The sequence below is a fragment of the Labrus bergylta genome, chromosome 21 (assembly GCF_963930695.1).
Source record: "Labrus bergylta chromosome 21, fLabBer1.1, whole genome shotgun sequence".
Lineage (NCBI taxonomy): Eukaryota > Metazoa > Chordata > Actinopteri > Labriformes > Labridae > Labrus > Labrus bergylta.
In genome coordinates, this window is record NC_089215.1 from 6,938,971 (window position 1) to 7,078,680 (window position 139,710).

At 40.5% G+C, this 139,710-nt stretch overlaps 6 protein-coding genes across 24 annotated transcripts in view; 2 read left to right on the top strand and 4 right to left on the bottom strand.

The window, feature by feature from the left end:
- Window positions 1–4,360, top strand: part of cript (cysteine-rich PDZ-binding protein) — a 5,679-nt gene extending 1,319 nt beyond the window's left edge. The window contains exons 3-5 of the mRNA XM_020646280.3: window positions 750–804; window positions 904–1,007; window positions 3,900–4,360. Coding sequence (XP_020501936.1) covers window positions 750–804; window positions 904–1,007; window positions 3,900–3,964 — 224 coding nt within the window. The 3' untranslated portion in view covers window positions 3,965–4,360. The remainder of the gene's footprint in view (window positions 1–749; window positions 805–903; window positions 1,008–3,899) is intronic.
- A 2,506-nt stretch (window positions 4,361–6,866) lies between these two features.
- Window positions 6,867–10,720, bottom strand: gch2 (GTP cyclohydrolase 2). The gene is made up of 6 exons (XM_020646277.3): window positions 10,316–10,720; window positions 9,583–9,692; window positions 9,308–9,363; window positions 8,703–8,734; window positions 8,526–8,610; window positions 6,867–7,614 (listed from the first exon to the last, which is right to left on the bottom strand). Exons 1-6 carry the CDS (start codon window positions 10,593–10,595, stop codon window positions 7,485–7,487), a joined length of 693 nt encoding a protein of 230 aa, XP_020501933.1. The 5' UTR covers window positions 10,596–10,720; the 3' UTR covers window positions 6,867–7,484.
- Window positions 10,721–14,115: 3,395 nt separating this feature from the next.
- Window positions 14,116–25,214, top strand: msh2 (mutS homolog 2 (E. coli)). The gene is made up of 16 exons (XM_020646230.2): window positions 14,116–14,357; window positions 14,554–14,702; window positions 16,672–16,956; window positions 17,086–17,232; window positions 17,528–17,677; window positions 18,206–18,339; window positions 18,501–18,700; window positions 19,280–19,389; window positions 19,506–19,629; window positions 20,259–20,409; window positions 20,963–21,060; window positions 21,361–21,606; window positions 22,681–22,885; window positions 22,966–23,213; window positions 23,449–23,624; window positions 24,953–25,214. The coding sequence occupies exons 1-16, from the start codon at window positions 14,150–14,152 to the stop codon at window positions 25,127–25,129; spliced, it is 2,808 nt and encodes a 935-aa protein (XP_020501886.2). The 5' UTR covers window positions 14,116–14,149; the 3' UTR covers window positions 25,130–25,214.
- Window positions 25,215–26,686: 1,472 nt separating this feature from the next.
- Window positions 26,687–40,492, bottom strand: fbxo11b (F-box protein 11b). 4 transcript variants are annotated; one of them, XM_020646216.3, is made up of 22 exons: window positions 40,137–40,492; window positions 38,703–38,866; window positions 38,417–38,498; window positions 38,065–38,206; window positions 37,842–37,971; window positions 35,918–36,001; window positions 35,689–35,821; window positions 35,458–35,564; window positions 34,049–34,160; window positions 32,530–32,636; window positions 32,287–32,424; window positions 31,981–32,198; window positions 31,649–31,829; window positions 31,388–31,510; window positions 30,391–30,476; window positions 30,207–30,283; window positions 29,982–30,125; window positions 29,288–29,398; window positions 29,076–29,183; window positions 28,861–28,969; window positions 28,286–28,384; window positions 26,687–28,100 (listed from the first exon to the last, which is right to left on the bottom strand). In XM_020646216.3, exons 1-22 carry the CDS (start codon window positions 40,222–40,224, stop codon window positions 27,971–27,973), a joined length of 2,673 nt encoding a protein of 890 aa, XP_020501872.1. In that variant the 5' UTR covers window positions 40,225–40,492; the 3' UTR covers window positions 26,687–27,970. The 4 variants fall into 4 exon arrangements, with proteins under 4 accessions (XP_020501872.1, XP_065805577.1, XP_020501873.1 ...); XM_065949505.1 differs by having other exon boundaries at window positions 38,438–38,498; window positions 40,137–40,491; XM_020646217.3 differs by having other exon boundaries at window positions 38,065–38,209; window positions 38,438–38,498; window positions 40,137–40,491.
- A 2,555-nt stretch (window positions 40,493–43,047) lies between these two features.
- On the bottom strand, window positions 43,048–56,310 carry fshr (follicle stimulating hormone receptor). The gene is made up of 14 exons (XM_065949971.1): window positions 56,117–56,310; window positions 53,865–53,969; window positions 53,164–53,238; window positions 52,863–52,937; window positions 52,691–52,765; window positions 51,369–51,443; window positions 51,048–51,128; window positions 49,729–49,797; window positions 49,563–49,637; window positions 48,878–49,063; window positions 47,335–47,555; window positions 46,974–47,155; window positions 46,558–46,749; window positions 43,048–45,856 (listed from the first exon to the last, which is right to left on the bottom strand). Exons 1-14 carry the CDS (start codon window positions 56,308–56,310, stop codon window positions 45,335–45,337), a joined length of 2,127 nt encoding a protein of 708 aa, XP_065806043.1. The 3' UTR covers window positions 43,048–45,334.
- Window positions 56,311–60,117: 3,807 nt separating this feature from the next.
- nrxn1a (neurexin 1a) lies at window positions 60,118–120,770 on the bottom strand. Of its 16 annotated transcripts, none has more exons than XM_065949488.1 (25): window positions 120,422–120,767; window positions 117,828–119,232; window positions 110,648–110,665; window positions 109,857–109,886; window positions 96,305–96,606; window positions 95,280–95,303; window positions 93,284–93,445; window positions 91,395–91,466; window positions 90,871–91,095; window positions 89,687–89,834; window positions 88,767–88,897; window positions 87,604–87,856; window positions 83,824–84,027; window positions 82,454–82,480; window positions 79,371–79,493; window positions 78,577–78,991; window positions 77,996–78,186; window positions 76,580–76,753; window positions 74,441–74,560; window positions 73,590–73,771; window positions 71,267–71,438; window positions 70,236–70,325; window positions 68,842–69,149; window positions 63,393–63,471; window positions 60,118–62,667 (listed from the first exon to the last, which is right to left on the bottom strand). In XM_065949488.1, the coding sequence occupies exons 2-25, from the start codon at window positions 118,558–118,560 to the stop codon at window positions 62,366–62,368; spliced, it is 4,485 nt and encodes a 1,494-aa protein (XP_065805560.1). In that variant the 5' UTR covers window positions 118,561–119,232; window positions 120,422–120,767; the 3' UTR covers window positions 60,118–62,365. The 16 variants fall into 16 exon arrangements, with proteins under 16 accessions (XP_065805560.1, XP_065805564.1, XP_065805569.1 ...); XM_065949492.1 differs by having other exon boundaries at window positions 78,577–78,958; window positions 120,422–120,766; XM_065949497.1 differs by lacking the exon at window positions 70,236–70,325 and having other exon boundaries at window positions 120,422–120,770.
- Window positions 120,771–139,710: the final 18,940 nt, after the last annotated feature.

Below are 139,710 nucleotides of genomic sequence, written 5' to 3' on the forward strand. Positions count from 1 at the left end.
TTAACAAATCTAAAAAGTCGGTTTGATTATTTTTTGTGTGAGTGTGACTTCTGTTTCATTTGTTTTGTTTTGTCTAGTAGTGTCTTAAATAATAAGATTTGTAATAAGGGTAGGTGTAATAAGATAAAGCTTCAGCCTACACCTTTAAATGATAACTACTACTACATACATACACTGCCTGGCCGGGAAAAAAAGTTGCCACCAAAAAAAAAAAAAAAAGATCACACACTCTAATATTTTGTTGGACCGCCTTTAGCTTTGATGACGGCACACATTCGCTGTGGCATTGTTCCGATAAGCTTCTGCAATGTCACAAGATTTATTTTCCATCCAGTGTTGCGTTTAATTTTTCACCGATAAATTGTATTGATGATGACGGGAGAGTCGGACCACTGCGCAAAGTCTTCTCCAGGACATCCCAAAGATTCTCTATGGGGGTTAAGGTCTGGACTCTGTGGTGGCCAATCCATTGTGTGACAATGATGTCTCATGCACCCTGAACCACTCTTTCACAATTTGAGCCCGATGAATCCTGGCATTGTCATCTTGGAATTTTAAGAACCCCAAACCCAGGATATCTTCATCAAAGAGCTTGTTTGATCTTTTCAAGCTATTAACCAATGTCATAAAATGCGAGAGAGCAACAAATAACCTTCATGTTTTCTCTTTTAATTTCCTGTTTTTTCAATTGTCACATATTATCCAGCTTAAGTTACGATGTTTAATTGAGTTGCTTCTTCTTTCATCAGAGGGGGGTGGACGTAAGCTAAACGAAAACAAGATGCTGACTTCAAAGAAAGCCAGGTGAATGAATTGCATAAAAATCAAAGTGCTGTATTCTTCATGTCATCAATCATATTGTTGCGTCATACATCATGGCTCTCTAACATGTCTTCCTCTTAGATTTGACCCGTACAGCAAGACAGGATTTGCTATCTGCAGGATCTGCAAGAGCTCTGTCCATCAGTCTGGATCCCACTACTGTCAGGGCTGTGCATATAAGAAAGGTATGAACTCACTCAGACTGGACTCCATACTACCAATGACTCCATACAACTAGGCCAAAACCAGAGGAGCTTATCATTCAGCTTGGTTTAAATTGCAAGAATAGACTGTTTTCTGGCTTTCCACCTTGTAAATGTAGAAGCTTAGATTATTTTTAGTTTATGTGGCCTGACTTTTTCTTGTATATTCATTGTAAAAATGAACCATCTAAAATCCAAAGTCCTCATTTTGATCAAGGACAATTTTCTTTCAAAGCAGTTCCCTTAGAAAATGAAGTCTTTGTATTGACGAGAGAAAAGGGGACACATAGATGTTGTCTTTGAAGTGAGAGTATCTGCATGGGTAGATTTCACTACAGGCAAGTGAGTCAAAAATGTTTTCATACCTGAATGAACCCCCTTAACACCAAATGCGTAGCAAAACATAACGTAATCACGCTAAATCAGTGAAGTGTGTTCACTGGCACCAGCACACTACTGTGTCTAATATTTAGAATGAATGATGAAATCCAAATAAGCGGGCATCTCGAAAAAAGCATATCTGGATGAACCTTGAAGCAGGGGGTTGCAATCAGCAGCCAACAACCAGGCCAGATAAAGGGGCAGCGGGTACACAATAAAATGTAAAAAACAAGTGGAGGGTGGGTTCAAGTGCAGTACATGATGGCACTGTTCCAGACTGTTCAACAAACATGCCAATGACTTTAGTGAACTCCAACCAACTGTCCTCAAGTCTCTATCTAAGAACAATCTTTAGAATTAGCAAATCCAGGCTGACACTGCTTGATAGTTACTGAAACAGCTGGGGGGAGTCATGTGGTCTTATCGTTTTTCATACACATTTCTGTAAAGAGTGAGAACAGAAACGTTACTTTAAAGATGCAGGGATAAAATGATCTGAAGTTCAATCGCCATCAGTTCATCCAGGTCAGAGGCCTGATTAAAGTCCCTGTGTGTAGTTCAAATTAAGGACAGAGCCATATTCACAAAATGAATTTGGTTTATGAAGTTTCAACAAAACAGTGAAACATTAGTGAGTGATAATGTACAGTGAGCTGATTGTTCTATAAGGAGAAAAACTGACAGGGGGATGCAGTAATGTCTCACCCTGAGGGGTATAAATGAAATGATTGACCCCGGCATTTGATTTAGGCTTTTTTTCCCTGTTACTGCCAAAGTCTGTTGACCTTTTTGTTTCCATTAACCAGTATTTAAACACTGCCATGGTCCATACTGTGTAGTGTTTACTTTATGTCTGCCTTTTTCAATTTTTGTCGATTTCTCGGTCGTACAGTTCTTTCACCTCTTGTGGGTTTGCTGTGCTGTTTTCCTTTTTGCTCCTTTTTTTTTTTCACTCCCTTTTCTTTCCGTTCTTTTTTTTGCCTGCAGTGAACCGGCTGACATTAAATGCACATCGTCCTTTTCCTCCAGATTGACATGATAGATGTAGTTATCCAGAGTATGTGAGATGAACAGGATCAACCGTTCTATGAAAAAGAAACGTATCGTAGAATGCTCTAATGAACCAATTACAATCAATCTGTGTAAACTGTTTAACAGAGCCATGTATTTAAAAGTAAATAGAGCCAGTCGTTGCTCTGCTGATCGTCCCATTAGAGGTCGATTGGCTAAAATGTTGTTTCATTGGACGGTGGGAGGAGAGGCGAGTAGCTCCAGACCATCAGTCCTACATCGGGGCTCAGCAGTCTCTGTCTTTCTGTGGCAGGAACATGACGCATCCTGCTTTACAAAGCCTTCCCTGTTTTCCCATCTTAAGTCGTTTTGGGAACGCAGTCAGACTGGTTATGTTACAGCTCTTCCCCAACTGTAATGTAGGATTTGGAGGTGTTATAAGTCAGTAGAGGGGCATTCAGGCCATCAAAAATCTGTTTTCAGCTCCACAGGGGTCAAAGGATAAGAGTCCTCAGTCATCACACTGGGTCATCAGTTCCCCTGTTATTTATTTATTTATTTATTTATATATATATACACACACACACACACACACACACACACAAACTTTCCATCGAAACTTTGTCAAATATATTAGGTCAAATCCACTAGATTCCCTCTGATGCAAACAAAATTAACCAATATGTGTGTATAAATGGATCACACAAACACCTGCAGAGTTACCAATTCTACAGTTCCCAACAGCTCTTGGGAGATTTAGATCCTATTTATATTTTTTCCCCACCTGCAGCTTGACTGTTTTGGTTCAGGCTCATGGCCCTCATCAGCCTTGTCTGCAGCAGGTGCTGTATGCATTGGGGAAAAACAAACTCTAAGAAATAGACTACTTGCCAAGCATTGAACTTCAGACAACAATAATCATTAGTTTCTAAATGCTAAAGAGAGTGATTTTTTTCCGTCAGAAATTGGTGGCAGCCAAAACATTGCTAAAGAAGAGGGAATGTAAGATTTACATTTATGATGCGGTTACAAATAATAAATAATAAACTTGAATGGATGCTTACTGTGAGAACTTCAAAATCGGCAATTGCTGATTTTCTGTAATTTTTTTGAAAAATGCTAAATATGAAGCTCAATTAGAATAAACGCAAAATGCACAGATTTCCTTTAATTAAATCCAGTTAAAGAAAAGGAAACATGAAATACACACACACACATATTTACACAGAAGAAAGGACAAATCAACTGCTGCCTTAAAAAAGTTTTAAAAAAAAACAATTGGACTACTGTAGCATCAAATTAAAACTGGAAAAGCCTAAAGGTTTTTTGATTAAAAAATAATACGTTCACAAACACATTGATACAGGAACTTAAATATAACAAAATGCATTTAGTAAAACAGCTGACACAACATTACTGCTGCACTAATTCAGTTGTATATAATGTTGTCTCTCTTTCTTTCTTCCTTTTCTGTCTTTCCAGGAATATGTGCAATGTGTGGAAAGAAGGTTTTGGATACCAAGAACTACAAACAGACATCAGTGTGACGACATGACAATCAGAGAGCAGGTCAACGAGTGAATAACAGACAGAAGGATGAGACAGGCATGTTTTTTCCACCACCCTGTCACATTTTCACTATTCATCCCACCCTGTTATAGACACCTATAACTCTTTAATAGTTATTCCTCCCTCCTACTTGGAAGAGAGACTTTTGGAGGAGGCTTTACAACACGATATAAAACAATGCTGCTGTATCTTTTACAGTGGCCATAATTAAGGTAGCACCAGTTATCACCATCTGTTCATCATGTCAGGTATTCAAGACTTTATGTATATTTTAAATTTCATTTTTTGACTTGGATTCTTTTACTTTTGCTTTTAAAATCTGTTTGTAATATATCGCATTGTTTATTTTGAGTGAATAAAAACATTCATTATGAGGACAGGATTATTATTTTGTATGTCTGCCTGCAGGCATGAAGAGTACAATTTTAGCCTCTTACGCACAACATACCCACATTCACCCTGTATGCCGGTAGTAATTGGTTTACCTTTACAAAATCCGATTTAGAAACTGCATGCTCTCCTCCCAGTGTTGTCAGAGACTGAGGTTATAGTTCACAGGTTGTCTGACGACAGGCATTTGATATTTAAAGGCCTTTCTCTCCCTCAGGCTTTCAACCACACATGAACACTCGCGCTTGTGTCTCATTATTGATTTATGCCCTGGTACCACAGCAGAAAAACAGTCCCCTGTCTCTGGCTAATACAGGCCATAACAGTAATCACTGTAGCCTGGGAGTCGGATTTTAAAGTGGTTTAGCCAAACAAAAAAAAAAACATATTTCTAGTATTTTACCACCCCCTCCTAAAAAAGAAAACAGTCAGTTCTGGTTGCACTTACTACAGCTTTATCACTGGTTTATATAAGTCTTAATCCTCACGTTTGTTTGTTAGTTTGTTATATCTGTGCCCTTTGGCTCCAGTTATTCTGTGATGTGGTGCATTTGGGGACATCACTTTAACATCCCTGTTTGTACCTATTATACAACCGACCATAGGGACTTTTAATGCTCAGGTAATGTGGATGAAGTCCATCAGTGACGCAAAATACTGTTGAACATCAACTTCATGTGTAATAGTACACATGATGTTCAATATTTACTTTTTAAGGATTTTGGATATGAGGATGAAGCCCTATGTCTGTACTTGACCCCTTATTTTCCCTCCAGTTTCAAGACATGTTATGGTGTATTTTATTTCAGAATGGCATTGCACATTAATTAACAGGAGCATTTAAGTCTATTATGTAAATGTCACTGATTTAGCCATACAAACTAACTTTGATTGGCTGTCCCTAGGAGGCTTATGGTATGTGAAAATATGTTAGAAAGCACAGAAACTCATTTGCACTAACTTACTGAGCACATAATTACAAGAACGCACATTTGGTAAAGTTAATAGGAAAACAATGACCAAATTATGATTGGTGACAGTTTATCTGATTGTCTGGATACCACTGTTTTAAGAGGTTTATTGGAATCCAGAGACTGTTGATTTGGTTTTATGGTTAAATGAAGAGGGGGAAAGGCATAACAAGGAAAAGTGTTATGCAAATTTAAAACATAAGCAATTTTAGTCATGTTTCCAAAGCTTTAGGAATTCAATTCTGATTAAATCAAACAATTATATAATAATTTTTACTATTTACCCAATGTTTCTGAGCTAACTTAGAAGAATCAGTAGTTAAATGTTCCCTATACATCTAAAATTTTCCATTTTGAATTTGATTCTGTTCACAACCTTTTGAACCTGTTGTGAATTTTTATTTTGCCTCCATATTCAAATACATGAACTGCTGGTTGTATTCTCCATATTACTACTATACTATATGATCTTGGTCTGGAACTCTGTTTACAGACCCAAAATACAACTTACACACTTCTATTGACATTTAGATGTGAACATTAAGTTTCTATCCAAATAAAGATATCGACCAATGTTACACAGATTTGTTTCGGCTTGCCTTTTTTTTGCATAAATAAATATAACTGTATCATCTGCATACATATAGTAAAAGTGGTTGCATCGATTCAGGTAGTTTATTAATAAACATAGTAAATAACAGCGGACCTAAAGGTGAACCCTGAGGTACACCAACTTCATTATAACTGTTGGTGAAGTTCTTTTGCAAACAGGAAACCAATTTTTTTTTCTGTCTGAAAGGTATTATTCCAAAACAGGTTAATAAAAACTGAACATCCCTGATTGATCAAGTACATCCCAATGCCTTAATTCTTTCACCTGACCTTTCCTTTTATCAGGTCAAAATTCCAACTCGTCCAACGTTGGGTTCATGACAGAGTCCCACAAAACTAATAACATCTCAGTCGAATTTAAGCATGCTAGCAAGCCTGAATTACATGAAGAAGACTGTAAACATTATGTTGAATATTGTTTTCTTCGAAAGTCATTGTTGCTTTGTTTTTATGCTATTTTTACCAATATTGCTTAAAATGTTCTCTAACTTGAGCCTTGCAGAGCAACCTGCATTGTTTTTTAATATCTTTTCTTAAACTATACTTAATCTTTTTATTTTTTAAGATTTATTTTTAGGCTTTTTTATGCCTTTATTTGAGAGATAGGACAGTGTATAGTCGGAAATCAGGGAGAGAGAGTTTGGAACGACATGCGGGAAAGTAGCCACATGTGGAATTCAAACATAGGCCGCCCGTTTGGAGGACCATGGCCTCCATACATGGGGCGCGCGCTAACCACTGCGACAATAACTATACTTAAACTTGTAACTTTTTTGCATTCTCAAATCTGATAACAGAAACGAAAAATATCAATATCATTCAGAGGATCATTCACCAAACACAACAGCCTGAAACTTTGGCTCACCAGTTATTTTTACACTGACAAAAACAAAGTGAGGTTGGCATCTTTTATAATGTTTGCATATTTTTATTTCGGCAAATCATTTTTCAAACACATGCAACACTGTTCATTGATAAAAACATAAATCTATTAAGAATTTAAAAAAAAAAAAAATGTACGTACAGGTATAACAATTTCAATTTAAATCTTAAAAATGTTATCATATACAAAACTATTGTGAATGTAAGGACACATAGCTCGTAAAATTATTAAAATCATTGGATTGAATATGCAGAAAAATAAAGCAAGGTAAAGCACCAGTTAAATTCCCATCAAAAGTATTGTCAAGTAGCAATATTGCACTTAGTTTTACACTTTAATACAACAATATTGCTTTGTAAGACTACCAAAGGCACCATGAATGTGAGTAATAATTCCTGTTAGATTCACTGTGAATTGAAATGATGGAGTTTTGCATCAGGACTGAAATCTATCAGGCTTGAGTGTATTGAGGTGAGCTTCAGAGTTGGTTTGGACCCTGCATCAAACAGAAGTTTTATATTGACCTGTTATTGGTTTGTGTGTTTTCTTAAATTAGAGTCAGATGCGGATCCACTGTTACTCTAGAGCTTTCTGTGTGCTACAGTAAACAGAGGCTCGGGAGTGAATGGTGTATGACATCAGTTAGGCTGTCTGTGAAAGAGTCAGGAATTCCTCTCTGGTTTTGGGGTCCTCGAGGTAAATTCCCAACATGGTGCTCGTCACTGTGCGGCTGTTCATCTTCTGGACTCCACGCATGACCATGCACATGTGCCTGCAAACACACACATGCACACATACTGGTCAGATTTTAGAAAATGCTTTGAGGAAAGTCTGTAGCATGAAAAACATGTGCTTAAAGGAAACCAAACTAATTTTAAACATCTGGGGCACAGTCACATAAAAGTTGACTCTAGTCCTAACCCTTTAATATTTCTGATGGCCAGCAAGAAGTGACTCCCCTGTTTGAAATAAAATCATCTAGATTTTAAAGAAGTTCATGAGAAAATAACCCAACTTCTCACTGAATTTTTAAGTAACAATTTTCTTATTTAAGAATGTTTTTGTAGTTTCAAGTGCTAGTGTCAGGTCTTTATTTATAAAGCATGAAGTTCATTTAATCAATTATGGTCATTTTAAGATTAAAGTAGACGATTTATCACAGTATGATTAAAGGCATGGCTACCCTGTGAAGTTGCTTTGACAAAGACCTAAGTGACAATTGAAGGCTCATGGTTAAAGCTGCAATACCGTGTAACAGTAGCAAAAGTGCAGGAGAGTCTTGAAGTCAGTAGCATAGAAAATAATTAAGCAAAATTTTGCATTAGCTAGCTTTAAACAGCCAGAAAGTACTGTTCATAATACATCGTTGGTTTAGCAGAGTTTAAATCGGATTGTTCAAAATTACTTTAATTGAACATTTTATTTGTAAAATTAATATTGTATTTATTATTCTTAATAAGTTGCATTTAAATTACTTCAAATGCGTCCAAGGTTGCCCCGTTTACTTGCATCTTCATATAACATCTAACGGTCATTTTTACCCAAAGCACAAGGATGGAAGTTAAAATGAAACTTTGATTATTGCGACAAGAGACTGACTCTCCTCCGTTCTGTGATGATTCAAACATTATGAGGATGATGAAGGGGATCTGTGTTTGTGCCTGTGAGTGTGTTTGTACTTACGCTGCCTCGATAACAACAGCTACGCCCTTTGGCTGCAGGGCCTCTGATATTCCTACAGCGATCTGTTTGGTCAGACGCTCTTGAACTAAAAGAGAACAAATATTATAACATTAGTAAAAAGTTCTGTGACTTGATACAAATCTTGTTGATGTATTCATAATGCTTTTGTTTGGTCACCTTGAAGCCTCCTACTGAAGATCTCCACAATCCTGCGGAAACCAGAACACAGGCATAGCGGAGAGGAGTGATTACAGAGTAGACGTAACAATGATTAATCTTTTGATAAATAGAGACTGGCATCAGCCCTTGTACCCTGGCCTTCACTCTGTCTGTCCAGTGGTATGGACCCTTCATCTGTGAATCATTCACCCTACACAATTCTCTGAATCTGTAGGGCAAGATTCAAACACAGCCAAAATCTGTGAATCTGTTTCTGTTTATCTGGGATTGTTTGTTCAGAGACAGTGTGATATTTGAAAGTAAGGATGAGAAGGGACAGACATGAGAGGCTGTGATAATAACGGCTGATTCCCACAGGTCTGAAGGGATTTTCTCATGGCTCGAGAGCGGATAGAGTTTAGATTTGTGTCTGCGAGTGAGTTTGATGAGAGGGACTAGATGACGGCCTCTGGGCTTAGACCTAAGCCTCCAGGTCAATGCACTGAGATAACAGAAGAACACAGCCACCCGGCACTAACACCAGAAACATAAAGCCACAGTGACAGCAGGAGGGTATCTAGTGTGTGTGTGTGTGTGTGTGTATGTATGTGTGTCTGTGTTACCTTGCAAGCTTGCTCAGTCCCACCACTTTTTTGTTGGGAATATACCCAATGTGAACCTGGAAAGAGACCACAACCAATGAGGGCAGAGGTCACACCATCAGAGAGCAAAGTAAAAACACACTGTTCAGGTGGCAAACAGAAACACAGCACGAGGGTGATAGTGGGCAGTTGTTTGTTTTTGAGATCATCTAATATTTGCTTTGAACCCAAAAACCCTCCACATGATATCCACTTAATATCACTTTAGGTTGACACTACACACACAGATACTTTACCTTGCCAAAAAATGGCACCAAGTGATGCTCACACAGTGAAAACATGTCGATGTCCTTCACGATCACCATCTCGTCATGGTCTTCATCAAAAATGGCGTTGTTTAAGATATCTGCAAGGCACAAACACGATTGAGGAAATTCCATACTCTTGGAAATAGTTGAAAATAGTGTAAAATGAACAAAATAATCTTTGATACAGCTTGGTTTTTTATTTTAACAAAGGCCAAATTTGAAAAACAATATCAACATTTAAAAAAAAAAATGGACTGCCTTTTTGCATTTTTTTTCCACAAATGCCATCACAATTGTTGACTATTTTCTGTACTTCTATGAATCAAGTAGTTGTTGCAGCCCTAGACTCATTACATCAGTAATCTAACAGATTCAGGAACACCTCATTCTATAGAAAGGTGGCTCTATATGGATTATGTATTTTAATTGTGCAGTGTTAAAAAAGTAGCTACCTGGAGGAGCAACAATATTTCAATACAGATAAATGCAATCCAGTGCAACTTTCTTCACGAAACTAATTACTAAAAAGTGAATAAAATCCTCCTTGATGCCTTTAAATTAAACTTTTAAATTCCACACTTGTTCCATTTCTGTGCATTGAAGAGACCAACCATATCATTATAACTGACTATAAATAGGCTACACACACACACACACACACACACACACACACACAAAAAAACAGCCCCCAGAGACCACACAGAGACACCTGCTAACTCACCGTCGATGGTCTCATGGTAGCCCTTGGTGAGGAACTGCATGGCTCTGGCTGCGCGTAGCGGCGTGCGCAACAGCCCCTGCCGGTCCGTGTCCTCCCCGAGGTCCCGCAGGATGCTGGTGTAGGCGGCCTCCAGTGTTGGTAAGCGGATCTTGTCCTCAGCCTCTTTGCGGGACTTCTCGTGCTTGAAGATTGCGGCGGTCTTCTTGTTCTCCATGATGAGGTCGCTGAAGGCTTTGTTGCAGTTGAACTCCTCCACGGGGTCGCTGCAGAGGCCGTTCATGTCGGAGCGGGTGCTACTGTGCTCTGGCAGAGGAGGAGGAGGAGGAGAAGAGTTGACTCCTTGGAAGTTGAGACAGGCGGGTTTTGGTGGGTTTACCTTGTTTCGGGAGCGTTTTTAAAGCCCAAACCAGCTGCCGAGTGCGCATCACTTTCTCATTTGTCAAGGTGCAGCCTACGTCAAAGGTTTAGTTTCGTCAGCTGGGTTAAATGTCATCACTCCCTCCTCTCCACCTCCCCTCTCAGAACAACTGGCCTATCGTGCATCTGAATTTTCCGCATCTCATCGCTTGACTCGTAGCCTACTGTATAATCTCCTGTCCCCATCCATTACTGGACTTCCGAATAAAGTTATGTCAATAAAATAAAGAAACTAGAAAGAGGCATATATGCCTATTCCGCTCATTAACATATCTGCTGCCTCGTGACCTCACGTGGAGACACGGCATTTGTGCAGCCGAGCATATTAAGCCTTCTTAAAGTTGACTCCAACTTACCAACTCTGCAAAACACACTTGATCCATATAGGCTAAGATGTATTGATAAGAGATAAACACAATTTAAAAAGCACCACGCTATCACAAGGTGTTACAGAGAAATGTGTCAAATCAGTTTGGTCAAAGGATGTGAGGTCTGAATGTCCAAATTTACAATGTTTACTGATATTTGCATACAGGTCTGGTTAAGTTTGCACAAGTTTTTGCAAAAATCACTAAGGCTGTTGATTTCTCCTTCAACTGGCAATGGCATTAATATTAATTTATTTTACAAGCAGTTAAAAAGGTATCTATAAGTATGATTTTTTTTTTCAGCTACCAATCCTGAAAAATGAGTCACAATGGTTAAAAAAAGTTTATATGAAAAGATTTTTTGTTTTGAAGGTGTTAATGATGGACAAAGCTTGGTAATCTTTACATTACAGTCATCAGAGCTCAGTGTAAATACTACAGAGTTACAGTGGACTCTCGAGCTACCAGTGCTCCGGTACAGTTTGTTCCTCGTGGATCAATGAAAGAACTGCAGAATAAGGAATGCAAAAAAGGTTGATATTTTTAAAATTTGAAGACAAAAAAAACCCCACTTTTGAACAACAGTGTATGTGTATTAACATGATAGCACATATTGCCAACATCCCCATCATCTAGATGATTTAAAGGCATTCAAGGTGAGATTATTCGAAATGTTTTGTTCACCTGTGCATGTGCAGTAAACCAAAGTTAAACAGAGCATCCTTCCAATAAGGTTGACTATATATGATATAATATTTACATTTCTGAGTCTTCTGAAAGCCTTCTGTCACCTCTTGTGTTTAATGAGCAGAGCAAAGGAGGAAATCAGGTGATGTTGCTTCAGATAGAAAAGGCTGTGGGAGCAGGTCAGGCGAAAAAAATCGAATCATACATTTATTACACTGGAACCTGCTGCAATTTCAACCTTTTTTTTTTCCATGCCTTTGATTTAGATACCCTTGTTCATAATAATAAGCATGATGAAGAAGCCCATCCTAAAAAAAAGACGTTTTAAACTAAACTGAGGTTTTGTTTTCCTCAAAAAATGTTCATAATTTTAACAGAATCATTTCCTTTTTCTGAAGCTATCCTTTTTTCTTTTTTTTTTGCCTAAACATAACCACCCTTCAACTATAGCTAAAACTATACAAAACACGTTTTTATTTTCATTTGATAAATTTGGGGGATTACCACCAAAGTCACAAGAATATATCCTGTGGGGGCCTTAAATATCTACAACAATTCGATGCAATCCACCTGGAAGTTGCTTAGATTTTCTCAACTTTAGCCCCAAATGTCAACCTGCTGATAGCACTAGAAAAACAGTCAGGTGCCAACTGAAGTCAATTAACTTCCACGTCTTGGCACAATGAATGTCTTTCCAATTGATGTTGAAATATTCCATCATCAGACTGATTATTTTAATAACCACAAATAGGCTATTAAGTTAAACAGTAATTAAAATAGAGACAGGATGTTGCAAATCTTTATTATGTTTACAGATGGGTATTTTGCTGAGGCTTATACAAATAAAGATTGTCAGCTTGGATCTGAACTCAAAGCTCTCTCCATATGGCTGTCCTTATTAACAAACGCTCACATGTGTTGTGAGAATGAACGTTTCCCACCCAAAAAGAAGATTTCTATATCAGCAAACAAAACCGTTTTTATTTTTTACTTTAAAAGCCCCTTGAGATGTACCATCTCGTTTTGAAGGGGGTCCTAACAGGACTACAGCCTGCATACAAGCTCATGACTTGACAAAGTTGAACCTCTGTCTAGCTTTGAGATGCTGCCCCCTGCATGTGGTGAGTGCTTACTATGGCAATTTCACAGTTAATGGATTTGTGCAGGAAAAGTTACAACCAAAATACAATCTCCTGATCCCGGTGAGGACAATCAATTTGGTTTCATTCGGTCCGTACATCAGTTCTGTTCATTTTACCGTACATCAAGCAATAGTTATAACTTACATAGTCAGGTTTCGTCCACAAATTTGTTGCTGTGTTTGTTACTGGATTGAATCCGCTTGTTTTAGATGGTTAACCTGCATGATCCAAGTTTCAAAGATGCTTTTTTTTCTGAAACGTACTACTATATGCTCTCTGTATGCTGCAGGAAGACTCGAACATATATGAGGTGTCACTTGACCAGAGTAAAACTACAACTACTAGAATGGACTATAGTGAGTGGCATTGGACCAGTAACCCTCCCAATACCACTCACTTTCTGGATAGACCTAATCATTGGTGTGTTACTTGGTGTGTTTGTTGATTGTGATCAGGATTTTTTCCATTTTGCAACACTTTTATTCCATTTGTTTTATGTTAGACTTGATTAATTGATTACGTTTTCAGGTAAAAATATTTACGTTAGACATTTAAAAAATAAATAAATAAATAAGAAAAGGTATAGGATATTATGAGCATTCACTTTTTAATGAATTTCTGATATTTACGTTGTTTATTGTGAGTTTTCTTTTTTTCCCCCCTCTTTTTTATTGAAGGGTTTTAAAAAAAAAATGAAAACAGAAACAGGCAATGGGGAAAAGAATACAAGGAAAAACTCTAAACATAAATTATATAACATTATATATCAAACATATATAATGTTATTGTGAGTTTTCTGGATGTTTCTACAAAGGATATGGTTATACTTTTACTTTTGCGTTTGAAAATCTTTGGAAATATGCTATCTTATTTTGTTTCAATATCCTAAAAATGCGAATTTATGCACAAATTTCCCCCACAGGGATCAATAAAGTTTATCTTTATCTTTATCTTTAGAAAATTCAACTTAATTTTATTTTTTCTAATGTATTTCTTTGACTACTTATTTATAACGGTGTTTTGTCTTTTTGTTCATTTATCATTATTTTAATTAATTAATTAATTTATACACTTTTAAAAAAAATATGAATTAAACTCTCTATCGGCACCAGTGGGTGGCGGTAATGTTAAAAAAAAAAAAAAGCAACAGTAAACGATAAAGAAGGGGGGAGTAATGACGTAGTTCCGGTTTGACACCAGCGGTGGCGGGAGTTTTCAGCATGGCGGTCCAACCGAAACAGAACCTGTCTATGGACAGTGCAGCCGAGCATGGATTTCTTAACTTTGTTTTCTCCATGCCGGAAAAACCGGACACGACTTTCAGGGTATTTGACCGCAACGAATACTACACTGTCCACGGAAAGGACGCCATATTCGCAGCAAAGGAAGTTTTCAAGACGAATGGGGTCATCAAATACTTGGGCTCAGGTACACACGAATAGCTTCTGAAGCTTAGCTAACAATGCCACTAATCTGGCTGCAGGTAGTTAACTCTGTTGCATGTTGTTAATTCTGTTTTATCTGAAGTGCGAACTCCCTGTAGCCGAAAGCTAAGCTACCCTGCTCGGTGCTGTTATACACGGTTGCTCGTTTCTGCATTTAATTTGAGCATTTTGATCTTCAGGGAGTCGTAAGCTGGAGAGTGTGGTCCTGAGCAAACTGAACTTTGAGGCCTTTGCGAAAGACCTGCTGCTAATGAGGCAGTACAGAGTGGAGGTGTACAAAAACCACAGCAAGAGCAGCAAGGAGCACGACTGGAGGATCGAGTTCAAGGTACTGTGTTTAGATCCATGAGGAGGAGTGTCCCTGTGCTTTATGTTTGTAAAACATGTTTGTTATGCATGCAGCTGTCCATAAGGTCGTTACATATTGTAAGTAGCTGTTACATGCAGTGGCGATTCTGCAGTCTGATGGGGCCCTATGCAAAATATATTTTTAATTTTTTATTATTATTATTTTTATAATTATTTTATTATTATTATTATTATTATTATTTTATTATTATTATTTTTATAATTATTTTTTATTTTTATTATTTTATTATTATGATTATTATTATGATGATGATTATTATTATTATTATTTTATTATTATTTTTATTATTATTTTTTTTTTCTGATTGTGTAATACTGGCTGGTTGGTGGGAGGCTAGGCTTGGGGGAGCATTAAGTGTGAGTGAGTGTGTTTGTGGTGTGGGTGTCTCTGTGTTTAAATGTTTGGTATTATGCTTTGGATTTACTTTATTATTATTTTGATTTTGCATTGTGATGATTAATTTATGTTTCGTAAGGACCCCCTTGAAAATGAGATGATGCATCTCGAGGGGCTATCCTTGGAATAAATTACAAATAGGGGGGGCCCTCCATAAACCATTATGTTTGCCACCATGTCCTGACACCTTTTTCCTCTTTCTATTTTAACTCTCAGACAGATAATTCCTCTTCAGTTTCCTCCAGTGACTGTCATTGACAAACTTCGGTTTTCAGAGGAATAATGCATGAGAGGCTAAGAAGGGGCGAACAGGGTGAGCGCTGTCAGATGGGGCCCCCCATAGGGAGGTTTCGTACCGTCATTGCAAAATTTGCACATTTTGAGCCACTGCTGTGGTTTAAAGTTTGTCAACCCCTTTAATTAAAAAAAATAATCTTGTATGTATTTTTATTTTTTTTTAAGATTTATTTTTGGGCTTTTTGTGCCTTTTTTAATGGAGAGATAGGACAGTGGATAGGGTTGGAAATCAGGGAGAGAGAGAGAGTGGGGAACGACATGCGGGAAAGAAGCCACAGGTGGGATGTGAACCCGGGCCGCCCGCTTGAGACGACAGCCTCCTTGTATGGATTTCTTTAATCTGATTGCAGTGAGTTGAGGAATGGGGTATCTGCAGTGAAATTCTAGTTTTTTTTTTGTTGTTGCAAAATTGGATTCTGCATTTTCAGACAATGTGCAAAATGACTTCCGCTGCCAGCTTCAGTATCTCATTTCTAACCATTTGGACGAGTTGAGGCAGCTCATCGGCACACCTGATATAGCATGGGCCTCATTCATTAGATCTGAGTCCTTACTGCGAGTTGATTTCAAACCCAAGCCTTATTCTCAATGTCAAGTCCCCTATCTCCATCAGCCATATCCCACAGAGATTCTTAAAGATTCTTAAGATTTTTTTTTTTTAATCATGCTCTCAAACTGAATGATTTAGCTTTTTAATTATGCTTGAACTTTCCTTCAGTCCGTCCTGTGTCTGATACATTCAGGTTTTATAAAGACTGATATAATACATGTGTAAAACTTTTCAGCTTGTGTGTCCTTGACATCGTTGTCTTGGTTCCAGACAGGATTGTCTCAGCGTTACTTTAATTAATTGACAGCTTATCTGAGAGACTCTTAAGGTCTTTAAACTGAGATTGATGAGCAGGCTGGCTTCTCTTCCACTGCTATGCATTTAATCAGAGATCAACTCCTCAAATGTTGGAACAACTATTTTCATTACTAATTAATATCCAGTTTATTTTCTTGATAAATCCATCATTCATTTGTTTGATGAGACTGAATCTTGAAAAGACAAAAGGCCTGTTATTACATATGACAAAAGAACATTACATCAAATGTGAAAAGCTGCATACTTGAAATTCCACCTTTTCCTATTCAATTTTTTCCTGGCCCCCTATTGGCCAAAAAAAACAAACTTGTATGTTTGTTATAATCTCCCTCTCTCTCTGTCCTTCTCGCCCACTTCCTCCATCAGGCCTCTCCTGGGAACTTGACTCAGTTAGAGGAGATTCTGTTTGGTGGAGGAGCCGGAGCAGAGGGTTGCGCAGGAGTCGTCGCAGTGCGTTTGGCCACAGGAGCTGACGGGCAGCGCGTGGTCGGGGTCGGCTATGTTGACGCTGCCCAGAGGACGATGGGAGTGTGCGAGTTTCCAGACAACGAGATCTTCTCCAACCTGGAGTCGCTGCTCGTCCAGATCAGCCCCAAAGAGTGTCTCTTGGCGCAGGGCGACGGAAACACGGACGGCATTAAACTTCGGGAGGTACGTGGTGGGCGGGGCTACGACATGAAAACAGCAAAAAAACATCTGTGCACGATCACAAAGTTCTATAATACCTAATAAACAACAAATAATGCTGCCAAAAAATGTTTTTGTGATGCGTTTGTGAAGGTGGTGCAGCGCGGCGGCCTGCTGGTCTCTGACAGGAAGAGAGCGGAGTTCAAAAGTAAGGACATGGTGCAGGATCTCAACAGGCTGCTGAGGGCCAAGAGAGGAGAGACGGTGGCCAGCAACACGCTGCCTGAGCTCGACAAACAGGTCAACAACACAATACTGAGAATGAAGCTGTTAGCGAGGAGGGAACGTCATTTCACATATTCACGGTTTATGTAACCAAATGGAACATTTAAAAGTCAGTATTAAGACAAACCTGAGGATTCTTTTGCCTTTGCATGATCGAGATTGAACAACCAGAATGTGTTTTGGTGTCTTATTCTTGTAATATATAATGAAAAGCCCTGGTTTAAAGTATTCCCCCTGCCTGAACAGAAAGCAAAAGTTAACATTTTAACTGTTTGATCAGACTTCCATGTGTGTGCGCTTTCATTCTCAGGTGGCGATGTCGTGCCTGGCGGCAGTTGTGCGTTTCCTCGAGCTTCTCTCTGACGAGTCAAACTTTAACTCGTTCAGTCTGACCTCCCTGGAGCTGGGTCAGTACATGAGGCTCGACAACGCTGCTGTGAGGGCCCTGAACCTCTTCCAGGTCAGTGACAGCTCATTTTAGCTCATGTTTCCCCCAGGTGTCCGTTGTAGTTTAAAAAAAAAAAACTACAAAAATAAACATAGTCAAATAAATGTGGAAAGTATTTTCACATATAAATGTCGTAAGAGGTTAAAGTAAGTTTTGCATTAATCAGTCAGTCATGTATAACTTTCCAATTAGGAAGATTTTCTGTTTGTGATCCTAAGTTCAAACTGAAGAAATAAACCACTCTCATAACTTTATGATAAAGCGGTTTCAAAGTAGTTAAAGGACAAAAAGAAACATTTTCGGCATCAATATTTTTGATCTTGCAATAATCACATTGAAGGATGTGAAATGTTGAGTAAGACAAATTTGCAAAGTCCATTGAAGCCTCAAACGGCGCCCTCTCCTTTTGTTGTGACTTACCGCGCTACATGGCTGAAGAGGTTTATTTTCTGGTATAGATTTGTTGACCGTGCATCTTTTTTGTTCCTTTAAAACAGAATACAGAACTTTCAAACGTGCTTTCTGACATCTTCTCTCCAGGGGTCGCCAGACGACACCAGTGGAGCTCACTCATTGGCCGGTTTGTTGAACAAGTGTCGTACGCCGCAGGGTCAGCGGCTGGTCAACCAGTGGATCAAACAACCGCTCATGGACAAAACCAAAATAGAGGAGAGGTAAAGATCCGGACGGGAACACTGAACAGATCCCACCTTAGAAGAGAAGATGTATGAAGGGAAATTTTTAGATTAGATGGATATTTTTGTTGCGTTCATTGACAGATTGTGATGATCCTCTGTGTGTGTGTGTGTGTGTGTGTGTGTGTTTGTGTGTTCAGGTTGGACCTGGTGGAGAGCTTCGTGTGCGACTCGGAGCTCCGGCAGACCTGCCAGGAAGACTTGCTGCGTCGGTTTCCTGACATGCACCGTCTGTCCAAGAAGTTCCACCGTCACTCTGCATCTCTGCAGGACTGTTACCGCGTCTACCAGGCAGTGAGCCACATCCCCGCCCTCATCACAGCGTTGGACAGATACTCAGGTACACACACCTGCAGATGTCATATGTGCGCGTGTACTGCTATCGTTTCTACGACATCTGTGCAGGAGCATTGCGCTGATTTAAAAGCCTTTTCATGGTGTTGTTGAAAAACCTAAAAGAAGCTCGTTATACCTGAGCTTGCCAAAGATGTCGGGAGCTGAGTGATAAATTGGTTGTCCATATCATCCAATACTGATTTTAGTGTTTGCTTACAAGTTTTACACTTTACTTTGATTTAAAAGCCTTTTCACATATCACATAGTGTGTAAAACATGGCACTTAAGACTTTATATTTTGTTTGTTTTTAAAGCACTTATTTGTTTCAGAGAGCATCCTTCTCAGTATCTTTGCAGGGTCACATAAATACAAAATCCATCACATTTCTAAAATTCACTATATGAGCGGTCACATCAGTAATCAGTCCATTTTTCCCTCTAAAATCTGTCTGCAAAGGCCTTAAAAATCCCATATCTACTCTGTAGGGTTTATACTTGGGGTTTAGCCTAAAATGACTCTTTGTCAAATCGTCTTCAATGCCTTGTATGTACTACTTCTTCATTCTACTCGTGTGTTTTGAAGGGAGCTACCAGGTTCTGCTGGAGGCTGCGTTCCTCTCTCCTTTCAGAGACCTGCTGACGGACTTCGCTAAGTATCAGGAGATGATTGAAACCACGCTGGACATGAACCAGGTCTGTTAAAGCATTTCTCTTTCTCATGTGCACTCCTGTATTTTTCTATCTCGTCAGTTCTACCTCTTATTCATTTACTATATACTCGTTTTTCCAATATCCTGCTTGTCATGCAGATTGACCACCATGAGTTCCTGGTGAAGGCGTCCTTTGACCCCGTGTTGAGTGAGCTGAGAGAAAAGATGGACGAGCTGGAAAAGAGCATGCAGTCCGTGCTGAACAGTGCAGCCAGAGAACTGGGTGATTACATACGCAGGATGTAATATTGATGGGAGGGAGGGAGGGAACTTTATTAAAATGTACTCTTTCAGCCTATCAACATTGCTCCAGTCCTAACCAGGCACTACCATTGTTTCCTCTTGAGGGAGGGAGGGAGGAGGAGCGATAAGGTCCGCTTTCCGTACATGCATCAAAACTGAAGCTTCTCCTGGCTCCGTTTTGCTGAACTCCAATAAATAACAGAATATCTGTTAATGTAAGCTTACAGCTGCTTGCTGTTGTTTCAGTACTGAACTATAACGGAATGTCGAGTGGAACTTTTCAAAAAGCGAGGCGTACTGCTGTTGTTGTTTATGTCTGTGTGTGAGCATAAATTGAGCAGATTAAAGTTGTTTGTTTCAAAAATTAGATTAATTTAGAGGGGAAAACACATTTGATATAAATACAACCCAATAGATACAAGCTAGATAAGAGAACAAGAAAAAAAAATGTTGTTTTATGCTGAACGGGTTTGTTTTTTAATGTTGTGGAGATTTCTTTGCGTACCACCTTAATGACCTCCAAATGTCTGTATTGGATTCCTTTTGAAGAGTCGCTGCAGCTCAGTTTGAACTTTGTTTGAAATCACAATAATCCTTTTTGTATTTCAGGTTTGGATGCTGGAAAGACAGTGAAACTGGAGTCAAACGCCATGCTGGGTTTTTACCTGAGAGTCACCTGCAAAGAGGAGAAGAGTCTGAGGAACAACAAGAAGTTCACCACGCTGGACGTCCAGAAGAACGGAGTGCGCTTCACTAACAGGTCCTTCACACTGCGTCACACACCTCAGAGCTTCACACACACACACACACACACACACACAATGTGGTTGGAGGGGCTTTATTTGTAACCTGAAATACCTAAAGGGATATGTCAGCCAGTTCTATTCTTGCACCAGTTTGAATGTTTTTTTATAAGCTGCAACAAATAATGCTACTGACGCTACCTTTAATGCACACAGAGCAACACATAAAGGTTACTGGTAATGCTTTGACAGCTTAAACAAATCAACAACACAAGTGAACAAGCATTTACAGGAACCTGCAGCACGCTCAGTCTATGTACAGCACAGACATTAAACCAGAAAGCGTCTCTTTTACTCCCGAGTTTTTCCTAAAGAACTTGTGATGGTTAATAGAAAGCTTTAGAGTTTTCAAGATGAAGATGTACCCAAGGTCAACTTTACCAACATAGGTTAAGAAAAAATAACCTGTGTGGCGCTGATGGTCTGTGTGGAACGTTTGTAACTACATTCCCCCCGTCAGATGACTGAAGTGTGTCAGCTGAAGGTCTGTTGTGTTTCACATGTCTGCAGTAAGCTGAGCTCCCTGAACGAGGAGTACACAAAGAACCGGGAGGAGTATGAGGAGGCGCAGAACGCCATCGTCAAAGAGATCTTAAACATCGCCTCAGGTGAAAAATCTCATCACATGCTGCTCACCAAGTCTCTTCCGCATGTGATCGATTTGACAATTAGATCAAATTATGATGTGATGATATAGAATTTGTCTAATACGACCTTTAATACTGATAGAGATCACGTTTCCTACAAAAAGAGTAAAAACTTCACAACACTGTGAACTCTTAAGAGTTAAAGAAGTGTTGAGATCGTGGTCAGATTCATCAAATGTCAATTGCTCTGGAGCCGGCTCACGCGGCAGACTCCTGTCTCCGTGAACGTTTTATCTGAAGTGTTGAACTCTGGGCCGCCAGGTTACGTGGATCCTCTGCAGACGCTGAGCGACGTCATAGCTCAGCTGGACGCCGTGGTAAGTCTCGCCGTGGCGTCTGTCTCTGCTCCCGTGCCGTACGTTCGACCCCGCCTGCTGTCTGGCGGCATCAGACGCATGGAGCTGAAACAGGCGAGACACCCCTGCATGGAGACGGACGCAGACACCGCCTTCATACCCAACGACATCACCTTCACCCAGGGGGAGAAGAGCTTCTATATTATAACAGGTGAATGATAGTGACGGGAAAATCCCAGCAGTTTTAAAGCAGTCACTTTTAATATGATGGTCAAAATACAAAAGCTAAATGAAGAAATAATAAGGTTTTTTCTTTCTAGGCTTATTTTTAAACCATCAATCCAGGAAACAAGAACGTGCACAAAAATAAGGCCTGCTCTTCATATTCTGCAGCTGCTCCAACTTGTTCAGAGTTATTTCTTTGTCCTGCAGGTGTCAATGTTGAGAGAAAGAGGTGGACATGTCTTCTTAAGCTTTATTATTTTTAAAATACATTAAAGTTGTCCACCTCCTGACTTGTTTAAACCTGCACACGTTATTATTCCATGGATGCATCAAGCCCATCGAGACCTTCAGAATGCACCTAAAGTCCATTAACACTCTGACAAGGCTCTGATTTAAATTTATCCTTTGGAACAATTCCTCAGAGAATTATGATGAGTCATTAGTTTAATCTTAAGTTCCAATGTTTTTCTTCTTTTTGGTTGATTTTTAAGAAAGACCAGCTGCGACCAGAAATGAGGCTGAGAGCTACCAGAGTGAAATCAGTAAAGAGACAAAGTAGAACAGAATTGAGGGCGCCAGTTTAGTCTTTAGAGCAGGTGCCAACAAGAGGCTACACTCCTCAATACAGGTGTAACCCTCAGCCTCGAGACTTTAATGTATATCTCTACAGCTGTCCTGTCAAATAAAGCAAAAAAAATACCTTATTTTCTCAATATTGAAAAAATGAATCCTTTGGTGAAGTTGTTTTTTATGTGTAAATATTTGAAAGAGTAGCTCATGAATCGGTTTGAGATGAACTAATGGTCTGATTGTTCAACCTTTTGGATCTTCAGATGTTGTGTAAGAGTTGGTTATTATAATGATTTTTGAGAGTAGGTCCTTCTTTGTAAATAAAAAGGCGTACAGACCTACAGGGTCACATGATGTTAAATTACATCAAAAGTCGAAAAATATGTTTGAACTAAGACACAGTGGAAGTAAACCGAGTTCCACCTTCAGAAGGTAAATGTGTGCATTCTGCCTGAACACACTTTAATACAACTCTTCCTCCCCTCTGCAGGACCAAACATGGGCGGTAAGTCCACATTTATCCGGCAGGTGGGAGTGATCGCTTTGATGGCTCAGATCGGCTGCTTTGTGCCATGTGAGAAGGCGGAGCTTAGTGTGATTGACAGCATCCTGGCCCGGGTTGGAGCGGGTGACAGCCAGGTGAAAGGAGTGTCTACCTTCATGTCCGAGATGCTGGAGACTGCGGCCATTCTACGGTAAGAACAGACTAAATGACTTCACGGCTTCTTTTTAAAGAAAGACGTGCCGTTTCTCATGGCGTGTGCCCGTCCCTCAGCTCGGCCACGGAGAACTCGCTCATCATAATCGACGAGCTCGGCAGAGGAACGTCCACTTACGACGGCTTCGGTTTGGCCTGGGCCATCAGCGAACACATCGCCTCCAACATCGGCAGCTTCTGTCTGTTCGCTACTCACTTCCACGAGCTGACGGCGCTCGCAGCTCAGCAATCGTCTGTCCACAACCTGCATGTCACAGCGCTGACGACGCACAACACGCTCACCATGCTGTACAGAATCAAACCAGGTCAGCACACACACACATCAACATTTAAATACTGTTTATTTAAAGTGAGTGTGCTACATTTAAGAGCTTCTTTTGGTTTATTTAGTAAACGTTTCTTCAGTGGTTGATTACGCAAAGTGACGATGCTCTTTGAAATCATTAAACTTACCTTGATGTTCTTTATTGTATGTAATAATTAGATTCAGTGTCTGCCATTAAGTCTCCTGACAAATCTTTTCCTTCAATGTGCCCTCAGGTGTGTGTGATCAGAGTTTTGGTATCCATGTCGCCGAGCTGGCCTGCTTCCCGCCGTCAGTGGTTGCAATGGCAAAGGAGAAGGCGGAGGAGCTGGAAGAGTTCCAGGATCCGGCTGGAGAGAAGTCAGAGCGAGACGAAGAGCCCGAGGCAAAGAGACGACGCTCAGAGAAACAAGTAGGCCTCAGTTTTCATGCTCATGCTTTCTGCTTTTCAGAAACCATCTCACAGAAAGTGTAACACGAGATCGTTATCTTAAATCTACATGCAATGAATGGAAGAAGCACTTCTCTTAACCCCAAAACTAATCTGAGAAGCAGCTCTTCTGTAAGTGGTTAATGTAGTTTAGTGATATTTAACTCTACTATCATACATACACTACAAACCAGAACAAACATTGGAGAAGCTTTCTAGTCCGTGCTTGATTACTGTAAAATTGTGCTCAGCTGCACTTTTAATACCAGTTTATTTTTATTTTTTTATTAATTCATTAAAGAATAATAAGAGTCAAAAATATTTGTGTAAATAGACCACTTACAGAAACAAAACACGTGACATGCTTACACTTGTCCATTTCACACAATGAAATTCAAACAATCAATGACAGAGAAAGGAATGAGCTGAAGCCCATCCTGTAAAATCCTTCATTTAAGTCAGAACATAAGCAATCCAACAAAATAAAAGCAGATAAACTCTTCTTTCTTAATCATTCATCATTTCACGTTTTAATCATTCATTAATTTGCAATTCAAGTTTTTTTTTTTTTTTTAAACTGCAATCCGACTAGCTTCCATACGGTCCATTCAAACTTCACATGGTGAAAACAGATTGTTCTAGAAAGAGCTCCACGGCTTCACAGAGACTGCATGTTTTGGAATTTTCTGAAGGCAGTGGAAAGAGACACACACACAGAAGAGTATTTCAACTTTTTATTACCTCTTGGACACACAGGAGGTAAATTCAGGTTTATGTGACTTATAGACTGGGTTTGACTTAATGTGATACTGGACTTGTTGGTAAACTAATACCTGGAGTTACCAGGGCCTAGTCGTTCAAAAGGATAAGAGCCATATTTGTATTTCCTTTATGAGAAATAATGGATAAACATCTGGCTAAAGAAATGTGATTAATCATGATAAACTATTGAAATTTAGTGATTAATCAAGCTAAAAAATATATATATTGTTTGACAGGCCTTGTACTTTTAGAAATCCTTTCCTTTCTTTGAACCCAGTTTAAAATTAAATTCAATCCGATAGCTTTAATTACTTTGGAATAACCAGGCTTTGAAAATTACAAACAGAAAGTCAAACATTTATCTCTAAAAACCGCCTTATTATTCTGATGAGCTGCCATTTCTAGTGATGCAATAACCACTCCAAGCCTTTCACTCTTTATGCACCTCGGTAGTTGGTGACGTTGCCAGAGAATCCCACCCTGCTTCTTTAGTGATGCAATAATGACATCATCTGTAATTTATTTAAAATTTATACTCCATCCTTCAGGTGGGCGAAAACCTGATCCAAGACTTCCTGGAGAAGGTGAAGTCACTTCCTGCTGCCACCATGAGCGAGGCGGAGGTGAAGGCTGCGCTCAGGAGGATGAAAGAGGAGCTCGTGGCCAAAAAGAACTCGTACATCACAGACCTCCTCGCACGCTGCGCTCCGGCTAAAACGGCTTGATCTGTAGATCCCATACAAGTTAACCTACTGTAGTTACACTAACGCTCTTATTGTATAGTTTTCAAATAAAGATTTTTTTCCCTCATCTGCTGAGTGTTTTTGTCTGTGATTATAATTACATTAATCTTCTGTATCACTTATCAGCTGAGTTGTGGCTGCTTCTAAGAACTTCTACACTTCAATTTGTAGTTTTCCAGTAAATCAGGTGACAGTGAGGCTGTTATGCATAAATACTGTTATCTTAACAGCTGTTCCAGCTGATCTTTTCAGTAAACTGTTTCTACTTCTATTGTGAAGGCAGATCTTTGGTTTTCCTTCTTGTACTGTTGTAATTCTTTTTCCACATTTTTTATATTTTTATGCTAAATGATATTTAATTTTCACAGACACTGTTTTATCTACAGTTCGTTCTGCACATTCTAATATTTAAGACCGCTTTATGATCTCAGTTGTAGAAATAATTGATGTAACGCATCAGGGCTACAAGTCAACAAGAAGTCCTACAGCTTCAGAGGAAATGCAGACTACCCCTAATCTACATAAATCAGCATTTCCACCTACATGGAAGGATTCTTGTCTCACCCTGAGGTAGGAACTGCTGGAATATATGCACGAGTGTCATCATTACCTAACAGCAGCGACACACTGGTAGAGAGTATAGGACGGAGAAGGCTGTAGTTAAGTCAGTTATTTCTTGAAGTATTGATTTCTGAACTCATTCTCAATGAAAACTTTGGTATTCTGCTTAAAATGAATATGAGCTAGTGTTCTGAAATATGCTGCATCTTACCTTAACAATTGGTCATTTCCTGCAAATGAGAATATTATATTTGGAAATTGGGAGAAACGTTAACAGCGAAACTTTTTTTTTTACAGTTGTCTCTTAAATTTTTCCACAGCTGTAAATGTATTGTATTGGTTGCATTTTATGTAGACGTAACCACATCTTCATGAAATCTTTGTCAACAAGTTCAACGGTGAATTATTTTAAATATAAAGGATGATAAAGTTGACAGCAAATTGATTGAAGAAATTAATCTGCCTTTGAAAGACTGATCCTTTTTTTTAAACTATGTAGTTTTGTATTTAGCTTCCAAACAGTTTTCAATAATTAACTGAATACCTTTGGTTAGAATAAACAAACTTCAGTGGGCTTTAGGAGTCTGAAATAACATGAACATTTAAAAAGTAGGTTGCAGACTGTTGCTAACTTTGCTACTGAGTGTATGAGTCAGATCTTTGAACCATTTAGAGTCTGATACTTGTGCGTATACTTAACATGTTTGAAAACACCCCGGATGTTTCATCACAAATAAATAACACAGCAATATCCCTGTTTGACAAAGTTCACTGTCACAAAACTTAAAAACTCAACACAATAATCGCCAGCTTTTTTAAGTACTGTTCAAATATCTGAAAAACTTTTTCTGTAAATAACTTTTCTCTGCAGTTATTTTCCACATACCACCTCCATGAGTTCTTTAACAACATATGGATTTAATCAAACAGAAAACAGAAACATTATCAGTTCTGGTTGTGAATTTAAAGACAGACACATTTGATCTAATAAAGTTTTATTTTCTTAGAAATGGCCAGTTTCCTGTTTTCTTTTTTTTTTTCTTTCTAAGAAAGTATACCCCTTTTTGAATTCCAACTAGCATCTACATAATGGTTATTGAATACTTCACAATATATTAAGTCTAGATGTTATGGTACATGCATACGATTCAGGCTGCATGAGGAGCCACAGTCACCACGATACACGGGGGAGAGGGAGGGGGGAAGACGAGGGAGGGGAGGGGGCTGCAGATCGACTCTTTAGTTCCAGTTCAAAGGAGCTCTGGCGCCTCCTATTGAAACCCTCTCCACAAAACACTGACTGCATCAAATCATAAACATATACACACATACACACAACTTCCACTGTACACAACACACATTTACACACTCGCATACACACCTTTATACAACTGTGGAGCCCCTCCACCTGCCGTTTAAGCTAATATACTGGAGAGGGTTTTTAGTGTTTAAACGAGATTCTCTTTCACAGAAAGAACTTCATCACTGGGACGTCTGGAGTCTCTGCAGTCTGATGAGTGTCGGGTGGGGAGGGGGGACGCTAACCAAAGAAAAATAATAATAATTATAATAATAATATATAATAAAATAAAAGACATTCAAATACAGTCAGCTTTTTGCTTGAAAATACAAAACTACATGAGAAAGCATTGAAATAAAATCCATTGATCTGAACATATATTTTTTTTAAAAAAAGCCCAAGTGCTCCATCACACACACAATCTTGCTTTTTATCCACACATGACAGAGCAACATCCGCCCATCTGTTGCCTAGTTACAACTGCCTGGGAAGCCAATGGGGATGGCAGCTGCGAGGAAGCAGGAAGTCTCTTTGACAGCAGTTCATGTGAAGAAGAAGAAGAAAAAGAAGTGGGCCAGGGAGTAACACAGGGGGAACTTTATACGCATCCATCATCAGCCCTCATCTTCCATCTTCTTTGTCTTCAGACTGCAATAAGAAATACTCGAGCGAGGAATCTCTTGTGGCCTTTCTGTCCGCCTACTCTCAGCTCCACAGCTTCCCCTAGTGGTGTCTGCCCACACTGCAGCATGTTTGACTGCAGCGACAGGAAGCTGCTTCCTCTGCAGCCAATCTCACCTCGAGCCCGTCTGAGAGCACTGCAGTTACAGAGTCTCTCTGGGTCCTTATGGCTGCACGTGGACGTGTGTGTGGGTGTGTGTTACTGTGTGTGTGTGTATAGCTGTGTGCAATGTAATGTGTTTATATGCTTAAGTGAGAGGGTGTAACTAGACCAGACGCTTTCAGTTATGTTGAAGCGTGTTGGACTCGATGGGAGGTGCCGAGTCATACAGAGTGTCCGTGTCGTGTGTGGGCTCTCCGGCCAGCGTGCACGGGTTGGACAACGTCCCTGCTCCGCAGTCACAGAAAAACCTGAAGGGATGAAATATCAGAGCAAGTGAATAAGAGTTATTTTAAATAAGTTAAGAGTGTGGTTTTTCTTTTTATTGTAAGAAGCTATTTTGAGACAGAGCAACAGCATTTTCAGTCTTTTCTTTACGATTGAATAGTTCCTAGATTTTCCCCCTTTATTTGTGTCAATACCAAGAAAGTCTCACCGATCGTGCCGTATAAACTCTACATCGTGCCCTTGGTGGCATTTCTTGATGCAGTTTACACAGATGGCGTTCCTATCTGTTGTGTTACAGGTGTGACATCTTGGAGACAAAAGAAAGAGAGGTACATTGACATACAGAAATGAGGGAAAATATGACTTTTACATTTTACAAACAACTGACCTGACAATTACTTTAACCTTTGCAGCCAACACAAAAATATTCATTGATTGGTAAACAAAATGTAAATTCCAATTTTGATGGGGAAAAAAGTCAAAGAAGCACAATGTTTCAAATCTGTTCTTATAATCACATAGCTTTCAAATGGGTCTGTTTTCACTGCCATGTGTCTTAAATGTGTTGTTAGTATTTGTTGTTATTGATCCTATTTGATAAAGATCAGGCACGTAAAATAAACAATTGAATGCTGGACTAGGCAATTTTTGGCATTGCTGCATTAAAACAGACTTAATATCAAGCTGATGTATACATAATTCCCGAGCAACTATTTTTAAAGTTGATCATCTTTTACGCTTTGCTAAAAATACACATATTGCAGTGAACCTTTGACACATTACCTGTAGAAGTCGTGCATGGGGTAACTAGTGTAGCTGGAGATCTTGTAGAGACACTGTCCTCTGCTCACCGCCTTCTCGATCGCATCCTGATTATTCAGAATCTTATTATCTGATGGCAAATTAACAGGGGGGTGTGATTAGAAAACAGATACAACAAAGCTTGTAAGCAGACTGGACAAAAGCGAAAAAAAATTTAAACACAGCAGCATGTTCACCTTTCATGGTGACGTTAACTCCCGAGGCCAGAAACAGGCCTCCAAAGCGGTTGTTAAAGATCTGGTTTCCCTCAAGTGTGGCTGTGGCGTGGTTTGTGATTTCAATACCTGGAGAAGACGACAGTTTTTCATAAGCACAAAATAACAGCAAACTATTTAAAATTGAAGTCATGCGTGTTCAAATCAAATGGATTTAGAGGGAAAAATCTTACCAGCAGCAAAGCCGTCAAAAATGCGGTTTTTGCGGAGGATTGGATGGCTGTTGGTGCTGATCAGCACGCCGGCCTGAGCGTTTCTGAAGATATCATTCTCTTCCAGCAAACCTTCAAAGAAAAAAGGTATTTATAAATGAAACTGAAACAAACTCAAGCTAGACCAGAGAAAAATCACAACAGACACAAATTAAAGTCAACTAATATTATTCTTCTGCATTGCATCGTTTGCCGTACTTGCGGTCTTGGCACAAAAGCCTGACTTGCACATTTCCATCATAGAGAAACTACGAAGGGCTGGGCATGAAACCAGTTTGTTTCTGGCTGCTGACTCAGAATGAATGTTGGTACTTGAAGGACTACTGCGCTTGCATATTTGTCCTTCATTTTCTGTAGGAGTAAACATAAATATCCAATATAATCCTCCAAGTGTCATATGCCATAGTTTAAAGAGCTCAACACAGAAGCATTGAGCCCCCATTGCCAACTAGCATTTTGACTGTTATTTAAGATGGATGTAGACACAACAGTGCACAAAGGAAAGTATCTGTATCGATTCCACTCATAAATTAACTCTGCCTCAACAGGTATACAATATATTGTAGCACTTGAATGTAAAGATATAAAACTAAATAATAGGTTGAATGTTTAAGGTTTTCTTAATTATTTGGTTCCACAGATTGCGATGACGTACCTCTGCCTCCGTTGAAGATGCAGATCCCTCCATCTCTGCCATCATGGATCTTATTTCTTCTCAGGGTGGGGTTGCTGTCCGTCTTGATCCACACACCGGCCATGGCGTTGTCGAAGATCTCATTGTCCTCGATGAAACCAAGACCTGCGGTAAGAAACGGGTGAGATGTAAGAATCCACATCCCTACAAATGAGAATTAGAACAGTGAGAAAAACAAATACATACCCGAGTTGTAGACTAAAATCCCTCCATTCTGGCCTCCCCAGATTTTGTTGCGCCTTATCTTTGGATTGCTCCCCGTTCTGTCAAGATTCAATGAGAAAAAAGGGAAAGTTGGTGTTAAAGTCTGATGAATAATAATCTGGTTTACATTTTTGTATTTCCAACCGGGGAAGAAAAATGTCCTTACCTTATTTGCACACCAGAGTACATGTGATTGTAGATATCATTGTCTTCCAACACACCGTGCCCATTGTCATAGAAATACACACCAACCTATGAGAAGACAAAAAAGGACAGGTCTTAGAGGATCATTTCTTAATAGTTAATCTATTAAAAAAAACATTAATTACATTATACATTGTCAGCCTTTCTAGTGCCATCCAGTTTTTCTTCAGCTGTGAAACTGCTGTGTGCTTTGAAACATAAGAAAGAAAAGTCTAGTACGGTGAACTGAGATGTTTGATCCTGGAGTGACCTGGCTGGTGCACCACTGAACTGCAGCAGTTTGCAAACATTAAGAGGAAGACGTACTTAAGTTGTTATAGAAAGGCCTGTAAGTATGTAACGCCCATCAAAAACAAAAACATTAAACTACAACGATGGGATGCACCTCAGACTTTAGCGGTGATAAACATTCAGCTCTTCCGGGGTCGCACACCTCATTCAGACACGGACTTCCTAAAACTTATAACTGAGCTGTAGTGACACCCAATCAATACAAGAAGCTACATTTAAAAGGTTTTATAAAGATACCGCTATGTTGGCTTTTACACTGAGGTTCAGGTAAAACATGGAGTCCAAAGTCATCTGCTGGAAGAACTGTGTCACGACACAAGTACCCAAAACCCTAAATAACACCCATGTGTCTTTTACACAACCATCAATCTAAGCTTATCTGACAACTTACCAAAGTTTAAAAGCAGCTTACCTTTGACATTAGACCTAAAGCTACGTCTAAAGAATCACCCCTAAGATACCAAGAAATTTAAGGTTTAAGAGGCTTCAAACGTAAATACGTTTAATATTGTTAATTGTTCTTTTAAAATAAACTATTATCTCTTGAATCAAGCCTGGAATCATCTTTACCATGGTACCAAGAAAGAGCTGAGGACATAAAACTAAAAAGCATGAGATTTAATTAAAGGTATTTTTTTTTTTCAGGGGTTCAATCATGTCACTTTTACCTGTTTGCCACTGTGGATGCGGTTCTTTCGGAGGACCGGAGTGCTGCCTGTGGTCACCCAGACTCCAGCCAGTGTGTTGCTGTAAACCTCGTTCTCCTCGATCACCCCCTGACCTTTCTCATGCTGGGAAACAAAACACAGATGAGGCTGTCAAGAACTGATATATGGGGTTTCATCTTTCTGACTTTCTGACATCAAAGTTACATCCTAATCAATCAAATGCATCATGGACATGTTTTTTAAAAAATGACAGGTTTTTACCACATAGATGCCCCCATGCTGTCCATCGTGGATCTTGTTGTGCCGTACAATTGGGCAGCTGTTGGTTCGAATTTGGATTCCCGCCAAGGCGTTGCCATAGATATCATTACTCTCTATCAATCCCCGTCCGTCTCCAAATATGTACACCCCTCCTTGGTTACCGTTGAATATAGCATTTCCCCTAAAAACAAAGGATTACAAACTGTGAGAATCTTACAACTACATGGTCTGTATCAATATCTTGTCCATATAAAGCCCCCCCCCCCCCCCCCCCCCCCCCCCCCCAATACAGGATCACTATAAATGCAGTCCTGTTTGAAGTGTGTCCTCACCGTATCGTAGGGTCACTATTGGATGTGATCCATACCCCAGCAAAATTGTTGGCATAGATTTTGTTCTCTATAAACTGCCCTCGGCCTTTCTCGTGGACGTAGATGCCGCCTGTTTGCCCGTGATGGATCTCACAACGCACCACTGTTGGGTTGGCGTAGGCCTTCACCTCGAAGCCTGCTATACGGTTTCTGTGGATGTTACAGTTTTCAAAGTAACCCTGAAACCCAGAAAGGAAGAAGAGTTAGACGAGTCTGTGGTGTCACTCATAGTAAGAACATACATGTACGCAGTGAAAGCTTGTTTACCATGCCGTGATCGAAGGTGAACACTCCGACATCTCGTCCATGATGGATGTGGTTACGTCTAATGATGGGATTACCGTGGTTTTTCACCCATATTCCTGCTAGTGCGTTGTTGCTGATTTCATTGTCTTCATAAATGCCCTGAGAGAGAGAAAAAAAACAAAACAGAACCTCTCTGAACACTTCTGCCTGCATGTTTTCAAATCATTAGTGTAACTATCGTGGAGGGAAACGTTAATTTCTTACCTGTGCATGGTCTGTGATGTAGAGTCCTACGTTCTCACAGTCACTGATGTTGCAGTGTTTGATGGTTGGACACGCCCCCTGGCCGCTCACACACACAGCTGAACCCACTAAACATTAGAAGAAAAAAAAGTTGTCACACTACAGCAGGGCTTCAAGTTTTGATCATTCACATCTGTCCAAAAAAAAAATGAGCAGATAAACACAATCCAACCCTCAAACATACTCAGTAAAGTCTCATCATTACTACAGTCATGAAATAATTTCCTGCTGATTGACACACGCACGCATCAGACACGTGGGCCAACTGCAGCCAAACATGTTATTCTGTGTTACCATCAGCAAGCTAGAATCCTTATAATAATAATTTAGACTTATATAGCGCTTTTCTAAATACTAAAAGAACCATAACAGGGATGATGACACAAAAATGTATTATTGATGTACCGGTACATAAAAATGAAAGTGCTGCCAAATCATGCATCGTAAAAAAACAAGAGAGAGTATCATAAAACAAAAAAAACATAATTCCAGATAATAGAAACAAAGCACAGGCAGAGATTTAAAGTAGCACAGTTTCTGTTTTTAACTTCCATTAGAGAATGGAGACCGAAAACCATAAACAGGCTAAATAACTGTCATTTCCAAGTCTGTCCAGAAACTGTAGATTTGTACGTGTATTTCTCCAATTTTTTCTTTCATCTGAAATTGTTTGAACTGCAAGCAAAGTAAGAACATCGTCAGGGCAGCTGCAAGCAACAGAACAAAGCAAGGTTGGTCATTTGAAACGCAGGGTCTATCTTCCCTCTTTCATGATGGTGGGCACAAGTTGCATATCTGACATTATTCTCATAATGAAAACAATATGTATTTAACAACTGTGACATCTGCATTGCTGGGGGAAAATTCATTCACAACCATCTCTCGCAACACATGATGGATTGATTCCTTGATGTTCAAGTGGTGAGACTTTTCATGCTAGATGGCCGTTAAAAGACTACAAATATGAGAAACTGAGTGACATGACCCAGGTGGAAAGACACTATGTGTTTAGAGAGATATATATATTACACTGTGCAGTACTGGATAAGTGCTGCACAAACAAAACAGCCTATTTTGTTTTCCTAAAGAAAAACAAACAGTCATTATTAAAGTTAATAAAATATATTAAAAAAACACTGCCTTAGATTGTATTTGGGTTTCCAGTCCAAGACCCAAATTATAAATATAGTCCCTCATATCCTGGGACATAATGAACACTCATTCATCACACATCGATTAACCACAATTAGGGGAGCTGTCCACTTTACAACTATAGCAACAATGGCTCTGAGAAGTAAAACAGACGTAAACATACACACAAAACACCCAACAGTTTCATGCAAAACAATGCAAGACGCCTGCATCCAATGCTTATTCACTGAAGCATCAGTCAACAAGATGATCGCTACACAGATCTAATTTAGAGCTGCTGAAGTACAGGTGATTACTGTGTGTGTGTGTGTGTGTGTGTGTGTGTTACCTGTGCACGTTGAGCGGATGATGCAGTGGTCGATGTTAGGGCTGCAGTTGACTGTGATCTCCAGACAGTGGTGGGCGTTATGGTGCTGCGCCGACTTATCGTCAGGATTAAACTGGAGAAGAGGAGCAGCAGAGGTCAGACATTAGCCGCGCTCACTAACAACGCGTCAAGCTTCTCTCCACCCACCAGATCCACACTGACTCTCCATACTGGAGGAATCAGAGTAACACATACAAGTGGCTGATACAGTAGCAGGACATTAACAAGAGACATACAGTAAATCAATATGTCACATATTCATGAGGTGCAATGAGGTTACAACAGATGGAAAACCACAACACCATAAATGCTTAAAATAAATTGTCTAAAATGAAAAACTTACAAAGAAACTCAATGTGATTTCTTTTGGTTATCAGTTTAACAACATCTCAAACACCAGACAAAAACTAATCTTTTGACCTGGTCTGTGTAAGAGGCATTGTGTGCCACCAAGTTCAACTCACTTCTCTTAACCTGTCTGAGCTATCTACTCCCAGAGATCTTTAATTTAAATGGATCTTTAAAATTTCAATGACTTCACAAACTCATAAGTTAACCATATTTTTATAAGTTCAGAGAGCACAAAGTGTTGTTTAAGAATGGCCAAACAAGAGTTCAGAAAAAAAGGCATCTTCATTTACTGTAACGGATGGAAAAGAAAAGCAGCAAGGTCTTTAAAAATAAGTGTTATTTAAGTGGCTCACGGTTTCTTTTTCCAATGTGTCATCTATTTTGACCAGTGAGTTCATTGAGGGAGAATTATCACTCATCATCAATTAACTGTTCTTGAATGATATGTCCCACAATGTCCGATATCAGCGCGCATCTTCATTTGTTTAAAGAATTTGATGCTTTTCTTTTCATTTTAACGGTTCATTTAGAGTCTTTGGATTTTGGTTGGTCGGTTGGTGAAAGAAGAAGTTCTGAAACAACACTTCGGGCTCTGGGACTTGGTTCTCACCTATTTTTATTCATGTTACATTGACCTAATGATTCTTCTTAAAATGTTCAGTAGATTAACTGTAAAAAAAAAGGTAGATCAGTGTTTGCAGCCCTTTTTTGAAGTTTACAAACAGCGATAACAAAGTTCCAGAGAAACACACTGTCTAGTTTAGTTTGCAGGAGCTTCATCAGAACACCCATGTTTGCTGTTTGAGTCATTTGAGATTGTTGCTTACTGACTCTACAAAATGTTCTCTTAAAGCCAAAGAAACCAGGAAATAATCACAATGATTTGATCAATAACCAAAAATAAATAATAATCTAGAAGCTAAGCTTTAGATTTCATCTGTGTCTATAATTATACTACAGCCATCCACAAGCTGTGTGAAAGATAGAACTATTAAGAGTAGGTTGAGATCTGTGTTTACCTTGATGGTCATGTATCCCACATAGGTGTCATCTGCTCCCTCCATGAAGACGAACGTTGAGTCTCTGGTGTTCTCTATTACCACCTTGTCTGCTACTTTACCGGGAGCTGAAGACAAAGCAGAGAGCACTCACTGACACCCTCACTCTGTCTTAGATGAGGTATTGATTGCATGCAGAACAAGCATCGTGAAAATGTCTAACGTACTTTTCAGTGAAGGAAGCACTCTTACCTGCACCGATCATGGTGATGGGGGACTCTATGTAAATCCACTCGTCTGTATAGATGCCAGAGTGCACGAAGATCAGACCTTCGAAATGAGCCTCTTGTACTCCACCCAGTGCGTCTTCGATGGTGTCATAATACTGCAGGAGAAAGACACAAACACTTTCAGTTAGAATATACACGAACTGTAAGTCATCAGTAGGTAGACTGGAAAGGAGGATTTGTCTTTGACTTACCAGCATATTCTCTCTGCCTTTGTATCTGCCGGGGTTACTGTAGAAATGCTCCGCAAAGCCTGGTTTTACATGGGCACCTTTATACTGCAACACAGAAAAACCACAATGGTCAAAACAGTTCCTACACATGAACTGGTCCAAACTTGACCAAAGTGGTAACCTTTCCAAACAGAATGTAAAACGTTTTTGAACCCTCAAGGATAAAATCAGAGATTGAAGGACTTATTTGATTTCCTTTTCATGTTGAAACATTATTTATTTCCACATTAAAACACAGGATATTATACTCTGATTGCAATTGCCATTATTGCATTTGAACTGTGATAAGGAATGTGACGGAGATACAGACCTTAAAGTAAATTCCCTTCTTTGACGCAGATATTTATGTTAAACTTCTCACTGCAAATACTGCCATATGCAATTTATGAGTATAATTAATCAAAGAACATGTTACTTATAAGATTGATTTTCAATTGCTTACAGCTGTATCTTTTTTTAAATATTGCTCAAATGTGTGCTATACAAACAGTTGCCATCAAAGGGACAGTGAGCATGGATTTTGGCTTGAGAACTTTGTTAAACAAATAAAATATTATTCCCCCTCTTTGCAGACTGAAGATGTATACGGCTTGTAAACTTTTCACTCAGACATTTTATTCCACAAGTCGATTACAACAAAGGCCAAACGTCTGAAAAAATTAATGAACTTTTGTGTAGAAAGGGTACGGCTGCTTTCATGTTTCCCATATTACGTGTCCCCTGGCATGGTGTCCATAAATGTTTATAAATAACAAACATCCACAGAACAACAAGGCATTGCCATAGAGCTACAGATTGAAGAGTTATTAGAATACATGGAAGAGTGTTAACAGGAAGAAGGACTCAGCTCAATTTGCATGGCTGCGCTCAATGTTTTGAAATTAACTGAACACTATAATCAGTAAGCATTAGGGCTGCTCGATTCTTTCAAAAATCATAATCATGATTGTCATGATTGATACTGAGATCACGATCATTAAACACAATAACTCGTTGATTTTACAACATCTGCATCACAAGCATTTATCAAACACTCTGAACACTTTTACATTCTGAATAAATGAAAATACATTAGCGACAAAGTATCATATAGCCATTAAGTCTGTTTTGGTGTGGTGGGGCTGTAATCTTGTGGCTAAAATGTAACAACAAACCCTTTGAAACAGCTCCCACACACATGTATGTGGACAAAAACATACAACACAGCATCCAACACAGAAATCATTTAATCACGATTGTCTTGTTTTCATGATGGTCAATAGCCAAAATAGTAATTGAAACTATTAATTGCTCAGCCCTGGAAGTAAGCATGATAGTCTCCTGAGGATCTTATGACAATGTTAAGTCCACAACAAGCATTATATTAACATAATATGGTAATGGATTTAACGGCCAGACATGAAGTACTACGCAATGTTACTATTGACACAGCGATAGAACAACATTGTGAACACATGTAAACAAAACAAATGGATGTGTCTGTGGATGAGCTAACAGCATTCATTGAGAGAATAAACCAGTTCTGGGAGCGGTCTGACGTTTTATCAAATTTTCTCCAGTCAAAAAACTATTTCAAGGATCAGCTTTTAAAAAGATTTAACAGAATTGCCTGATTCTGTTTCGAGAGAACAATAGCATAGGAATAGAAACAAAAAAAAATGGAGTACAAAAAAAGTTAGTCTTATGACTAAATTTCCCCAGTGAAACTTCAGAAACAAACTTCTAATGAGTGTCTTTCTAATGAATCAAGGTAGGATCTAATACCAAAGCTTTACAATAACAGCACGTTGCTTACTGTTGAAAACTAGAAACAAATTAGACTATTGAGAGTACATTCCTTCTTTATAACCATAAATCACCACACAAACGTAAAAGGCAGACTTACCAGCTGTTGGAAGCTCTCCTTCCAGGGGTTTGGGTTTTCATGCTCCTCAGGGCTGACCTGGTAGAATCTGCCGGGCTCAGGGTGCATCATGGGACGTGTGTACTCAAAAACCTCCATATATAGACGCTTCCTATGATAGTAAATACCATTTAATATTAGTTGTAGTCTTTATCAGAATATTTAATATAAATCAGGAAGTTTTCATCTCTTCAGCAGCACTGACCATAGGATGGGGTCATTGGCTAGCTGGCTGAATCTCTTGCATACACAAGCTGCCTGACAGAGATCCTGTTCCAGTAAGTAGGAGAAGATCTTCAAAACAACCTCATCTGGAAGCTTCTGCTGCAGATACTGTTCTGCTGGGGCTGCTAAAAACACACAAATACAGACATACAACTCGTGATTTAAGATTTAGGATTTTTGTCTTTCCTCTGAGCACATGCAACTGTGAGGTTATGTAATTTGATAGATTTCGGAAAACACAAAGATTTACGAGTACAAACATATAACTTAATTAATGGCTCAACAAAGAGCTAATGCTCTCCTTGCTCCAGTTGCGGAGCTTTGACACACACCTGGCAGGTCGTGGCTCTTACCGGACACTCGTGCCCGCTTGGCTCGATGGCCAAAGGCTTCTGTTGATGAAGTGGAAGCTCCCTGTAAAAGAGAGGAATAAGATATTAGCTTCATGCCAAGATTAAAGCACCAAGTAAGCAACTCTGAAATTGAGCACCGTGTCACACAAAAACATCATCCCATTAAAAGACGAAGACACGTTATCAGCGATTCTCTCTTGAACAAAAGCAAGATTCCGCAGAGGTGCACGGTGCAATGTTTACAGAAAATATGTTATAGTCTAACCTCCATTGGGCCCTTGCTGGGGCAGGCAGAGGCGGTAGCAGAGGCAGCAGCGGTTCTCTTGGGAAGCAGGGTCTTGCGTCGAAGCTGGTAGGGACTGTTCTGAGCTCCTGGACCGGACTCCTCAATAGCCATCTCTGCTGCAGCTGCTGCAGGAGCCTCCTCATCTGGACAGAAACACACAAGATTATTGTCTGTACAATAACACGAGCACTTGAATGCACAGAGCTGCCATAATGAACATGCAATATATATGTGATACAGAAAACTCAAAAAAAAAAAAAAGGTGGAAAATTGCAGCACTCCTCTTCTCTTTTTTGTTATGCTCTTCACTCATATTTCTCCAGCAGTTGCATCTAAAGCTGACACTCCTTACTACAAATGACACAATGGTGTGCACAAGGCTAACATGCAGTATCCACAGTGCGCAGGCTAACACACCGGGTAACATAGTGGGGTAAGGCAAGACAAAGGTTAGTGATTGATAATGACAGATGCAACCCCCCCCCCCCTTCTCTGCAACCACTTTTTTTTTTTTTTAACGTCTAGTCATTCTCAACACGTATCGGACTGTGTGTGTGTGCATTTTGGCCAGACAAGATCAGACTCATCTTTATAGCTGGGGCTGTCAAAACGTAAACCCGATCACAGGCGAGCGGCTAAATGGCTACAAACTGAACTGCGTAGCTTGCAAATCCGCGGTGTAAACAAATCGAGGCACCGCGAACAAGGAAGGGGGGAGATACGGGTCTCATTTCTGCAAGGCTGCAACAGCTCGAAAATGGGACACAGTGAATTCACTTTAAAAAAAAAACAACAAGTATCAGCAGCTGATCTGTGTGTGTGTGGGGCCTCTTGTAGCCGGGGCAGCTAACTAACTAGCATTACCCCCCCCCTCCCCTCCCCACCTCCATTCGCTGCTAATGTTTTTGTTAACGTTACACCCCAAAAATGGCAGTCCAGAAAGACGCCGCAGATTTTACACCCTCGGAATCGTTCGTGACAGCTGGGAATGCAGCGCCCGAGTAGACCCGAAGGCTGCAGTCAGAGCATGGGGCCCTTTTTTTTTTTTTTTTTTTTTTGCTGGTATTATGAGGCATTTATGTTGACCGTGTGGTTAAATACGCATTACGTTTTGTGCTAAGACAACCACCCCCTCCACCCCCCTCTCCCTCCTCCAACATCCCGTGTAACCTGGTGGAGCTAACTAGCGCTGGTGGTGGCTAGCCTCGATCACTCACAGCCAAACAAAGCGCGGCCTGGCCTAAGCCACAGAGCGAAGAAGAAGCCTCGGCTTTTCCTTGCGTTCGTGGGGTTGAACCCGTAGCAGCGAGCTCGGGATGATTAAACAAAACACCCGACTGTTGCCGCTTCGTGTTTAACCCCCCCGCCCCCCCCCAGCTCACCGCACCAAGGGGGGGGCCACCCTTTGCTTACCTCTATCCCCGTTGTTCCGTTCGGGCTGCACCGGGCGCGGCCTCGACACTCGCCTGGGTCTCCTGTTGGTGGCTCTGACGGAGTTCATCTGGGGAGTTGGTTGTTGGAAAAAAAAAAAATAGGTTCGCTATCCTCGACCACCCCGCTTTGCTAAATTTAGCCCCCACGACCCGAGCTTACCAACCCGGACAGTCGCTATTTTTTCCCCCCCGCTACAACCCAAAACAACTGCGACCAAAAACCCGCTGGTATTTTGGGGGGTGTAATCGCTTTTTTAGCCTCTCCTCCCTTGGTTGTTACAGCTCTTCCCCCCCCCTGTATCGCTGCTCGGCTGCCAGCTTCGTCTCAGACTGGAGCAGGAGGAGCCATTAAACCCACACGGGAAACAATCGCGAGAAAAAAAGAAAGCGCAAGAGCCTTCTGTCGACCAATTACAATAGACGTTTTATACGCTGTTCCTTGCAGCGACCAATCAGGAGCTCCGTTTCAAGGACTACTTGATAAACCTTTCTGTTGGGGTTCGGGATCGGTCAAGCGGAGATTTGATCAGTGATCAATGCATGGGCACACCACTGGACTCAATAGCTAATTAAAATACTGCAAATGCTGTCGTTTATAGTCTACGTTAAGAGCATTTCACAACAGTGTATCATATTTACACAGGGTCGTTTTAACCCTTTAGAAATGTCAAAGAGCACAACCTTGGATTTGCCTGATTGTCTGCCTTTGTAATTGAAAATATAGGCCTATGTTATGGAAACAGCAGTTATGGACTTTTTTATATATATATTTAACTGGCATTGGAGTGACAGATGTTTTAAAGAGCATATTTTCTCTGCATATGGAGGGCCAAACTTAAGTAACATGATGGAAATGTGACAGCAGAAGACGCATGAACTGAGATGCTGCATGAGACTTTATGGTAATGTTAATTGTAGAGCAAAAAATAAATGTTCAATTTCTAGATAAAATCTAATTATAACTTAGAGACTGAATAATGGAAGTAGCCTGTGTATTTTTTTAATGTTTAGTTTTCATGTAAATACAACATTAGGCCTATTATGTAATTAATAATGGATTTTTAAAATCAATAAGTGAAGAAATTATTTAGGCCTTTTAAACGCTGACAATAGGCTATTACTATTGAGCTGGAATTAACCTACAAGCAGTTGCACTCACATGCTGGTATGAACTAATATGTAATCTTTATTACAATGATATGTTTTTTATTGTATATGTCAATAGAAACTATGTTTTAAGTGAGTATTAAATCATAGATTAAGAATGAAGTTTCCTCCGGGAGATAGGCCTTCACGTTTTGTTAATTAGTATCATTTTATACAATTAGACCACCAGAGGGCATCATTGGGCTATAAAACGATAAAGCTCGGGATCTCAAACTAGAAAATGACTCTAAGCCTAGTTTTGCTGAAATGTTTTATGTAGGATTTAAATGTCGTCTCCTTTTTTTTTTTCCCACACGGTGTCTAAAGATTTAAGATTTATTCCCACACATTTCAACACCCAATAAAAGAATGATGAATGTGAGTAATCTGTGCACAGAAGTTTGAGGACAATTATGCCCACATTACATTGATTTCTTTAGTGCATGAATAAATAATAGTAAACTTGATCTTCTCCAGGTTTTGTCTGGGAAATAATACAGTAAATGCAGGAAATAGCTCAATGTCTCGTGATGATGTGGCCTTTAGTTAGAAGAAGGGAGGGACATATGTGGATTTCCTACCTAAATGTTAAAGTAGTTAACGTCAAGTATCCCATGAGGAGACACAACAGCAGCATAACTTGGGAAAGATGTTTATATTAATGGCTTCTTCTCTTGCCGTAGACCAAAATGTGTCCCAATACTCCACTGCGCTCAGTCTGTGGACTTTAATGAACTTCAGCGCTTCATGTGAGCAGATGAGGAGAGGGAGTTTTTCTGGAAGCTTTTTTTCATACATTGAGCTGCAAAGAAACATCTCACTGAGACCAAATAAAGTCAGAACTTAATAACAAATATAGCATTTGTGTTGCATGTCATCTTTGATGCAGCTATTATGTCTTTTTTAAATGATAGTGCACGTTAGCAAAGACTGGTGGTTTACACAGACACACGTTATTGTTCAGTTGAATCTACTTTAATGCATGTTTTTGTGTCTAAATGTCTTTAAATATTTTTATTTATGTAATGTTATAATAAATAAATAAATAATTATTATTAATTAATAAATCTTTTGTCACAGATTGGGATTTCAATCTGAGTTTATGCATTCTGAGTTTTCCACTTTACTTTGACAATTAGTATTCATTGGGTTTAATTTTACATCTATGTTGTGTATTCCTGTGTAATCTTTATTTTTATCTTAATTTTTCAATTCTTTCTGACTTCATGTGACTATATGAGCTTGTGCATATATTATTTAACGTTGTAAAGCACTAAAAGCTGTATTTCTTACACTTTTTGTTTACTATTCTAGTTTTTCTTTTTGCATATTCAAAGTGTCTGCAGAGAGGCCGATTTTACGAATTAGCCAGAGAGAATTCAAAAACAATCATGCAGTAGGAGCACCCCCTGCTGGTAAAATACTACACTGCATGCACAGGATCAGTGTTGGCATGTAGGAGGCAGTGTATCCATATCAATGAGCTGGACTCAGATTCCTTTTTGCAGCTGCAGCCTTGAAACCCTGGGTTCCTTGCCTCTCAGTGTGTGTGAGCCTTATCAAGCTGTCGTGTCCATCCTCCTGTAATAAGCAGAAGGAGCAGCTGTGTAGTCTGCCCCTCAGTCACGCACCCAGCCCACCCTTGCACCTCGAGCAGAGGTTGGTGGGGTCACTTTGTCCTTGAAAGCTTTTGGCTGCTGCGAAGGACAGCAGACTCTCTAGATAAAGACAGCAAGTTAGAGCATGTGTGTTTTTCCTTTATTTCTTTACAAAGCACTCTCTCCTTCAGTTTAAAAACTTTATATAAGCATACACATATAATTATGATCATTTAAAAAACAACAAGAAATACAACATTCGCCCGTAAAAAAACACTTAAAAATGGCACATGATACTAATTTATAAACTATTAAAAAAAATGAAATCACAGATAATTACACACAATACATTGAAAAAGTGAGAAACTGAAGGTTAGGAGACATGCTGGAGGCTTGTAGAGCTACAGCAGACAGAGTGTATGAGTAGATTATTAATGAGTGAGTCCCTGTGGTGTGCTTCCTAATGAATATCATTCAATCATGATGTTGAATGTTAAAAGGATGTTGATTTCTTGACGTGAACATGTGCGGTATCCCAAGAGTCCAACCTTTATGAAACTCTTTGAAAGTACTTCGCATTATCTTGAGACAGCAGATGGAGGCATTTGCAGAAGACGTCCCCTGAAAGTGAAGTCATTATACCTCGTCTTCTACTTTCATTTATCCTCTAAATTGTCATTATGCAGTAAACTCCACCCATGTTGCGCTCAAGGAATAATCTAGGACAGACATCTGACCTAGATTTGGTAAAAGTAGCTATCTTTACATGGATTTGTACACACTATAAATACAATGAAGTTTACACGTCGGTATTTTTTGGCAGATCAGAGGTACAGGCAACTTATAAGAGATACATGAAAACCAACTACACTGAATGTGAATAGCCATACAAAAGATACGTTGGTTTAATATTTGAATATATAGCAGCAGAGGTGGGGGGCTTTTTATGCCTTTATTTAACAGGACAGTGGATAGTGTAGAAAATCAGGGAGAGAGAGTGAGTGAGTGGGGAATGACATGCAGGAATAGAGCCACAGGTTGAACACAAAGCTGGGCACAACACTTGAATGATTATAGCCTCCATACATAGGACGCGACCTAACCGCTAGGCCATCCTGCGCTCCCTTGTTTCGGTACTTTAATAAAGTTTCAATGTCGTATAAAACAGAAAAACACAAAGCCACTCTCTTGTTAAATAATTAAAATGCCTTTATTTTCATGGCATGGTCATGTAGATATTAAAATTAACTGATGCTTTTTGGCATCAAGCCTTCATCAGCAAATCAGTAAAAGGGCTTTCACATGCAGAAAGCTCCTGAAAAACTTTGGATATTTCCCGGACGAGCTGTATGTGTATGTATATTCCAGATGAAGGCTTGATGCTGAAATGCGTTATGGTTTGTTTTATTTTCTACATCATCATGCTATGAAAATAAAGGCATTTTTAATTGTTTAATAAAGTTTTTCTTGTTTTATAAGATTGTATAGTATCCCTGTCTCAAGAGCTCCTCACACACACTCCTTTGGGTTCAAGAAGCTCTCAGAAAAAAATGTGTTTATACTGAACCACAATATTTGTTTTCTGGCAAATTTGTACTGAAGCCAAACATTACACATATCTCCCTTAATGGATGAGAGAGTAACACAGGGAAAATAAAAAATAAACACTGGGAAAAAAGACATAGCATAACAAGATGAAAACTTGACTTTGGTAAAGAGGTGTGATGACTGGATGTGATGACTGTGACTAACAGTGAGGTCTCACACTAACATTAGGGGATATGGACAACATGGCAGCAACGCAAAGCACGGAGACATTCCCCATCCGATTCATTTACACGTTGAAGCAAAGCAATGTTCATGATGTTCAGTAGTTTCTTCATTCATTTGACGTTAGAATGCTTTACGTTAAATAGTCTCCAAAATATGATGTGAGATTCACACAGAAACAGCCGGTTGAAATGTCCTTATAGGAGCCTTAATAACACTGTAGTTGTGTCGGTCGTCTCTTAACCAGAAGGTTGGGGATTCGAGCCCCAGCTCCTGCAGCCACATGTCCGATGTGTCCTTGGGCAAGACTCTTAACTCCAAGTTGCTCCTTCTGCTTCGGCGTGTGTGAATGAGATTAGTTACTTCTGATGGTCACTTTAAACAGCAGCCTCTGCCATCAGTGTGACTGTGTAGGTGTGACCTGTGGTGTAACAGCACTTTGAGCAGTCAGAAGACTAGAAAAGCACTATACAGGCTCCAGTCCATTTATAGTTTAGAAGTTAAATAGATACTTCTGAAGTATCTGTAGGTCACTTCAACTTTTGCTGTCATGCACTCAACTCTGTTAATATCTCGTTCAGCTCTCAGAGAAACTGTCTGTATTTGCCATGCCAGGCTGTAGTTTTTTTTTTTATTATCACTGATTAAGTTAGTATTCTTGTTTTCAATCTTGACTCAGCGTCTGGGCCAAGGAGCACAGCATCACATGGCTGCTCTTTGGAGAAGTCCAGGCCGGCTGCTGACACGAAGAACTCTCCGTCCTGTAAATCTGCGCTCGCGTCTTAAACAAGCCGAACCGAGCAGCAAGGAGAAAGAAATCCCGTCTGAATGTGCGGGTGAAGAAGGCGTAGAGGAAGGGGTTGGAGCAGGAGTTTATGGGGTAGAAGAGCACCAGCAGGAGTTTGGAATTGGAGACGGTGATGAGAGGGAGCTTGAGAGCGGCCGAGAGGGCGAAGAAGGAGATGGGAGCCATGCAGATGAAGTCGGTGAAGATGAGGACGGCCATGCGTTGGGCAACGCGGGTGTCTGCATGGGCGGGCGCTGACGAAGGGTTTCGGACGGTCAGGTAGATGCTGAGGTAACAGACGCACACACAGAGGAACGCCAGGATGTTGAGAAGGAGCAGAAACACCACGTAGATCTGAGACTTCACAGACTCCACGTCCATGGGCAGGCAGATACTCACCTGCACCCCAAAAAACAAATACAGAAAAAGTTGTTCATATTACAGTGTGTACATCTTCCTACAACAGTACAGAACGTAGGCAAAAACTTACAGGATATAAATTGATAACATGTAACAATGAACAACGTGGGAAGAATGACAAACTTTAGATAATTATGTCAGAAATGTATAAGGTATTTTATAAAATAAACATAGTAAAACACACAGAATTAACTGAAATTTTCAGGCAAAATTTGAAGGACAAATAGTCAGCTGTCAAAGATATTTAGAAATAATGGATAACTCAAAGATGGGATGACTTACGCAAATAAAAAAGGGGTATTTAAATCATATGGAGGATGAGTTCATGCTCCATTTTGCATCCCAAATGATGTGAACCCGAGCAAATCCTGAATAAAGCTGCTGTCAAGAACTAAAATGCACGGAGGAGATGCATTGAGGATGTGAGGTTAAGACAAAGCGCTCATCTTATCAAAGCAAACTTTACATGCAATTTGTGGGTAAGCATAATTTTCACAGATTTTTGAAGCAAATCAAGAATATTGCACTCATTTAGAGGAATATGAAGTTCATGCACCATTTTGCATCCCCAATGACTTTGACCTGAGCAGATTATGAAAGATATTAATAGCGGTTAATTGCTGTCACAAACTTGAAAGCGAAGACGCAGTACATAGAGTATGTCTGTTAGAGGCAGCCACCTTGCCATAGCTGCTGACTCCGACTGTGGGCAGAAAGGCAGCGAGCGAGGAGAAGATCCATCCTGCTGTCATGACGATACACGCGTGCCTCAGACGAAGTTTACGGTCGAGCCGCAGAGCGTGTGTGATGGTGTGCCAGCGTTCCAGGGTGATCGCTGTTAATGTAAACACTGACAGTTCACTGGCAAACACCTGAAGTTGACACACAAACACACATATTTCTATTCAAACATATTAACAAGTCTTGTTGTTTATGTATCAACATGGGCATTACATTTGTATGCAAAAGACTCTCTGGATGCACACAAACACACACACACACACACACACACACACACACACACACACACACACACACACACACACACACACACACACACACACACACACACACACACACACACACACACACACACCGTGAAGAAGCCCGCTGCACTGCAGCCCAGACCCATCTGCCAGTCTATGGCGTGGTTGTAGTATTGGCCACGTGTGAGCATGTCTACAGTTGCTATGACGACCAGGTAGATGCCCATGCAGAGGTCAGAGAAAGCAAGGTGGCACATGAGGAAACGGGGGACGGTCAATTTGGAGCGGCTGCCTGACAAAAAATAAAGTGAGAGGTAGCTGCAGGTTTAACAGATCCTCTCACAATGTAATGTTCATATAGATTAAAAATATAATGTGCTTAGCTGCACTGTTTATTATTTATTTTACAATTTTAACCTTTGTAATATTAAAGAAAACTAAAAAAAGGGAATAGATTTTCCCGTTACATACCTAACAAGACCACGAGTACCGCTGCGTTCCCCAACAGGGCCAGGATGGAGATGATCCAGATGAGGACCCGTAGCGGGGTGGTGGACATGATGTCCTCACAGGGGTTAAAGGCATCGGGGGCTGGGGTGCAGGTGATGGAGGTGACGTTGGAGCAGTGGGCTCTGTAGAATTGAATGTTATCTGGGGCCTCAGGGTGGGTACACAGGGAGCTCCAGTTTGACCTACTGAAAAAAAATGCATCATCTGAGGTGTAATAGTAATCCACAGGTTTTGTACTATTCCCAATTTTGACACTTTGATTTGCTTATTACAAGACACCATTACAATCGAGGCCCTGTGATCCACATTTTAATTTAAATGGTAATCATTAATTGAGTCATAAAGAGATAAGAAAATAAGATATTTGTATCATTTGATTTAATCAGATATTTGAAGATAAGATAAGATATACTTTATTATCCCCTAAGGGAAATGTTTCTTGGACGCTGTCCTACAAATATGACTAAACAGTTAGGAAGGAAAATGTATTAATTTACTCAAGTAGATGTTCTAAAACGGGGGGTTGCTTTATGTCCTGTTCCTACTCTTGAGAAAGGTTTGATTAAAAACATTATCATTCTGCACAACTAGAAAAAAATAATCTTCAGGGTGTTTTTTATTTTATTTTTTCATTGAAATGAATCACACTTGTCTTGAAGCGTGTTTAGCCATAGACAGAGCAGCTATTGTAAAAAAAAAAAAAAAAAAAAAAAAAAAGTGCTGAGGTAAAATTTGTTGTGTCATGTTGGAAAGTTTGCTTTTAGGGAGACGAGCCTGGTAATGGCTGAAAGGTTGAAATCACAAAAATAACCACGCAGGACTGCGTCAGCTCTTTGTCAAAAAGTGACATAGCTCAGAGTCTGTGTTAGAGAGATTAATAAAAAACTGCAACACACATAGTAGAATGTGAGGACTCCTTTTTGCAGGCCTTTATGCTCAGACGACATCATGGATTTAGATTATCTTGAACAGAGTGATAAGTTGTTTACCTTTGTTTTCAGTCTTTATTCTAAGCTAAACGAACTGTACAATAAATACATTTAGTCTACAAACATAGTGTTATGACAAAGTAAATATAACTTTTAGCAAGAAAGACATATTCCAAAAACATTTGTCTATCTAGGACTTTATTTGTTATGTTGACGAACACTTGACTTTTTGTATAATTAGAAACTGTTTCTAATTTTCTTTTGTTAAATATTTAACAAATATTTGCTTGCACCTTCTTGCAAAACTTCACATTTCCTTTTTTTACAATTATTTCTTATCAGACTATTTTTTACATTTCTATTTTATTTTTCGTTTATACTATTTACAGTAAGTTCCTTGACAGTAGGAGTGCAGTGTTTTACTGTCTTTCTACTTTATATTCTATTTTTATTTGAACTGTTTTTGTGCCAAAACCACAAAAAAACAAATTCCACATATGTGTGTAAACCTTCTGAGCAATGATTCTGGTCGGTAATGAAAAGACGCTCAACCATGTTGGATAGTGCATGCGTACCGTTTTCTGTGCACGTTCTTGAAGGCGCAGCAGTGCGATGAGTACGTCAGGTTGGCCTGGTAGAGTTTGGTAAAAAGATGCAGAGGAGGAAGCTCTTTCAGATTAATGGCGGACTTTGCAAACAGCTTCTCGAGACCAGCGAGGATGGAGTCTGGCAGGGAGCTGAGTGCTGTGTGGGAAATGTCCCTGCAAGTACAGACAAGCTGATAACATAACCATGACTTTAATTTCAGAAATGCTATTTTCAGCTTTTCTTTTTATTGCTTTGAAAACATAGGCGACTGTCCTTTAATAAGATTACAAAAGCTGTCATCAAATATCTAAGGGACAAAAAGTGTGTCAGCAAAATGTCCAGTTTTTCTTTGATGAAGTCAAATTTGGACAGAAAAGGATATTGGGAAGAGCTCCTGTTTGATTGCCAACAGGAAACATTTATTTATTTATGTTTGACTGCAACTTCAATTAAAAACGCGTCTCTTTGTTCTGAGAATTAACGGGACAAATCCCTGTTTGAATGACTTCACCTGCTCTCGGTTTATTTTTACCTTAAATCTGGCATGCTTCTACATTTTTTTGAGCCTCCCCACACACGCCACATTGTTTCATGTTTTCTCCTACATGCTGACTTTAGTAATGATGAGGGTGAATCATGTAGGCATGAGTTACTGTTGGATGACATGCTTACAGTACCACCAACTCACTGGAACCCACAAAGGCATTGGGATTGATGTGAGTAAGCTGTTCATTGCCTTTCAGACACCTGAAATAAAGAGACAAAAAAATGAGCTGATTTTTTTTTAATCTTATTTTTGAAGCTTCTGTTTGTAATTTTGTCCCCGCCTGTGACTCACAATCTGTGCATCTTTGTGCCGTTGAAGGCGTCACTTGCCACCTCCTTGATACCATTTCGAGTGAGCCGTCTGTCATTGGAAAGGGAAGCCAAATTTCAGTCACATGGACCAAACACAGAACAATCCCTTCAGAAAATATATCCAAAAAAAAATACAAGCTAATTTGAATGTGTTTTTAATAAGTTTTTAACATGAAGACGTCTTCATCTCTATCTTGATGTTTCACTGGAAAGGCTTCTTTTAACTTGGAAGTAGGCTAACTGCATTCAATTTCAAATGACTCGATTATAAGAAATAGCCCACCGAAGTAGTGTTCATTTGAAATACATCATCATAACAGCTCTTTTACCCGTCTGTTCAACATAAACCTAGAGGAAGAGCTAGCTGGTTTAGCCTAGCTTAAGTACTGTAAACAGAGGAAAAGCAGCAAGCCTGCCTCTGTCAAAGAGAATAAGCGTCATTGGCAATATGCTTTCTGTCTGAAAGTAAGGTGAGAAGATTGATACAACTCTTATCTCACTCTCTCTACCTGTCTGTTAAATCTAAACATGAACACCGCCAGGCTAGCTTAGCTCAAATACTGGAAACATAACCAGAGGAAAACAACTAGCCCGTCCCTGCCGAGGGTCATAACAATTAACTTACTGATAATAACGCTGTTGTAAAATACATTTTCTTGCTGATACAAATATCATAAGATTGATATAAAATCTGTCTGGTAAGTATAAACCTGGCAGCAGCTAGCTAGCTTAGCATTGCCCTAATAACGGTAACAGAGAGAAGCAGCCTTTCCTTAAAGAATCGAATATTTATTCGTTTATCTATCTGTGAGGAGGGTCAGATGCCGTCCGATTAAAGGTGTTAAATCATTTAAATTGTTTAATTTACCCATTATTGTAAAAATGTTTACAAAAAAGTAGTTCATTTTCAAACTCAACCATATCATTGGGTGAAATTAAAATGAATTTAATGTTTAAAAAGCACGTAAAATGTACGTTTGTACACGACGGCAACAGTGTAGGTGTCTGCTCATACAGACATGTGTCTACTTATTCCGTTTTGTTTGTCCACTCAGTGCTAAAGTCTGAAATGGCGAGCTGAAAAGTTTGGGAAGCTTTGCATTACAGGACTCATCGTGGATGAGAGGCAAAAGAGTGGCAATGGAAAAAATAAACGCACGCTGTAGTCGTAAGAGGGCTAGAAATGCAGAAAACAAGGAGACAGTGAGGGGATGGGATCATTTATCACTGTGCATGCAATGCCCACTCGGAGCTGTGTGAGGGTGGTGTTTCTAAAAAAAAAAACGATGAATCCCTTACATCTCGCTGATAGTTTGAGTGCAGAGGCCTCTGAAGGTATTGGCGGGGACTTTCTCTATGTGACTGTTCTCTTGCAGGTCCCTTAGCAGCACATGGATTTAAAAAAAACACAAGATTTCCAAGAGGTAAATACTTTTTTAAAGTAGAAAAAAAATCAATAAAAATACCCTTAAGGTGCAGAAATAAATGGTTTGTATTTCTTATTTTCTGCTCCCTCGGTGCATAGATTTGAAATGGTGTGTTATATGTGTAATAGTGGGCATATTGAAGAGTATCTGAGCATGCTTTAGTGCTTCATTTGAATTAAGCATTGAGACTTACAACACAAATCTGGTGGCCGTGGACTGGATCTGACGGAAATTTGGAAAAACTCTCAGTCCGGTGTTGGAGATGGTCCTGTGATGTGCAAAAAGAATCACCAAATGTTACTATATTCACACTGCCACCTCTGAACAACACGTAGTCGATGCAATGAGTCACAGTTATAAAATCGGACAATGTAGCATTCACTGTATTTGCAGAGTTACATTTTAACAAGTGAAGATATTCCAAGATAATTCAGTGAGAAGCTCGGGTGGCAGAGAGACAAATCAGATATCTAAGAGCATCTTGTCCCAAAATACTGTCATAATTCTGCATTAACACTAAACAAGTTCAAACTCTACTGTCTTTGAAATGTTTGATAATCTGTAAAACATTGACGCTTCAGATCTCGGACAAAACTGTTTTTTAATTCAGGAAACTTCTTTCAAAACAAGACAAATATGACTGTAGAGCCAGGTGTACGGGAACGTTCGGTATTAATGAAGCAGGGATGTATAAGGTACTTGTCAATATTTAGTATATTAGCCACAGGAGATGTGGGTCAGCATGGCCCCTTCAAGAAGAGACCAGTCAGAGTGCTGCTAGGCCACATGGCTATGTATAGAGGGCTGTTTGCACCACACAATTTAACTAATTTAAGAAAGTCTTCATTGTTGAGTCTGAAGTTTTTCCACTGGGTACTCAAGTCAATAAAAGAATCCTCTTGAATCCAAAGTAAGCAGAACATCATATTTCTTTTAAAATCCTTTTTTTTTTAGCTCGGTTGTATTAGTTGTCTCTTTTGAAGCCTGTAGAACCAAACAGCTGATCAGTGCGCTTCAGGTGGAGGAACCATTATTATCTACAGTCTATGGGGGGAACGTGTATCTCACATTTGACATTTGAAAATCAAGTTTAAGAAATTTTGTTGGTGTTTTATTGTTAACATTTAATTTGACAAAAATCTCAAATAAATGATGAATCTTAATAGAATATAAAATATTTTTTTCCAGATAAGATGCAAGAGTTTATTAACTTATTTTGATCACCATACGTGGTTCTATTTCTGTTGTCCTTTGTAAACAGTGACTAAAGGTACTATTCCAAATGATGAAAACAAGTCCTGTCTTTGAAACAAATATTTTCTACATGAAAAACTCACTTGACAGAAGTGTGACACACTCTTCCAGGGGATCCAAGCTAATAAAAAAATCATGACTTTGGCCGTGTGGGGGCCTGTCAGAAGTAGGCCTGTCACCCACGACCCACTTTTGGACTCACAATCAGTTTGAAAAACGCAAATTCAAGAGGAAAGTTTTCTTCACTCACTAACTACTCACATATACTGTAGTTTCATGATGTGTCTGAAAGCATCTGAATCGATACGTCTCAGGTGTTTTGACTTTGTGATGGTTCTGAAAGAAACGCACGGTTATGTTCATATTAGTACAAATGACTGGTCTTACGATCACAGACTTTCAGCACTGCAATTACGCTGCCAGTTATACTCACATTTCAGAGAGTTCAGGGAGATTAGAGAAAGCAAAAGCCTCGATGCTCTCTAATGCAACATTTTCAGATATGTAGCTAGAGGAAACACAAACAACACATGATACATTTTCAGATAAAACAGCACTTATTGTTGGGCATATTTTGTCTTCAGCAGCCTACAAAGTTAACTCCTCATCTGTGTGGATGAAGAGCTTTCTCAGAGTCTGCAGCTCTCCTAGTTCCATAACAAAGACTGAACACACAACTAGGTTGGGCTTAATGGGTCATGAGCGGTCGCTTTTTTAGAGATACGCGTACTCACATATGAGTGAGGCGTGGGAGGCCAGCGAAGGCAAACGCACCGATTCTCTCCAGCAGGTTGTTCTCTGTTATGGTGCTGAAGAAGGAAGAGGATGACATCATGGGAAAATTAAAGGACGCCAAGGATTGTTAAATATGATATATATGTTTCATACGTGTTAACTGAAGAAAAAACAATATCAGAAGACTTGGGTCTTCTTGTATACTCTTTAAATGAAGCGTCAATGATGCAATGTATGAAAAAAACTGAGGGTTTATCATGAAGAACAATTTGAAAAAAAAAAAAACAAGTGGTCAAAACTTTCATTTATGTTCCCCAATCCTGAGTCAGTGGTCTCTAAAGTTTTGCTTTCTTTTTTACGAAAATGAGATCTACATTTTCTAAGATCTTTTGTAAGAGATTTAAAAGAAAGGAAACATTATATCAACTCTCATGAACTTTAATTATGGAGATTTAGCTGAAGATCATAATTTAGAAAACAGTTAGATTATCTTTTTGTGGATTTGGGATTCCAGACGCTTTAATCTGTAGCATTAAATTTCTATTTTTTAAGAAGAAACTTTGACGGTTAGTTCTGACCTGCGGCCCTTCTCTGCAGCGCTTCTCTGTTTGGATTATCCATATGTGGAGTGTTTTGACCTCCTCAGATCATTATGTTCCTCATTAAAGAATAAACATGAAGCATGGACACACATACTTACAGTTTCTCGAGGTGCTGCAGGCTGCTAAGAGCACCCTGGGGAATCAGTCGGATCTGCGTCTGCTTAACTTTCCTGTTGCAAAAAACAGAGACATTAAACACGGAAAGCGTTTAGCAATGAGGAACCAACGTAATCGTAAGGGGAATGATTTTCCGTATGAGAACGGCAGATCATTTAACATCAAGCTGTTGTGGATCAAATCCGGGATGGCCATCCAATTCTGCATACTTGTATTCATCCCAACATTTCCTCAGCCTTGACCTTCTCCAGGCAGAACAGAACAGACGAGAACACACACATCGTCGCCTGGGATTTCACTGTACGTCTCTTGGGAATTTTCCCCCTGTCCTGCCACAAAGTAGTTCACATGTACTCATGTTGTATTTGTCTTTGCATGCTTTGTGAGAAATAATATGTACATCAGGACTTTGCTCGTGTGTGTACGTCTGAGTCCGTGGTTGCGCAGACGCTTTAGGCGGTCCTCATTCTGTCCTCCCTCTTTCTGACCTTGAGATTCTTCCAAAACTTTCACCGGCCAAAACAACAGGTCAGTGTTTACTCCGTGTGGCAATGACCCTCACTTGCCTCTTCCAACTCGATTTTTCTTGTGTCGTAAACATTTTATCAACTTACCACTTCACACCTTAGGAACTAAAGCGAAGTATCTCAACCTCTTAAAAGACAAATGAACATATTCCTCTGACACTTAAAGTTTCAAGTTTGACTCCCAAATCTTGGCCTGTGCTGCTTAAACTTTAAACCTGGTCCTAAATAAAGAGGATGTGAAATGACATCATACTCTAAATCCCACATTAAGTATCAGTTATAAGTGGGGCGCCAGTAGAATAGGGGTTAGTGCACGCGCTCCATTTATGGAGGCAAGTCCTCCATAAACGGCGGATGGCACCAATGAATCAGGTTCTGCTCGACTTTTCTGCCAGATTAAAGGACAGTTTCTGTTCCTTCTGTTGCCAAGTGTTTGCTCATAAGTGGATTCATGTTGGGGTCTCTGTAAATAATATTACAAACAGGCCAGACCGGCTTTCTAGTGAAGAGATAGTATCATGAGTTATATTTTGGTTTTGTCTTATATAAATGAAAAATGTTTGTTTTGTTAGTCCGGCATAAAAAATCACTTTCCAACAGTAAACTCAGGATTTTCAGATATCAGCTGCCACCACAAATAAGTGCCAAGATCTGATCAAATGTAAACAACTAAATATAGGTGAATAAAAGGGAACAATACGACTGCAGTAATAATAAAAAAAATAACGAACACAAATATGTGCAATCTATGAAACTCCCCTAAAGAAGGATGAGCTGCTGTATTTAAAAATTAAAATGTTTATATAATTGACTTTAAAACCATGTTTTTAGGCTTTTGTGACACCCGTGTGATACCTGTTCAATTGTTTTTTTTTGAAGATCAAGGTATGAATAAAGAAAAGAAACCATGAGACAGAAAGAGCTACCTCCGCAGAAAGAAGCTGGCAAAGCTTTATGTCAGCAGATTAATTCATAAAAAAGGAGCGATAATGTAAAAGAATTGGTCTGAGTAAGCAGTTTTGTTTCTTAACATTTTTCAGTACAAAAGACTTCAAAAAACTTCTGTTAAATTGTCAACCAGAAAATGAATTATTTAAAGCTGAGGTTCATTAATATTACCTGAGAGACTACAAAACTCCAGAAGCCCTAAATAGACGTGCATTTTTTACATTTCATTTTCTCCATTTTCACACGATAACGAGTCGTTTTCTGATGTTTTCACAAGGTCTCGACTTATTTCACTTGTATTCCCGGGTTAGGAAAGTTGGTTTTCCCCACTGTAACAGACTGATGTATCCCCAAGAGATAACACAGCTTGCTTTCTTGAGAAAACAGAATCATTTTTTATCTAGTAAACAAAACAATCGGCTGGCCACAAGGTAACATGCTACCATCACCCACACTAATGAGGTAAGTTAAAACCCTATTTCTGTTGGTTTGGTGCTTTTTCAACTTTAGAGATACAAGAAAAATAAGTTGATACTGTATCTTGAGAAAACAATTTGAAATTATTTGTAGGGGGAGTAAATAAAATGTTTGGATGCATGGCTTCCTGGGGCCTCCGTACAAAATTACTTGATCTTGCATTCTCATAAACGGTTTCTCAGCGATGTGGGGAATAAAAATCTGCAGAAACAAAATATCTTATCTTGAAACATTTCTGCAGATCTCAGAGTGCGCATCCACTTGTTTGTGTTTGTACTCACAGGCATTGCGTGTCGCTGGAGATATTGGAGGGAATCTCTGTGACCTCGATGCTCAGCGGATACCAGATGCATTGGGTTCGTTTGGCCCGGACGGTCTCATCTTCATGTTTTATGTCCATCTCAGAAGAAGGCGCAGACGCTGCTGTCATCTCCACCATCGCAAACACCACCATCATCAGAATCACCACCACCATCTTTTCTGTCTCAACACAGCCCAGACACAAATCTTCTATTTTTCTTCTTTTGTTTCCTATCACTCTGAGCTTGTTTCCCAAGTGGTGTTTACATGCATGCAGGCCTTCCTCAAGTGCCAACACTTGACATTTAATATGTTTTGTTTTTTTCTGTCCGTCTATCTGCGCTGGGTTCACCTCCAGGTCGAAGAGAGAAGTGTGAGGTGCTTTAGTGCTTCCTGACATGTGGTGGTGAACGATGGGGGCGTGTAAAACGCTCTATGGGTGTATGAAGATGTAGGAGGTCTCTCAGGGGGATGTGTGTGTTAAATGGGTGTGTAAAAATAACCACAGAAGGACATAGATCTTGAATTCCTGACTAAAATACTAGAGTCTGCCTGAAAAATCAGTTTCCACCTTCCACCTATTATCTGTAGTTTGTATTCCATAAACGTAGTAAACATATTTAGTTAATTTGCTTGAGAGGAGTTGTAGGTTTATGAGCACGGTAAAATATTAAATTAAATAAGACCTGTATGGTGGCTGGGATATAGAGGATGCTATAGGTGCCACACAACCACTCCCCACAAGGAGAATGTGTTATGACCAGCCTGTTACAACATTTAAATACAGTTTTGACTCAAAGTCATAACTATTTTTTTTGTAGCTATATAAGTTATGCATGCATGTAGCCTACAATTTTAAAGGACAATGTAAATATGGAATTATTGGGTTAAATGTGTAATCTGCAATAAAAACGTATAGGTTATAAGGTAACTGGTCTTGGAGTGGAAAATGATGGCTTGAATATATTTTACAGACTGCTGAAGATAAAGAATATTGAGCTTTCTCTTTCTTTTAAAATCCCTTCATAACAATAGAATCTTTTATTAAATTGAGTTTACTACTTTCTTGATAACCTTTTTTTAAAAACATTTCCCAATCATTTGGATCTTTTTTCTTTCTTTTATATTATGCGATTGTTTTGCTGCCAAGGACATTGGGAGTAAAAAAACAAAACAAAACAGATAGCCTGGTAGGAGTTCCTTTTTTTCCAGGCTGATAATCTTCTTTTAAGCTTCAGACACGAGTAATTATGAGGGAAAGGGGTGAATATGTTTTGTCTTCCGAATCACATTTCTGTTGAAATTTCTACTCCACTCCCCACATCTGCCAGCGCGCAAGGACGCTCTCTCTGCATTCACAGTAACATGGCTACAACCGCACAACAGACACACACTTGTGTAACAATCTTAATTCACCTTAGCTTCTCCTCTGTACACATACAGCATAACAGCTTTTTTCTTGTATTGACACATAGGTGTGTGTGTGTTGTACTGTGGGGATTGGACTCAAATCAGAGCTCTTTATGATTTATTCCAAAGCCGAAGTAAAAATGCAGCCTTGAGCTCCTGACATGACTACACAACACTCTCACACTCTCACAGTCACACACCACCCAACAGCTTTGCTTGTACTCAAGGCAAGAAAGATGAAACAGAAGGGGAAGGACAGGGAGTGAGACAGAATACAGGTGTAGAAAGGAGTGGAAATGAAGGACCTGGGAAGAAGAAGATCGATGGCTTCTGTGCGCACCTGTGTGTGCTGGTGCATGACGTGAATTATAGATTATATTAGAAGAGATTAAACTAATCTTCTGGTTGTTCTGCAGCTGTGCAAGGGAGGTGTGATACGAAAAATGTTAAGAATTTTTCAACTCAGCAGAATGAGACACTGGCCTTGCTCAGCAAGCCGATAAATACACAAAATGAAAAAGTCAATAAACCCTTTCCCTGTGGATGTTTTTGGCTTTTGAGAGTAAAACGCAGGTGTATCATTAAGGATGGATGCACTCAATTTTGGTGGCGAAGTTACAGAGACCAGCTATTTTGCATTATCAGTCACTGCTTTGTGGCTGTAGCCCACTGTGAGGAGTTTTTAAACACAGGTTATGTAACAGTCTCAATTTAATACTGATGTCAAGGTAACAACAATGCAAAATCGTACTCTTCTTGCACCCACAGGCACATGCATAACTTTCAAGGGACAGTCATGTGCATTTGTCAACACCAAAAAAACAAAAGGCTGGAGGTCTTTGCGAACCACAACAAAATAAGCAAAAATGCACGATAGAGTGTTTAAGACTCAGTATTTCCAGGCTAAATTTGCTCCCCTTAAATTGAAATAAAACCCTACTGTTGATGTAAAAAGTTAAGTGATTTATTCTTCTAGCAGTTGGGATCATAGGTTGGGATTCATGAATAATTACATGCTAAGTGCAGTTTTGGTTCATGTTGCATAATGAGCAGCCTTATGGGGCTTATGGCTCAGGGTTTTTTTTCTGTACACCAGAAACTTGGAGGTCTGTGTTTGCACAGGACAATGAATTGGCCATAAAGTTGAGTTGCTTTCAGTTTACTCTAAAAATACAACTCGGCTGTGTCTTTATCTCTGTGCGAGCTGGCTGTGGTCAAGGACAGCACAGTGGCAGATGGCTACAGCCTTACACAAGCCTTTTGTTGAGCACAGACTGTTCAGCAAAAGACAGAAAGAGAAGAAAAAAAATGAGAAGCAGTGAGAAAACAGGACAGTGAGACTTGTGGGGGTGTTTATTGAAACAGCAGGTCCTTGTAGCTCCTCTCACCTGGGGACGCAAACTCGACTCTGTGGTCTCGGGGTTCTTTCATCCGGCAAACAACAACTCTGCAGAGACTTATATTTCGCTCACTGCACTGAGTCATACTTCAAAGCTCTGCTCGGTTTGCATGAGGGGGTATTTATGTGTGTATACTGTCCCAGTTAGACACAGTGGGACTTGAAAAAGAAGAAAAAGGTGCTGCTTTCCTTTCGTTGATGAAGAAAAAGGTGAAGGGAAGAAAAGTGGAGAAATCTGCTGTTTGTAGATTGTTTGAAAGCAGAAGGGCTCATATGCTTTCTGACAGACAGTTAGATGAGAAGATCAACCCCACTTTCATGAATATGTTTATTAATTCAGGAAAACCAAAGCTGGTTAGGTTAATACAGCTTAGCGTACTGGAAATAAGTGTATAGAGTAAGGTAGACTCTGTCCAAATTAGGCTTATTTTCATAGCAGTCTTATTTGAATTGGTCACAGAAATCTAAAAACTTTTTCCTTCTATTGTGCAGTTATGTGTAAAAGATCAAACATTCAACAGCCGGGATTGTTCTTTAGCTGATGTGTAAAGAGTCGCTCCATTAGCAGCAACACAAGCTTCAGGCACAGACATAGACAGTGAATGGCCATCTATTCATTTTCTGTGTTCGGACCTCAGGAGACAAAGAAAACCACAAAATCTTATAGTTTATCATTTGACAACCAAATGGGTAATTCTATACCTTTGAGAATGAATACCTGCTCCTGACACATTTTCAATGGCTGCTGAAGAAAAAAAACTCAAAGTATTATTTTTAAGTGAAGTTGAATATTAGTAAAACTACTATTTTCCTTTCAAATGTGCCATTTGTCTGGACTTTTTCTTGATCCTGTGAGGTTGCCAGACAACCAGTGAAGACTAAGTTAGTGGTCCCAATCAGAAAAAAAAAAACGGCTACAGAATTATCAGATTAAACATGAAGAGATAGTGTTTACATTTGTGAGCTTTTGACTTGGTGCTTCATCTTTGAGCAAGGCCAGGCTTCCTGTTTTAGTCATTATTCTAAGCTAAGGTAACCGTCCATTGGTTATCAATCATGAAAAGATTTTGATTGTAATCTCACTTTTTTCGTTCAGATCTACTTTGCTATTAGTAAAAAAGGATTGTATATTTCAGGCAGATGGAAGCAAAAAACCAATTCACACGAATGCACTCCTGGGTCACTTGGGTAATATTTTATTTACTCGTTAATCTTCAAAACTATTTTTCATAATAAATTTCCACTTTATGTTCATCAAAGAACCGTAACAATAAAAATAAAAGTAAATACTGTAGAAAAATTGTACATATAGAAAATAAACATGGTTAATGAACACCTAGATGTAGAATCCCATTGGTTGAGACACCTCCTTTTGTTTCAGATGGCAACACAACAGAGATAGAGGAAAAAGAAAGTGACAAACATAGAGGAAGTCGAGGGCAGAGAGGGAAACTTACCAAAAACAAAGGGAAAACAAGAGAAGGAGGTCAAAAAGGCCAGTTAAGGATGGAGGGAGTAAGGGAATATTTTTAGTTGATTTTGACATTGTTCTTTGAAATCTTACACAGTCCTCTTCTTATCCTTTTTCGCCCTGGTCGTTTTGCATGCATCTGACTGGTTGGAAGAACTGGAGGAGCTTGTTCGTGTCATGGCACTGTTTGTATCGATATATCATGGAGCTACAATTCATGAGATGCATTGGGCTCAAACAATGTCAATAAAGAGATAATGTAGCCCACCAGAATCCCATCAGTCTCGGTCTCGCCATGAGTAAAGACAAACCAGCCAACTTATAGCATGAAGACAAAAGGACGCAAAAAGAAAGAGAGAAAAGGGAGAGCCAATGAAATCAAAGCAACTCATTTAGCCAATGGCATCATGATCTGGACTTTTCTACATATTAGCAACACATGGTAACATTTACTTTGTTTTCTTTTCTTTTCCTCGGCTGGTTTTTGCTATAAAAGGTGGTTGGTAAGAGCAGGTATAGTGGGCGTGGCCTATTAGACATCAGGCCAGAAAACAGGTCTTGGCCTGTGGTGGGCACAGCTACCCCATTTCTTCTTCTCCTCCCACAAACAAACCTACCATCTCTGGACTTTGTGGGACACGCCACCACTTCACAGCACAGCTCGGACTCAGGCATGCAGCACACTCGAGATGGTCACACTTTGTCAATGACAATTTGAACTGAATCCCACACGCTGAAAACCATTTGAAATGTGTTATTTAGGAATACTTCAAGCCAAGGTGGTAGATTGATGATGGCCGTGTGTCACGGTGTAACCTCTGGAGTTTCAATGCGGTATAAATCACACGGAGTAAGATAATTCACGTGCAATAAGACCCCCCCCTCCCTTCCCCAAAGAGTCTATACTGCCCAAAATGTTCTTCATATTCATCAGTATCGTTGCCATAACAATTATCATAATGGTTGTTGTCATTTTCACCATTGTCTTTTTGTATAGTCTCCAGTTTTTTGAAGATATGGTGGGTCTTTAGCATTGCAGGTATGTGTATGTCTGCATGTGTAAGTAGTTTAATGTCTGTGTGCTGTTTGTGTGTGTTTGTGTGTGGACACCGTTGGTGTCTGTAGGTAGCATCTGAAGTCTCAAGTATCCTGTCCAGGAAAATAGCTCGCAGTTTTTCCACTGATTCCACCTTTTTTGATTTACAGGGTGCCGTAAAACACGAGCTCTGCAGCGTAAAAACAACCACCGGCCATCTGTTACATTAACAGCACCATCCCTGCCTCTGCCACTCGTAATTCATTGTCTCTATTGCGACACCCTGATTTCCTGTCCTGATGCTGCTCGAGGTTGGACTTGGACTGTTGGTGTGCTTGTTCCTCAGTGCTCCGTCTGCTAACAGGGAAGAATGCCGAGAAGCTTGGAAGAGACACTTGGTGCTTTTTCTTGGTGCTTGTACATCATCTTTGTTCATTCTGCCTTGTGCTTCACTTAAAGGCTTCCTCGACCTCTCTGAGTCCGACAGGAGAGGTCGTACTGTGGCAGGGGAGTGACTGGACTTTAAATCTGGCTGGCACCAAAATTCAGTTCTTTACTGGGAGTTAAACTTGTCCTTTTTTAAAATCATCTGGAATGGTGTTTGTTCATAAAATGAGCTTCTCTCACAGGCTCTTCATTGGTAAATACTGTACAATAAGGGTCCGTGCCCTCGGGCCAGTCTGTGTGTGCTTATGTGTGTGTGTGTGTGTGTGTGTGTGTGTGTGTGTGTGTGTGTGCTTGAATGTGTTTATGTTTGTGCTTGGCAGCATGTGTGCATGTGTGATTATTGGAGAGTAAACATTAACATCAGCATGTCTATGTCAGTGTGTATGTGTGTATGAGAATATATCTATTTATGTACATATACCATTATATATAAAGGTGTATGCGTATATGTCTGTATGTCTCGTGCCTCAGACGTAGTACTCCTTGTCTTTGTTTTTCTTGTTCTTGGAGATCTTGGCGATGCCCAGCGGCTTGTCCTTAGTGCTGCCATTTGGCTGCGTGGCTGAGTTGCTAATGTAATTGCGGCTCTCGTCCACGTGGTATGAACCCTCGTCTCGGTTGCGGTACTTGTACATGGCGTAGAGGAGAATGAGGATGCAGAGGGCGGCGGCTGCCACGATGCCCACCACCATGCCCGTTGTGCTGCTGCTCTCCCGCACAATCTCAGACGGAACTGGGAACACCTTCACCTCTGGCAAGGGGGGGCGGGCTGAAAGGGGATGAGGAGGGGAGGAATGTGATGTTACATTACAGTTTAGTGCATACATTAATAATTTGTATTTCACGTCAAGGTGATGAGTGGAGAGCTGGAGCAAGAAGACACAATGCATCATCTTAATGAATTATTTGACGTGCATTTTGCATAATTCTACTCGCTGGCATAGAGAGGCTGCAGCTCAGAGCCAAAGCTGTTCCCGTATTATCACATAATGTGTAAACAGATTACATTACACCATGTTGAGAGGAGGGCCGGAGCACAGGTGCACATTATATCAATTTTTACTAGAAGCACTTGACACTTTGTCACATAAACAGGCACAGTGGGCTGCAGGGCAGTGATATATGACACCATATTGAATGATGGTTGGTAAAATAATTTGCATGTGAATTCTGCAATGGATTAGATGGTGATAACTGGGGATAAGGGAAAAGATACTGATTTAGAACAAGAAAAGGATTTAAAAAAAGCTGATTAAATAGGTTTGGAAGGAGGAGGGGCCTAGTAAGGGATGGAGGGGAGAGGTGAAGCAGAGTAAGGAGATGAAGACTTGGGAATAATGGAGAGAGTTAGGTAATGTCTGGAGGCAGAAACCTAAGTGGAAATGAAAAATTCATCGTAGTGAGCAACAAAACCAGGGGGAAAAACTGAGTGGCCGTCAGTGCTTGAGGACATGTGGGGAAAAACAACACAAAATGCAGTGGGTTTAGTCTCACCTGAACTGGGGTCACAGGGTTCAATGTCTTCATCATCACTGGGACACTCAGCTGACGCCACCAGAAGATCGTCTGCTGACTACAGAAAGAGGAATCAGAAGACATTAACATTAACATACAGAAGCTCATTATCTAGAGCTCACTCCCTTTCTGTTTATTCTCTACATGTGTGAGCACACAGCACCAATCCATCGCCCACCTGTTTCCCAGTTTTCCACAAACACTTTCAAATGTTACGGCCCCCAGCAATGGCAGGCGGCCAAAACTGGGAGGATAAGAAGAAGAAAGGCGGAGGGAGGAGAGAAACACAGAATCCTGCTTGAATCCACAAGGGGAAAGACGGTTATCGTCTCCTGCTCTCTTGGCCCTCCCCCCTCTGTTTTCTCCTCCGGCCTCTCTTTCTGCTCTCACAATCTGAAATTGGCTTGTGCTCGTATGTGTTGGAAAATGTGCAGACTGGGATAAAGCCACTTTATTCTAAATGAAATATTCCACTTTACACTCGATGATTCATTTAAATCTCTTTTATTCAACACCTCTCCAGAAGCAGCATGTCAACAACCCACTTAGATGTACCCCCTCACCTACATCGAGCAAATACAGTCTCAACAAGCTGCTCTTCCTGTGTGCTTCGCTCCCTCTCTGTGGAAAAGGAGCCCCTTTTCCACTCTCCATCCCTGCTCCTCCTGTTGCCATGGCAACTCTTAAGTTCAGGCTGTTAAAAATGATGGGGAATAAAAAAAAAAAAAATCTCCCTCAGTGGGGACCTGTGCATTGATTTGCCATTCCAGCAAGAGTGTGAGCAAAAGAGAGGGGGGGAAGATACAGATTTTATGGGTGGATACAATTTAAGGAGAAAGAGAGAGAAAAGAAGAGGGGGATGAGCTGAAGAAAAGGAGGAAGACTTCAAAGTGCTGCGGTCTGTACTTAACATGGTGCTAATGTGCGCCGCATATTCATGAACTACTGTTAAACATTGCCCGCCTTGACGCTTCGGCATAAGAAATATGAACGTGTGCAAGTGTGTGTATGTGTGTGATTGAACCACACTGGGTGCTCGGTGCCAGCCCTAAATTAAAATTGGATTGTGATGCATTGCAGTGGATGTTAGTAACCCACAGAATAAAAGAAAGAGGAGAGAGCAGCAGAGCTATAAAAGAGAGAAGAGCTCTAGAGGCAGATTACAAGCAGACCAGAACAGAATCTGAACCAAATCAAAGCACTAAGTGGTCGATGATGTCTTAGCAGCGAGCTACAGGCAGGATTTCAAACAGAAGCTCATTAAGCCTCTCCTCTGTCCTTGGTATCTCTATTTCTTTGCCTGCTTGTCTTTGTGGATTACATAAGGTTAGAGAAGCAGGCACTTAGTTTATTCATCTGAAAAAGCCCGCACTGGCCTTGGTTTGGTGTGGTCCTGGTCCTGACAAGTCTGCTGTGGTTTAGTTTGGCCTGGAAGCATACATTAGGGTTATTGATGCTTGACTCTGTCTCTTTCCTCCACTGCCTTTCCAATCAGTTCTGCTCACTGGGCTGTCAAATGCTGCTAGGCTGAGCTTAGCCTCTGGAATCCAGCCACTCAATAAGCCTCACTGCCTCTGCCAGGATCCAAATAGCACAAGAACCAATCAGCCGCTGGGAAACACATCAACCCCGACTGTCAGCGATCAATGTCGAGCCACCATGCTTGGTTATCGATCCAAAAACACCTGTGACCTCAACGGGAACCTGTTCTGAATCATGATATCAGATTCAACAAAGCAAGACAAGAAAATGACCAAAGCCCCTCCTCTGATCTGTTACATCCCTGCCTCGTTCAATTGGGGAGGTGTCAATTGGATTATTGATCCCCCTCTCACGAGAGACAATGAGCACGAGGAAAATAGAGGCATGCCTGGCACAAACAGAAGTTTGTGGAAGATAAAGCAGAGACGCGCCTCTTTCTTTATCCTCATTGGTCCTTCCCTCTCTGTCCCAATCTTTTTGTGTTTTATCAATAAGGCATGCTGACTTAATGACGGACACAGATACACAAATATAGGAGGCAAAAAGGACATACAAGAGAGAGCACCAAGAAAAAAGATTTCTGCATGCTTAAAGAGCAAAATCTCTACCTGAGCAGCGGAACAGTGCCAACGACCGTCAATGCCTCCCTGACTTCCTAGTTCACACATGGTGGCTGCACTCAGTCCTCACACTTTCTTGCAGAAGATTCAACAGCTTGTCTGGTACTTTCACAACTGGATATCAAACACACATTGCACACACAAACTATAATAGCCAGACGTGCTCCACTGGTCTGTTTCTATTTAAACCCATCTACACAGACACGCAAGCAGACACAGAATCAGGCTGAAGTTGGCAGGCTGATGAATAGATCCTGAAGAGAGAGGAGAGGAGAGGAGCAAGCTCCACTACTGCAGATGGTGAGATAGACTCATACACCGCCTGCATTAACAGCCTATCACTGGAGAGAGAGAGAGAGAGAGAGAGAGAGTGAGAAGGGAGAGAGAAAGAGGAGGGGGGAAGTGACGGGTAAATATGGAAAGATATGATGGGAGAGAGAGCAAAAAGGACTGAGAAGAAAAGGAAGAGAGCAAAAGTGAGCTAGGGAGGAGGGAGAAAGTGTCTCCAGAAGATGGATAGCGAGAGGAAGAAAGGCAGGAGGGGGAGAAAGGTGTGAAAGATGTGAAGAAGATAGCAAGGTAAAAAAAAAAAAAAAAAACTGAAAAGGAGGGAGGGTGGGAGCGAGTGCGAGTTAGATGTTCAGAGAGCTTATGGAAGAAGTGTCAGGTCAGCTGGTTCCTAGGAGCCAATCGAGCGCGGCTTTGAGCCGTAGGTTTCTTCTATCAAGTCTTACCATCAACACAGGTACACACAAAAACACACACTAACATAGACAGATAGACAGACAGACAAACAGACGCCAAACATCAAAACCAAACTCAAGCTCTGAGATTTAGAGCAGCCTCTAGCATAAACACTCTCTCACACACACACACACACACACACACACACACACACACAAACACACAAACACACACACAGTCTCTTTTCCTGGCTGCTGCTCTGCTGTCATGCATTATTAATCCCTTCCACTTTTCAACACACCAAAGAAAAAAAAAAAAAAGTGTGGACCTTACAATGAAGCACACAGCACATTCTAGGTGCACAAAGTAATAATAAGAGATGGAGTAAACTCATGGGGCAACTTAGGCTTTGTCCGATTCACCTAAACTTGGGCGTGTGCATGAAATCAATCATGAGCTTTTGCAGAGACATCTCTCACTGCCCCTCCTCTGATGCAACGTGCTGCAATTCAAGCCCATTGTTCTCAATCCACCTGAGTGTTTTTTTTTTTTGTGCGTGTGCATTCTGTGCTCGCTCTACACTGTATGTGTGCACTGGTTGAGGCCAGGTTGGTTGCCTGGCAACACTAGGCAGCCTCAATGGAGGAGCGGTAGAGTCTTCTTAAACAAGACAAACACGCACACAAGATTTTTGGGGCCAGCAGGAGTGATTTCACTTGCACAAACGAGCAAACACACATACTTACACACTCTGCAGCATGTTGAGCCTATAGAAGCTTTGACCTAGTTCTCATACAGTGATATTGACTTCAGTGCACAACTCTGCATCCCAAATTTAGCCCTGACATCAGTATAGCAGGGTTGGTTAATAAAACAGTAAAGGTTTGAGGTGTGAAAATAAGCCCTGTGTGACAACGCTGTCACCAGTCTGGAGCTCTATCTATCCAGCTCTTGTATCCATTATTGATGCCTGAGGCTTAGCTCACAGCTCTCTACGTTCTATTATTTATGTCTGAAACAGCTGGCGGTTAATACACAGAGGAGCTATTCTCTATGGGAGTCTGGATGGGAGAGAGAAAGCGAGCAGCGGGTATTGGGGCTCACTATCTCCATGGCAACTTGTATCACTGGGAAAAAAAAGTGCGGCAGGCAGAGTTTTATAACACAGAAGAAGAACTGCAGCACACACAGACGCCCACAAAGAGCCTGAACACATCTCACTAGCAATCCGAACAATAGAGCAGAGGAGTCTGTGGTGAACCGTCTCATAATGTTTCCTCTGACATCCTCTATAAATATTCCTCAATAACACTCAGGTGTTTCTATTGTCGAGTCCCATTTGCATCAGTTTACAAGACGAATATTATGGAAAAGCTATTACAGCCTCCATTAACACAAACATTTATGCTCCTGTAATTTAGTGGCCAGGGATCACTTTGCTGTCTAATCCATTCATGAAGTATCAAATGAGTGTGAGCCTTCTATTGATGAATTTTTCTTGATATATATACAACATCACAGAGAGATTACATTTATGTTTGCATCAGTATTTCTTTGACTGGACATTCCTGCGTCATATTACACAGGATTCTTACAGCTTTAGAGTAACATTCAAGCACTTTTTAAGTAATTTCAAGTAACCCAAAAACATCAGACGCAGAGCTGAACAGACTGCAAAAACATGCAGTTTCAGAGTTTTGGCTGGCTTTGAGGGTCATTAAGCTCTGGTCTGCTTTGCTCCACGTCTGGTGTTGGACACAATAAGACAAAACTAATATGAAAACAGAACTGTTTCCATTAAAATAGTTGAAGTTTTTGATTTACGTGATAGTGTAGAAAATCAAGCCTTTCAGTATAATCCAAAATTGAAGCATATTCCTAATCTTAAAAGCATGATGCTTGAAGCATTTTAAATACGTCAAAAACTCTAAGTACTGTCAATACAGCGATAAAGAGAAAAAAATGATTAAAGTTTCATTGAGTTTGTTTTCTCCAAAGATGTTCAGAAAAAAAAACTTGGCCAGCTTTTTTAGTCAAGGTTCAAAACTTTAATGTTCAGACATCTTGTCAGCTTAGGGCTCTAAAACAATAACCATGAAACAGCTCACCGTCCAGGTTCAAGTCTGGCTGGAGAGCTCTGATGCACATCAGTGCCTTTCCCTCCCCTGTCTGTTTTTCTCTGTGTACTTTTAAAGAAAAGACTAAAGCACCTAGAAAAAAAACCCCCTCTCTCTTCTTCCTTTGACTGAATCCTGAGAACTTATCATTATCCACATTGTGCTTTGATGCTGAACTTCCCTTTATTGTAGGTGACCTCTTTTTTCCACAATACCATTAGATTTCTATTTTAATGCCGAGCGTACATTAAAACCCTTTGTTTTGTTTCATAAATAAACTTGAGTGGAGTTGAAAACAATCCCCCTCTTCCTGGCCTATCTTGCTATCCTCTAGCTCTTGATAAACTGAGAGCTCGCTAATCCTCTTAGTGAGTTTATAAAAGAAACTTATCGAAGCAAATGAACACTTTCTAATTACCCACTGTTCCACAAAGACTGACAGTGTGGCGTTGAGGTGATAGGAAATATATGCGAAAGTAAATATTTGATTAATGACCACACAGAGAAAAGCGGGTGTGCTCTGACCTGCTGTGTGGAACCCTGTTTCCTGTTGGTGGCCGTGGTTGTTGTGATGTCACTAATGGAAGGGGCGGAGTCGGAGCGGTTGCCTCCGGCTGCAGCACTGGACTGAGGGGTGATAGAGGAGGAAGGCATGTCGCCGACCAGTCGTGCGCTGCCCTCCACTCTGATGTGCGGGTGCCCCTCCGCGGCCATGTTTAGGATGCGGAGGCCGTTGTAGTAGAGGCCAGACAGTTGACCCTGGAACATAGCGCTTCGCTCGCCTCCGCCTACTTTCACTGTTGTCTGGCTGTTGAAGATGGTCAGCTGTCGACCTGCATAGACACACACGCACACACACGCACACACACACACAGACCCATGCAGACACGCGCCAAACACACAGACGTACACCAGGAAAGAAGACAGACGGACACACGCAAATACAGCCACACACATACATACCAGTGGTCACATACGTGCATACATACACACACAAGAGTGTTTGAGTGTTACACAATCCACCAACCCCAAGCCATGGTGAGAGGATGGGACAGAATAAGCATGGCAGAGCGAATCGAAGCCATGGAGAACTGTGGAAAGGGCTGAGACTGAGAGAGACGAAGAAGAAGAAGGAGAAGGAGAAGAAGAGGAGGGAAGTGGGGTGAAGTGACAGAGAAATCAAGGAGGAGTATGAGGCGAAGAACAGAAGAAGGAGGAAGCGGCAGCAGATGAGAGGAGTCAGAGGTGCCCCGAGAAGACAGGGCTGACAGATGGTTGCTATGGTGATGGCTGTGCGGCACGACATTGTATTTGAAGGAGCAACAGACAGGCAGACAGAGAGACAGAGATCTAGAGAACTGTTGAAACAGGCCTATGAAGCATGCACAGGTTATAAGCTCTAGCACTGCTCACTGTTAAAGGGACTAGAGGCTAATTTAAGGAGCTCTGCTGAAGTTTAGGAGGAAAACTTTTACACTTTTACAAAAAGCATTGCTCTATTAGTCATTTCAAATTTACTTCATTCTTACAAGTCACAATACTTTGCATGTACTTTAATTTGATTACAAACATATAATCTTTAGTAAATGCTTTATAGTTTACAATTTGATAATAAATTATTTACCAGTCTTAATAAAGCACCTTTTATCAGTACTTCTTGTCTATTTTCTGATTTATTCACATTTAAATCTCTCCATCGTCCCTTTAACCTGATATTAAAAGATACACACTATCAAGATACGTTCACAGGCACTACAGTTTACACAGTATTACACACTACAGCTGCCCAACTTTTATATACTTAGTTATGGATTTAGATTTTTAGATGTTAGTTGATGGTGCACAATAAAGTATATTCAACTGCCTTCAATTGTATTTTTTAAGCTGAAAGTTTTAAGGAATTTTAATCAGGTTTTTACCTTTGTCGAGTAGCCAATCGTCAACTACTCGACCGAGCCGATAGGGGATTCGCTGTCTGGCGATGGCCAGGCGCTCGTTATCAATGTTGCCTTTAATTTAGAGATGAAAACACAGTAGTAATTACGCACATCCAAACGTGGTACAGGAGCTGGATACAAAAAGAACAGCAATGAAAAGAAAGTAATGGTCCGCTCATTGTTAGCATGTCACTGCGTTACGTTAAAGCTTGAAGAGAAGAAGAGCTGAATTCATGATGTTTCCAGTGAGCGGACTCTTACTCTCTGTTCATTGGGTTTAATTTAAAGAGACATTTCAGGGGTTAACATCTGCAAGAGCACAGGGAAATAATGTTACAGCTGCCACATACTGCCTATATGACTGACTGAGTTTAGTGTTACATACAGGAAGAACCCTCACACACACCTCACAACAACTAGCATTTAGCATTTTAGCTAGCTGGACTTCATTGTGTTAAAGACTACTTCTCCCTAAGATTACCACTTTAAATATAAAAGAAAACAAATGTAAAAACAAAGACAAATACACTTTTTTCCTTTTTTCTTATTTTTTTCTCTCTAGTTATCTCAAAATATGTCATTTTTTAAAATTATTGTTTGTCCAAAAATGCACCAACTATTATTATTTTCTTTTATGGTGAGAAAAACAACTGACACCTGGATTTAATATTTTCATAAATTACCTTTAACACTATTTAACAGGCCTAACATGACATAACTGGCTAATATACAACCTACTGTAAATAATGTCTCATTTTATGGTTTAAAAAGTCATGTTTCATGTCAGATCACACATATTTCATTTCAAACACAGTAACATAAAACAAAGCTGCAGTTATATTTCTCATCCTCAGAGTTTAATAGAAACATCGATAGGAACACTGATGTGATTCATCAATCAGGAAGTGGGTTGATTTGAACTAGGGTGTAGTTCGCTGCGTCCAGGGACAGACAGTGCTGTGGTGGGTGGGTGGGAAGAGGTTTGGGCTTTATGTGGGCGGGGCAGGGCCTACCTGAGGGATAGCGCTCTATGACGGGTAGGTCATCCAGTTGGAGGGTGGCATTGCCTCCGCTGCGGGTAAACCGTATGATGTGGTACTTCCCATCGTTGACAAACTTAGCGCTTTCCTCGATGTTGATGTCGTCAGTGCCAACATTAAACACTACTCTAATGTTCCCTTTGTCCTGAGGAGGGGGAGGAAAGTTACAGAAAGGCTTTAAAAGGTATATTATTGTCATACAGACTTTGATTTGTTTTGATTTTCCATTCAATGTGTGTGACTTCTAGGGCTGCACAATTAATCACAATTTCAGCATTTTTGTGGTATGAACCTTTGTACAAGCACATGGCAAAAGTCTAATTTTATTGCAAAAATACAATTATTTAGTGTTATTTAATGGCTCTCTCACTTAGCAAGCTTACATGTTACCTGTTATATGGAGGCCTGGATATAATGGCTATGCTTTTACATCATTTGATGCAGACAGGCGAGGCTCAAGATAGATATTGGCTACCCTCAGATTATTCAATGCCAATCAAGTGATGAAAAGAAAGAAAAACATAGTTTAACTTTTGCCTATTTATCCAGCCTCATATCGGTTTTTTTACAAGAACAATGCTTTTTTTATTTCATTTTTTCATATCCTGCAGACCGAGTGACTAACTGTTATAGAGTTGAATGGGTTCGGCTGACATAACATTGGCTGCTGTTAAGTCACAGAATTGACTTTGAAGTGCTGATGCTTGTTTGTATATCAATACATTTCTCAGGGTGTTGCAGTTTGAGATTTGTTTGAGCTATATATATATATATATCTTCAACATAATGTTCTTATTATTTATAAGAACAATACCCTTCAGATATGTGCCAGACCTCTCTGATATCAAGAAAACACTCTGGTTATCATTTCTATCAAAATAAAGATGGTGATGCAGTTGGAGCTTTGTTGCTCACCTTGGGAACATAAGAGTTTCTTACTTTGTCAAAGGTGCTCTACCTGATCTAGACCTTAAATCAAATATATGTCGGATGTTTATTTAAACCAAAAAGAAAGAAAGAAAGAAAGAAAGAAAGAAAGACAAAACCATGAACGCACTCTACTTAATGCCCATTCCTCCTCCAGTGGACTCTTTCTTTTTATTCTGTTATTATCAGATTTTTCTTTGACTGTTTTTTTAATGAATGTTTCTCATTTGTTATGGACTTTAAATGCCTAATGTGTATAAATTGTGCCTTATGCATAAATGTTTCTGACTTAGATGTCTTGGGGAGAAATACTGCATAAATAAGAGAGGTTACGTAAAGCTTGTTGTGGCTTCAGAAGGAGCTGTTCCAATTCTGATAACACTGCCTCAAGTGATGTCACTTTGTCACGTCAGCTGATGTCGAACACTTTAAGTATTGAATAAAAATATTCTGGAGTGTGGAGCTCATGAGATGACTCCTCACTTCTGCCAGCATAGCAACACGCATAAACGTCTTGAATGAAGGATAAACTCTGTTTTGTTTTTTAAATATTTTTTTTTTTACATGAACCCCTTCCTAAAAAAATTGAATAATGTTTTAGAAGTTTAATGTTTAATCAGCATTTAGCTTTTAAATGTAGTCCTTTTCACAAAGTCTCTATCCTCAGGAAGATAATGGATCTGTTTAGTGATGTGTGATGTATTTCTGGCTTATTATCCAGACAAACATACAAAGTTACATTACATGTCCAGATGGAGCTCAGATTCTTTGTTAGGTGTGTTTAGATACAACTTTTACTAAACTACTATACTACTTAGTATTCATTTTATTGTAATATTAATCAACCTTTCAAACAAATAAAATACTTTCAGGAGCTGAAATCAGTAATTAAACAAGGCAGTTAAATTAGACTATCATATATTAAAGAGATATTACATGATATTATTTTGAATGTGTTCTGTCTGATTTAATCTGCAAAAAAAAAAAAAAAATCATTTATAATGTATACTTTCATCATTTTATGATATTTTATTTTTGTTTAATTGTGTGTCAGATATGCAAGAATATATTTCAGGTTTATAATTTTCTCTGCAGGCTCTGCATTGACTGCGCATTGTTTGGAAAAAAATAATAATATTAACCATGAATTCATAATGTCAGGAACTTTAACAGTATTGTACAGAAAGAAAGATGATTGTGCATCGATTCTCTTCTGGTGGTGCCTATTGATTTGTTTTTCAAACATGGGGCACACATGTCTTTTTCATGATGGAAAGTGATATGCATGGAATACGCTTACATTTTAAGGACTTTTGAAAAATCACAATTCCTTTAGACTAGTGTTTGAAATGTAAAGGTGTGTACTTACTATCTGCAGCTGAAGGTAGTCTCCCAGACCAGCTGCGCTGTCGACTCGGAGTAGAGTGGCGTGTTTCTGTTGGGTGCTGAACCCAAGGGCAAGCCGGTCTGCCCTGGTGCTGGGACGTTCGTTAGGGGGCCACGTGTAAACCACCACCCCTCCATCACGGCCAAAAATATAAGTGGTTCCAGCTGGTCCACAGGGATAAGAAAATAAATAAAGATGTATGCAATAAACAGTGCTACCTGTCATCAACAGTCTCCTACTTCAGACAGCACCCAGCCCTTTTATTTTTATCCTAAATTTTTAACATCAAATAGGTATTTTGATTATTATAAATGTCACAGTTGACTGAGCTTCCATGCTTTTCTCCCACACATTGAAAGAAGAAACTGTATTTCCCAAGTACTTAATCTTAACATTGCTGCAGGAGGCTGACTGCAACAAATGACTCACACAAATAACAGCTTATAATAGTTTGACTCACTGTGAGATGACTAAATAATCAGCAAGTATCTTTGCTTCAAGGCAGCTGGGGATAATTCAGTGTCAAAAGCTTGAAAATGTGAACAGGATTTTATTAAGTGTTACAAGGAGAGTACAGATTACAGAAACGGAACTGGCGAGCAGGTGGTATTTTTGTGCTGAATTAGAATCAACAGATGACAGTGCCCCCATGTGGTTGCTCTTATTAAATGCAGATAATTCCAAAATTCTACTTCTTTATGACTGCAGGTAAAGGAGTGCCCATAGCCTCTATTAATTTTAACAAGCGTCTCTGTGTCACATAAAATAAGCTCTTTCTAAACTCTTCTGTAATCAACCTAGGTCTGAAGGACAGATGAAAAGAAAACACTCACCATCATTGCATAACGGCCCAGCGTACGAGGTCATGCTGCAGTCACAGGTGAAACCCTCCCACTGCTGCAGACACACTCCCTGATTTGAACATGAGTCTTCCTGACACGTCGTGCTGGGACCTGCAGTGACAGACGTGGCGGGATGGGAGGGTGCAACAGTTAGGAGAAGAATAACAGATTTTTGATTTTGTCTGGATCCCAATGTGTTCTCAAGATTATGCCAGTACAGAATGGTTACTCTTTCTAAGGGTCTCCTCATTTCCTTCAGCAATTTTTTGCATTTTGTAATGGCAGGGCAAACGGTTTTGCCTCAGTGGTGTTAGTAGTATTAGTAAAAAACTTTGATTTGATGGATACAGACTGCCACTATTCTGATTTATGCCAGGTTCAGACATGAGACAGAAGTGCTGCTATTTATACATTCTTGTGCAAGCTGTAGTCTTTCTGTTCTCACTAGAAGGGATTTTTTCCGCAACATTAACAAACGTCTGCTTTTTTTCCTCTTTTCTAATCACATGTAGACCACCTTTGTCTCTTTCAGTTATCTTGTGTGTGTTTGCTCTAACTTGATCTTTGTTTCATGACAATTAGTAGGCTAGGTTTTCAGAAAACCCAATTAAATAGCAGGGATTTATTTGAATATATGAATATATTGGATGGGAAGATCTAGACATTTTCGACATGAAGGAAGAAAAATCTGGTTAATTAAACTTAAGAGCAGAGGGGAAAAGAGCAAGGAAATCAAGAGTTGGCAACCATGAGAATCATATTTCATTATTTATCTGTATTGTTCATATCATTTATGGATAATCAGTGTGATTTCTTGCAAGATTTGTTTGCAGAGGACAAAATATAGACCAGTCGGCCAAAATAAAACTAAAGAGTAGTGGGGGATTGCAGGAAAATGAAAGAGTTGGCAAGCAATGAGAATCATATTTCATTACTTATCAGTCATATCATATATATCACTATTCATTTATAGTAGAATCTTGCCAGATTTGCTCATGGTGAGCAAAATATAGAACAGACGGCTAAACCATATCTGCAGCTGGTTACAGAGCTTGGGGGCCTGTTCGCTCCCTGTCTGAGCCACCCGATTAGTGAACATGGGTGCTGGAAGGAAAGAGGCTACCCTTCAGGGCGAGCCCGCCTCCTGTCTGAACCCTGCGTTACACTGGCAGTAGATGCTACATTATCAGTATAAACTAAACTGAAGCTGAACTGGAAACTATGTTACTAGGTGAAAAGAGCCAACTGAGGAGAGCATGCAGGTGGTGAAGCTAGATGAGTGGGACAAGGACATGATGAGGGGTTAAACATAAGAGGGCAGATTTATGTTTAAAGGCCTTCATCTCAATACTCCCTCTCCAGCAGTCTGTCACTGTTCACTCCCTGCCTGGTGCTGAAAGCACACAGGAGGAGAATGTCAAAGCTCTGAACTTGTTTCTCCTTCGTTGCACTTCTCACTCGAGGTGGGAGGAAGGCTGTGAAATGATTCACACATGGAGTATTGGAGTTGAGGTTTTGGGAGTCAGTCGTTGGGGTTTAGAGAGCATGCTGCTGGCAGGTGGTGGAGCAGTGGTTAACTCAAGTCAAGCGATGGTGATGTCACTACGGTGATGAACTTACTACAGTGGCTAGGAGAGGACAGGTCACCTCTGACCTTTTGACTCTGGATCGCTGGGATCCACCACACAACACTGGACACCACTGGGTAGTTTTAGCACACGCACACACACACACACACACGCAAACTCACACACATTGTTCCCACGATCGTACACGAGTCTCACATGCTCACACAAAGCGATATACCTTGCAAGTCAGCTTTCATCAATGTAACTTTTGTCAGCCAAACAAAAAAGCAAACAAGCAAATTAAGTTAGATGGTTAGTCAATGCACACGGATGCCTGTGAACTGCTGAAAGAGTGGAACAGAGAGAGAAAATGTGCAAAAAGACTGAGGAGGAGGAGATGATTATAAATTGGGTAAAATTTACTTCTAATTGACCAAAAGCTGGGTTAGTGGGTTATCTGATAACAGAGAGAATGAGTTCAATGAAAACTGAAATAAAAGGCAGCAGGGACACGAGACGAGGAAGGATCTGCAACCGTGTTGTATGTGTGTTTGCATCTCACCTTCACAGCCTCTCTCCACCTGCCCCATGGTTGCCAAGGCATCAGCCAAAAGGTCAGGAAGGCGGCCATTTAGATCGACTGTTGCTAGGCAACCCTGGAAGCCCTCCCGGGAGTGGACCAGCTTAGGTAGGTCTCGGTACATCTCTTTGGAGATCCCACCAATATAAAGATCACCTGATGAGGAGCAAAGGAATGAATGGCAACTTCATGAAACAACCACAATGCCAGGACAGAAGCTAATGATTTTCAAGATTGATTGGTCTAGCTAGTATTAGTTCACATCATTTATAAACAGTTTTTATTAAAGGTTAAAAAAATGGCACAAATAAATAGAATAAAAATATGTTGGCCAACAGCAAAAAAACAAAAAACAAGGAACAAGTGAATACATGCAATCTATTTTTTATGAAGCCAAATGAAGCCATTAAGTAAAATTGTTTTGCTCAAATTTTCAAACTGTTTGAGGAAATGAACAGTGTAACATTTCTAATGTCAAACTATTTAACACTAATTTCCTTCATCACAGAGTTAGATTAGAAAATCAAAACATCTCTCAAATCTTTGAAAACAAAGCTACTTAAAACCGACATTTGGCTAAGCTTAGCAGGATGACTGTAAACAGGAGTAAACAGCAAGCATGGCCTTGTCCAAATATTACAAAATCCTACTGCCAACAAGCACCTACTGTATATGATATGTGAAAATAATGACATATTCTATAACATTGTTTAATATTGTGATAACTATATGAAGTGCTGTAAATAAACAAATATTAAAGGGTCATTTATATATATATATATTTTAGTACCTGAGTTTGAAACATGTCTCCTGAATTCAGAATAAATAAAAAAGCTGTTTTTTAACCACTAAATTGGCACCAAACTTCCTCTGAAGCATCAATATGGTGTGAAAGCACGACCATTATACTCAGGATCCATCCAGTGGGTAGAATGTAGCATGCTGGGTAAAATAGCATTACTTTTCTTACTTTGTTAGAGCAAATGAAGACTTTGTGTTGTGTTTATTGCTAAAGCTTATATCGACATAACGATGAAATTAAAATGAATTGTTCAGCCCTATACTGAAGTTTTCTGGCAAATAATTATTCTGGTACGAGGCACCATGCAAGAAGCATATTTACATTTTGATTTGTTTTGTGATTTAACAAACAAGAAAAAAAAAAAGTTTATTATTGTGCCTTAGAGGTGCTGATAGCTTTATGTCACAAAGGCATGTTGGATGAATTGAAGTTTCAACAATTAATGTAACTGACTTATTTTTACAATGATTTGTCAGTAAATGTTCATACTATAGAAATATTAGCCTCATTCATACAAGACAGTTTATAAATATGTTTTATGAGTATTTGTACAAATAGGGATTACGAGGTTTCACTGCCTGTGTTTTTGTGCATACCCTTCAAGTCGAGGTTCTTGGCTCCCATCGTGGTCTGCGTGGTTACTTTGGTGTCAATCTTGACCGTGTGGAGATTGTTAGTGTCTCTGGATATGTGTACATTATGCCAGTGGTTGTCATTAAGGGGACTATTAGAGTTTCCTTTGATCAAGTGTGCTCCATTGCCCAGGTCAGAGATGTAGTGTAGGTAGCTAAAAAAAGAAACAGGGAAAGGAGAGAGGGGGTTAAAAACATGAGGAGTGAAAAGACAAAGTAGTTGTATTCATGATGAAGAAAAACATAGGGTCATACACTTCAGGGCTCTTTACTCTGTCTTGTAGAAATTTAGTTATATGACATTAAAAAGAGCTGCTTAAGTGCTGAATTATTTGTGTTTGATATCAGTCTCTCTTTTTATGTTCATCATGGACAATGTTATATATCAATCCAAAGAAAAACAAAAACACTGCAAATGCACATTTCCACAAGACAGACATCACCATAAACACAAAATAGTTTTTTTTAAGGTACATCATTTACATTTAAATGTGAAAGCATTGCACTCATGTAATGTAAATACTGTATGCTGTACTTTATCTCACCCTTTAACCAGCTCTATCACTATGAAGTCATTGCCATCTCCCCTGTTGTACAGAACAAGGCCGTCAGGTGACGTTGTCTTGAACTGCATGAAGAGATGCATGGAGTAGTAGGCTTGCAGTGTTGGCAGTGTGACGAAGCTGGAGCGCGAGCGGAAGGTGACGGGGTCAGCCACAATGCTCTTATAGCCGATTACAGCGTTGAGCTCGCAGTAGTCGATGTCACCGTTCTTACACAGGTCAATGTAAGACATACCGTTCAGGGCTAGGCCCTGGAGGTGGCCAATGAAATTGGAGGGCACAGCTGGCATGAAGCGCTTCTCCGTCACAATACCGGTCTCCACATTGTGAAACTCCAGCTGGGTGTGGTCGCCCGCCATCTGACCTGGTGGTGTGGGGTAAACCTCAGAGATGAGGGCTACGGAAAATTGGGTTTCAAGTGGAACTGCTCAATGCTCAAACTAATGCTTATAGTGATTTAACCCTTGAACAGACATTTGATAACTGCTAGGAATAGCATGGATGTAATAGACATTTATAATAAATTGAAGTTATGTTAATTCCATTTCAAAATATTGATTCATATTTACACAGGTAGAGATGTTCTCTAAAAAAAGAAATATAGCGCTTAATGTTTGTTTTATTTCATCAAATAAAAAAAAGAGACAACAAGCAATAATAACATGATTATAAGATACTTTCCACTGAATACAGACATTACACACTTTCAGAGACTGGGTGAAGATTAAGGGTCACAAAAAAGCTGTAAGGAGTATAAGTAATGTGGCTGTGGTTACCTTCAACAGGCTGCAGGTCGTCCACGGTGAGTTTGAGGCTCTTGCCACGCCGGACTACCCTCACTGTGTGCCACTCATTATCATTGAGGCCCGACCCCGCAAAGATAGTCTCTGGGCCTTTACCTACACATAGCCCAGAGCACCATTAACGCAATGCACAGAAAGGCGGAGAGAAACAGACATATATAGAGAGAGAGAGAGAGACAGAAAAGATCCAGAGACAGACAGAAAGAAGAAGAAGAAGAATCCAGGCAGGCTGAATTCAAATTTGAGGACAGAAAGGGATGAAATGGAAGGAAGTAGCAGAGGGGAAGGAGGAACCATACATATCCTGAGGAGACAAATACCTCTGTTTCATCACACTCTCACCACAGATAGACAGACAGGTCTCTTTGCCAACAAGACAGATGATGTGACACAGACAGACAGACAGACAGACAGACAGACAGACAGACAGACAAACATAAAGATAAACATAAATGGATGCCATGGGCACCTAAGATGGAGACTGTGAGTCACAACAGGCCCACGCAGAGATAATCCATCTGTGGACAGATCACACGGCCATGATGGCCACCTACAACCCACACATGCACAGATAGCATAGCGCACCCCCTTGACTCCTAAACCGCCCCCACAACCCTCCAACCTGCACAGATTTTAATGTCTGGGATCTTGTTTTTTTTTTAATTTTCCACAAGAGTGCAATACCACGTTGATCCTCGTGGTGGCACTAGACACACAGCAGTACACCCGAGAGCTCTCCAAGGTGCTGATGTGCAGCAGAATAAAAGAAGCTGAGCTGTTCTCTCATGATGTCTCTCTCTGCCAATCTACCAGCTCACATCTCCACATAGTTGACTGCACACATTTGACAGGCCGACTGTTCCCAAAACCTCAGTGTCCCCTTCCTGCTACTCGCTACAAGCACCCCACCAACCTTGAAAACAACAACCCACCATCCCTCACCACTAAAGCACATGCACACACACACACACACACACACACACACTCTCCTTCTTCTTCCTCCTCCTAGCCCTGTCGGTCTGAGCAGCGTGAGTGAGTCTGCAAATGGTGACCTATAGGGGGTAATGATGGGGGAGGTGAGAGGGAAACTGACCCGAACGGATTCTGCTGCAGAAAATGTCAAGCATGCCGACATCACTCATATAGGCACGCAGGCAGCCAGCCAGCCACACACACACACACAAAGACACACACAGGTAAAAGGTAGAGAAAGAGAAAGATGTACCGGCATGCTGACATGCAAATATAATTAAATAAATATAAGGAGTCAATCAAAATGCATTAAAAGCGTGTGTGTGTGTGTGTGTGTGTGTGTGTGTGTGTGTGTGTGTGAGTTTGTGCTTGCAAAGCCAAAAGAGTGTGTTCAGCTTTCAAAGAGGACACAGGGTTCCCCTGAGGAGACTCAGCTGTGCTCTGGGCATGAGCATCTCATCCTGTTACCATGGATCACTGCCTAACACTGAGTGAAGGAGAGAATATGTGCATGTATGTGTGAGTTCATGAGTGTGTGTGTTTCTGCATTCCTAACAAAATAGTCAAAGAGCAGATTGATGCAAGAGCGAGGCAGTGATCTGTGTCAACCTGGGAACAGGGAAAAGCACAAACACACAGCAATAAACAGCCAGACAGAGTCTTACAAACACACAAACACACACGCATATGAGCACCTATTTTGGGTCAGTGCTAACAGTGCGCTCAGCGGCATGGTGAGCTACTAGGGGTCAGCTGACAGTCGGCGGTCTGTGCTATTAAACCGAGAGACAACAAGGCGAGACAATCCAAACAGAAGGACAGAAGAGGATGGAAAAACAATTCAAATCACATGACATAAGCTACTGCAGATTATAAGAGCAGGATAATGAAAACAAAATGACAAAAAGCGTTTCATATTTCATTAGCTCCAAATAACAAATGGCTTTTCTGCTGGATAAGCCCCAATCTCTCCCTTGCCGAGGCTTTTTATTCGACTGCTGAGTGGACTGTTTCAGTGGCGCCTCGCTGTTAAATACATTTTTTTCTTCCCTCTTGAATATAAGATGTATAATTTATTGTATGCACACGGTGTGCCAGAAAAGTGGCTGCCTACTGAAATGTTCATTGAAACAACTGGTCTAAAATTGGCCATCAGGCATGCGGGATAGCAACAGCACTGTGTGGCTAGTAGGGTTTCTATGGCAACTGCAGTCGTCCATTTCAGCACCTCTTCTCCGTCACAGAGCATTCGTCTCTCTCTCTCTCTCTCTCTCTCTCTCTCTCTCTCTCTCGTTTCCTCAGTGGTCGTGACAGAGAGAAACTCCACGTGAGGGAATTAAACATCATCAGGGATTCAGCTCCACTCACAGCAGCATGAACAGAAACACACACACACACTCATTTTCACACGGGCAACACATCCATACAGCACACAGATGAGCAATGAAAAGAATACATAATGCACACCATAAACGCTGAATAAAGCACTGTCCAAAAAAATCCCTTATGTACAGTTGAGAGAGAAAACAACAAGCAGACAAAGAAAGCAACCAGACAGGCATCGGGATGAAGGTGCGACAGAGAGGAACAGAGGGATAACACGTCTTTTGTCCAGGCATGAAGGAGAAGTAATTACCCTGCAGCCTTTAGTCGCAGTCATCCACCAGCTACCACTCTTTACTCCTAATTTTACCTGAACGCCTCAAACTCTGATTTTGTCCTCCTTCTTTTTCCTTTTCACTTTCCCTCCCCCCTACAAGCCCCACCATCCTCTCTTCTGTCTATCCTTCTCTGCTAAAATGGCCGACCTGGAAAACCCTGGCCCTCAGCAAAAAATCACACCACTCCTGTGGTGAAGCTGAACATGCAGACACAACCACACACACCTCCCTGTCCAACACAGACACACACACTCATATATGCACACAGTCACACGGTATGAAGATATGTTGAATAAGGGGTTAAGATCAGATGGGCTGACAAGACAAAGTGAAAAATAGTCAGACACACACTTTTACACGCACACACTCTGAGGAGGAGGAAGAGGGGGGGGGGGAGGTTAGGTGAGATGGAGGATCACTTACTGGCTGTACAGTTTATCCTGATACAGTCTGGAGGGAGAGCAGAGCAGAGGGTTAATGCTGCACACATACACATACTGTCCACGCCCTGGGGACGCACACATCGACACACCCTGCACGCATATATACAAACACACACTGCCGAGAAAACACACACTCTCCTTCAGGCTGTACTATGAATTTTCTTGCAATAGTTTGCAATTTCTGTGACTACGTTTTTAGCCAATAAAGAGAACAATTGTGACCAAAAGTGTTGGATATTTACATTAAACGGTTACATATAAAGGAGAGGGAGGTTTTGCCCATCACAGGCAGTGTGCTCAATGGCTGCTCTGGCCTGAGCAACAATTTCAGTCACTGATCAAAAGCACCAGGAGACTGAGATGGGAAATGTGTGTCGGATTGTCAGTTGACACTGAACACATCCCATCTTTTTTTTGTCGCCCATCCAGAGCACAAATCTCCACAAACAGTTGGAAGATTCAGCCCTGTGATTTCACATAAACTGTATATATTCTTTAAACCATAATGCCTTGGTGTGTCCTGTGGCGTCAACCACAGAAAAGACGTGGCTGCAGACAACCAGTGACCAACACATGCACCCCTTTGTTAGCCTATGTGAGTTTTAGCAAAATAATGTTCTTGAACCGATGTGTAAATAAGAGAGGGTGTAAAAGTGTGTTGCAGTTTAACATTTCCTAAAGTTGTGTTGGAGTTATGTGTTCAAACTTCACTGTTAGTGTAATTCTTTTGTGTATTGTTAAAGCCGTTAAGGGTTGCATAGGTCCACTGGGAGTGAGCAGAGAATGCAGCCTTAGGTCTGACCCTCTGTTCAACATAGACAAAAATTCAACTAGCCTTCAGTTTTGTATGTTTGTGTGACTATAGAAGCCAAAAAAGCAACATGAAGTTGATCAAAGTGCTAAAAAGTATACAATAAAAGCTTTCACATTCTTGTCCTGAACATGCGCAAAAGAATTATCAGTGTTTTTTCCCAAGAAGTTAGAAACGGCAATTAAAACAAAGACAAAAAACAACTTAGGCTACATGGATGAATGAAGGTGGATAACATTTGAAGGGCTAACTTTGATAAACTTAACCAAAGATAACCACCTCTGTTAGCTATTGCTTTAACTATTAAATGTAATGTAAAAACGGAAACAGCTGATTTTTGTTTATTATTTTCTGTTGACCCCCATAAAAAAATCTAGAATAATTATATGTTTTTACTTTACAGATGTGATATATTATTTATCAACATATAATGAAATCCCTGTGCTAGAAATAGCCAAGCGGTCAGAATGAGCAGTATTCCCCTGACATGTAATGTAAGTGACGTTTGAAAATCTCCATGTTTGTGAGCATGTGTGTACCTAGGTTGACAGTGAGTCGGACACGGCCCCCATCTAGCTCCAGACGAAGGGTGTCTGCAGAGTTTCGAGATGTGGTTGCCATGAGAACGCCATAAGCCCGCTGGGAGCGAAAGCGTAGCGAGACGTCCTCCGCCTCGGTGTGCATCGCCACAGGCAACTGCACCTTCATAAACTTACTGCCGTCGTACGACAGGATAGTTGCATCTGTACAAGACGGGGAAAGATAGAGATAGACAGGGAGGGAAAGAGACAGGGAGATTATGGCGGAGGAGAGAGAGGGTGGGCAGGGGGAAAAAAAGAGAGAGAAAAGGTTGACAAGGACAAAAGTCATGATGTAGGAAGATATCATTTGACATCTAGTGAATCAGATGAGAGACTAGCCTCCCCTGTTCCCCTGCCACGTCATGCTGAAACTCCAAAACCTGCTTCCTACAAAATTAGCCCACCACTTTGCACCGTTAATTCATCATCACACCTCACAAAAGAGCGAGTAAAAATAGCCCCAGCTGGTTGGCCGGCCCTATTATCCGCTTAAATCAGAATGCACGGTCGTGAGTGTGTAAGCCACCATCGCTGACATCCTAGACCCTAGAGTCATAATGTAACAAGCTCAGGTGATCCCGCTTTAATGTCTTTTGCATACTCATTTACATATTCATAATCTTCTGTCCCTGCTACCTGCTGGGGCCAATCCCAGACCGTTAAACTGTTTACCTCCAAGGACCCACTTTTTTATTGGCCAATTACATACACAGCTAAACACACTCTGTCTCTCAGTCTCTATCTCTCCCTCTCTTCTCCTCCCTTCTTCTTCTTCTTATATCTCTACATTCCATTCCTCCATTCGCTTTCTGTCCCTGTTTCTGTGGGAGACGTTCGGAGCTGAAGCAAAAAAAAAAAAAAAAAACCAAGAGAACAGGAAGAGAGGGAGGCCTCATGAATACTGATGAGCTAAGGAGGAGGGAAAGAGAGAGATAGTGTGTGTATATGTGCGTGCATGTCAGAATAAGTGAGCGAATTTAAGTGTGAACAGAGGAGGGTTTAGTAAAGTGAGAGCAAGGGGGGATAGGGACAGAGCAAGACAGAGAGAAAGAAGGGAGGGAGGAAAGAGGGGAGAAAAGCTTCTGGCTAAAATGCAAATGAACCCTCATTAACTTGAGGAAAAAAGGAGGTGGTTGGCCTGTTATATCACAGATAACATAACTAACAGCCACACATACGTACACCAGTCTTAGCACACTTGCACACACATATGTGCACACATTTCTGATAAAGTAGACAGCTGACAACATTTTCCTCACCACGCCACCTGACTCACTAACAGGCAACAGCAGAGGAGGGAGGGCTGGCAAGAGGGAGGTATGGAAGCCCCTTTGTGCCAGTGTAATGCACAGTGGTCGTGTCACATCACGCACTAGATGTGTCATACAAACAGAGTTACAAGTTCAGGGACAGGACTTGCAAATTTCTATAATTTAGTCGTTTGTCAATGATCCAATGAGAAGACAAGATGTTAGTCTGCCTCTGAATACTCTCTTATTTTTCATGCCGTCTGTGGCACTCGGCCTAATGCTAGTAGACTATACTGAAGACATTAATCTTTAAATAAAGGTCATTAATAAAGGTTTATGTAACTAAAAACTCTTGTTAATACACGATAACAGCTGGCAATAGTGAAAAGAGCATAAGCATTTAGAAGGCTTGACATGTTGACAGTTTCATAGAGATGCTAACAGAAACAATGGTCATAACACTGTAAACATGGGCCTGGGTGTTTTATGGCCAGTCACACTCTCACTTTATAAAAACAAAAAACACACAAAAAAAAGAAGTTGTTTGACCGCAAAAAAAGTTAGTGTCCAGGCTGCCTAATAATTTTAAGTTGAATACATTTGAGATGAAAAGCTGAGATTCATTTGTTGTGAGCCCCTGAAGGCTTATTTAAGAAAAATAAAAAACTCTGTTGTACTCAATTGTATTGAAAATTGTAGTTTAACCCATTGATGAGTAAAGATTAGATTTTGGTTTCATAACATTTAAATCTATTTCTTTCTTTATCTGGCATCAATGGGCTTCCATAGAGAAACCAGGACACCGAGCTAAAAACTGTGAACAGCAGCAAGTATTAGTAATCTGCTAAGATGTTCAAACGTTTCGCAAGAAATATGTATGCCACTGCTCTTATAAAATAAAAATTAATCTTGGAGCCAGAGCATGACGACCATCTTTGTTCATTAACGAAGAGAGAGGGGGAACAAAGGAGAGAGTAAGGGAACGAGGGAGGAGAAGAAAAAGGGAGGGCTAAAACCGCAGGTAGAAGGCGTAAACATGGCCAATCACTCTCTCCATCTGCTTCTCCATCTGTGCTTCCTTTAATCCACTGAACCACCAGTTAGTGACCCCTCAACGCACACAGAGAGGCATGAAGGAAGATATAGAGGAGAGGAAGCAGCACTGGGAGAGAGAGAGAGAGAGAGGGTGCATTGGTATGATAAACATACACTGCGGATGTTTGTCCTCCGAATAAACCATTTTCATATCAACGCCTTTCAGAAAGTGTGCGCGTGTGAATGTGTATGTCTGTATCTCATGTTCGATGATAGTACAACCATCACTTGAGACGCGTCAGCAGTTGTGGCACAAACAAAATTTCTTCTCTCCTCCTTGTCTGACTCCATCTCCCTTCTTTCAACAGGCCTGTATCAGTGCCTCTGCCAATCTCCTCACCTACTTTCCATTTCACTCTCTCGGCCTGAATTCATACCTTCCCCCCCCCCCCCCCATAACTCCCCCTCTGTCAGATTTTCTACTCCCATCTCCCATTCCTCCTCATCTCCTCACCTGCTGTCATATGGCGGTTCCAGCCTAGTGGTTCCACCCTCCTCTGTCACAGCTCCTGCTCCTTGCTTTCTGCACATTTCCTCCCCCATCGATTCCCAGTCTCTACATCCTGAGCAGTCCGATAGTCCTGTCTGCAGCTCTGCATCCTCCCACCTCTTCTTTTTCACCTTCCTTTGATCCTCTCCTCATTCTGCCCCAATCCTCACACTCTCACTTTCAGGCTAAAAATCTGTTTTTTTTTTAATTAAAATAGATGCAGCCAGAGATAGAAAAGCTTTATTAATGTAATATCTTGTTGTTGAGCAAGCTGTCTCATTTCACCTCGCTTTTATTTTCCATCTCCACATTTCTCCACAGTGCCTACTTTCTACCTGTCTTCCTATCCTTCGACACTTCCATAGGCTTGCTTACCTAAGCTCAATTTGCATTAGATTTTTATTTTACGTTTTTATCAGCTACTAAATCTTTACGGGCATCATTTTTTAGTGCACATTAGATAAAGTACTTGAGGTTAAATTTCAAAGTTGAAAAAAAGAGAAAAAAAGCACATCTTAAAAGGTATAATGGTTACATTTTTATCTCCCAATATAACTGATGTTCATAATATATTTTCACGAGTTATTTTTGACTTTAAAACTACAGACTCCCCCCCCATACCATCTGTCTTCTGTCAGTCATCCCTTTGGCTAAACTCAACGTTCTGAAGCCAAAAAGAAAACGACAAAGCTGTCAGAGTGACTGTTTTCTGCATGATAACATAGTATTAATTTTTCAGAAAATGTGGCTGTTTAGTGACTTTAATTAGCAAGCTTCCCTTATCTTTACTGGCGACAATGTGAATCTAACATGTCAGACAGTTACTAAACAGGCTGTCAAACGTCCAGTTGAGGTGTTGTAGTCTTCGTTTTTCTCTTCGACACCCCACCACGTCTTTCTCACCTCTCTCACAAGAGCGTCCCAGGTATCCTGTCCCCGAGCAGTCGCAAACGTAGCGGTTCCAGCCCTCCCTGCAGATGCCGTTGTGCTGGCAGGGATTCGACAGGCACTGTTTGGGAGACTCTCTGGAGCATGAAGGCTTCACTCCCACCGCACGCTGAGCCTCAGCCAGCCGCCGGATGTCTTTGCTCTGTCCGTCCACAAACAGGTCTCTGATGCAGCCCACGTAACCGTAGTTCAACAGAGCTGTCCACACCTGAGGAGGTCAGCTGTGTTAATTTGTTTTACTGGCAGGAATATAACCACATTTTTCAGAATTTGGTGGTAAACTTGAGTCAGAATCAAATCATCAACGGTAGTTTGTTCATGCCACAGTTAAAAGATGAAAGTACCAGTTATGTATCTATTTAATATCTTCACCCTTTATGTAGGTGAATACTGAGGTCTAGAATAACTCTTGAATCTCTTCCTTGCTTTCATTGCTCTACCAGGCTTTTTTTTTGCCATATTGTGATGAAAACAAATTATACTATTGAATAATTTCTTAATAATTTAAATGATCGATGATACCGATCTACAACAAAGTTTGATTCCATCCTACAGTGAGAGATGATTCAGTTTCAGTGTCTTAGTCTGAAAATCTCTAAATCTCAAAGTGTTTCCCCCTTCTTTAATCTAAGATGAAGAGCATGTCTCACATTTCCACCACATACGAGAATACATGCTTGAAATATGAGTTAATGATCAGTGTAGACAGTTTCCAGGTAGATTATCTCATGTAATGTAATGTAATTTAATTAAAAAATATGTAATATGATGGGTAATAGACAGATAGAAGTTATTTAATATGGAGGGTAAGCGATGCTCAATACTGACAGTATATGAAGCATGGCTGAGACTTATTCATTATTGATTAATATGGCAATTATAAAACCATTGGAGATGATGAAAAATGCCTCTTTCAAGGTGACTCAATTTCATTTCTTTCTCCATCAACATACAAAAACAATTAATTTAGTATAGTTCAAGACAAATACCAGAAGATATTCCACATAGGATGCTGTAACCATCAAATGTTTGCCACGCTTGTTTGAAAGTAACTTTAAAGGTAAATTAATTATCAGTATGATTATGACAGCTCTAAGTCATACTGTAGACAAACAAACCTCTGTGGGGAAGATGAGCCCAGCTCGGTCTTCAGGTAGTCCCCCAAGGTACAGCGTGTCATCCAGGTCCAGGATCTCACTGTCCCCCGGAGCCGTGTACGCTGTTCTTACACTGTTCACCGAGATGGTTCCTGGATTTAACACCACACATCAAAACAACTTCAGTAACAGGTGACCTCCAATGTGAACATCCTCGTCACAGTTATGACTATCAGCATCATCTTTATCATTGTCATGTTTCCTACGCTTTGTACTCCTCCTCATCATCACCACATCCTCTTCTCTGCTATAACCTGAACAATGCTAATTCATGACTACACCAGTCACTGTCATCTGTAAGTGTCGCTTGCCATAACCCCTCAACCCTGACATTCAAACTAAAACTACTTTTATCAGGCAGAACACATTATTTTATATTATGACTTGGAGCGATAGGGCTAATGATGAAGGGTCTGTGTTAAAGGACTGGGATAAAAAATACATACAAAAAAAGAACCACAAAGTTCAAATGAATGAAAAGACAATGATAGGCACAGTGTGAGTGTTTTATGTAGCTACCCATTGACAGCATGGGTTTTAATGGGAAATTTTACTATAACTACGGTAGCACGAGTCAACAAACTACTTCAATAGTACTCTTAGAGTTGACAATTATTCCAACACATTTCAATACAACTCATGGTGTTATAGTGTATCAATTGTGTGAAAAAAGGTTGAAGATCACACTTAAAACATGATTCAATAACCCCTGTTCAAATGAATTACAGACAGCAGACAGAAGGTAGCCAAATGGCCTTGCTTTGCTGATGCTTACTATAAAATGTTGAAGTACAATCTCGCCTACTCGTTACACTCTCCCTCCTCCTTATCAACCCATGTGGTCAAGGTTAGCGTCAGTGTGGAGAGAGCTGTGAGTGTACCTGAGCGCCCGTCCCTCTGGAAGTCCACATGATACCATTCCCCATCGTTGACCTTTCTGTCGATGGCCTTGGTCTTTGTGGTTCCAGAGCCCATGTCCAGCAGCAAGTACAGGTGCCCGTCCAGCATCTCAATGGCGAAAAAATCCACCTATAAATCACAGAGGCACATCATCAGTATTCTGTGAAAAGCAGGCTCAGTGATATATATGCTAATTGTAGCTACAAGTTACAATAAGGTAACCATCCTGGGCGGACCTGTGGAAGCTGCAGGTGAAACACGTTGTTCAATCACAATAAAGTTACAGAAAATACATTTTCAGTGTGCCTCGGATTATTGATTTATTTAACCATGCTGTAGCTTTATCTTTTTTATCTGTTTTGTTGTGTAGCATTTCTATCTTTCGTTGGAGACTACTAATCCTACATTTTCAGAAAAAAATGAAATACAGTTTTGGACTAATTTCAACATCAGCCAGATTTATCTGATTTTTTTTTTATCATGAATTGAGAAGTCTATGGTAGAAGATGATTACAGGCACGGCAGGTTTATTTAGAGCACATCACTCAGACATAGAGCAATTCAAGGTGCTTTATAGAGCTGGAAAAAATATTTATAACGTTAAGAGAAATAAAAGACATGACACTAAGCAAAAATACGACGTCAAAAAAAGACAGCCATCACGGATTTAAGAGAACATAGTGTTCTAAAAAATTAAACATGATGTTTTTAAAAGCCAAAATCAACAATAATTATATAAAAAAGTGCTATTAAATTATGCACCAACCCTCATGAAGATATATCCTAATAATGTATTTTCCTCTGATGCCATCATGGGGTTAAAAACTGTTTTTTTAAAGACTGATTGCTATGAAGGGAATCAATTCTTTATGTCAAAATATCTATAAATAAATTATATTGTCCTCAGCCTCAGTTGTACTTTGTATTTTATGCCAAATAAGAAATTCTTACACACAAACACCTTTAACAATGTTGAAAAATGTGCAAAACAGTAACGTTTAAACATGTTATCATTCTTATTCACAATGGTGCTGGGGTTAGTATTGAGCTCACAGCTATGTCTAACAGTCCAAACGAGCCACAAGAAGATGAGCATATAGTCCTGTTTCCTTTCCAGTTTTACTTTTCTTGTGAGCTTTAAAAAATACATGTTTTATAATTTCACCTTGACTGTAGGAGGTGTTCTCGGGTCCTTGCGTTGCTGCTGTCGGGGTTTTCCATGGCTGAAAAGCATCAACCCGTTCGGCTCTGTAGTCCTGAAGTCGAACGAGATTGATCCTGCCTTCTTTGCTGCCCACTTGCTCAGTGCCACGAAAGACTCTGGGGTGTCAAAGGTAACAGGGTCCAGCGTGGCCACACTCTCACACTTGAACGATACCACCCCACTGACCTATGTTAAAGAAAAAGCAATAGGTTTCTAAAATGATGTCAAGTTAAAATCACGCGCAAAATGCTTCCTTTGTAGCCTGGGAGTGAAACGAGGCCAGTTTCTCCCAGCCGTGAACTGCCTAAAAGACAAAAAGCTTTTGGCTACATCTCAAAAATATAATCCCATTTACTTAAAATTCCTACAGCATAAGCCTTGCAGAGCCTGACAGGAGGTTATGATACAAAACAATACTGTGTTCTGTGTATAAGAGGATAATGTGTTGTCTGGCTCAAATTGTACATGCTGTTTAAAGTGCATACCTTCATCTTTGGGTCTCCCTGTTTAGCCAGTCTAGACAGCTCCAGTCGTACATCATTGTTCTTGTACACCACCTTTAGGGAAGAGAATTAAAGGGAAGCAAAGGAAACATTAATTTACCTGAGAGTTTAATAAAAAAGAGCCTTTTTGGGTCACTTTTGGACTGTGGCATCACATCTATTTCGTCTTTAACCAAATCATTTTTGTGTTTGGGTATTTTTACACGAAAGTGACAACCTTAAGACAAGCCAGCCACTCCAGCCTCATCTTTTGATAACTCCCATTTGTCCCTGCCACTTGCATGATCGCTTTCACTCTTCTCTCTCTTCTGTTTCTCTCGTTCCTCTCCATGACACAGTACGCTCTCTGACTGAGCAGCATGGGTGTAAAGAGTGCGCTTGTGCTGAGCATTCTGATGTCGAGAGGGATGAGCACACACAGGCTCGATTTTATTAAAAAAGACCTTTTCCTCTCACCTGTAAAGTACTCAGAGACATTGAAAACATTTCTCTTTTTTATATGTCATATGCTTTAGTGTCTGCGTAGGACAATTTGGGTGACTATTGAATAAAAGTGCTGCAAGTGTGCAAAATGGGGTTAGTGTGTGGGTGTGTGTGTGTGTGTGTGTGTGGGGTTGAGAGTGCCTGCGACGCATCAAATGCACCAAATTGTTACAGCCGTGATCGTTCATGCGCGTGATTCACTGCATACATCTTAATTTGCTCACGCGGATTATCATATCATCGTATTAAATATGTAAATGTGCCAGTGGAGGGGTTCACTTTGACAGCGGCAGCCTCGTTTAAACACCATCAGTCTTAATGAAGCAACACAGAGCACATTCACCACTGATACAGATAGCTCTCTGTTTGGCACATCATCTGTCGGCTTGTTTGGATGTTTGTTTACGACTCAGTGTGAGCCCGTGTGAATGAAAGTGAGAGTCAGACATTGTGTGTATGTCAGGAGTGTGAGGGTGTATTTGGAAGTTTAATTTCAACTGCTGTGTATGCATATGTATGTAAATTCTTATTTGAGTATTTTTCATCTGGATGTGTTTTTGTGGGTTTTATTTTTGCAGCAATCCCAAATATTCTCCAGCATACATCTGTGTATGCATTCTAAGTTTATAAGCTTATTTTCATGTGTTTTTTTTTGTTGCTTTGCAGTATTGTGGCCCATTTCAAGCAGAGCGGATGGATGGAGCATCTCTGTGGCGTAGCTAATTAGCATGTTAGTGCTTAGTGCTGTATCTACTCCCTCAACGACACTCATCACTGATTCTCTCTGATGCTGTGGAGGGTGTGTGTGTCTGGGACTGTTTGTGTGAGTCTGCCAAATGGAAGCGTTTCTCTGTGTGAGTGTGTGAGTGCGTGCGCTTTATAAAATAATGTGTGTGAAATGTTAACGTGGTGCGTGGCAGAAAGGGAAAAGAGGAAGAGGACAAGTAAGACAGAAAGTAATAGACATGGAAGAGGATTTCTTGAAAGCTGCGGTGTTACACAGAAATCTGTGCTACATGAGTGTATGAACTAAGCCATTATTATCTGTTGCATCAGTGGAGATACAGTCATGTTTAGAAACTCTTTGTAGATCATTTAATCTAGATTCGTCAAAACGAATAATTTGGATACATTTTCTACGAAAAGAAATCAACAAAATTAGTCATTACATATGTTTTATGTGTGCAGAACTTGTCAGTAATGCAGTTTATATAATTGTTAATGTTATTTTGAAAACATTTCCCATATTGAAATATATATAGCTATATAAAAAACATACAAAACAATGAAAATAATACTCCATTCACTCATTATTTACAGCCATATGTATAAACAAGAACGATTATGAGTACATCAAACATGATAAACAAGTCAAACATGTATCCCACCTCTTTGAGACAGCCCATGAAGTTATTGCTGACTGGAGAACCCGGCAGGTCAGCCGTGCTAGGACTCCCTCCCACGTAGAAGAAGTCGTCAGAGCCCAGCATGGTGTAGTCCTCCTGGGTGTAGCCCGTGGTGGTCAGGATGCCGTCCACAGAGATGGTCACCTACACAACAAAGCACAGGGAAAGGACACGCTATATACTCACACCAAAGGCAGCGCTAAGCGCTAGCTAGGCGCTGACCAGCCAAATTAGCCCCCGTTATTCTGGTAATGTGTATGCATTGTGTTGGGGAGAAGGCCTGATTGGTTTGGGGAATTGGCTTGTCGTACTGTTTGTTGGGAGTTTATTTTGTTGTAGTTGGATCAGTGTTTAATATGTCATGTAAATCAGGAGTGCTGCGTCTTGTCTTTCCTGGTGTGGCTATAACCTACTGAATGACACTTTCTCACTCTGCTTTCTCTAATTAATCCATTCTTTAGCAAGATCTTCCACTCTAACTTGAATCAGACTATGTGGCCCGCCTGTCAACAGCAGTAAGTCTATTGTACAGAATGACAACTAGATCCTGTGTGATTAATAAAGATTCACTGATACAGAAAAGCTTCAGGGCCACCACTGCTGAATTTTGACTCTGCACTCCCAGACGTTCAAAGTCAGATCTTCCTGTCACTGCATTGTACTGACTACAAAACCAACACGACTTCTGCATTAAGCCTAGCTTTGTCTTCTGTGAATGCTAGTTCAACTCTTATATAAAAGTTATCCTCCTTGTGTCCCTGCCACAGTCTCTTAGCTGCTTTATCTTAAAAATAGAAGGTGACAACAAAACTAACAACAACTTTCCTTAATGCTCCACCTCAGGTGGCTCCGATGCTGGTGTTCTTCTAATTTAAACAGCCCATTCGGCTGTATAATAGCCCGTATGGGGGCTTTTAACTTGCATTGGTTGCAGACCCTGTCACACGTAATTCACAGTTAGTGGTGTTTTATCACCTTGATATTCTACAGTACAATGCTGACTTTCTCTCGACAGTTAGTTCCCTCTCACTGGTGGTTTGCCAGGCAAACTTGCCCAGCCAGGCAGGTGTTAGTAAAATCTCTGCAGGCTTCGTCATGCTCTACAGTTAGTGTTAGTACTATTCAGTTGTTAGTAGTTGTTAGTTGCACTGCTAACAGCCACAGTCATGTTTTCTTGTGTCAGGCCAGGCTGTGTGGGGTTACTGAGGTTAGGGTTTATGATTTCAATGCTGTTAGTATTTGTGATGATGTTATGTTTCCGTGTTGTTCAAGTGATTTGTGATGATGGTGTTAGTTAGTTAGTGGTCTGGGGGGGATTGTTAGATCATTGAGTCTGAATGAGATGACACATGGACTACGACACATACACTGATGTACACACACGCACAGGTGCTATATGGGTTACGGCTCATTCCACACATACACATAAATACATAAACATGCAGACTGCTCCTCTCTCAGCATGCAATCATTGGTAAAGAGGTTTCAAAGATTCAAAGAAAAAACAAGACATGATGAAGCAGAGGCACCATGGAGAACATGCAGTGGCAAAGAGAGGAGGAGGAAAGGGTTTTTTAAAAAGGACAAAAAAGGAATAAAATAGGGGGGAAAGGAGGACCTCTCTATCCATTTAACGGACCAATCAGAGAGTGGAAGGGTTTCTTAGTCACGCCATGCAGTAGGGGAAGGCTCGCTAGTCGCGTGCAGGTGAGGGATGAGCCAATCAGTACAGCCTACATGTCACAGAGAGATGGTGTGAAAAAAAAACAGTAGAGAAAGGAGGGGGGGGATTTAAAAAAAAGTGGTTGGCATAGGAGAGGTGGGACAGGGGCTTTTTAAGCGTAAAAGATTACCAACCGCATTTATCCTTGTATTGGTTTAGTTTTGATGTCTATGGCTCAAAAGGAAATAGACACGGGGCAAACCCAAACTAAGAAACAATTAGAATGATATCTACCGAACAATGGAGTTTGTTTACCATAGCGTGTCCAATGCCTGAGTGCTTTGTAGGAGAGGGGGAGAAAGGAAAGCAAAAAAACTGTGAACAGAACAACTTCGGGAACCAAAAAAAGGAAAGCTAGAAGGCCTCTGGTGAGGTTAGTAGGTTGGTTGGAGTGGTCTCGCTAGGAGAAGGGCACAGGTTAGGTTAGTAGAATGAATCATTCCATGGATGAAGGTTAGTTTCACTAGCAGGTTAGTAAAGTTAGTAGTCAAGTTAGTAGTACAAACAGGCAAACGGTAGAAGGCAGGGCACAGGTGGGTTACAAGCACCTGAGTGCTAGTGACCTAGCAGATGTTCTCTAGTTCAATCGCTCCCTCGTTCACCCACTCATACACACGCTTGTTCACATACACACTATTAAAAGAGCACTCACCTAGAGCTGAAAGCAGTGCTGGTCTGGTGGTTAACCCACTGTAAACTAAGACCAAACCTCAGGTACTTTCTTCCTACCACAGCGTCACTGCAGTTGGACAACAGACCACTGACCGTAGATTCTACATTGATTAGTTTCTTGCTGCGGACTAAAGTCTTTTCTGCTGCCCACTGCCCCCTGAAACATCTGCGAAGCACTGTGGTTCACCAAAGTCAATACACATATCAACTATTTAACAAAGTCAAACAGTTATTTACAGCTTTGAGTAAATCTGCAGTTCATTCTTATATAAAGAATGAATTGCAGATTCGATCCAATATCAGTGGTCCAATATCCAAACATGTTTTGTGTTTTTAGGGAACAAGTGGAAAATCCTCAACTTTTAGTAGCTGAGACTAGATATGTTTGGCATTTTTAGTAACAAATTGACTTGAAGGGTTAATGAAAATGTCAAAAACTATGCTTGGAATTATTTTCTGGTTGCTTAGCATTAACTGAAATCCAAATATGCTTCAATAAATGTTTTCACTAAATCATCTGGTTTTTAAATGGGCTTTCTAAATAACAGATACATCTCCTCTCCTGTTTGCTTCGTTGCTCAGTCCTCGATCCCCTGTTGTCTGGTTACCTGTCTCAGGTTGCGGGTGACCTTGACGTCGTGCCAGGCGTTGTCGTTGAATTTGCCGTTGACGGGCTCCACCAGGGCCTCGAACGCCCCGGAGCCCAGGTTGATGACGAGCGACACGGCACCATTCTTCAGCGCCAGGTTGACGTAGTCGGCTGACTTGCCAGTGTGCAGCATGAGGCCGTTGCGCTGCAGCGTCTTGAAGGAGAGCGTGATTTCATCGCTGCTCGACTGGATTGGGTTGGGGGACAGGTCGTAGCAGAAGTACTCCGAGCCCTTGAAGGTGGCCACATACTCCTCGCGAGCTGAGACAGAAAGAGACAGGAGGAAGGAGGAGGAAGAACAAAGAAGTTTAGTGTCATTTTTCTCTTGTTGAACAAAATCATAATGATTTGTACATATCCAAACTATGTTGCAGCTTCCCACACTGCCCTTCACAATATGCTCAAAGATGATAAAATAGTGGGTGTTCATCAGAGCCAGGCAAGTAAAACAAAGCTCTGCCGGGCCTGGTTAAATTTGATTCGGATGTGCGGCACAAAACATATTGTTTTGAGATGCTGCAAATGTTGTTACTGTCAAGCAAAGCCTCACTGATGCCAGCACTAGGAAAAAAACACTTCCTTCCATACCTCTAATCGTACCATGAAGCAGTGTGTAAACAAGCTTTGATCACTCATGTGGGTTGCAGATTAAAAAGTGTGGATGCAAGAGAGAGAGAGAGAGAGAAAGAGTCGTGAGTCTGTACCTTTCCAAACTGGTTATGAAACCTGCCATCCTCTCTTTTGAGAGAACAGCTGTGCTGGCAGTCTGAAATGATGTGGTCTTGTTTGACAACATGGCTCATTTCGTGATGTTCATCCAATGCCAGAATGTGTGTGTGACTTTGTCTGTGCGGTTAGAGTTAAGGTGAGAAAGGTTTTAAGGAAGGATGACGATGAAGATGGAGAACAGCAGCCTTGTAAGCATCACGGCAGCAAAAGCAGGCAGGATTGGCTAGTTAGAATTCAGAATAAGAGGCAGACAGCCAATAGCGACTTACCTTGCACACCCTCAGTGACCCCCAAGGACACGAGACCAAGGTTTTGCAATCCATCATCCTTAAGCTCCCACTCTCTTATCTATTCTACTCTTACAAAAGTGCATACTCAAGCCAGCACCGGAACAAATATGCACACATCTGTGTGCAAAAGACAATCATAGTATTGAGCTGGCAAGCAGGGGTGACATTAGCTGTCTGTTTCAACCCCCCCAAAGCTTCATCCTTCCTCATCATCAACTCTCCACACCACCATTCCTACAGCTCTCACACCTCCCCTCTAAGCTTCACGCCACCATTTCTCTCCATGCACATCTCATTGGCCTCCTTTTCCTTTGCCCTATGGAGCCTCTGGCACAACTACCAACTTGTAGATCATGATAATGAGGAGAACAGAGGGGAATTTAACACGCACTGGGTCAGACTGGAGCAAGACAGACAGTTGGGGAAGAACCGCTGGAGAGGATGGAGGGAGGAAGGGAGGGATGGTGGATGATTGCCACATAATGAATAGACTGAAGTGTAATAGCTTATTAAGGTAGTGAGAAGCAGGGAGAAGAGCGTTGAAATGGAATTGGCCCGTACTTCAGAGAATATAACACTGAGAGAATAATGAGAAGTGAGAATATATAACAATGCAAATTGTCTTTCTTTGCGTTGGTAGCATGAAAAAAAAACGAAGTGTGAATGCCAATATATGAGTGAGCAACAACAAGTTGTTTGCCAGCATGTGTGTGAGCTCCCTCAAGTGTGTTCCTTCCCTCCCAGCATGTTAATTAAGAGTGTGTGTGTGCGTTTGCGTACATGTGTTTGTGTACAGACGTGTAGTATATGCTTTTTATGTGTGCATGAAATGTGTGTGGGGGTGTGGGAGGGTGCTGGTCTCTGTAAATATTGGTGTATTGCTGTCAGAAAAGCTATTACCAACTCAGGGCCTCAGGCTACTCTTTACTGAGAGGAGAGAGAGCGAGGAGTAGGAGGGAGACGAACACACAAAAAAGGGACACGTACACAACACACACACACACACACACACACACACACAGAAAAAGAAAGACAGAACAGCCACAAATGCTAACACAATCACACTGACACACAAGCAGACATGAAGACAAATGTAGATGAGGTGGCGGAGGGAGGGAGAGGGAGACGGGGGTGCGAGTTGTTCACAATGAGAACACACGCAGCCGTTCAGCAGCGTTCTAGCTGTAATTTACAGAGGTGCCATTAGGTTTCAGTGTGCTGCTCCGCCATTCTGTTACTAATTTACAGACATGTCATTAGAGCAGACAGGAGCACATAAAGCATCTCTGCATCGATCTGGGAGCCCTGGCCCGCAACAACAACAGGCGTATACGCACACAAATCAGGCAGGAAAATGCATATTGGGTGACACAAACACAATGAAGGACACGTGTCCTGCATGCCTGTATTCAGTAGACACACTCATATCTATAGAATATACACACACAAACATGGAAGAACACACACACACACACAGGCTCTCAAGTGGGCAGGTTGGAGTGGATCTGTTGTAGCTCAGATTAATGGAGTGAGTCAGTATTAGCTCAGAGTAAACAGTGAGACAGACACTGACATACACACCACATGTCACACTTCATCCTGTGGAGAGCTCTGTCGATCAAACCGAGCAAGCGAGAGGAGAAACAGATGAAGAGAAAACGGAGGGAAACACAAAAGCAAAAAAAAAAAAGAGTCTAAATCTCTATAAGGTTATATTTGATATGAGTTTGAAATGTTTTATATATTAAATTATTTTTGCTGATGGAGATGACAGGTTGTACATGAAGTCTACTGGTAAATTATTATCAACGCTTAAGGGCTCTTCGGTATAAAAGATCTTAATAAAACTTAATTACATATTAAGTAAGTAATTAAAAGTTCAGTTAAATCTCTGCAAAGCTTTATTTGTTTTTTGTTTTTTAGTTTTAATTCCTTTTGTGCATACTTCTTGTTTATGTCCTGCATGGTGACTATTTTGAGGTCCTATTTGTTTTTATTCGCTAGAAAAAAGCCCTGACTGTTGTCCTGAAATGATAAGTTGATTCACTGAAAGGTAATTTGACGGGAAATTAATTGGCAGCCACAGTCCTGACTGCAAAGGTTTCCTTTGGTCTAAACTCTCAATAAAAATGTTTTTAATATATGTCAATGAAATAACCTGATTCAATGAGGGAAAAAAAAATAAAAGGGACAAACCTACAAAAACGCTTCAAATATTTCCCTTTGGTCTGGAGAATAAGCCGCTTTATTTTCAAATATTGATGAGTTTTGTCAATTTTTTTAAATATTTCAACGTGTTCAAAGGTGTTAGAGGAGTTAATTGTTGGCTGTTTTATATGAATATTTCTATAATTGTATCTTTTCTTTGGTTTTGTTTGCTGATTGTGTGGTTGGATGTAAAGTCTAAATATAGTACTGGAATGAATAGAACCGTATTCAATGATCTACTTCATCAGCAATTAGTTGATTATTAAAGTATTTTAACACTACATATTACATGATGTTAAGCTCTAAACCTCGTTTTGACAAATAAAAGTAGCAGAGTTTATAAAGACGTCCTTTTTTTGGTTGCGGTACATTAAAAGACTAAACAGTTAATCAACTAATTGAATAAAAATGATCAACAGTTCAAGTGATATTGATAATCTCGCTTGAAATACAGATCTTCATCATTTAATCACATCCATTCAATTAAGTGACAAAATGGATAGGAACAGAAAGCACAAAAAGGTGGGATGTTGTGTAAGGAATAACCAGGACAAAATAAAAGATAGTAGCATGGGAAAGAGGAGAGAAATTAATAATTACGGAGTCGACGGGGGAATAGGAGAGAATGAAAAGATGGAGGGTGATTGGCGTTAAGACTTTGAAGGCTAACATTTAACTACTTCTTCTAATGAATAAAGCAGTCTGTGGGGAAGCAGCAGGGAGAGAGAGTGAGAGAGCTGGAGAGAGTCAGACACGGAGAGAGAGAGAGAGAGAGAGAGAGAGAGAGAGAGAGACAGCGCAAATAACTGATCTGATGGCGGATGCTACTGGGACCAGCTGCAACTGTACCGCCTCTTCGACGATCAAACACACATCACATGGATTTCTCTGCGAGTTTGCCTTTATGTGGCGTGTGTGTACGGGTCTCATACGGCTTTGTCTCTTCCCAATGGTTTCCTCCAAAACATTTATCAGGCTAATTTCTCATTTCCATGGCAACCAAGTGTTACAGGGGTGGTTACTGCAAATATGTGCGTTTGTGCATGTGTGTCGCACAAAGGGGAGACAGGAAGAGAGATGGGGAAGGAGGGTGAGGGTGAGGGAGGAAGAGTGATTGAGTGAATAGTACATTATCATGGACAGCTGTACTGAATCAAAATGGCGGATGGAGGCAGGGAGCACATCAGGGGAGCCTACATTATACAGCACCTGATAGAGGGAGCAGGGTGGAAAAAGAAAAAGGGGGGAAAGATGCAAAGAAAGAAGGGAGAATAAAAGAGGGGAGATGGAGGGAGTCATTGAGATGGGTGACACAAAAACTGTAGAGGAGAAGAGGTGGAAGGATAGAAAGAGAGACAAGGAAAGAGGGGAGTGGCAGAGAGAAAAAAAAAGAGAAAATGCTGGGGTATCTAAATCCTAGTGTAGCAAGCCTCAATCATGGCAGCCCTGTCATTCTGGAGATAGCACACTGCAATTCCACTGCACCTCGTTTTTAGCCCACCATGCAGTTCTGCTATCAGCTCCTCTCAGACTGTCCATGCACACACACACACACACACACACACACACACACACACACACACACACACACACACACACACACACACACAGAGCATAAACTCAAACACCCTGCACGAAGGCATCCCTCTTTAATAACAGACAGGTGGATTAACTATGCACTCAAACAGTACACAGATAGATGACCAGTGTGAGAAATGTATGTAAATGTATGCTAACGAATGCACAGTCTCTATATTAGGTTAAAGTGTGAAAATCCATACAGACAAGTTTGCTAAAAGGCACTCAGACTGCCGTTTCCATCTCTATTCAGTGATATACAGCATTTGGCTTCGAAAGCGATTTCACTATCGCATCACTGCCAAGGGAGCAATAGTGTAGAGGAGGATATTACTGTCAGGACACAAGTGACAGATTGGTGGTTGGCAACGAATAGCTCTTATTCCTCTTTTTGTTGTTGTTGTTAAATTGAAGGCATTTATTCCAGACACATGATATATGCTTTAAAACATTTAAGGTGAGATATAGTAAAGGTGTAGCGGGGCTGAAGTGTAACCTGTGCAGTAACAATAACTGGATTAGATGATTGACAAAAAAATGAATCAACAATTTGGATTTATCGATTAAGATTGCTCTTTTTCTCTGTTAGGTTTCATCAGTTCATATTTCCCTTTTGAAGCGGTGGTATGACTGTGTTACCCTACTTAATGTCACCTTATAGATCAAATATCTTATTGACTATAGGTTTACAAATTACAAACAAGTTTATGCTTGGTGCTTCAACTATTACTAAATCCACGTAAAGAGAACTAATTTGCTAATCACTTGTACTTGCCTAAATTACTGAAATTTGACAGTTTAAGCTTTTTAACAGTTAGTATTTACAGCATTTGTAGTCGTTAAAGTGAAATTTTATGCTGCTGGGAAACCTTAGTTGCAGCACTAGTAAAAATATCCACTGATCTATTGGGTGACATAAAATATAGCACATCTTTTGTATATTTTGGGACACATTAAATATTACTAAATAATCTATGACATAGTTAATTCATTTGAATTAAGAAAAAACAATGGACAGAACACATCCTGCTTTTGTTTTTTTTATCTTTTATTTCTTGTCCCTTTTTGTGTCTTTTATCTGTGCTCATCTCTCTCTCTCTCTCTCTCTCTCTCTCTCTCTCTCTCTTTCTCTCTCTCTCTAGCTTGAATTTGGCCTTCTCTCTGGTACCCTGGGAAACCGGCTTGTTTCCATGACAATGTCTGCAGGCAGAACAGTGTATTTGTCTTAAGCTGGATAAGATCAGAGTCAGTTTCATCCGTGTTAGACACACACACACACACACACAGGCGTGCACACAAACACGCGTGTACACACATCATGGCACATATGCATGGAGAGCGCTGAAACAAGTTAACGGAAAAAATGTGGATCTGAGCGTACATAAAGCCAAACTGTTTTGAAACAATGAGGTTAAATCCAACCACACAGACTAATTACAAAGCTCAGATTTGCATGGATGTTTTTCATACACACACAGTGCCACACACACAAACAGACACCTAATGAAATCCCTTACAGCGGGTTGTTAACAAATAACAAGATCATAAAGACCTCTTTTCATAAAGGTAATGAAGTGGGGTTTTAATGAAGGCAGTGGCTATTTCCGTTGTTGCAGCAATGCCTTACAAGTACCACAAATAATTAAGTGTTCCTGCACAATACTTGTGACTGCAAGTGTGTGAGCTTGTTTCACGTGTTTGTTCTTGTTCTGGCAAACAGCAAAGAAATGAACTTCAAATGCCAGATGGGGCACTGGAGTGAAACGCCAATTGGGCCACTACCCTGAGCCCCCACACTGACACAAAGGAAATTGCTAGAACAGGTAAAAGACAATTGGAGTCTCTACAAGATTGTTTCTTTCTATTTCTTTCTAAAAAAAAAAAGAAAAGAAAAAAGGAGTGTGTTTGTGTGTATGTGTGTTGGATAAGGCATCTGCATCTCTGATGAATACCATCCTGGCTGATGCGAGACTGTGTCATGTCGGGGAGCCCAAGGAGAGATGCAGCGCTCCTGCTGAGAAACGCTGCAGTCTTATCTCCCTTCCTGTCTCCCTCTGCGTCTCCGACCTTCTCTTTTCAGCCCTCTTTGGTATTCCTGCTTTTTGAACGCGCTCCTATCTTTCCTCACTATCACTTTTCTACAATCCTTTACCCTATTCTGCCCACACCCCCCTCTCTTCCTTCCATACGCAGCCAGCCACCGCTCCGTCTTCTCCCTTCATCCTCTTTAAATGGGGAGTCCGTTTGATGTCTTTATTTTCCAGGCGATTACAGGGTGCATCGGCTTTGTGTGTCCCTATTAGCGCTGCTGTGAATGTTCAAAAATGTTAATGTGCACACTTGCTAACGGGATAGTAATTGCATACAATTACCAATAAATGTATACATTTACTTGTGGGATTGCAACACATTTCCCATGGCGAATTCGGAAGCTGTGCATCTCACTGATAACATGGGGTTGAGCTCTGTGTGTGTTGCTTCAACTCCATTAGAAGAAGTGCATGGGTGTTAAGCATTAATGAGTCCTGTTTTACAGCAATATAATAGTTGTTGGTTGCAAAGAGAGGAGGCAGAATTAGTCCCATTATTGAAAGGGATTTGTATTGAAAAACTGCATTTTGTAATGAAAACTTTGTTGGAATCATTGCTAATGGTGACAGCATGCACAACTTAGTTTGAACAGTTTTATTTTCTTTCTTTTTTTTTTTTTATAGCTCAAGATGAGGCACTCAGAAGCCGAATTCATGGCAGTCAGTCAGGCAGGCTGCCAATCACCAGACACATGCCTCTTAACACCAAGCAGCTCTCTCACCTCGAGTTGGTTGCTGCTCACTTGCCTGCTTTAATTATGTAAGCTTTTCGATAAGTGCTAAAGCTCAAATGTGTCTGAAAAATTGCTGTTTGTATTCTTAAAGTAGGAAACGCTATGCTATTCCAAAGCTCTGATGCTTTGGTTTTTTACATTTCGCTATCAGGTACAGACATTTGTGATATTCTTGTGATATTCTGAAAGCGTAATGGATCAATAATACAATGAAAATTTCTAATGGAAAGGAAACAGCAACAAATACAGATGCTTCCTTCATTGCTTTCTACAAGGACATGAAAATGTCAACATAATGGTTATTGTCAGTAAATTATTTCTCTTTTAAAATGAAGAATGGAATAAAGAAAAAGTATATGAACACTGCAACAAGAGAAAGTCAGTGAGCAACAAAGTTGACTATTGAATATGTTTTTGGTTCCAGTAGCTTAATTTGAGTTAGGATATCGTTAGGATACGATACGGATGGAAATTCAGAATTGGTATTTATCACTATTTATTTTGTCCTTTGAAAAAGGTGATCGACCAGGCAATTAATCAGCAAAACAAATGATCAAATATAAAAATATAAAATGCTTAACACTACTGTCCTTTTGCTTGAGTAGAAATTTATATATTTTCTTCAGATTTTGTGGATTCATTTTCAGATGAAAACTAGAGGCATAATTAAATAAACTAAAATATGTTTTATAATTCGGTCCCAGTGTCTGTGTTTTATTCAAGAATAATCTGTCCATGTGTGGTTTATTATTAGGGCTGTTAGATGATGATGAGTAAGAGGTAGGAGACATGCTGTACTTTGCTGGTACCAACTGGGTCCTCTTGTCTTGGCGTCTGCTACCACTCCCAGCCCCACATATGGAGGAGTCAGCATGGAGCGCGTCCTCTGTGTGTGTGCGTGCATGTGTTTTTGTGAGAAAAGAATGGACATTTTGCACACAGGGAGACAGTGAGAGGAAGGAGGTGCAAAAAAACAAAAGGGACAAGTAAAAGAGGATTTTGAAGAGTGTGACACTGAACATGTGTGTGTGTGTGTGTGTACTATGTGTGTGTCCATCTGTGTGTGTTTGTGCCATAAGACAATGTGTTAAAATGAGCCGCTTTGATTGCCGACGCTCTATGAGTCACAAATGATGACTCACAATCCACCTCCCTGAACAGGCACTCATGCATACGCACACAAATAAAGACACATACGGACACACGCACACACGCTGCTCGTTCTCTCTCCTGCCTTCATCCACTGACCGTGAAGAATATGTGCAGGCAGCCTTACTCATGCATATTTACACTGAACACACACTCACTCACCTACTCAGTGGCCACTCTCTAAAGGTTACTGTGTGTGAGTGTGCGTCTGTTTGTCGGTCCGTTCACGTAAGCGCGCATGTGTAAAGGTCACTTTAAGCGAAGTGGACCACTTGTTTATGCCGTTCACAGATTGTAGGATGGATATCGAGAACACTTGAACATTTAGACAAACAACAGTTATTAACCAGACAACCTGCCTGAGAGCTAATAATGAATAAATATATGTATCCTAAATGAGCATTGCAGCCAATTATGTCCAAGAGCCGCTCCTCAGTCCTATTCAGAACCCACAATCACTCATTCACCCTGAACCCTTCACGGTCTATTCTTGACCAGACAGAGAGAAGAGAAAGGGCAAAATCTGCTACTTGGCTTTAAGCACATTTTCCATCCAGATTATTGCTGCTCAATACTTTTCAGGGAAAAAAAAAAATCCATTTCCCCCTTTCCTTTGGCTGCTCGATACTTATGAAAATCCAATTTGGCTCCCTCTTTTCTTTCTTCCCTCCACAATTCGTGCATTTTCACCCACTCAAAGTGATTAGTGATCTGTGGGTATCGTTTCCAGGGAGAGTGATAGCTGTGTTTTATGGAGGAGGGGAAAGGTCCAGGGCTCCCCATCAGGGCTGATGTCCCTCGGAGAATGACTGGGCTGGGAGGGCAGACGGGAGCACCGCTGTCTCTTTGCAGATACAGCCAGTTGCTCTACATCACAGGAGAGTAGACGACTCACTTTATCTCTCCCTCACTTTTCTCTCTACTCCCTCTATCATTCATTCCTTTAGCTCTCTTCTTGCAGGCAAACTCGCCTTTTCTCAATTTCTCCTTGAAGCACACACACAAGCAGACACACACATGCTATATATCTTTCTAAGACACCCCTCCCCACAGCCAATCCGCCCCTCAAAGAAACTCATTTCAGCTTTGCGGGCTCCTCAAAAAGCCTCTTTACGCTGAGCTAACCTAAGCTAGGCTTCGTCTGCACCATTTGACAGCCTTTACATCTCAGTATGCAGAGCAAACACACACACACACACACACATACACACACAGCCTTTTCATCTTTACAGTTTGAAAAAGAGACACCAAAGGTTTAAGACAAAATAAAGGGAAAAAATAACTCATAACACATTTCTACATCCAGCCTATGACAATCCAAACATCTGTAAAAGTGAGGGCATCCACAATACACAAATACACTGAATGCAATCTGTACTAGTGCGAGAGACATATGTTAATACATGTCAGCCTGTAAGTAGGTGATTTAAAATGCTGAGCATAAGCCAGATGAAGCAATTAAATTTTCACTGCCACCTGGATGATTCAAGGCAGACATTTTAAGGCAGGAACTCAAGCACTAGGAGCATACTTAGCAATCAAAATATAGCAAGAAGGCTCCCATAGAAATATACTTGTCAGAGTAGAGATGTCTCACTGTGATAGATGGTTGAAGACATCATTTGTGCTCTATTCAAGATATTTCTATCCGCCGGCTTCCGTTAAATAGCACATTTCACTGAATACACGGGGACCCGATCACAATGGGAGACAGCCGCCATCAAGTCCTCTCTCATCCAATCAAAGAGCACAATAGACTCAGATCAGCGTGTCACGGTCAGGCCTGTCTTCATGTGGGTCAATCAGTGTATTCATCAGCATCATGCAGAGCCGGCTGATTCAAGGCACCTACCTTTTCGATTTTCAAAAGCACAGTCGGCCTGAGCTCCTGATCATTCAAAGCATGCTCAAGTATGAGCACATTTACACACGTGCGTGTACAGCTTACCTTACCAAAAATAAACCATTCCAATTGAATGTGAAACACCAGGTCTTCAAATACTGCAGCTTGGTCCACAGTCCAAAGCCATGAAACTCTAGGTACCCTTCTAATAGTATTTCTGAATGCTTTCCTCTAGCTTTATATTTTGATTTGGCATTGAAGTCTTGTGATGAAGAATAACAGCATGAGGAAAATGTACAATGTGTAATAATGTTTTGTTTTTCAGAAACGGTCATGTAGTGCGCATAGTAGATGCGACACAGAGTTCCTGTTTATTTATCATGTTCTAGGATAGGATAGGATAATACTTTATTATTATTAATACTGCATGATTACACAGTACCCGTGTATGTAAAACGATGTCTCTCCTGATTCCAAAATGATTCTGACTAGTAGTGGTGCTGTTCTTTTTTTGAGACATTTGCCACGTTTATCTGGCTTTTCTCTTATTCCTCAACGATCTTGCCAGCTTACCTCGCAACAAGTCGACTCTAACTAATCTGAAGGTAGCTGCTGGCTAGCTTGAGTTTATCTGATGGGACAAATGGTGTAAAATACAGGCTCCATGTCTCCAGGCCTCTGTCTGACAGTTTAAATTATTAGCATGCTTAGTGTGAACATGTTTATTTAATTTTATTTAAGTACAATGTGTTAATCGTCCATGTTCAAAACAAATATTCTGATAAAATGCCATTTTTTCTTTTTATCAGGAGATGCAGCTATAGTGATGGATGGTTCAAACACTGAACTTTCACCCAGGAGCCTATAGGTCAATCCCTGTGCGAAACACATATAACCTTTTTCAACTGGCATCAACATGTAGTATTAGTGATCTGATCATAAGTGGACAGCACTTGAGTAAGAACATTTACACTTTGCATTAACATTGTGTACCCAGTGACCACTTGTGTTTGGATCTCACTTGCCTGCTGCATATACAAATAAGCACTTATACATAATTTTTTGTTTGAAAAGACCAATTATGTCATCGTTTTCACCGAGGGGGGAGGCAGCATTGTTTTCCCAGTTCTCAACAGTGCTACCACAGATTAAATCACTTGAGTGGGAGGTCCTTAATGTGGCCAAGGAAGCATGAGCTTTCACACTACCAAACCAGTGTGGACAAAAGCGACATATTGAGTGCGTTCAAACCTAGCATTAAGGCTGTCCACTTGTGATCCAATCATCCAGTAGGGATGTTAATGCAAAGTGTAAATAGGGCCATAGTTCAAGTTGATCCATTTTATGAAGCTTATGTTTAAGTATTTTTAAATTATATATGACGAACGTAAACTAACTACAGTGCAGTACTTACTTTGCATAAGGTAGCCATGATGTTCTGTATGTTTTGACTTATCTTCATCAAAAAACGTTTTATAATACCTTACCAAGTAGTTTTCCTACCTAAACCAAACCAAACAGTAATCATTTCACAATTTTAAGTGAATCGATAATTGCATTGCATTGCATGATAAGTAATAAACTTGAATTTGTTTTTCAGAAAGCTTTTTTTTTTTTTTTTTTGTCTAACCAACCAAATGTTGCTAAACTGTTGCCAGAGTGGTACCTAGATTTTCATATTATGAGGCTTAGGGCTTAAACCAAGCTCCCATATTTGATGAGTAGGGTCAACCCGAAAAAAAAACTTGAAGCCTATTGGTTCTAAATGTGTGCATCACCATCTATACAGGAGCCATTGCACTTCAAAACCATCGAAGACAGCCACTTAGCCATACACATGAAAATCAGGGGTGGTACCTCTGAGCATTCCTAAATTCACAGAGGGTGGTGTCCCATATAGAGAAAGAGGGCAGGAACAAATACGTGAAAAGGCAGAAAGAAGGCAAGAAAGAGAGTGAGTTTGTCCATCACTGAACAAAAAGGCAGAGCAGAGGGGCTGGTGTTTAAGAAAGTATTCAAAAACACAGGACGACTTGGATAGGGGGGGATCATGTAAACAGCATTGCTTTCATTCACAGGAACATCTGTTTAGATTCACATGTGCTCAACAATGTGTGAGAAGGAGCCCATGTGAGGACCGGCGACAGTGAAGCAAGACATGCTGGATGCCGATGAAAAAGCCACAGATAATGTGGATGAGTGTTCCTGTGAAAACTGCGACAGTCATTGATCTGAACCATGATGCAAATAGCACATCATGCTCACATACCGGTATGTAAACACTGTGCATACACACACTCGAACGCTTCCATCCCCTCAATCGAACCCTTACATACAGATGAGAGAAAGTGAAATGAGGTGAAAGAGTAAAAACTAATTCAAACCATTCAAGGAGTCAGTCGGTCAGTCGGCCCTTAGCTCCATTCCCATGACCTGCCAAGTCTAAGCCAGCCAAGCGCCGTCAAGCTGCAGCCGCCTACACCCTCCCATTACCCCCTCCCACATCAGCAGTCAGGATAATAGGATAAATCACAGCAGAAGTTGCTCTCAGGCTCATCACTCCCTTAAAAAAGTCACATTTAAGGACATATTTTGTTTGATTTTTTTTAATTGTTCTACTGCAAAAGCCCAGGTCATCCATTTCAGTTTAAATCAAAACTGAAATTTTCTGATGAAGCCAAATGGGACCGTTTTAAAAATGAAGAAATCTCAATTACAGAGCGAAAAAAAAACTGACCTTGGTTCAGTGCCTAAAGAGTCAACTTCCTCCAGCGCCAGGTGGTGATGAATTGGGGGAGGGATTCAGGGAGTTGTGAGTGTGGGAGTGAGGAGATAGAGGTATGATGGTATAGCAGAGGACAACAGGAAGTGAGGTAAGAGGAGGCCATACCTTGGTCGCCAATCATCAGGTGTGCCAGACCTTAAAGGAAAACAAGAGCACAGTCAGCACAGCAAAGGATCATGGAGTGTGAAGTATGTGCTTGTGCATATATGTGTTTTTTTTGGGATCTTTCAGTGACATACTAATGAAGGCTAAAGTGCTCTGTGTAAAAGTGTTTGTGCGTATGTGTTTGTTTTCTCCATTATTAAATTTTTCTAAATGGAAAAAAAAATGGACTTGGAAGACACTTACTCGTCCCAGGCAGCGATCCTATGCACACACAGGTATGATCACAAACGTTTGCACACAGCAATGAACTAGGTCGTATACGGAACAGAATCTGTGTGTGCTTTTGTCTCAGTAACCTTGAGGCCATTTCGGATGATTGCACACGGGATGCAGAACTTACCAGCTGTCAGCGACCAATCCCCACATACCCACACAGACCCACAAACATTTACACTAGCTTTCTCGTACAGTATTTACACTATAGACTATTGAATAAGGGCAGAGAAGAGATGAAAAGGGACACAAATTAAAATTATCTTAAAGGCGGATAAAGAAGATAATAGAGCTAAATAAATATGTTCTGAAATAATAACTACATACATTTGAGTAATGAAAAGGAGAGGATGAGATAGAGAAGAAAGGAAGATATGTTTATATCAAGAGCAGGAGGACAAGTTTGAAGGCAGACAGACACACACAGAAGTGCAAGAAAGACAGACAGACAGACAGACAGATAGATAATTAGATAGACAGATAGAAAGATTGATAGATAGATAGAAAGTGCAACCTACCTGGAGTGTAGCTGTGCTCTGGAAAGGTGTAGCGGCCGAGTGAGGAGAGAGAGAGACAGACATTCATTAACATGCATGCTAAGCCCTAGGGTTACCATGGCTACTTACTGTACATGCACACCCGTCCAGTGTTACCAGGGTAACATACATGCAAATTAGTCCACACAAACGTCACGATGGATACCATGCTGCACTGGTAGCCAAAACTGAGGTTTGTCTATATACACCTATATTTATATAGATATATACCTACACGTCAGCATTAGAACAAATGCTTTCTCGATGACTACGAATGTGTGCATACACTTATATAAGCGCACACACACTCACGCATACATCAACCCACACCTGTAGATACTGAAGGGGGAGGGGTTGTGGGCCGAAAATACACTTTCCTACCTGGATTTTTGGATTTTAGAGCCGTTTTACCCCAGAACTTACCTTGCAGCAGTTTCCTCTCTCCAGAGCCCCCTGACAGATAGCATGCAATATGCAAACACACTCACACACATAAAACACACACACACAACAATCTCTCTGTCTTTCACACGTACAGGCGCACATACACTTACATTGAATATGACAGTATTACTATGGTGTGAAATAGCAGGGAAAACATGTAGGGATGGATTAGCAGTGCAGGAAGAGGACAAGGGGCATGCATGGTTCAATACTGGGACTGAGAGTGTGTGTTTGATTTTGTGCATGTTAGAGTGTGTTTGTGTAAATGTGTGAGTGCATTCCGAGCTGTGTGCAGTTCATCATCTGAGTCATCCCTTGCCTCTGCCCTTGTGCTAGTAGCATGGCAGAAACAGGTGGAGCTATTAGCATGCTAACAGCAATTTGCCCTCAAGGACAATGCAAGCCAGGCCAGGCCTAACAAGCCAGGTTCACTCTGCCTTCACTGGAGGGCAGAGAGGCTTAGACAGTAATTTAATTTATGCATAACCCAGTTCGTTCTCTGTTGACTGTTGTTCGAATATCCCTAATACTATTTCTTCTCAAAAATGGAAACATTATTGTACCTTGAACAAAAAAAAAGATCCTGAAAAGTAGCCCTCTTCTCTCACATTGGTAAGAAGTAGGTCTGGGTGATAAGGACCAAAGATTAAATATCTTTATACTTATTAGCTGAATGGCGATACACAATTTATATATATTTTTTTTAAATTCAGCTCTAAGTCCAAGTCTAAGTTGAATCCACATGAGACAAATTTCAAACAAGCCCTTGTATTAACAGCCAGCTGCACAATGTTAACATGTTCATAAAAATGGCACAAAATAAACTACCTGTTTGTAAAGTAAAAATGTAATAATATTAAAGGTCCAATATCCACAGAATATAATCAGATAAATGACCTTACAAAATCATCAGATATTAGGGAAACATACATGCAGCCAGTAACTCCTTCTAAGTTAAGAGCTTCGGCATTTGTCTGATAAGCTCAACGACCAGAAACGTGGTAAAACTCGCCAATGTTTTGAATTTGGACTGCAGTACCCATTTTAAACGCTAGGTGTCAGGGTTATATATTGGTCCTTTAAATAAAAATGCTCCTTAAATAGCATAAAATAAATAGAAATGTCCAAAACTTAGAACGACGTATAAATAATGAAATATTTTCAGGGAGAAAACAATGCTTACAGTGTATATAATTTAATAGATATGTCTCATCATTATCTTAAAAATTATGGGCTGAATAAAAGTGGATCTCAAGGAACCAAGAAAGATATGGTGTGAACAATAACGTGCACAGATATCACACTGCCGCAGCCAGACTGCTTATTTTTGGCTTCAAACACTGTCCTGAGGATCCACTTTTTCCTTCAGCAGAGCACATTCATTCGGTATTAAAGATTCATAACTGAATTTTTTTTCTACTTTTCAGAGGGTTATAATTTTAACTCAGAGCTTTATTGTGCCGCTTAAGTGAGGTGGCTGGGTTCAAAATAACAATAATTTCAAGGTAAGAAATAAACCTTTATAGTCGTCTCTGCCTGACACTTACAGAACTGCACAGCCTTAACTCACATAGTTGCAAATAATGATCACCTCTTTAACCATGTAAAAAATGTAAGTGCATCAAATGCAATCATTTTATAAAACCTTCAGTGCTATTAACATGTTTATCCAAACAGGGGAATTTGACCTCAGCTTTTATCTTTAACTTTCTTTTTCATCCATTTAATTTTTACTCAGGCACAGCCTTTGATATTTTTCCTCTCAAAGTGCCTCTGAAAAGAGATGACTTACTGTCATAATATGGGTTGGTATTTGCAAATGACTGGTATTGATACAGATGCATGGTTAGTAACTTAGCTAGGAATGCTTCTGTTGGAGCTATTCCATTGAGCTGCTATATTGTCTGACTGACATGAATAAACTAAGTAAACATTGCATAAACTAAGTAAATAAAAAATAAAAAAGTATACCACAACACAACACAGCACGCCAAAGGGCATCCATCATCTGCTCCGTTATCCTTTGAGACTGTCCTGTAATTCTGAACTATTTCCAGAGAATAAGTTTTATGATTCATAGCGGCTTAAGACATACACCAAACACAATTGTTGCAGTCTGATGTCCATTGTCTATGATTTGGCCCTTACCCACTGCTATTTATGTCTGTTAGAAAGACCTCTTCTTAACTGAAAATGTGGGAATGCTCTTTACATTGAATCTTTTTCCTGAACTGATGTCCAGGAATTATTGTAATATCACTATCAGCGAGTTACAGATGAGAAGACAAGTAACTTAATACACCAGCCATTAAGCTACTCTCAATTACCACCAGTTTCTAACCGTTATAAACAATGCTGCATTTCCTATCTTGTGTCTGAAATGTTAATACGAGAAACCATGGGGAGTCTGTGTACTAGGAATGCAACAATTTTCAGTACCTGCTTGTGAATTGAGGTTAATTCAGTTTTGCATACAACTGTCTTCCATGCATTTTATTCATTTTTAAAGTGGCTGTTTGTGAGTGCCTGTTAGTCCAAGTGCTGGGCAGTCCGCTGGTACGTCCCCACCGTTAATGCATCGATTGAGGTGCGACATCTCATGTTAAAACAGAAGCTTCTTTATGCATTCATTTTAATATTTTTCTGCAGCTCAAGTTATTTTGCACTCTTTAGGCCTGATTCCAAAAAAACACACAGGCAGTGAAATGCACCCTGAATTAGGCTACACAGCACACAGTTACTCTGTGCACTGGTGCCGGTTGCGTGTATTTAAACACCAGAGCTAACAGTCACAGTTAAGAGTCGAGCAAAAACTGTCTGCCTAGAGTTGTCACACGCCAACCTTCCAGTGATAAGGAAAACAATTCCACCCCTGCATGACCATAAAAAAAAGTATCCGTAAGTAGTCTGTTAATATTACTTTGGCATTGCTATTAGCAAGATAGAGGGAGCAAATAATGCACATTTTTTGGAACCATTAGCTGCATGCCCTTAGTTAAGGATGATCCTTGGGATATGCGTCTTCTGACTGTGTTGTTGCATCCCTACTGAATACCAGACTGAAACTTTGCAGTCATACGAACACTCAAAGGAAAAAAGCTGGAAGGGTTATTTGTAATTTATTTTAGCATCACAGCCCTTCTAACATGAAATAACTCCCTATCATGTGTTATAGTCAGTAAAGATGTTCTGATACGTTTAAATATGCAAATATCAGAATTTGCATATTGCCCAGTTGGACAGAATAAAAGAAAAATGCTTAAAGCTTTATACCGTATTAATGCTATAAGATTTCTAATATTGTAGTATGGCCTGTATCTGGTAAGCCCATTTGTTAAGATTGAATATGCAAAAAATAAGTCTCATAGTACTCTCTGTAGTTACTTGGTTTGACAGTAAGTCTCAAGTAAAACAATTACATGAATAAATAAATCAAGGGAGAACAAATCTCATGGGGAAGAACTTTTTTATACATTTCTGTCTCTCCCTCTTTTATCACTGAAAATAGTCAAAGAGATACAGATTTATAAACTGAATCTGCTTATTCAATCTCTGTTGTTTTAAAAGAAGAACTTTTGTGATTATTCAGCTGATGTTAAAACCCATGTAAAAAGAAAAGTAAATCTTGCCTAAAAACAAGCAAATGGAAAAAAAAATACTGATAGTTATATCTGTATTTGAAGAACTGTAGAACAGGACATAATCACTATTTATCCATGTAATTCTTTAAATTTTCATATGAAAAAAACCCAAAAACAAATACATAACGGCACATATTCATCCAAGTAGACCATCTAACTGATTCCATTTTATGAGACTACAAATACTTATATCAGCTGCTATTGCTGAGTGAAAATAAAACGTTAGCACTTGTTCTCCACAGAATTATTTGGCATCACTCACAATTGAAATGTGAGTCAATCTCTAGGAATATAAAACAACACCCTTAATAGGTCTTGTCCAGCCAGTAGCCAGTCCAAACCAGGTACTAGATCTGGTGAGGGCCTTTATATAAAATGTCTGCACCTCTCATGCAGCCTGCACAGCTACACTGCTCGCAGGTAACTTAGTGATGATGTGACTAATGGTGGTGCTGAAGCCCGTAAGCTGTGTGAATGTTTTTCTCTATGTGCTTGTATGTTTGTGTTAGATGTGTTTTTGTTCAGGTATGCGTGTATCAGTGCTGTCTGTGTCTCCCACTGTGCTTCTAACCAGGGGCAAAACAGCCAACTGGATTAGACTGACTTGGATCACATGTAATCTCAGCGAAGCAGCATCAAGTTTTAGCAAGCAGATGATCATAGCTTCACCTGTCACTTCCTGAAAGTACAGACACCCCACATGCAACGGAGAGGACTACATTGTGTATCAATCTGCCTTTTATTTTGATTTATCAAATAACTATTTGCTCAGTTGAATGACTGAACACAGGTCATTATTTCAAGTACAGTGGGTTCCTAGATTTGCTTAAACAAAAAGATATAAACTTTGACCTTACACAAAACCAGAAAAAGAAACTCAAATCCATATATATTAGAGGCTGGAGAATGGGAATGTTTGGTATTTTGCATATCAAGTTTGAGACCAAAACTCAGTTATTTTGATAATCAATTAATCTACATATCATTCACTAAATGAATTGATTTGTCTACAAAAAGAAAAATAACACAAACACAACTATATCCACTTTGCTGTCATGATAAATCAAGAAAATCAGAAAATCCTCACATTCATGTTGCTGGACAAGAGTCATATTTTTTGCAGGTTTGCACTTTAAATGTAAGACTGAAACTGTAATTAAAGTTAAACTTCTGATCATTGACTTGGGTTTTTTTGTGGCTAAAATTGAGAAAGCTGACTGTCTTCTACAACTTAAAATGATGCTTTATATTACTTTTTTATTCAGCCACAGACCCAAGACTCAAACACATTAATTGTACATACATACATGATTTTGGACAATCTTTTGGCACTTCATTTGAAAACTATAAATCATTGAAGTATTTGCCAAATAACTCCTGTCGAGCAACTAATCACTCATCATTGTGGCACTACTAAGCTTATTAATAATTCTGGTCGAATGATTTTAGCACAAATGCACCATAAGCTATAGCTCCCCCACCTGCTTTGATAATTAAGACTAGCACCTTAAGATTGACTCGTTTAAATAAAACATTTTAAAAAAAATACACACTCATCACCAAAAACATGTAATGAAAGTAGATTTGTATGGCAGACATGATGCCTGAAGATTCTAACAGCTGGTTTAGGGCAGTGAGCAGCCCAGGAGTCCAATAGGAAGAGATCGGAGCTGAGGTATGGGGGTAGGGAGGAAGAGCAAGGACAGAGAAACACCCCTGGCATGAGGTCTCCTTATAAGTCCTGTCTCCATGGTAACCTAGGCCATCCCACCGTCCACTAAATTCTAGGGTGTGAGATGGTGGGTGGCTAAAGCGAGGTGTGATGCTTACAGCGGTGCTGGGTGGGGTGTGAGGTCAAGTCGGTGACAAACTGCGGCCACACAGCAAGGACACTCTGCCTGGTTTTGGCGTATACAAATGTGTGTCATAAAAACATCAATCACTGAGGCAAAGCTGAGAGGGGTCTCAAGGAAAAGAATACAAGAGTTGAAAGAGCTACTGATTAAGAATGCAGATTTGCTTCAAATGAACCTCATGACGCACACAACTGTGCCAGGGAAATGAAAGCAATTGCAGTCGTGGCCATAACAAGGTATCTGAGTTCATTAAGCAGCTGTTTCATTTTGTAATGGCCGTCATTACCATGCCCTGTTCTGTATATTGGCACTTCTATTGACCAAAGGCTTGTTTGACAGTATTAAACAAAGGTAGTTCTTGTAGCGTCAAGATATTATATCATTTGTGAAACAGAATTTTCTTTAGCCTTTCCTGCAGTTAAGTTTAATTTATCCATGAGGCCATTTGTCATCAAAATGATTACTGCTTATAGAGTACAACCAACAGGACACTACTCTTTCATCAGGCAAAAACACATACTTTATATAAGCACAGCATCTTAATAGGATGCAAACTGTTCAGATAAATGGCAGGTTATAGATTGTACACACTTCACTTCAACACCCTTTGCATTGTACCTGTGAAGGCCATCTAGAATCAATGCAAATCCATTAACACAGGCAGCCAGATGTCAGCCATGTACCAGCCACTGATTTCCAGCCTCTCAGCCAACTTCCAATTAAAGCCTCTCAATGCAAGCCAACAGCCACATCCATAATGGATCTATATGGTTATTGTGTTTTGCCAAACACACCAGCTGAGCCCAACAAGACTTTGACGCTGCCAACAGTCAGGTAAAGCTTTTTACTCAGTTCCGGGAATTTGTCTCAGATCTCCACTCACAAGTTTGAATGCAGCTTGAATCAGGCTCTTAGCTCCAGCATCCACTAAACTGGACAACACTTTTAAACTCTCTGCTGAAGTGGCACTAACTGGCATCCATAATAAATCAATATCAAACTTAATCAGTAAGTATGTCTTGCACTGTTTTTGAAGGCAGTTGGTCAAACACACGAATTGAAGGCACTTGGTGAAGGTGTGAATGAAAAATATCTACTGCAGCACCTGTGTTTGGCATTGAACTGTATTTGCATGTGCATGTTTGTTTGTGTATGGGGTATGTAACTGTGTACGTAAAAGATGAGATGTTAATGATGGGTTAGCATGGTACTGGGCCTTACCTTCGCTGCAGTCATTGCCTTGGTAACCGGTGTCGGAGCAGTCGCAGACGGCCTGGTCGTTGACCACACTACACACCCCTCCATTCTGGCACTGGTGGTCCGGCCCACATCCAGCTGTTACCGTGACACCCTCTGAGCTGTCCACCGTCGCTAGTGAGCCGTTGATGCTAACTGCCGTGATCCAGCCACGGAAGGCGGGATGTTCCCGCACAGAAGGGGATGTAAGGCGCAGTGGCGAGGAGTGGAGTTCTGGTGTCACCCCGCCCATGAAGGTGTGGCTGAAAACTGTCATATCTCTTCTTTTGCTCTTCACTTCTGCCCATCCCTCCAGTCGTCCATCCACCTCCAACGAGGTGTTCCTCCAGTCCCGTTTTACACGCACTGCATGCCAGTGACCGTCACTCACCGCCACGCCTGACTGCAGCTCTGCTGGCTCAGCACAGAAAATTGAGAAACGCAGGCGGAGGTGGCCATGGAGAAGCAACAGCTCCAGGAAGTCGCAGAAGCCCTCATCATCGAGGTAAAGCAGCAGGCCCTCCTGGCTGTGAGTCCGCAGGCTGAAGCTCAGCACGCTTTCACAGCAGGCATTCCACACTGGGAACCGCCCCCACTGGCTGGACACGCCTCCAAACTCCAGGACCTCGCCTTGGGCATGACCCCCAACACTGCACAGGCACAGCCCCAAGAAAAGTAGGGGGGCTGCCGCCCAAACACACACTGCCATCACAGTCATGCACACACTCGTTCTCACACTCACACACACACACGGCTGGAGATGGAGGCTAGAGCTGGGATGTTCCCTCTAGCCTACAGCTCATGGTGACAACTGTAGGGCACTTCGTTGAACACTTTCTGTGTCTCTGGTGTGCCCTGCTTTTACAGGGGTTCTCTTTAAAACAGGAAGTGACAACACATTGAAGAAGAGGGCCAAACTGCGGTTCCCTCCGACCTTCGGTAGTTATGGGAATCTTCTTTCCCTATAAGCCTACACCGTGTTATTGTCTTCTCTGGGATGCTCAGTGTATCCTCTCCATTCAGTCTTTCATTTTTCACTTCTCACATATGAGACTCTGGATCTGTGTATTTGTGAGTGCATCTGTGTGAGTGTTAGAGACATGACAAATAGGATGCAAACTCCATCTTTGTGCCCTAGATAGGGCCTTATCCCCCATGAAGGCAACTCCCCACGGAGTACGTGTGTGTGTGGGTTTGTGGCTCACACATTGGTAATGGAGAGAAATGACCCCGTCATAGCTGAATTTTCTCCCCCTCTTTCCTGTCTTAGTAGGGCAAGACTTAAAGTGTGTGTGTGTGGGCCAATATGTGTGTGTGTTTGTGAGTGTATGCGAGTACAAGTGAGGGTATGTGTGTCTCTCACTGCCACGTCATCACTCTCTCCAGCGACCTACAGAGAGAACAGAGACAGCACAATCAACCAGGGTCACACACACAACACACATACGTAAACACTCACGCAAAAAAACGCTCTCTCACACACACACACACACACACACACACACACACAACCCAAGCCTCAAATTACTCTCTCTCATGCATTTTGGGCACACACACTGAGACAGACACACACACACACTTAATCATCACATTACACATATTGCACATTTAACAAACGCCCCCCCCCCCCCCCCCCCCCCCAAAAAAAAAAAAAAAAAGACTGAACTTACTGGACAAACAATAAAAGCCAGAGAGTCTCTACTTCCACAAAGTCCACACATAAAGGTCTTAAAAGCTAACACATACTGTGCAGTGAAGGAACGCGCAAAAACACAAACAGCAGCTCCTCAGTCTCCCATCATGCCGCAGGAGAATTTTATAAGGTGGCATACCTGCAACTGCCAACATCATGTAAACATTTTTTTTTTTTTTTTTATGACTTTATGCGAGTTCACGTCATAATAAACGAGAAACCTCAGCCACATTGCTGTTGTTGTTTTTTATTTATATATATATATAAGTTTGCCTTATTTGTAAAGGATTGAATGACTGTCTAAGCTGTTGGAGGATTCTGTTAGCTCCATCACAAAGAGCGGGAGCAGCTCTCTGCGGCGGATGACTCAAACCGCCTCGCTTTATCGAATTAACAGCTCCAGAGCTCCGTTTTCTAATAACTGAACACACTCACGCAAAGCACAACGCACACCGACTGAATGTGCACAAACGCAAACAGACAAAAAAATAATAAATAAAGAGACACTCGTGGTTTTTCTTCTCCGCGACTCAAATCTTCGAAGGAAAAGAGGCGACATCATAGTTATTGATAGACGGGGTGAGTGACTGCGGTTGAAATATCGATTCTCGATTTGCGGCCATACCTCGCTCTCCATTTTTCCTCCTACGCGCCCTTATACTTGCCTACACCGGAGGTTCAGTCTCGTCACCTGCGCCGTATCTACAGCTGCTCGAAACGGTAATTACTTTCCCCTCAAACGCTTACTATTTTTTTAATTGACACCACAACCTGTAAAGGTGATTTGACAAGCCTCGCCCCGGTAAATTAAACATAACCCGGCAGAGGTTTTTTTTTTTTTTTTTCCCTTTGGTGCGGTCACATAGAGCTCAGAAAACCGACCTACCTCAAGCACATCCTTTGGTCCCCGTGGCAACAGTGCGGCGCGCGCGACTCATCGATTTTACCTTCCCATTTGAAGAGAAGAACCTGGAAGCCGCGAGAGAGGAAACAGCACACGCTCGCCCGGTGGTAGATAGAGTCGGTCTACCGGACAGGGACAAAATTATCACAGGCTCGCCTCCAGGCGACAAGGTGCTATTGGTCTCCCCCTCGCGCGCGCGCTTTCCCTCTCTCTCTCTCTCTCGCTCTCTCTTTTTCTTTCTCTCGCGCTCTCCTTTTCCTCTCTCGCGCTTCCTCTCTCTGACTCAATCTCTCTCTCTCTTTCCGTTCTCTTGAGAAGGAAAAGGTGCAGTCTGATGCTCTCCGCGAGACTCGGCAGAGGGAGTGTCACGTGGTCGCACGAGAGAGAGAAAAAAAAAGTGTGTGTGTGTGTGTGTGTGTGTGTGTGAGAGAGAGAGAGAGAGAGAGAGATGGAGAGGATGGGCGGGGCGCGCGCTGCTGCAGCAGCACCTTGGACAGCGCGCACTCATCGCACGAAACAGAAATGCAATTACAGGAGGCAGAAAAATAAGGCGGAAAAACAGGACGAGATTTGATTGATTAAGTGGCAGAGAATACGGCCTTTACCTCTCTCGTGCCAAAAGTGTGTAAAGAAGATAGCAATTCAGTTAACTGTGTGTGTGTGTGTGTGTGTGTGTGTGTGTGTGTGTGGGGGGGGGGGGGGGGGGGGTCTCTCAATATACAGATCTCTCTTACTCTGTTTCACCCATACACAGTTGAACACAAACTGCATAAGTCACAAGCTGAGTTCACCTGTGTCTTCCTTTTACTGTTTTGTAACCTGTACAACACTTTGTTTGTTTGTTTGTTTGTTGTTGTTGTTGTTTTTTTTAATGTTCTTTGTAAATCAACTTTGACTTGACTTGAAGGGATAAACGATTCTGTATTGACCACTAGATCGACTTAAGGTCAAAAGTATGTAAACAATGTTTTGGGCCTAATTTTCATGCTCTGACCCCTTTACAACAAACACTGATGTTGAAGGCAATGGTTACCTTTTAAATAGCTGTGGCAACCTTTTGAAGAAGGGACTTACATGTTACAATTTCCCTGTGCCCATTTAATCAGGTCCATAGGAAAACGTTTTCTCAGTTTAACATAAAGACCTCTAAGGGATCTTTTTCTCTCTCTCAGATCTGATTGATTCTCTAAATGAGAAAACATTTGCAGTGGGAAATCTCTAACCATAAAAGGTTTTAATGGAGTCATAAGAATTGTATTTTCTTGGGGGGCATTTTTGCCAATTAAGTGGATGTCCAATCAGTGTTGATGGTAAATGCACAACCTTGCTCTGCTGCAATTCTACAGCCATATAGCTTGCTCTGGCTCTAATACAGCTGAATATCCAAATCCAAATTTATCTGAAATATATCCTTGTCTTTAAATAGCTTGAACTGATATGCTGGGATGTTGTTGTAAACATTTGCCGCAGGAGGTGAGGACTATAAATTCATGCTGGTTCAATGCTGGTGCTGAAATCACAACAGATTTTAACAAAACATTTAAGATTGTAACAATTTGTTTAACTTCAGGATGAACTGGAATGCCAAATGTGATCCAGCCATGTCACCCAGCATCAGTGTCCAACCTAGCAGATTTTCTTGTGGCTGAATCAAAGCAAATCCCTGCAGCTTGGTTTCTAAAATCTTACGGAAAACGTTCCTTAAAGAGAGAAGGCTGTAAAAGAAGCACACGGATGGAGAAAATTTTGGAATAAGATGTTTAAAGTGAAGCTAAAATTGATCCTGATATCTACAGACTGGTTGGTCCAGCATGAGGGCATTGCCACGCATCAAACCACTGTGTTGAAGACAAAGCTGAACAAGTAAACCTTAGATTGCCAGTCCATCTGTGTTTCAACCCTACACTTAGGTCATGAGCTAGAGCTGGTGACTTAAAAGACTTTGGTTGTGGAAATTAAATGACTGTCTCCCATCTTGGCTCAGGCTTAGAGATAGGATGAGGACCTCGGAGATCTGGAGGGAACTTAAAGGAAGTTTGCTGCACCTTCTCATTTAAAGGTGCCAGTTTATGTGGCTCAGAATTCTGATCAGGATGCCTTGTAGGCACCAGAGGAGACCCCCGGGCAGACACAAAGCTCATGGCAGGAAGTATACCAGTACACCCCATCTGGCCTAGGAACGCCACTGGACCTCCAAGGAGGACGTGGAAAACATTGCAGAGGAGCAGGAAACCTGTGCTTACTTGCTTAACCTGCTTCAACCAGGACCCAGCCCCAGATGAGGGAAAGCAAATGAATGTGTGGACAACTTAATTAATGACCAATAGGCTATAGACAACCGCCAATGTTAGCAGTTAGCTTAGCCCATATTACTTCAAAACTAATTAACTAAGTTGAAAATAAATGAAAAAAATTGAAACAAAAAAACATGCTGCAAAAATATGAACTAACACATGGATATCAACCAACTGATTTTTGGGGGATTTGTACTGCTTTTCAACATCTGCCCTATCTGAATTTGCAGCATGTTTGCCCTTGTCAGCCACCATACAACACACATGCAGATACACACGTACACACAGGGATTTTTTTTACTTTCAGGGGGGGAACTCAAGCTGTTTTTCGTCCAGCTCAGAGGTGCTCTCCCTGGGCTCCTGGGGCCATCTGCTGCTTCTGCTCTCTCTCTCCCTCTGACTAGTAAACACATCTGCTTTCCTCATTGCAACGTGCTTTACCACTCACCTTCATTGAGTGCTGGAGCTGAAGGAGGTAGAGTAGTAGAGATGGAACATTGGCATCTCAAGACTGGGGGCCTCCAGATAAAAGAACAACCCTGACCTGATCACAGAAACGCTGTTTCAAAATGCACTCTACAGAAACGATGAATGGAGCTGCATTCAGCACTTAATGATGTGAAGCTGTCGACTGCACACACATAGATCATTCCCGTTTTAGCACAATAGCTGTCAACGTTATCTGTGCCTGTTTGCAGTGAAATGTACAGTCCGTGCCAGCTGTTTGGTGCTAAGATACATTTATTTATGTAGGTTTTTACTCCAACAAGGCAGGCCATACGACAGCAGCAGCTTTAATGGTTGAGCCACAGTATATCACATGAGCACACAGCTGGAAAACAAAGGCTCAAATTGATTTCAGCAACAGATATTAAAACGAAAAAAGGGGGTTTACCATAGAGACCACCGCTGGGATGAAAAGTGGAAGTCTAAACATGCAGCGCTGTACAAATGTTTTTGAGGGGAGACTTGGGGAGGAGGAGTTACTATGGAAACTATCTCAATATCAGCACCTGGTTTCCCATTGGACTGACCACCACCACCAACACCACCCCTCCTCCTCAACTCTTCTCCTCCCCTCCCCTGCTCTCTCTCTATCCCCCCATCACGAGGCCAGGTTGACCTTTTGGACCAAATGGCATTATCAAATAATAACGTTCTTCAATCTCTGCATGCAAAGGAAATAAGTAAGGAAATTTCTGGTTGGAATACATTTTAGGTGCACAGAAAAAAAGGTAAATTGGACATGCAGACATGTTTGTATGCTCTTCTAGAATAAGATTTGATTTGAAATCATGTACTTATCAAATTAATTTATACCAAATACTGCAAATAATCTTTATTCTTTAAAGTAACCTCAATTGATCTGCACATTTATTTTTTGGCAATTAGTGGTTCTTATCAATCTCTTCCCAGTACAAATTGCCTTTTTTCAAAGATGTCAATGAACCACATTCCAGTATCATGAACGAGAGAAGGCAGAAGGGAGGGCACTGCTGCACTATAACTTAACAGAATTAGAAAAGCAACCACAATCACGCTCTTGCAACAAATCGATTTTTAGTGATTTTTAGTAACATGCTAAAAATCGCACTACAGGCGTTTTTTTTTATCACTCGTATAAAAGGGATTGCTTGGGAGTTGTCAATGATATGTCTTTCTATCTAAATTAATTACATAACCAGTGTCTGTGCTGTTTTCCAAATGCTCCCTGAGATTCAGGGCTGCAGCTGCAATTTCTGGAAGTCATCTGTCATTGGTTATTAATCGTAGTTGGAACAAGTCTATGACATTTCGGCTTGGAATTCGGTTCTCTTCCCTAACGTTCAATGCAACTTAGCAATGTTCCCAACCAGAATTCTTCTGATACTAATAAGAGTATTGGAATTGGGTCCCAAAAGGTTAGAAATATGGTATCAGGCTTCCCTGAGTGCGCCAGTCATTGATCCAATCAAATGCAATAATTCATAAGACTTTATTTTTTAAGACAGTAGCCTGCAATAATACATATTACTGCTAGAACTGGCATGTATTTTTTTTTTTTTTTGGAGTGGAACAGAAGTATTTGCAGATATTATTATCATTTGAGAAAAAGGAAACATCTGTGTGATGCTAGAGAATAGTCTAACAACAAGCCGATAAAACAACAGCAGTCTGTGTTTTCCCATCATACATTCTAAGTCTGTTTTATTCAGAATTCAAAGTTCAACATGGTAAAGCAAAAATGAAAGGTGGATCATGATAAAGATCATGGTTTCAGATGTACATTTATGGCGTTGGTGTTGCAGCAGTGCTTTTTCACGCGGAGGAAAAAATTTCTATTTCCAACAGCATAAATGGCAACTCAAAATATTAGGGCAATATATGTACTGGATAATGTTCAGGTCAAGGCTGCAGTTACTCCTTTGCATTGTAGACACGACAAGCTCTGTGAGCAGGGGAACAATTTTTTATCAATTAATATAGAATGCACACACAGGAACTTACTGCATAGCATAACTGACTACATATACCTTCAACACTGATTTACGGAGAGATGACACAGAGTTCCTCTTTTCATGACTCAGCAATTACACTTAATCATGTGGGGACTTTTGCAGAAAAAGATCTTCTAAAAATACCTGGAAAAACTATCCATTCTGAGAAAGCTAGATTAAAACTCAGTGACGGATATCTTTTGTGCCCTTTGTGAGAGCATTTGCTTTTGCCTGATTGATTCACAACAGAGAACACAATTATCTGCAATAATTTTGAGAGATTAGACTCTGAACTTCAGGTAACTTTTGTTTTTTTTTAATGGATGTCGTAATGAGACTTCCTTGTAGGCGATTAAGATAAAAAACGAATAAAATGGTCAGGCATAATGGAGGCCTCATTCGGCACGCTGTAGAGCAGGTTATCCGTTTCTTCGAGAGCCATCAGGGCGTGATGTGATGCATCATCAGCCTGTAAGAGGCACGGGGAAATGCATTATACCATGAGCATTTTAAATTGCTGCGACTCTATCAGCCAACATTAACCGTGACAGATATGGGCCGCCTCTGATTGCATTAGTCCTTATTGAATGATGAGGTAGAGGAGCTCCATTCTGTGCATTTCTCCGACCACGTTTGCTCTTCCCACCTCCCCACTCCCTTCCTGCCTCTGACAGGCTGACAGCAGGCACTGACCCCTGACTCTTTGCCTACTCAGCAGAGAGAAGGTCACTGTATATGTGTGTGTGTGTGTGAGTGTGTGCATACATATTTTCTTTGTGTGTGCAGGAGAGTTTGTGCACGGGTAGTATGTGTCTGAACTGCCAGCGGAGTGAATATACAGCCAAAAATAAAAACTCATCTGTCAGCATCCAGCGGGTATGAGTGTGTGTTTGTGCACCCGTGTTTTTTGTGCTTGCATTTATGTCAGCTTGTGCGACAGTGTTTGGAGCTGAGCTCGAGATGGGGAGGTTTACCTAGTTTGTGCTGCGAAATAGTGACAAACGGCACAGAGGGGTGGAGAGGGAGGTGGGAGCTGCAGCGCCACATGTAGGGAAACATTAGGGTTTTTAACAGTGATTTTGTACAAACAGTGGGATTATATTTATGTAGAAGACCTGCTGTGAGCTTTCAAACACTGTACTTACACAGTGGTGAGAGCACATGATTATGAGGGTATCATTTTATGAGTCAGACACACCTCATTCACACAGAGAGGGTAGTCTTCATGCAAGTACAAATATGTGTATCTGTGCGCGTGCATAAGTGAGTTAGTGTGTGTGTGTGTGTTTGACAGGCAACCACCCTTCTCTAAATGAGATTAAATGGGAGGTTTGTCTCTAATCGTGTTGTAATGAGTTTCTGTGTAGCTCATACATTTACTAATTCCACTTGCCAATAGTGCAAACAGCCACGTGCGCATGAGTGTATATGTGGGTGTGTTAGTGTGTGTGTGTTTCTGGGAGAGGTCACCTACCTGCAATCTTACTCTCATTTATAACAATAGTGCTGACCTGTCCTCATCAAAGGATTGCGATTTCTAAACACAAATAACATTAGCTCATGTGCACAAGCATGTACCCACACATTAGAACAGGGACACACACACACACGTATGCTCACACACACGCACAGAGGAGCACAAGAGCAAACGTGCAGTCCGTCTGTGTATGGATCTGCGTGCCATTAGAACTCTCAACAGGCATTAGCATTGATCATCTGACTAGCAGATGGAGAGTGACCGACAAGAACCAAACAAAGCCTGTCTGATTGTGTGTGTGTGTGTGTGTCTTAGCGTGTGTGCAGAAGTGAGGGCAGGAATGTGCGACTTGCTTACATGTGTGGCTAAATGGAAAAAACACTCAAGATCCATAGTTCATTAGCCCTCGCACCACTGATTTACGTTTGTGTGTGTTCACATGTGCAGAGCTCTGTGTGTGTCCCTGCTCATCAGAGAGACCATAAATCTGGACTTACGAGGTGCTACTAGTCGTCAAGGCAACGCGGCCGCACTCAGTCCGCAGCCCTCCATGCCCTACAGTAAAGGGTCAGGGGTCAGGGCGGTTTTGTGCAGTGGAACACACTTTAAGAGCGGATAATGAACAGGAGAATCAGAAACAAGGAACACATCGCTTCCTTTTACCTTTCACTCTTGGCCTTTTGCCTGATGACCTCCTAAATGTCATGAAAGCTCCAATCCAGTGCCTTTAAGCCTGCAGCTATAAGGACCTCACAGAGCAAGGGAGGAAATTCAATGAAGTGGATACAGTTGCATACCGGAGCACACAACACTTTACAGTAAACACACACACAAAACGAGTAAATCACAACATGATTTAATTCACTGTATGGCTGAAAGTATACCTTACCCTGAACACCAAATTAAAAGCCTTTTCCTCGAAGGCATTTCTAAATATCAGAGGGGGAAACAGTGTTGTAGTCAAGTCACCAAACCTTGAGTTTGACTCAAGGTCTATGTCAACGTCTTGAAAATCATGACTCAAGTCAAGAGTCCTGGAATTAGGTGTGGAAAACAAAATTACTGATGGATAAACTCTATCTAGCTGCTTCGATTAATGCTGGTCAAATGGAGAGTGGACCACTAGGTTACAAAGTAAAACAAATGGATTCTGTTAAATAACAGCAGGAAGTGACTGGTTGCAAAAAGAAACCAATTGAATTAAAACGAGATAAGAAAAAATTATCATAAATGTCAATTTATTTGTAACCAAAGTCTCTATTTTCCCAATGAGTTCATGGTCTCAGTTGCAAAAAGAGATCAATTGTTTGGAACCAGATCAGAAAATGACCCATCCCCACAATTCATCTATGATAGTCCCATTAAGAGTATATGAGAAGATAAATGACAATATGCTTTAGGGCGTGGCTACCTTTGATTGACAGGTCACTACCTCAACTACTGGTCAACAAATACAGATACGCCAAAGCTTATCCAATATTTTCCATATCTCCCAAATATTGTCTCTTCTGGTTTCAAAAATCAAAAATCAAAAACAGCTGTTGACAAAATTCGAACCTTGAGGGTATTTCAAACCCCAGTGGTTGATCTTATGTACTTCTGACTTACAGTAAATGGTCCTGATGCTGTGCATGCTGGCTCACTTTCACACTGTTTTTGCTTACTGATCATCAAATGGGCTGTTCATAAGAAGAGCCCATATTAACCCCTCCCCCATCTTTGCCTCTTATTCACTCACAGCTACAAGTACACAAGTTGTGAATCTTTTTGTGACGTTTTCAGAAATGGTAGGAGTCATTTTTTGGTGAATGATAAATAATTATACAACATTTTTTGTCTTATTAAGTTTTTCCTCTAATGTTTGGCAGCTCTGAAAAAATATTGATTGTCCCAACTGCTTCCTCTCTCATTGTGTCTTTGCATTCCAGCATTAGGTCACCCAATCTCTAGCAAAGCCTCTTCGCAGCTTTGTCTCTGTTGCCAGGCATCGCTTACTTGACCTTCAATATCACAACTACTATCTAATGAGTTCAATATGAAGGGAGCGAGGGGCACTTATAAGCAGCAGTCATTAATGTTCAAGACACACCTGTGCAAAGCCAAACGTCTGCTGCCATAAAAAGGCCCGTTTTTGAGTATCTCACTCTAAAATTGTGGGCTGCTTTTACAGCTTCCACTCTTCCGTGGAGGCTTTTCACAAGATGTTGGAACCTGGTTGCAGGGATTCACTCCCATTCAGCCTCAAGAGCTTGAGTGGGGGTTGAGTACGGATGCTGGATGTTGGCTTAGCTTACTGTCGCCGTTCCAGTTCATCCCAAGGCTGCTGGATAGCGCCAACAAGTTCCTCTAAACCCAACTTGGAAAACAATTTCTTTAAGGATTTATCTTTGTGTGTATGATGGCTTTGTTGTGTTGAAACTGGACTGGGGCCTTCCCCAAACTGTTTCCACAGACTCTATTCTGGGAACCATCATTGTGTGATGTGGCATTAAGAGTTCCTTTAATGAAAAACAGCCCCAGACCAAGCGCACACGAGATACAGTTTGTATTGATCTCACACACACACACACACACACACACACACACACACACACACACACGCACGCACAAAGTGGTCCATTTGTGCACCTGTGTGTTTAAGTATGTGCGCTCTGTCCAAGCTGAAGAGGGGGGTCATGAATTAGGAAGTGTGAGCAGTTAGGGAGAGGAGTGTTACTATGACAACGGGGGGAGAATGTTCCAGGTGACGGTGAGATCGTTGAGATGCTAATTGTCCATTTTCAATCCCCCATAAAGTTTAACAGCCTCTCTGCCTCCACATGTTATTCTAACTCAGTCACAGAGTATACCTCTGGGATGTACAGCTATTCCTCCATCCCCCCTCTCATTCTTTTTTCGTTTGTAATGACATCTCATCCTCCCCTCACACTCCCTTCATCTCCTCCTCCTTCCTCCTGCCAGCGAGAGGGAGCCTGTGTAAATATCATGGACGATCCGGAGCATATGTGTGCGTCTCTCTTGAGGCCATCCAACACCTGATCATCATCCTCTCTTTCCGTCCATCTCTCCTTTTCGCTCGCCTTGTCCTTGCTCTCCTCATTTCCTCCTGTCCAAATTCATCTCCCTCCAAGTTTCCTCTCCATTTTCTCCCCCCCCCCCTCCTCCTCCTCCTCCTCCTCCTTGCACATTCCCCGCTGTTTATCTCCACCGCCGCTCCCTCCCTACGCAGTGCGTTTAACCACTTTGTTCCCCTTTAAGATAAAGATAATTAAATCAGCAGCTAAATGAGAGTGTGTGCTGCTGGCGTCACTATGGTGAGACTTTGATGTTCTTTTGCAGCAAGATAGCATCAACATCAACTCATCAGTCCCAAACTACTGTTGCACACTTACACACAATCTCGTATATGTGCCTGATTTATGCATTCACACCCACTGCCTTCCTCCTCCTCACCCTCCTCTTACAGTACGCACAAAGACACATTCGACACGCTAAGCTCCACTGTCTTAGCTCCCATTTCCTGTCATCCAACCACAGCATTCTTTACTGTTGATCTCACCCACTTCCCTTTCCTCTCCAGACCTCTCCATCTCTCTCTTTTTCGAATCTTACGCCGCTCTCCCTCGCTCTCTCCCCCGCCTCCTTTTTTTCCCGATCAGCAGGTTGCTAGGCAACTGTGCTCCATTGATCTGGAGGAGCATGATGACAAGCTCCTATAACTGTCATACAAACACACACACACACACACACACACACACACACACACACACACACACACACACACACACACACACGTACACACAGTTATTTGAGATGTCTAGTAGCACCTTTAGAACGAAGGCGTCATTGCTAATCTGATAAGGACAAGGAACAGGAGGAGAGAGGGAGGAGGGACAGAGTGATACAAATGACAAAAGAAAAAAAGAGGAGGAGGAGGACAAAATGGCTCTTTAGTTTGCTTACCTACCCTCATACTCCCTCTCTTGTACCCCCTCTCATTCCCTTGTTCTTTCCTTTTGGATTTCCCATGTAACCCTTGCCATCCCTGGAAAACAATTACTTTCCCCGCTGGCCTGGTTAAATTTCCAATCTGACCCATCACACAGTCACGGCCATCTCATCATCGCCCGCTACAAACTGGTTCCATTCCATTTGCGCCTCCACTTCAGCGCATATAACACTCGCTGTCACAATAAAATGACACAACTGTGGGTGGGAGGCAGAGGTAGAGTCTGTAAGTGGCAATAAGTCCAAGGCTGCGGTGTAAAATGGAGGAATGTACATTTATTGATAATGCAAATGTTGCAAATAGTACATTTGTCATTTCAGGTGTCTTGGCTTGTTTCTTCATCATGTGGTGCATGTTTCATGTCACTGGCAACACACTTATTTGTTTCTTTTGGCCACTTATGAAATCACAAGTTAGATACAACTGTCATACACTGAATATGAAGCTATACACACAGGAAAGCTGGATAATCAGCTCTCTGTCTCTCTTTAGTTGTGGTTTTCTGCGGAGTTTGGTGCAATTTTGTGCTTTTATTTCTTACTGGCTGTCTTTCCCTTCTTTATGCCAGGCTCAGCTAAGCACAATATGTGCTAATTTGAACCTTTTTTCAATTGTTTTTACTCTTCACAAATGACCTATATAATATGTTATTAAGAGTAGAGCATAGACTGTAAATATTGACGGACGAAGCCTGAGTGACGTCACCCTTCTGTTACGGCAGGAGGCTCATCGGCAGCAGCAGCCACACTGGAAGTCTCCCTCTTGAGAGCTCAGCTATTAAAAGGTCCCAGTGCTGTTGTACTGTAAATCAGCATACATGGAATGCCTCTTGTCCAATTAGATAACGTTGCTGGAACTTACTGTTCTATAATGATTTCTATTAAAGAGCAACATATAGTTAAAATTCTCAGGATGTTCAATCAGCAGCCCGCGTAAGCGATATACACAACTCTGTTGAGTGTTGTTAACTTTCAAACCACTTGAATTCAGTTGCAAAAAAAAAAGAAGTTACATTTTTTTTTTTTATCAATGTAGTGAATTTGAAGGTTACAGTTTGATTGTATACAGACGACAAATGTCAAAGGAAACTGCAGTGACCATGAGCTGTGATGTCCTTCGATACACTAGAGTATATAATGCATGTTACAGAGTTATAAGAAGTGCACTGAATAGGTGCAATATTTTCAGAACTATTTTCTCAGGAGATGGCTTTTGGATTATATCTTCTCAGAAAAGAAAAAAAGCTGAAAAGAAAATAAGCTCTTCACAAGGTTGGCACACAGACAGGAGAATGGTTCATTGATATAAAAACCTTGAGGTACATCAGTAAAAAGACACAAAGCATGAATATGGATAAAAACAAAAAAACTTAGCAGGCAAAATCATTCGTTGGCCTGATGGTGGCACTAGATGAAAGATCGAAGAGATAACCTCCAGGGATCATAATATATGGGTATAAAACACATGCCATTACATATCGTTGACATTGAGTTGTTTTGCAGAATAAGACAAAGCTCTGGTTGCACAAGTGGAAAAGTCAAAGGATTACCAAAGTGAAGGGTTAATCCTCTGAGGACCAAAATTGTCTGTTCAAAGGTTGTACCAATAAATCTGGCAGACATCAATATGGTTTGCAGACTATAAGTGAAAGCTTTGAGTTTACTTGTGGCACAAGAGTATCAGTCAGAGAATTACCTAGGTTGTGCAGATTTATCCTCAAGGGACCACAAATGTCTGTGCAAAATTTGGAGTGCCAATCAATCTTGTAGATACTCAAGACGTTCTGCAGAATAAGTGACATCTGTAATGGAAATATTTCCCCAGTGAAGAATATGAACAAAGACCAAAACCCCTTGCAGAGTAGCTCAAATGACAAACAGAATGAAGACTCCTTTTATACAATGTCAAGGAGGAAACGACGATATTGACAAACTCCTGTTGTAGGAGATAAGCAGTTTAACACAATCAGCCTAAACAGAGGAAAAACAAATGTCCATGTAGAGTCATCCTTGTAGGAATCAAAGGTCATCCAAAATCCTCTAGAATCACATGATGCTTAACATGCCAGTAAGGCCTAAAACAGAATTATTTTCTAATGTCACACAGTTCATAACAGAATCATTTTAACACCTCTGCTAAATAGATTCTTTCCCATTACAAATCTTATAACTGCCGGTGGCACGATAGAATAAGGTAAAGGATTTCAACAAATGGCTTGATCATCCAACTAAAAAGGTCCAGACAATGATACAATGAATGTCCATACAAAGTATTTTACCAATACAAGTGTTGGATATTGAAAATTAAAAAAGGGTTTAATTTGCTGCCAGTGGAGAACACACGTTTACTGAGTTAGACAAAAGAACAAAACGATCAAGAAACCTCAGCAACCCATCTACTACAACGGATAATTACATCTGAAAATTAGATGTCAGATTTAATTTTAGGCTCTGATTTTTTTTTTGGTGGCTTATGGTCAGAACAAGAGCAAATGAAGACACTATTTACAGAAACAAAAACAGAAAGAAAATGCTCTTTTCCACGACACCTAGCAGCAAGTCTGTCAAGTGTCAGTAGCAAAATGTTCTTTCTCTCGCCAGAGTGACAGACTCCTTTCATCATTTCAAATCAGGCCTCTTCACCTGCCAAGCTCAACATAGTCACTGACAGCACAATTTTTCTTCGTCTGCTTCATGCTGTTCTCTGCTGCTAAATTCAACACATTGTTAAGATCAAAAAGAGGGAATCAAATGGAGAAAGAAAGAGGGAAAACTTTCATGAATTCCCAGTCTCTCACACCTCTTCATCTCAGTTCTCCTCCCCCACTCCTGCTCTGTCTCTGATTTCAGTAGAGACTCCAGCAGCTTTACGCTGGCTCTTCTCCAGCAATTATTTGGTTGGTTCCACTCTGACGCAACTCAGACTCCACTCATCGTGTTCTTCGTCATCAGCTCTTGCTTCCTCTGTTTAAGCGAGACTCCCTCGCTGACATCCACTCCCACTCATCTCCAGAGTGGGCATCAGATCTAGCTTTGCACTATTTTTCTATTATTACACTATTCTTTTTGGCTCAAAATATGCTTCATCTCCTTTGTGGTTCTTGAGCCAGATTGGTGCCAAGACGGCCTCTGCTCTCATGACTATGACTCTGCTTTGACCTTAAACCCATTTTGAACCCATGCCAGCTGTCCACCAGTGTTTGCTTTTGGCTCATCTCTGCCCCTTAACCTCAAAAACAGGACTATTTTCCCTGCAAGTCCATAAGCTATGGCATTACATCCGCAACTTCATGTCTTCTACATTCCAAAGTTAGCTTAGCATAAGCAGCCACAACTCGACAGAGACGCTAGCACGGCATTAGGCTCCGTCTTCTGCGACCCACAGTGCTCCTAATTGTTCTCTCACAGCAATGCAGCCTCTTTCAGAATTAGTGTTTACCTTTACCGAACCGCCTCCTAAAATACCAAATAGATATGGAGTACCTGTCATGGCTGCTTAAGGATTTCCATCACTCAAAATAGTGTAGCACCAACTACAGCCGAGGTAATACTTACTGCATGTCAAGGGCACAGGAAGACATAACTGCTCTAAGTTCAAAGTGTAATAAAAAAGTCCTTTAATGGTTTCTCTTCAAAATAATAAATCTGATCCATTCATATTCTTTAAAAAAGGGGGAAACAACAATCTATAAAACCATCTGTTGTACCAACCCAGCGCTTTTACTCAAACATCTCTGTGGCATATTGTCACTCGTTCATTTAATTAATTTAGAGTTTGGATTGTCACACATCATCTGGGCCTCTTCCAAATGTCTGTCACTTTTCCTGCTATACTCCAAGTATATATTTGATATTAAACCGGACAATCCTGCAGCAAAGTAAACCAAATAAGGGAGTCCCTTCTGATCGGTCTCCTCAAACACTTCACGGTTCTCACTCAAACACGCTGATAAAGTTATAGACTTTGCTCGAGCTTGAGGAAGATTTAGAGTATTAGCTCACATTGCTGCCACTGGACTTAAGCCTTATTTATACCAATTTTTAAGAGTGAAATATCTTAAATCCCTTCAGAGATGTCAATCCCACATGACAAATATGTATTTAAGTAGTTACTCACCACATGGAGGAGGAATAAAATACCAGATGAATGATTTTGGCCACTTTTTAAAAAGAATTTCAAAAGGTAACAATGACCCCAATTAAGATTTTCAGTTTATCCAATTTAAAAGATTAAAAAGGAGCAATGTTTTACGGCGCTGCTGACTGAGGTTTTACTTTTAATATCAGTCAATGAGGAAAAGTAGCCTGTGGTGCATTATTATAAAATAAATTAAGATCAGCAGTAATCTCATTTAGTGGGGGGGAAAAGCCTAATTTTGCGAAGAATGAATAAAAGTGATATTACTCTTTTCTTAGTGGCAGAGAAAAAACCCAATATAAGAGAGTCTACATGGCCACTGCTTCTTTCATTATATGCATCTCAGTTAAAGAGCATGACGGGAGAGAGGACTTGTGTCTTAAGTGTTTCTTTTTGCAGAAATGGGAACTATATAATCACATTTTGAACATACATGTATTAGAATAAGCGATGACAATCACATGGAGTCTTTATGTTTGACTTTTGTTTCTGCTAAGGCCAGAAGATGACAACGTTCAACAATTCTATTAGAACGCATACAATGTTTGAAGACGAATGAAGATAATCTGTCATGCCATTGTGAACATGATTCTATTGTTCTCAGTCAGTGTCTGCGCTGGTCTAACATTATTACAAATGAGGTTTAAAAAAAAGAAGAAGATAATATTGACTCGCTAATAATGACTTTCTTATCTTACAGTCCTTCACATCATCGTTATTAGTTGATATACTCAGAATAGAATCTCGTTCTCAGGCAACAGGGCTGATAGATGTGGCTGCATTCAGCGAGAAATCTCAGGAGTCATATGAGCAGTTCAGGATCAAACAGTCGGAGGCCTCAGAGCCCAAAATGGCCCACTCAGCTCGGCTCTCTACATATACTGGACTGTTATGGCTCGGCTGGCCCATTCCTCACTACGGCTGCTGAGATGGAGTCAGAGGTTCAACAGCCTTTTTTTTGTGTTCAAACCACTGCTGCGGGAGTGAGTCAATACAGAGGAGACCTTTGGATGGGTTTTTCAGACCTCAATCGCTGCAGGAGAACAGCTAAATATTGGAGGTTAGTTAGACCGCCTCGCAGGTGGATGGTGGAGAAAAAACAAAGTCTACCACCTGAGAAAATCTCCTTTCAAAGCAAGGGAAAAACAGGTTAAAGATTTAAAGACCCTGTAAACTTCTCACAAGGATGGTCTGAAAGAAAGAATCAGTCATGCCTCATGTTTGCAAGAAAAAAAAAACATGCAATGCATTGATTGCCTGGCAGTAAAACCACTTGCATATATCGTCAAACCTTGGCCGGAACAATCAAACTCAAATGAAGATCTAAATGTTGAAGGCTCCACTCAGTTATGCACAATGTAACTGGGTTAATGAGAATACAGCCTTGGCACAAAATACAAAGGCCTGAGAGGAGAACAGACACATTCTCCTGGATCTGTTTTGGGGTTTTAACAAGAAATCCCACTCAGAGCAGGGACAGAACCGCTAAGGAAACAAACAGAAAGTGCAGAGTTTAAAGCTGTCACAGTGATAGGGAAGGCAATGAAGTTTGAAAGATTACTTTTTATTATTTTTTTGTTGTTGAAATTGTCTGACATCCAAAAAGACACGAACAAATAAGAACCTCTGGAAAAGAGAGAAAATGTTTTGCGTGTCTCTTAGGAGCTCGTTCTATCCTCTTATAACATGCTTCCATGAATTAATATTATTTGGACTTTTTTAAAAAAAGAGGAGAACTGAGATTTATTCATTTACAAAAATTAGCTTCTTAGTTTCCTACCGCAGCATTAAAAGGGGGGGGGGGGGGCGTTTTTGAACTGGTTGTTAAACTGGTTATGAAACAGCGATACCTCTCTATGTGCTTCTAAAGCTAACAAGATCAGACACAAGATTGAATGTTTTTACATTACCGCTTTTAATGCATGTGACCCCTGCCACGTCTTTGGTATCAGACAATAAGATGAAAAAAAACCTACTTTTCTATTCTTGTTTTTTTTTACATTTTCATTGACAGCAAGTTGTCATGATGAGTGATCTATTTGACTATTAAAAGAAAGCAGGTTGAGAATATTGTGTCATTAAAGACATACCTAACAATTAGAGACTAGACCGATATTATATCTGTGTGGTCCGATATTGACGTAATTTTCATACCGGATATCGGACTAACGGCGCCGATTCACGTCACTGATCAAGAAAGATGGTTAGGCACTTAAAACGTGTCAGCTCGCTCAGTCTCACTTTGAAGACGTTCAGACTGAACTGTAAGAAGTGTCCACAAATCATCTCCATCAAGACGCTCAGACGAGATTGGAACAGCTCCTTCTATGATCAAAAGTACAACTCTTACACTTCAGTTTAAAAGATTTAATTTGAAAAACGTGACAGTTGTTGCTGCTTCCTGTTTGTATATTTCTTCCAGCACAATGCAATACAATGCAGTTTACTACAGCACATTGTGTAGCATTACATATAATACCAACAAGAACAGAAACACTATTAGTCATGATAATAAAACATTCAGAATCAGTATCGTTATCTGTACATATGTATCAGATCGGAACTGAACTGAAAACAGTGGATGCGTGCATCTCGACCACCAACAAGACAAGATCAGCAAAGAGATAAGACGCACAAGGATCAACATTAAAAGTTCCTCTAAGGAGGGCCAAATTCTCCAAAACACTAGATTATAATCTATACATTTCAAGATTTAAACACTCGCTTTCTGTTCAACATGTCCTTAAAAAGGAAGAAAAGATAGGACAATTTTCATTGCTTATAGATGCCGTCCAGCAAAACTCCCCTATTGGCAGGACCACATCACCATCAACAAATACGAGTTTCTTCTCCTAAACAAATAAGGTTCAAGTTTGGTAAACTTAAGCCTTACAAGCAAGTAGGTTGATGTCAGGTAGAATCTTGTAAATAACACAGTTAAGGTAATGAAACGTTCATCAGCGTTTAAGTATTTAGTCTTTGGTCATGGTGAGAGAATAACTGTGGTGATTTAAAGAAAGAAACAAAAATGTTGTCTGTCAGGAGAAAACAGCAAATGAACAGTTGTCTCCTGTGGCAACAACCTACTTAGTTTTTTGTTTAGACTTTGGAGATCTCCCAACAGAGTCACTGAAAAATATATATACAACTGTTTCCAAAGGCTGTTTGGAGCTTGTTATGCTGTAAAACTAACTGTGATGTGCACAATTTGAAGAGTGCAAGAAGCAAGAACCATCAAAATGTTGTTTTAAGTGTGTGCATGTTTTTTTCTTAATGAAGGAGAACGAGTAAATGCATAAAAAAGGAGACGAGACAAAAAAAAAATCTATCTTGGAAGAAGAGAGTGTGGGGAAAGAGAAGAGAAAGGTGAAACAACAGTTCTGGAGTTGGAGAAGGAATAAGAATGGAGGTGGTGCACGAGGAAAAGAAACAGAAACTAAGAGGATGTGCCTATAGAGGAGGGATGCCGATGAGAATAAAGAAAGAAAGTGTTAAAACATGTATGGAGAATTGGGGAAAAACTCTGACTGAGGAGACATCAGACACAGGAAATGATGATTTGATTGAGTGTAATTATTGTTTTAATAGTGACTCGAGACAATATCTTGAATGAGAGTGGATTGCAGCAGATTAATGTGGAATCTTTCAATCACTTAATTGCTTGTGGTCAGAATTAGAGTTGAAAGCTATAAATTAACGTTATAAAGGAAAAGTGTTTCTTGTTTGCAGACGCAGACCACATTACTGTTCCCCCCAGTAAACTCTATTAGCATTCATTCCTTCTGAGTTATCATCACATTCGCTGCAACGTCTCTGCTCGCATCTTCAAAACAAGAGATTAAAAAAAAGCCAAATTGCCAAAGTGGGAGCACATGCTGCATGTTTACTGCAAATAAAGCACATGTATCATTACAACAATTCCCTCCTTACTAATTATACTTCCCTACATTTCTGTGCTATTTTATATCATATAGTAAATGTTCTGCATTTTCAAGAAACAGCAGGAAAAAAAACACACATGATATTTTCCCATAGAAAAACGTGTCCCTGTCAAAGGGATATACTGCACTAAAGGTCAGACTACAGGGCAGTTTGTCAGCTTTTTTGTGGTGTTTATCCACATAGTAATGAGGGAACAATCATGTGTACAATAGGTTTAAGATATTTAGAGCTGGATTTAGCCTGAAAGTACACTTACTGTGCAGCTCTGTAGAGATTTATAGTTCATGTAAACAGCTCATTATTTTCACAGTAGGGGACTTTTTGAGAACAACCTGCTTTAAATTCCCACAGAGTGTAATGACAGTAATTTAGCCTACAAATAAGAAGATAAAACAGTATAAGAAAATTGTGTTGACTTGGTGACTTAAGGTTTATAGAGCACTTAATGTTTTTTTCCATGCATTCTAACACACAAACACATCTCACTGAGATTTGATAGTTTTCTACCTGCTCTACTGTCATTATGTCAACTGGATATAATTTCTCCACCCTATAAGGGCAACCTAGAGGGCATTTACCTTAAGCAGTAACTGATAAATTCCTCAGCACCACCCCCTGGCTCAGCTTTAGTTAATTTTGAACATGTATTTCCCTGTTATGCTTTGAGACAAATCTCCTTTTGTGTTCTTCTTTTTTTGGGGGGATCCCCCAGGGGTCTATTCCAAGACCCCCTCTTATTAACTTTATTACTCTTTGGTCAAATCATGCAAAGACATAATTGCTTTTTTGCTATGCAGATAATACACAACTGTATGTCCTGTTATAGCCTGATAGCACTTTATCCTTTAAATGTCTTTCTTGCTAAAATGAAAGATTGGATGTTAAAACTCCCTGAAGTTGAAAGATTGAAAATCAGAAAGAAAACAAGATTACCC

What these genes read in the sequence shown, in the direction of transcription:
- gch2 (XM_020646277.3), bottom strand. Translation starts at nt 10,595, where the DNA reads ATGAACGGCCTCTGCAGCGACCCCGTGGAGGAGTTCAACTGCAACAAA. An exon ending in CTACCATGAGACCATCGACG is followed by an intron (nt 9,693 to 10,315) that starts GTGAGTTAGCAG and finishes TGTGCCTTGCAG; the next exon opens with ATATCTTAAACAACGCCATT. An exon ending in CTTCAGTAGGAGGCTTCAAG is followed by an intron (nt 8,611 to 8,702) that starts GTGACCAAACAA and finishes GTTCTCTTTTAG; the next exon opens with TTCAAGAGCGTCTGACCAAA.
- msh2 (XM_020646230.2), top strand. Translation starts at nt 14,150, where the DNA reads ATGGCGGTCCAACCGAAACAGAACCTGTCTATGGACAGTGCAGCCGAG. An exon ending in AAAACCAAAATAGAGGAGAG is followed by an intron (nt 18,340 to 18,500) that starts GTAAAGATCCGG and finishes TTGTGTGTTCAG; the next exon opens with GTTGGACCTGGTGGAGAGCT. An exon ending in GAGCTTCTATATTATAACAG is followed by an intron (nt 21,607 to 22,680) that starts GTGAATGATAGT and finishes TCCCCTCTGCAG; the next exon opens with GACCAAACATGGGCGGTAAG.
- fbxo11b (XM_020646215.3), bottom strand. Translation starts at nt 40,224, where the DNA reads ATGAACTCCGTCAGAGCCACCAACAGGAGACCCAGGCGAGTGTCGAGG. An exon ending in GCCAATGACCCCATCCTATG is followed by an intron (nt 37,972 to 38,064) that starts GTCAGTGCTGCT and finishes TTACTATCATAG; the next exon opens with GAAGCGTCTATATATGGAGG. An exon ending in GAGTTTATACGGCACGATCG is followed by an intron (nt 28,101 to 28,285) that starts GTGAGACTTTCT and finishes TCATCCCTTCAG; the next exon opens with GTTTTTCTGTGACTGCGGAG.
- fshr (XM_065949971.1), bottom strand. Translation starts at nt 56,310, where the DNA reads ATGGTGGTGGTGATTCTGATGATGGTGGTGTTTGCGATGGTGGAGATG. An exon ending in CTGCAGCACCTCGAGAAACT is followed by an intron (nt 53,239 to 53,864) that starts GTAAGTATGTGT and finishes TTCCTTCTTCAG; the next exon opens with CACCATAACAGAGAACAACC. An exon ending in AAGAACGTGCACAGAAAACG is followed by an intron (nt 47,556 to 48,877) that starts GTACGCATGCAC and finishes TTTTTTCAGTAG; the next exon opens with GTCAAACTGGAGCTCCCTGT.
- nrxn1a (XM_065949488.1), bottom strand. Translation starts at nt 118,560, where the DNA reads ATGACTGTGATGGCAGTGTGTGTTTGGGCGGCAGCCCCCCTACTTTTC. An exon ending in TCACCCGCAACCTGAGACAG is followed by an intron (nt 95,304 to 96,304) that starts GTAACCAGACAA and finishes TCTCCTACAAAG; the next exon opens with CACTCAGGCATTGGACACGC. An exon ending in CAGGCATTGGACACGCTATG is followed by an intron (nt 93,446 to 95,279) that starts GTAAACAAACTC and finishes TTTGTTGTGTAG; the next exon opens with GTGACCATCTCTGTGGACGG.